Source organism: Pogoniulus pusillus, chromosome 7 (genome assembly GCF_015220805.1).
Source record: "Pogoniulus pusillus isolate bPogPus1 chromosome 7, bPogPus1.pri, whole genome shotgun sequence".
In the NCBI taxonomy this organism is placed as follows: Eukaryota; Metazoa; Chordata; class Aves; order Piciformes; family Lybiidae; genus Pogoniulus; species Pogoniulus pusillus.
In genome coordinates this window covers 17,621,524-17,765,702 of record NC_087270.1, presented here as the reverse complement: position 1 = coordinate 17,765,702, position 144,179 = coordinate 17,621,524, and the positions used below count along the sequence as shown (strand labels likewise).

Sequence of the window (144,179 nt, the reverse complement as noted above, 5' to 3'; positions counted from 1 at the left end):
GATGCTTCTTCTGTCATATGCACAGGGTTGTTTGGAATACACTTCTGACTATGCAAGTGTGACAGGCATTAAAGACCTCCCTGACCAACAATATGGCAGGTTTATTTACAAAGTAGTGCATTTTCATATGTACTTCATTTATCAAAGAACTGTGTCTGCAAACACCCAACACTCTCAATATGATGCAAAGTGCTAAGTCTGATATGGCAGCGTAAGATATCTTAAGCCATTCACCTGGGTCATAACTACTGGTATCTGTCACTGCCATTCTTAGTTCCACTCCAACTTCTCCAAATACAACAACCACTAAAGGAATCAAGATCGTGATCTTGGAAGCCAACATGCTGCCCAAGCCATGTAAGCTACCATGACTGACTGGAACCTGCTGAGGTCTGTCAGCAGTGACAACATTTCAGTTAATATTTGTCAGCTAAGGCATATATATATATATATATATTTTAATGTCATGTGCATAGTCTGAAAGAGGCACTAAACCCCACCAAAATAAATTAGCAGAAGAATTCTACTGACACTATAGAGGCACTGTGATACTTCCTTTTCCCCTTCTAATGTTTTTCCTTGCAATGAATGGTTTATTCAGTACTGTGAGACGTAGAACATTCAGTTCAATAGCTTTCTTCAACCATGATAATTAGATGCTCATTAGTGCAAGTAAAACAATTATTTGTATACATTAAATACTGGCAAAGCAAAATTCTGCAGACTTAGTGCGTGCACTATTTATTGGATTCATGGCTGCTCTGAACTGCCTGCAAGGAGCAGTGGTGCTGTGTGGTAAGGTAGAAGCACAGTGGAATCTCAGGAATTTTCTTTCTTTTTACTTTCTGCCTGCTTACACAGGTTCTTCATGTTGGAGTCTAAGGGGTATCTCTCCCCACTAAACTTCTAAAGGCTGGTGAACTGGGAAATTCTGTGATGAAAGCTAGGAGCTGCCTCAATAGCTCTGCTATGATTTCTTCAGTGCTTTCTCCCTTAGAAGTAAATAGAGGCTCTCACCCTTGTCCTCTGCCTGAGCTATGTCTCAGCTATATCACACAGCCATACCTGGTCATGGAACCTCTTAATTTGGACACTGATCAGTGGATTGACTTCCCAGATCACCTTGGCCTACCCCAGAGGGGCCCAATGTCCTGGGTCAGAGGCTGCCCACCTTGATCTATTCTGCTTCCTCACTGGATGCAGGAGAACAGGCCCTAGCTGGCAAGGAATACCCAAGAATCCCCTGCAGCTTCTGGTTCGCAGGACAGCTATGAGCCCAGGCTGATATTTAGTAATTAATAGTCATATGTTAGCTTTTAAGCATTAGGAAATACACATTTCTTAAATTATTTCTACTTATGGAAAGAATAGTGGACATTTAGATCTTTTCCCTATCACAAACTATCTGGGAAAGCACAGCAAAAAGGAAGGGTCAACAGTGGAGAACATCACAGGAGCTGCAAGCTTTGTAAATAGTGCCTGACTAAAGCACTGCCTATTGCTGCTGGAACACACTTTAATTCACTTTGGAAGCTAAGTGCTTATTTCACATCTAAAATAGTAATTAGTGATAGAACAAAAGGGAGTGGCTCAAGCTGTGACTGGGGAGGTTTAGACTGGACATTAGGATTTTTTTTTTTCGTAGAAATAGTGATCAGGGGTATTGGAACAGGCTGCCTGGGGAGGGGGCTGAGTCACCAACCCTGAATGTGTTTCAAGGTCATTTGGATATGGTTTATTGTGAACCTTGAAGAGCTATCAGTTGGACTTGGTGATCCTGAGGGTCTTTTCCAACCTGAATGTTTCTGTGATTCTGTGATTCTTCTCCCTAGTATCAAGTGATAGAATGAGAGGAAATGGCCTGAAATTGTACCAGTGGAGCTTTAGTTTGGATATTAGGAAAAAATGATTTATTGAAGGAGTGGTCAGGCATTGGAACAGGTTGCCCACAGAGGTGACGGAGTCACTGTTCCTGAAGGTGTTCAAAAAGCATGTTGGATATGGCACTTCAGGACATGGTTTAACAGTTATGGTGGTGTTAGGTCAATACCTGTACTCGATGATCTTGGAAGTCTTTTGCAACTGAAGCAATTCTATGATTTTATGCTGTTCATATAAAGTTTAGCTAACCATTAATTCATATTCTGCAGATTTCTGTTTTTATTTTTTATCTGATTTCTCTTGAATGTAGTCAATGAACAATCTTGTTAAAATGGCTACATATGTTTTTCACAGAATGTACTTCAAGTTGTTCTGGAACAAGCTTTCTCTCCCTCTCAAAAAGACATGTGGAAGATAAGCAATTTTACAGCATGTCTCTGAAGAGCAATCTTTCCTCTTTTCAAATAATTTAAGATCTTATTTCAGCTAAAAATTAATTGCATGCAAATGTATGAGGCAACTCCAAGATTCAGCTCAGCCCCCTTGTATACAGCTGCAGCTGATTTTTGTCCTCTTTGAGGTAGTCAGGAAATTACTTTGAAGCCTGCTGTAAATACTTCAGTGGATATTGTAGGTTAGTGAGGGAATATATGTTTGAGGCTTGATAGGTAAGGCTGGGGGCTTGAATCACTGAAGTGATTCACTTTGTCCATCAAAACAGCCCTTAACTTTCATCCTGAGCTTTTAAACATGGAATGGAGAATCAAAAGAGGATTAAATACTTAATGCATAGAAATGATTGGTAATATACTGACAGCACAAAGCTTTGAGTCAGCATGCCCATCCATAAATCACAATACAGATCTCAAACTGTATTGAATAGGTTAGTCAAGTCATGTCCTGAGTGTAAGGACTTACAGAAGCTAAAATGAAAAATGCCAGTGCCTAGGAAAAGAGGTATGTTAGAAAAGTTAGGCGACATCTCAGTGGTGCTGGTCTAGCACTGGTTTTGTTATTCAGCAGTTCTGAGCTTCAGAGAGGAAATTCTATGGGGAGAAAGCAGCAAAGAGGATAAGGAGGGTTTATTTAAAACGCACAGTTTATCTTTTTAGTCAGCCAACCAATGTTCAAACAATAACATCTATACTTAAAAGATAAAGTTAAAGCAGCAGAGAAGAGCCAAAATCCATTAGTACAATGAGTATTTCCAATTTTAGTAGTATCAAGCAGAGCCCTTTCAAACAGAGGTTAGCTAAACAGTTATTTTAAGGATTCACTGTCCTTAGTGGAAAATTAATACAGCAAGTTTTAAACTCCTTTCATGATTCTAAAGATTAAACCAATCTGTCTCCTGCACAGAGAGCTTTCACCTACTGAAATGCAGAGTGTGAAATTTATTCAGCTCCTAGAACTTTGCACAGCTGTTCTGAAATCACACTATCTACATATCTTGATCACCAATGGCATTTGATGAGCATACTAGCTACCTAGTGCAACACAATTCCTCTGCTCAAGTAATTTATGTCATTCACTGTAGTACAAAATTTAAAATAAAGTCACTTAGAAACAGTCACAGCACATCTCAAGAAACTCCCTTTCTGAAAAGAACAACAGAGGACATACAAGTCAAGCTGCAGAAGAAAACCGTGGAGGAAGGAGAAGGAACAGAGCATGAATGTTTGCCAGATTTGAAAAAGCAAAAACCTAGACCTGAAGTTCAGCATTATGCCAAGCATTGAAAGTTTTGGTGGTTTGGGGTTTTTGTTTGTTTGTTTGTTCTGGTTTTGTTTGTTTGTTTGTTTTGTTAGTGGTTTTGTTGTTGTTACTGTTTAGTTTGGGTTTTTTTTTTTTAATGCCACAGGTGTATTTAAAGGTAGAGCTAGATTTATAACATCCATGACTCAGAGGATCACTTGATGCTTGCTTATACATGTTCCACGTAGCTTCTGCAAGAAGCTGAACACATTTGTCAATCAATCCCCTGCCCTGACACAGCAGTTTTCACTTGCTGTTCAGCCCAGCATACATAAATTTATTTTGGACTGCACCTACCATCAACCCTCACTCATCTGTAGGTCGTTTGCCAAAGTTACAAACTAACAGTGCCACCTATTGCACATAGGTTCTCTTGCAGACATGGGATTTGTCTCTGGGTAGGGCTAGCCAGATTCAGCATCATCTTTTGGTATAGATGCAGTACTATGCAAACCAAGTATTTTCCTTCTAAAGTAGGTTTTGAAAACAAGCACCAGGCATGGCCCCACTTAGATCTATCAGGGTTTGTTTACTCCAGTGTTAACTAATTCCACTGGTCTTGCATGGATTGTTCTGGAAGAAGTTACTTAGTCCCTTTACACTGCTTTCCACAGCATGTCCTCCAGTGACAGCATTGTCACCTTACATCAGGCAACAGAGGAATACACTGTACATTCCTGGCAAGCTTCTGACACACACTCTGCTTTTCTGTCAATCTATTAGAGATGTGAACTTAAAAGTACGAGAGAGAAAGGACTGTTGAGCCCTTCCATCATCTTCTGCCACAAGGCAAGCTCAGTGGGCTTTGTCCATTATTGCAATGACAGAAAGGTGCTACGCCTTGACCATTCCTAGCCTGTGCATCCTCACTGCACGTTACATGTAGTCTGCATGCAGGCTGTGGATATGCTGTTCTACCACCTAACTGCTCTCAGCTCTGCTCTCACATTCTGTATTGCACCATTGACAAAACTACAGTAACCTTTATTTTTGAGATCTGCTCCGAGCACAGATTTAATCTTCCCAGGTTAGTGCAAGAGAAGGCCAGATCCCAGGTCCCAGGCAGTTCTGATTCTTTCAGGCCTGGGCTATGATGCATATGTACATGATGAGGTTAGAGGAAAGGCAAGAAAGGATGATGTCCTGTGACATTACTAGCATCAAAGTTGCATCAATTATCCAATTTAAACAGTTATTTTTAACGAAATTGTACTTTGGTTCTTAATTAAGATTCTCTGGTAGAATGAAAGTTACACTGAATCTTTCTCTTGCTTGTCCCTGCCCCTCAGCTACTGTCAGTAGTCAAGATTGACCAGAGGGTTACCTGTGATGTTCATTTTAGTAAGACTTCGAGCTAAGATCTTATTTTGACAAATCAATATTTGCCAGAGTGCTCTGTAACAGATTCCAAATTGCTTTTCATAGTCATGAATCTATTCAGCTTTACTTAATGTTTATAAGGACAAGTGAACAGGAATGTTACATGACAGTACACTCACGTTTGCCCTGGTGAATGGAACTGATTATATGGATTTGGTAACAAGACAAAGAAGATGCATGGAAGTTATTGTCAAATCTCTCTTTCTTAGGTTTGATGTTCCCTAGTCAATCTTTTACTTTTGTGTGTGCATCATCTCCACAATAACCTATAGATTTGATAGTCTAATAGTGAATTTATTAGTTGTTGGTATAACTCTAAGTTATTTGTGATGTTGTTGGCAAAAGTTATTTTAGAAAAAAATATTTAAGTCCAAATGCAAATATTATGCACAGTTGCACTTCAAATCTAGTTTGGGTCAATTACTTAAATGATATAATGCCAACACAACAAAACCAGCAAAATCCCCACTTTTAAAGTGTAATATTTAACAAGTCTGATTGAAGGTTAACCCTCACAGTTTTACAATTTATTTGAATGACATTTCTATTTATTAGCTAAAATAATTTCCCATAAATGGCATTATGCCAAATGTGATCTCTATTGCCTTTCTAGTAGCAGAGAACTCATAAATATAAAACAAATGAGAGAGTCAAAGGCTGTAGTGTGCTGCAAAATGAATACTGAGGGAAACTAACAGTTTACTGTGGAGCTAGAAATTAGAATAATTTTTCCCCTCTCTTTTCCTCTCCTTTGTTCCCCTTAGAACAGCAGTAATTATGCATCCTGAGGATGCTCTGCACTTCTACTTCTGAATTAAAAAAAAAACAACCAGGCTTCACATGATGAAATTGCTTGACACTAAAGAACAGTACACACATTCTTTGGGATCTCAAAATAATCTCCCAAGGGAACATTGTGGCTCTTTGAGACTGAAAACTACATGAATGCCAAATAAAGTTTCCATGCACTGACTAATGAATGCACTGGCTATCTATCATTCTGCCAGCCTGCTTCCAGTTCTTGTTCTCTTTGTCTTTCTTGGCCTGACCAAACCAACTCATTGTCCTTTGAAGTCGCTACATGTGCACCAATGACAAAAGGTTTTCCTTTTGGAGAATCTCACCCCTACCTCCCCCCATTAAAAGGCATTTTGTGGTGGCTCCTTTTCTACATTTAATCCACACATAGCTGCCTTGTCCCCTAGTACTTTCAGTCTGAGATGTTCTAGGCATTTAGATCCAATTCTGCACTGCATTTCTCTGTGTTCAGTGATGAAATGATAACTTAAGTGAGGTGTATAGGGCCCTGGAAAAACAATTTCTAATTGTTAATCACAGAATCACAGAATGTCAGGGGCTGGAAGGGACCTTGAAAGATCATCTAGTCCAAGCTCCCTGCTACAGCAGGATCACCTGTACCAGGTCACAGAGGGATGCATCCAGGTGGGTTTTCAATACCTCCAGAGAAGGAGAGTCCACAACCCCCTATGGGCAGCCTGTTCCAGTGCTCTGTCACCCTCACAGTGAAAAATTTCCTCCCCATGTCTATGCAAAAATCCCTATGCCTCAGCTTCCATCCACTGCCCCTTGTCCTGTCATCAGGCATCACTGAGAAGAGCCTGGCTCCATCCTTCTGGCATTCATCCTTTATCCATTTAAAAACATTGATGAGGTCACCCTTCAGTCTCCTCTTCAAGCTAAAGAGCCTCAGCTCCCTCAGACTCTCCTTGTAAGAGAGATGTTCCATTGCCTTAATTATCTTTGTGGCCCTGCACTGGACTCTCAAGCAGCTCTCTGTCCTTCTTGAACTAGGGGACCCACATCCTAATCACATATATGAAATCAAATTTCTCCTATTTCTAGGTCAGTCCTTCAACTAGAACAACAACTAAGCATAAGCAACTAAAAATCCACAATGTATCACAAAACTTACAACATTGAATGGTGTAACTATTCAGAAGGAATAGATCTGCTATGACTCATGAGCTGGCAGAAATTTATCAGAAGGTAATTTTTTTAAGGGAAAGACAAATCTTTAAATACAATTTTTCAGGGAGACTTCTTTTGGCAGAAATGTCAGTTCCATAATAAACACTCAATGCCTGAAACATAGTAAATATTAACCTAAAATGAAAATACAAGAGAAAGTTCCACAACACAGCTTCAATTATATAAAAGACCAGAGAGAAATTACTTCAAGGCACTTCAATGACAATTCATAGATGAAATACATTGATTATGAATGAAATGCTTTTACCAAACATCAACTTCCCTTGTGAAGATAGGCCTAGCTTACCACCTGGGCACACTGAGCCAACAGTGTGCCCAGGTGGCCAGGAGAGCCAATGGCATCCTGGCCTGCATCAGGAATGGTGTGGCCAGCAGGAGCAGGGAGGTCATTCTGCCCCTGTACTCTGCACTGGTTAGACCACACCTTGAGTACTGTGTTCAGTTCTGGGCCCCCCAGTTTAGGAGGAACATTGAGATGCTTGAGCGTGTCCAGAGAAGGGTGACGAGGCTGGGGAGAGGCCTTGAGCACAGCCCTACGAGGAGAGGCTGAGGGAGCTGGGATTGGTTAGCCTGGAGAAGAGGAGGCTCAGGGGAGACCTCATTGCTGTCTACAACTACCTGAAGGGTGGTTGTGGCCAGGAGGAGGTTGCTTTCTTCTCTCAGGTGGCCAGCACCAGAACGAGAGGACACAGCCTCAGGCTGTGCCAGGGGAAATTTAGGCTTGAGGTGAGGAGAAAGTTCTTCACTGAGAGAGTCATTGGACACTGGAATGGGCTGCCCGGAGAGGTGGTGGAGTCACTGTCCCTGGGGCTGTTCAAGGCAGGATTGGATGTGGCACTTGGTGCCATAGTCTAGCCTTGAGCTCTGTGGTAAAGGGTTGGACTTGATGATCTATGAGGTCTCTTCCAACCTTGGTGATACTGTGATACTGTGACCTTCAAAGCACTAGTTTAATCATTATATTTTGGCCTCTACATTTTCTGTCAAGTAATTTTTAAACTTGAAGGCATTCTTCATTACTCTGAATGAACCAAAGAACAGGAAAAGTCACTCCCTCAAGCCCCTCACAACTTTACATTGATTGCTAGAAACTTTTTTTTTTTAGGTCTTATAGATTAGAAGTTAAAGCTTTGGAGCATAGCAGTTTTAAACACTAGTTTTAATCCTTTCAGAGACTCTGAAGATTTAGGAGAACTGAAATCTAATTGGCAGGGCAATGGCCAATCTAACTGGGCTACAATTACTGCCCATCATTTCTGCCAGTGTAATAAAATATTTTAAAACTCTTCTTTTATCCTGATATATTCCAGTTGCTAAGAATTTAAGATAATGTTTGCAGACAGAAAACCAAAGGTGGCAGGAAAATAAGCAGCCAGAGCATATTTCAGTCCCCATTCTTAAAAAATACAATTCTGAACTTTTTAAATGTTATCACATGCAGAGTATTTATCAAAAGTACAGAAAATTCAATTAAATAAATTCCATTGATTTCAACTGAATTTGAACTGGATCCCAGGCACTGTCAACAGCAGAGAATATTAAAAACATAGGCAGCAGGTGGTAAGAAAAATACCATGTTAGTCTGATTCTACTGTAGTCACCTGCACTTCTGGCCAAATACACAAAACAGCTGCCCAGTTTCCATAATTTGGAAATGAAAGACCCAGATATGAGCCTAGACCACACTTCCCTTCTAGGACTGCCCATTAGGGGAATGAAGTAGTTTATCTGTCAGACTTCAAGGCCATTTCCTGTTGTGAAGAAAGCTAGAGAGCCTGCCCTTCCTTTCCTTGGGAAGTGATTTTAAGCAGGGGTTTGACTACTGGCCTTTACCTCTGCTCCAGCACAGTTGTGCATCTGTATCTCCATGACTCTGGCTTACAACACGCTTAAAACTTTAACCCCGGGAGCAGTATAAGCCATTTGTGATTTTTAGACTCTGTTCTTCCTACGGGAAATGTTAGACCACTCTACATGTCTACACACTGCTGATATATTCCCAAGACACAAGAAACTGAAGATGCATGTTGCAAAAAGGAAAATTCTAGTTGAAGAAGTAAAGCCTTGAAAGTCAGGAGTTGTGCACCTGTTAGTGCACTGTAGACTGCATTAAGAGCGTATTCGTAGAACATTTTAATTTGATTCTTCTATTCCTTCCTCTCAAATGCATTTCTCTCACTCAAACCTTCCAGAAGGATCCATTATCCTAATGATTTTAAAAATCTTTATCAACCATGTGCTCAGAGCTTTAAATTTTCCTACACAATTAGAGTCCATTTCTTCTTTTCCTGAAGCCCAGAGAGTGGTGAGAATGGTGCCACATCCACTTGGCAGGCAGTCACTAGTGGTGTTCCCCAAGAATCAGTGCTGGGCCCAGTCCTGCTCAACATCTTTATTGATGATCTGGACAAGGGGATTGAGTCCAGCATCAGTAAGTCTGCAGATGACACCAAGCTAGGAGCAGGTGTCAATCTGTTCGAGGGTATGAGAGCCCTGCAGAGGGACCTTGCCAGGCTGGATGGTTGGGCAGAGGCCAATGGGATGAGACTTAACAAGACCAAGTGAAGGGTTCTACACTTTGACAACAGTGTGGCCAGTAGGACAAGGGAGGTTATTCTTCCCCTGTACTCAGCACTGGGCAGGCCACACCTTGAGTACTGTGTCCAGTTCTGGGCTCCTCAATTCAAGAAAGATGTTGAGGTGCTGGAACATGTCCGGAGAAGGGCGACAAAGCTGGTGAGGGGCCTGGAGCACAAATCCTATGAGGAGAGGTTGAGGGAGCTGGGCCTGTTTAGCCTGGAGAAGAGGAGGCTCAGGGGTGATCTTATTACTGTCTACAACTACCTGAAGGGGCATTGTAGCCAGGTGGGGGGTGGCCTCTTCTCCCAGGCAACCAGCAATAGAACAAGGGGACACAGTCTCAAGTTGTGCCAGGGTAGGTATAGGCTGGATATTAGGAAGAAGTTCTTCACAGAGAGAGTGATTTCCCATTGGAATGGGCTGCCCAGGGAGGTGGTGGAGGCACCATCCCTGGGGGTCTTCAAGAAAAGACTGGATGAGGCACTTAGTGCCATGGTCTAGTTGATTGGTTAGGGCTGGGTGATAGGTTGGACTGGATGATCTTGGAGGTCTCTTCCAACCTGGTTGATTCTATGATATTCTATGATCTGAGTAAGGCATTTGACTGTCTCCCACATAACATCCTGGTCACCAAACTGTAAGAACACAGACTTGATGGGTGGAGCACTGCTGGATAAGGAATTGGCTGAATGGTCACATGCAGAGAGTGGTGATCAATGGCACAATGTCCACCTGCAGACCAGTGACAAGTGGTGTCCCTCAGGGGTCAGTGCTGGGACCAGTGCTGTTTAACATCTTTGTCAGTGATATGGACAGAGGAATCGAGTGCAGCCTCAGCAAGTTTGCAGATGACACCAAGCTCTGTGGCACAGTCAACTTGCTAGAGGGCAGGGGATGCCATCCAGAGGGACCTGGACAAGCTGGAGAGGTGGGCCCAGGCCAACCTCATGAAATTCAACAAGGCCAAGTGTAAGGTCCTGCACCTGGGTCGGCACAATCCCAAGCACAGAAACAGACTGGGTGATAAATGGCTGAGAGCAGCTCTGAGGAAAAGGACCTGGGGGTCTGGGTTGATGAAAAGCTCAACATAAGCCTGCAATGTGCATGTGCAGCCCAGACAGCAACCATGTCCTGGGCTGCAGCAAGAGAAGTGTGGCCAACAGGGCAAGGGAGGAGATTCTCCTCCTTTACTCTGCTCTTGTCAGACCCCACCTGGGGTACTGTGTGCAGTTCTGGAGCTCCCAACACAAGAAGGACATCAAACTGTTAGAGCGAGTCCAGAGGAGGGCCATGAAGATGATCAGAGGGCTGGAGCACCTCTGCTATGAGGACAGGCTATGAGAGTTGGGGGTCTTCAGCCCAGAGAAGAAAAGGCTTCAAGGAGACCTTACAGTGGCCTTCCAGTATCTGAAGGGGGCCTACAGGAAGGCTGGGGAGGGACTATTTACAAGGTCTTGTAATAAGAGGATGAGGGCTAATGGGTTTAAATTAGAAGAGGGGAGATTTAAACTAGATACTAAGAAGTTCTTTACAGTGAGGGTAGTGAAACACTGGAATGGGTTGCCCAGGGAGGTTGTGGATGCTCCTTTCCTGGAGGTGTTCAAGGCCATGTTGGATGAGGCCTTGAGTGACCTGTTCTAGTGGGAGGTGTCCCTGCCTATGGTGGGGGATCAGAACTAGATGATCTTCGAGGTCCCTTCCAACCTAGACCATTCTATGACTCTACGATTTTATACCTAGAAAATGTGAAGTGTCTGTGTCATTGCTAATTAACTATATTCTTTCTTAAACACAAAACACAAGATCAGAGTATAACAGCAGTAAAACCTTTGGGAGTATATTATTGTTCTCTTATGTGTCTTTCACAGACAGCTTTTTATCAATGTTCCTCAGTCCATTTGCAGACAGGGAAGAAGGTGAGGTGAATTGCTCAGAGTGGCAGAGAAGGGATCAGAATTCATTCTCATCACCCAGCTGGTAGCTTGACAGCCTCCACTATACATTTCTGATGAAGCCAGATCAAAGCAAGCATCTGTTCAAGTAATGTCTTATCAGAAATGGGCTAAATTTATCAGACCTCTTCTGTAAAGATATGTACACATGTTCCAGTGTATGACCTGATATTCAAAACTGACTAAATTATGCAGAGATCTTCACTTTTTAGTAAAACTTAACAGCTGGAATATTCTTCACAAGAAGCCTGCAGAAGCTCAGAAGCCCTCAGACCTTACTGTGATCCCAAATACATTTTTGGCTCCTTCTTACCCCTTACGCCCTTGGGTAACATACTCAGAGTCAATTGTGTTTGATTTTAGAAAAAAATAATTGAAATGAAGACTCAAAATCTGCACAGGAAAATGCTTCACTTCTAAGGGCTGGACTGAGTGCCTTTTTAAAGATGGCACAGAGCCTAAGTCTCTTGGGTTTCAATAAGACGCAGGATACAAAGCACTCAAGATTCACTGAGCTTTTGAAAAACACAGATTATATCCATAAGAGCTTCCTGGCTGCTCACCAGCTCTTGGACCAGAGGGTGAGACAGGAATTTGAAGGTCTGCCTATTACTATCATCTCCATACTCCTGGCTGGTTGCCTCAAAGGAAAAGAAACAGGCAAGTATACTTCTTCCCATCCTTCCTTGCACATAATGGAAGAAACTGATAGCAGAGAGCGAAGGCAACATTTTCACAAGAACACACAACAATTCTAGTCACAATCTGTCACTATGCCTTGCACAGTTATAATTGCCACTTGAAACAAAAAACAAACAAACAACTTTTCTTTCTTTTCCTTCAACCCATTGTAATAGTGGTAATGTATTAAGAAGCAATGCTTTGACCACAAAAACAAAACAAAACAAGAAACTGTTCCTTTTAAAGTAATTATCAAAGACTAAATATTTTTTAACAGGGACATCTGAACTTTAACCTGGTAAATAATGGTGATTCCAGAAAGAGGACCCGTTTTTTAGACAGCATGATGACACATCTTGTTCTCTACACAGAATTTAAGAAAGCTTGTTAGCATTCTGCCAGATTTCAGCCAATGTAGACCGTTTTAACACCAAAACCTCCAAGAAGTAATTGTATTTCCTATCTTTCTGTGCAGCTGAATTTCTCCAAGGCAGAGAATGTAGACTGGCCACCAAAAGTTGGGAGCTGCAGAATCCAGACACAGCATTTTTTTCCACCATTCGATTTATCCCCCTTGTTTTTAAAATAAGGAAAATTGTTGCTGAAGGTGCAGGCAGATAATTCAGCTTGTGTCATTTTATTCGTTTTGCTTTTAGCTGGGATTGTTATTTCTAATGTCCACAAGGGCAGAGGTTGAAACGAGTTCATTACTTCTGTACAGGCAGCAAAATAATTTTCTAACTGTACATTGAAGCAACAGCCATCAAGAGTCCAGTAATAAGCTCATATCTATCCCAAAAGGAAAACAGGAGGTTATTAAGACATTATTTAGTTTTAACAGGATTCTTTTACTTTTTTTTTTTTTTAAGTCAATAAAGTTTAACTGCAACATAAGACCTACATGGAACTGTGCCCTGCAGTTTCTGCTCTCCAGAACACAGAAGCAGGTAAACAACTGGAAAAGTGCCAACAAGAAGTTTCTAGTCCATGTGAAAATTCAGGTATAATGTATCTAATGAGGCTGACCTTATTGCTTTGGTGCCATTAAAACTGAGAACACTGGAAACCAGTCCACTCCAGTGACTCAAAAGAAATGGTCTCTAAACATGTAGTTTGTCAAGCTCTCAGCATGACACTGAGATCATGCAAATTTACATCTGTCCTATCTCAATTCTCCCTCCACTGAAAAAAGTTCCATTAAAGTAAATGAGTAGTCTTCCAGATGCCATCCCATTTCCTTCCACATCTACTCTGCTGTTGGGGAGGCTTATACATGCCTTGCCTTGCCTGGACATGTTTTTCTGCCCAAACCAGAGGTAAACACATTAAACGGACAAGAGGGGCACAATAGGCCTGGTGCCTGCCCAGGGCCCAGGTTGTGTAACGCAGTTGTATAAGCCCACGCGCTTAGCTTATGGCCCACCGGGTGTAAGGCCCATGCTCTTCCCACATTTGGGAGAACTAGACCTGTGGACCTTTCCTAATTTGGTGTGTTTTGGCCAATTGCCAGAAGCTGATTGGATGATATCACGGCCAAAGGACCATCAGTCTCGGCCCGCATCTAACCAATAGGGCAATCCAGGTAAACAAGATGCTCTTGCCACTCTCTCTGCTCACCTCTCCCTGCCTGCCCGCTGCCTGGGGCTACTACTACCTTTGTTGTTGCTTTACGTGCTCCTTTGTTCCACGGCACTTCGCATCCTTCCAGAGGACGATGGAACGACACGTTCCTGGCCGGCTGCTGCTCCAGCCCAGCTGCTGCTCCAGCCCGTGCCAGCCGTGCCAGCCCGATTGCGCCCGTGGAACCTTCTCAGACGGCACGCCCCAAGTTGAAGTGAACTATCAGCTCCAAGTGAAATCAACCACGTGGCTTTCAATATATATATATATTCTAGGAACACAGATATTGAAACTTCCAACTAGTGAGGATTTGAACTCTCTTGGTTCAAGTTGCTAAAGGAACTTCATTAACTTTACCAGCGGCAGTTTATGCCGCAAGACTCTGATCAGAGACATTTCTAAAACCTTTACCAAGCTGCTTAATTTGGCTGTATACAGGCATTCTGCAAAATAGTTTTACCAACCGTATCAAAGAATTTGTGTGGGTAAGTTGTATATAAGTGTCCTGGAGTCCTGTACACCCCTAAATTGCTCTCCTTCAGTTGCTTGAAATGGGAGAGGGAAAGCTGCCTGGTTCCCCCCCCGGCTTCGCCTGTCATGAAGGTGGTGAGCAAAGGGGTCCTGCCCGCACAAGGAGTGCCCTGTGCAGTGCCCGCACTGGAATCGGGCTGGGATTGGCTGTGTCTTTCACTCCTAAGGAAGTGGTAACTCTGCCCTTTGTCTAGAGAGGGTATAAATATTGGAGGCTTCCCGCCTTTGGGGGTTCCTGCCTTGGAGTTCGTTACTGCCTGAACCTTCGTGCTTGCCTGAGAGTTCCCCCACCTCTCTCCCCTCACCTGGATACAGAGAGATCTTCAAATACTGCTTCACCTATTGACACCCTTTGTAAGCTTAACGACCTTTAATGGTCCACCTGCAGCTGCTGAAAGGGAACGAGAGAGACAGACCGCATGAGGAAGTCAGCCTGATCATGAGTTATTTTGGCTCAACTTTATTAGTAAGAAAACGCTATTAATTAATAGCTAGAGCCTTTTCCAACTTCTGACTTCCAAAATAGTCAGATTATCAATGGCATTCCTGTAGATATTCTCAAGCAACTGAATCTGCTAATTAAACTAAATCAATCTTTGTATATATAGTTTGGGAAAATAAAATAACTATTTTTGTATAAAAATTCCCAACTCGGCCACACATTAATTTTCCTGCCTCCACAACAATAAGTTTGGGGGAAAGTTCTCTTTGTATATATGAATAAATTATTCAATGACCTTCACATCAGCCTCATATCTCACCTCAAACTCAGACTCAAACCCCTCTATAACATCTGCCAACATGAAGAAACAGAGCAGAAAGGCAGAAGTCTTGTCTTGAGCACATGCACACAATTTATGCTAGTGACCTACAATTTCTAGGCAAAAGAACTTGACAAAGCCATTTTTACTTTGCAAACACGACCAAATAACAATGTTCTCACAGGAACTGATTATCCTCCTTGGAGGCCTGAGCACTTATGCATGCCTAGAAAAAATGAGCATTAAACGCTGCCTTTCCATTTTGGTAGTGCTTTCTCCTCCATTCTACTGGCCAGAGCATCAGCCCATACATCTCTCAGCCTTTCACTAATTGCAGAAATGGAAATCTCAAAAGAATTTATTACTCCTTGTCCTTAAAGCACTCTGTGCTTCTATTTTTCTCTTATTAGAAGCCAAGGAAATGTATAATCAATTGCCTGATGCCTGTACCTTGCAGATAAATGAACCTGTAAGTACACACTCTAAAACACTACAGATACATGGAAGATACTAGAACAGTTTGGCCACATTGAGGCAAAGACTGGAAAAAATAAGCATCAGCCTAAAATTATACAACAGCTAAAGGAAAATGCAAAGGGTGTCTAGAAGCATGGAAGTTTCTTAACCGAGATTTGTAAGCAAACATTCCCAATCAAATGAGACAGAGCCAGTCATTTTACCTGCTGCTACAGACATGCCTGAGGTGCAAGCAACAGCTGAACACTTGGGAGTAAAGGCTTGTAAAACAAGGACATGTAAAAGTACTCAAACCCCTACATTTCTGCTACAGTGAAAGCAGATATGCCCTTCCTATATAATCTTACATCACACGAGACAACTCAGTTAAGATCAAACTTCCCCAAGGGATACGGTGGAGTCACTAACATTGGAGGTTTTCAAGATGCAACTGTACAGGGTACTGGACAATCTCATTTCTCCTTCCTTTTCCATGATCTTTTCAGGTCCTTTCCAACTTAGGTTGTTCCCTGATCCCACGATTAAAGCAGAGAGGTTTTCTACAATCCTACAGTGATTTAGGACTTGATTTGTTCTTGAAACATTTCAGAGCCAAATGTTACTTCCTTGTCATTGTGAAATAAAAATGAGAAAAACTTCAGAGTCACAGAAACTGCAAGAGTCACCGTTCAGACTGAGGCTCTGCACAGCAAGAGAGGCTAGCATGACCAGCAAGAAAAAAAAAGCTCAGCCTGAAAACAGAATGTCATTACCAAGGAGCCAATATCCTAAGAGAAGAAAAATCTACTTAGCAGGAGGTGCTATCTTAATTTTGCTATCCAGTAATCAGCTGGTGACAAACTGTTAATTGACTGAGCACAGCATCCACCAACACAAGCAAGTGTTGAGGAGGACATGGGTTGTCTAACTGGATGCATTCCCAATCTGTTATCACATTTTTGAAAGAGAAGTACACAGCTGGTTCACCACACAGAAATGGAAATCACACCTGCTCCAAGCTGTCATTAACATGTCAAGTAACTGAGGAGAGGTAGAAAATGAAAGTTGCATGTGCATCTAGAGCAGTCATTTGCCTTCACTTCATAACCAGATCCTACCAGAGCCAGGGCAGCAGCAATCAGTCTACAGAATGCTAAGAAGGAGGAGAATTAAAAAAATGTGTTATCTACTTCTTACAGCCCTAAGTCTAAGGGAGAACTGACTGGTTTTGAGGCCACAGATTTAAAGCAAATCTAGAACTATTTTTGCAACACAACACATAATCAAGTTGCAGAACCTACAGCTAAAGTACCCAAGAACTAGAAATCAGTTCAAAGAGGGAATAAGCAAATCCAAAGAAGTACACTGCTGACAATTATGATAAATTAAATGCTCCAGAAACATTTATAGAGGCCAGGTGTTTCCAAGATGAATAGATGTTATACACAGTCTGAGCTCGTACTCCTGCCCTAGGAATTTATTGTTATCCAGTGTTAAGATTCTTTGACAGAAATTTGTCTGATCCACCCTTGCAATTCTTGTCTTCAGGTTGAGTCAGATGAGAAAGAGGAGTCCAGTCTCAACATCAAGAAACAGGAGAATTCCACAAATTCACTTAACAATACATTTTTTTTCTCTTCAACTCCATAGATTCAGGATGAGTTCTCACATGGTATTTGCTATTTAACATCCCTCCCTAGGGTATGCTGATACAAAGGTGTTTTTAAAGGCAACCACCTGAACAATGTTAGTGATAAGTAAAGTGTTAGTGATCAGTAGAAATTAAGATGAGGTATTGGGCAAAAACCTTTAGCTCACTTTTAATATCATACAGCTTGTCAAAGTACATCTGAGCACAGAGGTAGAATGGCCCTCAAAAATAAAACCAGTGTGTTTCAAACCAAACTCCTACATCCATCAAGGAAACCTTTCCTGAGGATGAAACAAAAAATAGGCTGCAAAAATCCTATTAGGAAACGCCACGACACCACACTTGTCCTTAAATGAAGAATGGCTATTTGGAAATTGAGGAGCAGGAGCTTTTTGTTTTGTCCAAATAAATAAAGTCCTGAGAAGACACATAGAAAATACAACTGAGTCATTTGAACAATACAAGGAAGGGCTTTTAACTCTCTTCTAGCCAAATGAGCTTGGTGACCTTGGTCATTCTCCCTCTGCGTCACTTTAACCTTACTGAAATATTCAGGATAAAAATATATTTAGAATGCGTACAGAGTATTATGTGCAAGAGGGCTTACACTGACCTTTTCAAGGCTCTTAACACCAGAACCTACAAAGGAGACTCTGATTTGCCTCTAATTTCATTAACATATAACTTCTCAATGCTACTCTCACCTGTATGCCTTGAGAAACATAACTGAACAGAGGCTGCAAAGCAGCTTAAAGAGAGGAAGACATTCTGCAAACTGCTACAAAACAGCAAGATGCACTGTAGAATATGCTGGCAGAGGAAAAGACACTTGCTCCAAGTCAGAAAGAAAGGAAATACTTATCAGAAGAGACATAGTTTTTTTCCCTGTGTGGTCACCCTTAAAAACTAGAGGAGACTTACTCCCATTGTTTTCTTATGCCTCAGGAGAGCTCAAAATTTCAAACTTTCTTCCTCCTCTCAGCTTGTATTTTAACAGCCTTTCCATTTCTTGAGAACAAAAGCAGGTTGACAGTTTAAGCTGTGAAAGCAGCATGGCAATCTTATTATGTACACCAGTTTTGCTATGCTTCCATGCAGAAAAATAGAGTGATGCTAATTAGAATCCTACCAGAACTTGTTGGGTGATTCCAATTCAACGAGTACTGAAACTGCAGCACTTTCAAAACCTTTACCTGAATCTGGCCTAGGTACAGCAGAACAGATATCTTCCTTATCTGATTTCTCCAGGAACCTGCTGCTGGCTATCCATGGAAACATGGTATTACTCAAATGAGCATTTGATCTGAATGTGACACTTGTACTCATTCTTCCTGGTCTGTCATACAGGATACACGAAAAGCTCTGACTTCAGAAAACATTAAATATCTCACTTTCCAGCTCTCTTTTTTTGAGCAACTGTCAGTAATCTCCATCTCTCTCCAGGCTGAAAGCAGATAAATTCTTTTAGAAGATTAGTTTAGCATGCAGTAATCTGTTTCTCTAAACAGCCTATTCTAACTAGAGGAGCAAATCTCACTCTCTGTAATCCTGTTGGTTTCATTGACAGAAGCATGTGACAAGGATCCATCCTATTGCAACAAAGCATGATACAGCATTTGCTGTTTGAGAAAGATTCTTTTGCTTAAGCCAATTCAATTCTACCAAAAAAAAACCTAAAACAACAAAAAAAAAAACCACCCCGTGGATTGCCCATTTCTAGAGATTTTTCAAAGCAGGACGAGCAGGAACTATTCAGGCAGGGGAGAACTCTAAGGTGGGAAGTACCCCAATATTTATACCTTTCCTAGACAAAGAGACAATTTACCACTTCCTAGGTGTGAAGACCCAGCCCAGTTCCAGCGTGGGCACCTGCACGGGGCACTCCTGGTGCCAGAAGGGCCCCTTGCTCCCCCCCCCAGCCCTTCACGCCTGCAGGGCAGAGGGGGGAAACAGGTTTTTCGCGCCTTTCCTCTCCCACTCAAACCACGGAGAGAGAGGAATTTTGGGGTATCCAGGACTCCAGGACAACTGGATGCTTCCCAGTGTTACTAACTGCTCAAAAAATGCTAAGTGTAACTTTTCAATACGACACTCCTAGGGTTAGGGGGACTCCTGGGAGTAATCAGTCATCAGCTTGTGAATACATAGACCTCTGAGGTCCTTTTTATCTGAGAATACAAGCTTCAGGCATGAAAGCAACAATTCAGTGTATGGTGGACTGTAGTTCATTTTGTGTTTTCTTAACATTTTCTTTAAATGTAACTGTGACGATTTTTTGTGGGAGAATTCCCCGGCAAGCAGGACATGAGCTGGTAAACATGAGAACCCGTGCTGGGAAGTGTCCTTGGGCCTGCCTCTGGCTCAGGAAACCAAGCTGTAAACAGTGAGCACCCCACACACACAGCTGCGGGGGGCTGAGCCTGCCAGCCCCCTGAGGTGGACACCGCAGATTGTTTGGATACAGGGCAACCTATCTGTACCTTACATATAACTCTTGAGCCAATCTGTACCATCCACTTGTGCCAACCCTAAACCAATCGTGCATGCCTCTTCTAAAGCAGTATATAAGCAATTGCACTGCCTTAATAAAACGTTCTGCACTGCTAGCAGCTGAGTCGACTCGTCAGTACCCCGAGCTCACCTCCACCAGCTTCCCACGGACCGCAGTTTTTCACTACTGCATCCAGCAAACTTTCACCAAAGTCAGCAGCTATCAACTCTTGACAATAATCTTAGATTCTCTGTCAGTTGTATAAATCCATAATTAATTTTATAGCTCTGGGTAGGAAAACGCTATTTTCAAACTGCCATGGTTCTCCACTGTATCTGTTGCAATGGCTTTAAACATCAGAGATTTTTTTAGCTTGTCCACCCACTACAGCAGTTTCTGACTCTCCACAGAACCTGGATTAGCAGATAATGCTCTGCAGATTTGAAGCCTGCAATGCTAAGATTTTTCTACTTAGTCAAATAGACTCCAGGAAGCAGTTGTTGGATTTGTTCATTCTAATGCCCATTTCTATAACATACTTCCCCCCCCCTTCCTTTCTACAGAAGGTTCTAGTGATTAATTTACTGATAAGCAAATACAGCCCAGAAAAGGAGGACTGGCCATTTAAAAAACATCTGTATTTCTGTCAGAGATCCTTGAAAAATAAGAAGAGAATGTAAAAACAGTAGAAGATTTCTGCTGCAGTAACTTCAAGGAAGGGACTATCCCTTCTCTGCGGTCCCCAGGCATTACTGACTTATGATATTTTGTGTAATATTTATGTTATTGGATAGTACTGAACCCCTGAAAAAAAAAGTCTGGGCATAGACTACAGAAACCTTGCTGGGCAGAGGAAGAAACCAGCACCTGTTAACACCAAAAAAGTTGCTTTAATTGTCTGGACTTTTGTTCATAGAACAGATTTTACTGAGTGGAAAATAATAGAACCACAAATAGCAGCAAATGGTAGGCAGACATTTAAGAAGACTTAGAAAAATGTCTGTTGCATGGCCAAATGTCAGCCCTCTGTTTTAGAGAATGACAATAGAGCTGCCCCAGGGTGTGGTGAGACTTGGGTGACACCCTGCACATTCTCATGGTTTTTTTTCTGCTTTCTGCAACAGAAATCATAGGGTAAGGTAAGAAAGTCCTTAGACGGTAGCATATTGTAAAATACTTTTTACTGATTTCTAAACTGCAATAAAGTATTTTTTCTTTCACCTCTATGCACAACATAATTAATTTTCTTCACAGAGGTGCATGAAAGGAAGAACAAGAATGCTGTGTCAAAAGCTGAGAGATAGCAGGACGATTCCCTTTCCCTCTTTCCCTCCCTTCAGAAATAACCAGATCAACTCACATATATCTCATGTGATAAATCTGGAGATCTGAGGTGACAAGTCAAAAAAAGACAGGGTTAGATGAAAAAGGGTTAGATTGGATTACAGTTAAGGCAGAGGCAGCCACAGAGACCAGACCGCCAGAAAGAAGGCACAGCCAGAAGCAAGAGCTGAGAAGTGTGTGAGAAGTGACCATCTTATCTATATTTTAACTCATTGCGTTTCTCAGCAGAAGAATGGGTGATATAGGGTACACATGGGTTTTTGCCTTTCTTCTCACAGCTGAGTATTTCATTTCTCTCAGTAAAATATTTCAGTTAGCCTCAAACCAGCACATTGTCTTATGCTTTCCTATTTTTACTTATTCATTTATCATTGCAAAATTCACAGAAATGGGAGAACAAAACATAAAACATCAGCTTTAATAACATGTCTCAATTGTGTTACTGAAGCACTTGGATTGAAAGCTGTTCTGCTGGATGGGACCCAGAAACAAAAATTCCACCCTAACTTAGTGTTTCAAGCAGTGGGACAATTTCATTCCCACTGGGCAAGAGAGCTGAAACACGAGCTATAATTAGGGTCAAGTGTATGCCAGATGGTATATTTGCTTCAGTGACAGGGCTCTGTGGGAGTGATCAGAGAGTCACAGAACTAGAATGCCAGACTTCGATCTACAGTCTTCTTTCCAGAGACAGAAGGGTCCAAAAACAAAGAGGCCTTGCTTCTTTGGTGGTTGCCACTTAGGAGAACCTTGTTTTGCAAGCTGCCTAATTTCTCTGTGCTTAAGTGTATGCCAACATCAGTTTGTTATGGAGTCAGGTCTGTGTCCCTGAAAACTACTCTTCAGTGATTTTGATGTCGCAACCTACATGACATTTGCAAAGCCAAGATAGCTTGTTTGTTAATCAGCTGATACAGATGGAAAAAAGGTGTTACAGGATATGTAAACCTTTACAAGTGCAGAATATATTTCTGGTTTCACTCAAGAGGAAAAGGCATCCAAAAAGGTCAGGCTTAAGAAGTTATGGATGAAGCTAAAAAGACAGGAATACTTAGCAAAGTTGCTGTCATATAGGAAGCTGCATCATGGCTAGGAAACTTTCAGCAATAAAAACAAACCTCTGGTACAGGGCTCTTCTGGAATAAGTGTCTTAAGACCACATACTTATATCCTTAAAACATCCTTTAGATTGTTGCCATGCACAATCCATTTATTGATTATATCTCTTTTACATTGTACACTTCTGGAGCAGAGCACTAATGAACAGGAAAAGGCTAGCAAATGAGGGTCTGAGCACTTACCAATTTCAACATTCATATTCCATACAAAACCTGCTATCTGTAGGGATCTGCTAATGCATTCTTTGGCAAAACTATAGCTCTGAAAGAAAGTTTTAAATAAGCCACATCAGCAGCCCACACTGGATAAATGTGTACCCCCTACAGAATATTCTTTTTCTTTTAAAAGGAAAATGTTATCCTCACATATTCTAGGGATGGATCCATTGAAGTGCTCTGCACAGGACCCTACCCCTAAAAAAGTATTTTCTTTAATTATCAAGCCACATGTCTGAAAGTTGTAGTAGACTTAAATACTTATTAAGTAACAGTTAATCATGGGATGACAACTTGTTGCTTATTGTCTTTGTATACTTGAAGATTTTTTTGAGTAGTCTTTTTCAGACAATTTGCATCTTAAAAGACTTCTCCTTTTGTATTTCCCAGCAAGGAGAGAGAAATTCTCAGTCAAATGATCATCAGACTAATCCAGCAGTTCAAGCAAAACTTCTGCCAAATCTAACATGGGTTTTACCTGAACATGGACTACCACAGCAGGCCCACAATCACAGTCCCACTACCTGAAGGCCAGTCGCAAACTCTAGATGACAAACTGCATTAAAGGGACTTTTGACACCAGCAGCATATGTGCCTCTGGCAACTGTCATGTGCAAGCAGCTGCACTGTGAACTGTGGGGATGCTCTGCACCAGATGGAGACTAGGAAGAAAGCAGAGTTATCCGGGTGGCCCATTTTCTTTGGCACCTATGACAGCATTTAGTCACCACCAGCAGAGTCCCATTCATAAATACATCCTTGCAGAGGACTATTCATCTGTATGTCACCTCTTTTTTTTTGGAGCAGAGAGAAATATTTCTATGGTCACAAAAGTTACTGTGAAAAGCAAGAAATCTTCTCATTCCATTTCTTGGCAATGCTGCAGAGACAATCCAGACTGGCAGTGGTAATAAAATCACCTTCGTTTAGCTGGCTCTTTGTTCATCTGGATTTTTGGTTATGAAAAGACATTGTTAGGACCAAGAATTTTGAACTCAGCCTGCTTTACATTTCAATACAGAAAACCTTTTGAAGTGAATACAATTCTCATTCGAGTAACTAACCTTTCTAAAAACGGCACCGTGCCTTTAGACTGTAACTGATAGTGATCTTGTTCCTAGCATTCCAGAAACAATTTGAGATCATTGCCCAAAGAATAAATGGCCTGGAATGCCCATTGGATACTAGTGGCACAAGATGAGCAATGAGATAAACTCAGATCACGTTGCATGTAATTATTCTTTCAAGTAACTTATTTTAAAACGTCCCTGGGAAAGGGAGAGAAAGAACTACAGTTGCAAAGCTGTGGCAGAATATAGTTACATAATTTCATTTCTTACAGCTATTGTGCATTTCAGTAAGTTTTCCTGTATAAGCAGATATTCCCAGTGCCTTGTAGTGTCTCCTGTAGCTGTTTCCCTTCTTAAAATGGTTCTCAGTAAAAAAGGAAAAACAAACTAAAAAACCCCAACCTAACATCACTTGTCCGTGCTCTTTGGTCTACATAATGCACAGGTCAGTGGGAAAGGAACAGGAGAAACATGCTCAGAGCTGTAGGCAATTTTTATACCTGTTTTGAAATACTGAAGGAGAGAGACTTGACTATCAAAGCTTGAAAATTACTAGAGAAGACCTCAAGCCTCAGAAATACTGGCATACATATAAAACCAACACACTAAGTCTTTAGATGGGGGCCAGAAATATCATTTTTCTCAGCATTTCAATAAAGATATGGGTTTTTACTGTGGGAGAACATGACTACAGATACAGCAATACATTAGAAAATATTGTGTTCTTTCATTTATATCTTGCTGCTTTCATCAGAAGATCTATCTTGGTATTAAATTAAGACTAACATAGAAAGTTATTCATGAAGGCTTGAATTTGCAGAAGCTTGGTGTGCTAGTTTGAAGCAGGGTAGAAGTACATGCAATAGCATCAGGATTTATGGCTCTGCTGCAATGTGGCTTTGAGACACTTCTCCAAAGACTGACTGCAAACAACAACATCTTCCATTTTCTCAAACGTGCCACCTTTTCAGGTGAGCTTTTATTCTTTTCACAGAAAGTCTTGAAGTACTGCAACCTTTAAAAAAGTGCACAGCATACAATTTGCATGTTACAGCGCACACAGTAAATACTCTGACACGGAACACTGTCGGGGTTTGAGCAGAATTTGAGCAGAATTGAGCAGAATTAGGCAGTATGAAAATAAGGAGAACAGGCAGGGTAATGCTAAGGTCATGCTGATACGGAGCAGAGCTGCAGGGAAGCAGCCTTGGGAAGGCTAGCAGAGAAGCTGTGAAATTTAGCTGCTATCTGTAGGTGAGCTGTGCGAGAAGGCCTTGAAGGTGGGCAAGCTGGTTAGCCCTGGGAACAGCTGAATGTTTCTGTTAACAGAGCCTATCAAAAGTACACACGTCTGTACCGAATCCACTATATAAGTACCACTCTTAGCTTCAATAAACAGATTGACCTTCTATGTATCATACTGGTATAAGCTCGTGTCTTTCCGGTCTCCTGCATGGACTTCGAGGAAACCGGCAGAACATCTGTAAGCTTGGTCTGGGTTTACATCTGTGCTGAGTTCCTGCAGCATTTGGAACAGGTTTAAAATGAGTATGATGCTGTGAGGATTGCTGCTTACTGTTAGTGAGACTGTCTTCCTGCCTGGGAGTTAAAAATACTCTTGCAGCACTCCCAGTACCCAGTGCAGTTTTCAGACACCCAGTTCTTGTGCAGCCCTTGCTCAAGACTGTAGCAGAGTTCCATGTCTACCTAACTGCAATCCAGTTTAATGCACTTCTTTAACACAACATGGAGCTGCCAGAAAGGAGCTGAAAAGATGTTATTTTTGAAATAAGAACTCAATGAGGGTAACAAACCTTGTATCAATAAATACCCATGCCAGCGCTAACATATCTTACAGTTTCATGATAAAGGCCTGAATTCTGGATTTGTGTGTTGTGTAAGGAAGAGTAACTCCATTGCCTTTAATAGCATTATTTTTGATGTAATTTGAGAGCATAGTCAGAATTATTCCATGTCAGTGACAGCTTATGCTGTAAATCATGCCCTAGGTACAACTGTGCTCTTCTGATAATTGATAAAAGGGAACCAGTATCATAGTAGAGGGTAATACTGACCACAAACAGCCATATGTAAGAGAGCAGAATTTGGCCACAGCTGCTTGCATTAGATTTACCAGCTGACAAGCCTAGCCATCTTGAACTTGCATCATCATTTAACAAAAGCCTAATAATACCTTTTCATCTAACTTGCTTAGCCACATACACTGGGCTTTGGAGGTGTCAAGTCTGTTGTGAAGGGGTTTTGTTTGGGTTTTGGGGGACTAAATATGAGGCTGAATTTAAAAGGGTTTTAAATAATTTAATATTATATACACAAGGAATTCCCCCCCCTCCCCAAACTTATATACAGTTACCCTACACAAGTCCTTTGTATGCGGTTGTGAGATTATTTTACAGAATGTCTATTTACAGCAGAAATCAGGAATTTAGTAGAGGTTTGGAAAGGTTTTGGATAGAGAGTCTTGTGGCATAAAAGTGCCACTGGTAAAGTCACTGAAAGTCTAGGCTGCTTAAATCGAGATTGCTCAGTTACTCACTGGCTGGAGTCACAGTCTCGGTGATCCCAAATGTGTGTGGCAAAAGCTACGCTGTTGACCCTCGTGGATCTGAATAGTTCAGTTCAGGTATTATTGGGGCGCGCTGTCTGAAGGCTCCGCGGGCACAATCGAGCTGGGAACGATGGGCTGGAGTGGCAGCTGGCCGGGAGTGTCCTGGTTGATCTTCCCTGGGCTGGTGCAAAGCGCAGTGGATCGGAATAATGCAGCGGTGTGGCCCCAAAAGTGGCAAAGAGGCTAGGAGTGGTGGGTGGAGGAGGGTGGCGAGAACACTGAATTGCCCTTTTTATGAGATGTGTGCCCGAGATTGATGGTCCTTGGCCACAATACTGTCCTATAAGACTCTGGCAGCAGGCCAAAACATGCCAAATAATGTGAAATCCACGGGTCCAGTACTCCCAAATAGGGAGAGGGCTCAGGTGGACCCCCACCCTAGGTGCATGCGCTTACACAACCTGTGTACCTCAACCTTGCAAGCAGGAAGGCCAGACTTGAAGGCACCAGGCTTATTGTGCTCCTTTGTCCCCCTTAATTTGTTTGCCCCTGGTTTGGGCAGGACACCACCTTTTTTTGGGGGGGGGGGGACGACGGGACAACATGTCTAGGCAAGAATAGGCTTGTAAACATGGCCATTTGGGCCTATGTGGCCCTCCACCACAAAGTCTAAAAAGAGAATTGTAGTTCTGCCTTAGAGATATTTGTATTGCTGAGGAAAAATATATTTCAAGAAACGGTTCCTTACACAACAGGAGACTTCCACTATGGAAAAAAAAATAAAAAGAAAAATAAGTCTGGAAACAAAAATACATATTATTATCAGATCCCCCCTGATCTGATGCACTTGGACTTGAAAACTTCTACTATTCCTCTTGCATCCTCTTTCTTTTAAATTCTGAACAAGCTTGATAGACAGAAAATGAACAGATGCACATTAAAGGTGGGAGATGATGTTGTAGGAGGTCTATGCTCAAGTTATACAAAGATAAGCATGTGGAGGTATGCCTCCATGGCAGAGCTCTGTTAAGTAGAAGAACTCCCCAGCATGGACCTCTTTACAGGACTGGATATTACATAAGCCTTGCAAATGAATTCCTGTTCCCCCACACACACACACTTTAGAAATACCCAGACTAGTCTCAGCCGGCTCTGGGAATATAAATGAAGCTATTTATTTACAGCTAGCACAATACACAAGCAGATATTTACAGTATATACAATTATATACAGAAATATACAAGGTAAAAGGTAATACAGAAGCATGACTTCCCTCCCAGAAACCTGAGTCCCCAGGAGGGGCTCTCAACCACCCCTCACCTTCCCCCTGCCCCTCTCTACCTTACCCCAGGCCTAAGGAAGAATAGAGGTTCGGCCAAGAGGTTAAGAAGCAAAGGTTAGTTCAAATGGAAGGTGAGGTTAGGGAGTAAGATGTTGCTCAGCCAGCAGCCCAAGGCAGAGTGACACAAGATAGCAAGAGTGTTATCTAATGTTTTCGTTTCTTCTTCAGCAAGACTCTGAGGGGAGTAGAAATCACCATTATTTTCCTTACACAGCCTATAATCTAGTTCTTCTCACCAAAACATTCTAGCTTGCTTCAAACTAACACAAAGAGAAACACTGAAATTATAAATAGGGAAGTCTAGGAAGCCATACATTTTGGTGCTGCCCTCTGTGCAGAGCAGGAGCTGAGTACCAAGGTAAGTCATCATTCAAGTACATAAATATTTGAGACATGAATCCCTGCAGTATCACAGACTCAGAGAAGAATTTGTTGTTGGCATTTCTCCCTTCATTCAGGTATGCCTCATTTACTTGTCCCTTTCATACTGCAGTTGAACTTCCCACTTTATAATCAAGATCAAAGCAAACAACTTCAGAATTGAAGCAATAAATCTATTTTTACAAATTCTGCCCAAAGCATAACTGTGGTTAAGGACATATTTCCATCAACAGGTGTTGAAACCTAAACTAACAGCTTGATTTCTAAACATTTCTAAATCACATCAGTGGGTAGTGGGAAAACTATAAGCCGTGAGGTCTATTCAAACCTTGAGGTCAGCAGAATGATCCACATAAATAGGGTAAAAGTGGAAGATGTACAGATATAACAGAAGCCCAGTGACGGTAAAGAAGATTAACTTTTGTAGAGGACTGCATAACTGAAATAATCACAAAACCAATAAATGATCTGGCCCAAAGAGCTGTCTTCTCTCAGTGGCCCTCTGTCTTCTTTTTTGATCAGTTTCCCATCTCATGCACTTAACCAGGTTTAAATGAGGTGCATCTTCTCCATCTTTGCCCACCTGCCCTACTTTCAGAGGGATTAGCAGCATTGTGACATGTCTCCCCTGCTTTAGAAGCGTTTTGTTTTATGAATTAAAGCAACTCTCCTTTGTTCCTAAGTGGAGTTATCCTGATCTGAAAACTTCCTCTACATTGTAAGTGGATAGAAATTACTTATAAATTATTTATAAAGCAAATCTTTCGCTCTTTTCATCCTCAAGACCTTTTTCCTAGTCCTTTTGAATTCACAGGAACACTCCTACATACCAGGAGTCATCATTTTACATGTTCCTTCTTAGCCACTTTATGGAGATCTGTTTTGCCAACCCCTTCATTTGCATGGTTCTGAGGACACAAATACAACCATTCAGCAACTTTTACCACACAATAAATTTTCCCCCAACCCTCCCTTTTGCACATCACTGTTTGTCACATAAATTCTCCTCATTTTGGGCCATCAGATATCAAATCTTTGGGTTTTGGCCAAGTACTTCCTCTGTCTTCAAGCAATCTAGAGAAAATATGGTGTGTTTCTCCAGTTCTTACTGAGCAGCAGAAAAAAAAGTTTTCTGTATACTATTTCCTCACAAAGGTACTTCAGCCAAGTGTGTATCTACTCAAATAATTTCTACTGCTGTACTTTTCAGTTTTCACTACATATCTCAGAGCTAATCATTGCTAAAATACCATATAGTTTTCAAACTCTCCATTCGGGGAGGGCACTGAGAAATTAGAGAATATGTGGGTTTTATATTTTTAAAACTGCAAGAACAGGTAAAGCTCTAGAAAAACTGTGCTATAGAGACTTTCAGTTCAGTCTATGTGTATCACATGGAAGATATTAGAAGATCTACCTGTTCTGTGAGGCTCTTACCTACTTAATCCTCAGCTGGCATTAATTTAGGTGCCAAGAAGCTTACAGCTCAGAAAGGGAGGAAGTTCTATGATGCTGGGAAGTTGTCAACAAAGATCTTCTTTGATAATGACAGGTACTATTTGAACACCTAGCAAGGAAAGAATACAAATGAGTCATTGGGAGAAGTGATCTACTCTTGAGAAGTAGCAAATGAGGAAAATGGCTCGCTGCTTCATTTCTTCAAAGTGCCAATGATTCTATGGCAGACCTGTCTCCCTGCTCAGAAGGAAGAACAGACAGTGGAAGACCACAGCTGCTGTTAAACTCCTCTTGACTAGGAACAACCTTTTACTTCTGCCTCAAGATGGTAATGCTGAGTCCACTCCAGAGTTAATAAGGCCTAGACATATACTCAGGCTTTAAGGAACGCTTTGATTAAAGCCCAGATTCTGACGGAGAAATGTTTGAGTAATGTAAAGGAGCCTCATAAAACAAACTAACAAAACCTAAGGAAGTGCAGAGGTGGCAAATCCTAGCATTTCCTGTTAAGGGGAAAAAAAGATGTGACTGTCTCACCAACAGAGTTTATCAACTGTTGTGAGTAACTGTTAGAAAACTCAAATTATTCTAAGTCAAGATAGTTTCCAGACAAGCAAGAACTAATCTCCGTATCAGCCAGGATAGGCAGCTCAGACCTATACAGCGGCCTTTTAATGTTTTGTGGTCAATTTACAAGGGTTACTAAGGAAGCTATCACATTACCTGAGAGCGCTATTCCACCCAAGGGCAGGACTGCGTTTCAGAGGGACTCGGTCAAACCAAAAGAATGAATTTGACAGGAATCTCACCGAAGTGTGTGTGTGTGTGGGGGAGGGTGGTGGTGGTGGTGGGAGAAGTACCAAGTCCCGCGCTTGAGGTGGGCTAAACAATGCATTGGGGCAGACACGACTTCGGGGACACATCGGACACTTGATCAAACAGGATCCTGCAGTGCAGCCCAACAGAGCTGGTGGCCAGCAGCACCCCGGGGATTATCGCTTTTCACTCAGCACTCCTAATTCGGCACTCCTAACACAGTACCTTCAATACGTCATCTCGTTTTAGGGGTCCCAGTATGTGCAAGACTCATAAACCTGATCGAGTGCATGACGCCACTGACACAGCGGGGCCGGAGCACTTGTCCTATGGCCCTGCTCGGAGCAGCGCCGAGGTCTGGGGCTCGCTCCCGGGCTTTGCCAAGCAGGCCTGTCCCCCGGCGCCGTGTGCTCCTACGGCCCTGCTCGGGGCAGCGCTGCGATGCGGAGTCGCTGCGGGACTCGCTGCGGGCCCTTGCCAAGCGGGCCTGTCCCCCGGCGCCGTGTGCTCCTACGGCCCTGCTCGGGGCAGCGCTGAGATGCGGAGTCGCTGCGGGACTCGCTGCGGGCCCTTGCCAAGCGGGCCTGTCCCCCGGCGCCGCGTGCTCCTACGGCCCTGCTCGGGGCAGCGCTGAGATGCGGAGTCGCTGCGGGACTCGCTGCGGGCCCTTGCCAAGGGGGCCTGTCCCCCGGCGCCGCGCCACAGCCGCCAGCAGCCGCCGCCCCGGGCTCGCGCCCGAACGCTCCCGCCCAGCCCGAAGGCTCCGGGCGCAGGCCCCGCCCCCGCGGCGGCCGCTCGCGCCCTCACTTCCTGGGGCGGGCGAGTTGAACATGGCGGCAGGCCGCTGGGCTCCTGTCGCTACCGTGGCCGCTCTGCTTCTGGCGCTGGTCTTGCTTCCCGACGCCGCCTCTTCCTCCTTTTCCCGGGCAGGCAGCCCCGGCGAGTCGCGGAGCCGTGTGCAAGTGCTGGGCGGCTCCAACTGGAGTCTGGTGTTGCAGGGCCAGTGGATGCTGGAGTTGTGAGTAACGGCCGCTTTCCCGCCCGTCTCAGAGGCTACGTGCCGGGATGGGGTGGCGGTGGTGGGTTTCCCGTCTCTCACATCAGCTCCGAGCCTGTCCCGGCAGCGGACATGGCCAGCGCCTGCCCCGGAGAGAGGCCGGGCGGTGCCGACCTTCCCAGGCAGCCGCGCACCTTCCCCGCCCCTGCAATGGCCGGCCCGGGAAGCGGCGAGGGGGAGGTGGAAGGGGAGAAGGCGGCCGAGCGGAGACCGCATAATGCTTATGATCCCCTCTTCTACCAAGAGTTATGTGTCTTGAGCCTGTACACACACGGTCGTCTTACTTGAGATGATAAAAGGTCGTTTTCCTCCGAGTTCTAGCTCTAGGCAGGCAGCGAGCGCCCGAGTGCCTCAGGGTTAAGTTGGGCGCATTTAAAGTGAGCCTTTGAGCGGTGTTTTTCAGGACAACTACCAGCTAGGGAGTATAGCGTCAGACACTGTACCTTGCGCTGCTTACCCGTTTCAAACTGTCACTGATTTCTGTGTAAGCTCGGAAGGCTGAATTTGGTAGGTAACATTTGTCAAGAGTAGGTTCCCGATGTGGTAAGAGTTACATAATATCGTGGTACGCCCTCACTTACCTTGCTCCGGAGTTCTTGTTAAAGTGAGATTCATCAGATTTCATTAAAGTGCTGTGTGTGTGCTTCATCCCAGCGATAGCTGGAGAAGTTTGTCTGTTTTGGGCTGGGGTTTTAAATGCTTCTAACTAACTGTAGCATGTCTTGGCTTCATTTGTGACATGAGACAGCTTTTGAAGTGCACATGATACCTTGGAGACTAGCTCACCGGCTTGTATTTATACGGCAGAAAAGGCACTTGAGGTGATTTTATATTTTTTTAAGGCAGCAGTTAAAAACAGTTTGCCAGCTTTATGCTCATGTGATATGTGTGCTGCACAGCTTTGAAACTATATTTGTGGCACGTATGGTACTCTTCTGTGGAAATGCTCGAGATTGAGCACTTTGAAACACATTGGGTAGCCTGAAACAAGACCGTGTTGCCCATCAACATCAGAATCCATGTTTCCTCATAAATACTTACCTATCAGCTTCAGGTTTTCCTTCACTGCTGGGTTTGAGTTGCCTTCATCTCACTTCCCCGTGGCCTGTACTGCTCAGGATCCTTTGTTAGTGAATGGTGGGAACAACTCTGAAATAGCTCTTTGATAGAGCCAGGGATGCCCACTCTTGTGTCTAAGGATTTAAGTTCCATTTTGAGTATTTTTTAGTTTCTTGTGTTCTGAAAGTTGGGGGAAGAGTGACAGAAAGTAAATTTGTTTTAAATTCTCAAATTCTGACATCCTTGTCTTCTTATGTGGAAGTTATGTGGAACTGAGGGAGTTGGGGCTGTTTAGCCTGAAGAAGAGGAGGCTCAGGGGTGACCTCATTGCTGTCTACAACTACCTGAAGGTTGTAGAGGTGGAGGCTGGCCTCCTCTCCCAGGCATCCACCAACAGAACAAGGGGACACAGTCTCAAGTTGTGCTGGGGGAGGTGTAGGCTGGATGTTAGGAGGAAGTTCTTGCCAGAGAGAGTGATTTGCCATTGGAATGGGCTGCCCAGGGAGGTGGTGGAGTTGGAGTCTCTGGAGGTGTTCAAACAAAGCCTGGATGAGGTACTTAGTGCCATGGTCTAGTTGACTGGGTAGGGCTGAGTGCTAGGTTGGACTGGATAATCTTGGAGGTCTCTTCCAACCTGGTTGATTCTATGATTCTGCTGTATGGAAGTTATTGACTGATACACAAATTGGTGAATCTTAAGGAGGAAAAGGAAATTTAAAGCAACCAAAGGTGTCTATTTCTAAGAGGAAATACTTAATTGTGCATGCCCTTGAGGAAAAGGGGTTTTTTGCTTCATCCTTCCTGGCTGGAGTATGTGTACTTGGCTGACTGAATATTTGGTTCTTCATAGCTGGCAACATTGCAGGCACTGGAAGCACTGCTGCACTTCATTGATAAAAATATTTTGGATAACTTTGTCTGTTAAAGAAATTGCAACACTTTTTTTGCTTACTGTTACTATTGCAACACACGAGTCCTCTCTGAAGTGCTGTGAGTGTGATGCTGGAATGAACCTTTTTAAAAGGTTTCCTTATTGGCTTATTTCTACTCTGTAGCTGCAAGATAATGATTCTTTAATATGAGGGTTGTTTTTTTTTTTTCCTTTAATAATGTGTCTGTTAGGATTATAGAAAACTAGTTTCTGGTCTGTTCATTTAAAAGTTCATTTTGTATTTGTAAACATGACTTGTTCCAAGTTTGATTGATCTTAATTTCACATCCCTTTCTTTTTGAAGTAGATTAAAACATACAAACAAAAAATTCCCACAAAAAATGTCTTTATGCCTCTGATAACAAATGAAACTTTTTATATGCTCCTGTCTTGCTCATTAGGAAAAATCTCTATTTGGGTTCCAACCCAAGTAGATACTAGAAGTTTTTGTTCCTTTTTGTTTCAGCTGTGCTATGTGTACTGAAAATGAACGTTATGATTTTCTGTGTCAATTCTATCCAAGTGAAAATCAGGAGAATAGTGTAAATAGTAGTCATGTTTTCAAGACTAACTTATTACATGTGTAGTGCAAGCCCATACTTTATTTTCTCATTGTCATTTATAGTTAAGCATGGTCCTGCTATTTAGAGGGCCAGGCTATCACATGGATGTAGTCCTTGCCCCAGTGCTTTTGTCTGTCGTTTCAAGAGATCATGGTAAAAGTGTAGCTGAATGTTTTGGTACATGGCTTAATGCTTCTAAACAGTTGTCTTGAAACACTTTTTGTAAATAAACTTGTGAATAATTTCACAAATGATTTAACAATTACTGTAACTTAGACTGAGAGTTCAAGAAGACTGTGAATTTACTGTCACTTTTGAGAATACAGTCTCTTAGTGCTTTTTGATTTGTTAGTATCCAGGTTTTTCTTTGCTCTGTTCCTGTGAAGCTGAAATATCCTTGGCAGCAGGTGCTTTACTATTATAGAAAGGAATGAAACAGTCTAGAATGATGGAATTTAATTTGCTCAAGTTCTAGAAGGTTTCACATGATTTTTCAGAGATTTGCTTTCTGCTTTAAAAATAATTTCCATTTCACAAGCACACTTCTCAAAAGATAAAGTTGTTGGGGTGGTTTGATACTCTCACTCTTTTCTTGTTTTGGAAACTAGTGAGTGGAATAATTGTGATATAGCCTACTATGCTTCTCATCTTGCTCTTGGAAGTTTAAAAGGCATTTAATTATTGAGCTGTAGAATCAGTGCATTTGAAATACTGGCTTGGAGAAAACAATTTCCTTGTCTTCTAGTGCTGCACCATGATGTTATGCAATTATTTCCCCCTTTCCTTCAAGTATTTTTAGAAATGAGATGCATGTCAGGTTACTGAGGTAAATACAGCAGAACAGGCATTTATAAGGTTGAGCTTGCACCCTGAAACAAATTCCCTCTTATGGTGCCTGATTGTGTTGTGAAGTCAACAAGCCTGTCTGGGATGTGAGGTATTGCAGTGAAGCTTGTCAGGAGAACCCTGAAAAGAAACCTCATTTACTTGTTCTTTGGAGCTAGATGGGGCTTTGGCAATGAAAAAAAAAAACAACTTAACCTTTGTGAAGGAACTGTTTTTGAATTGGAAGCACTTGCCTGTCTGTTTTGGAGGGGTTTTGGCACAGTAGAGGAAACTTCTTGTCAGCTTCCAGAGAATGTACTACTGTGATATGTCTTTGTAGATCATAGGGGCTAACTTTTGTATCTTTGGCTACCACCTGATCACTTGAAAAGCAGGCAAGAAACATGTCATTGCCTTCTGAAGCTTAGCCTTGAAATTAGAAAGCTGCCTTTCCTGCCTCTAGACCTCCAGAAACATAAACAAATCAAAGACACCAGGCACTCTCTTTTTTTTTTTTTTTTTTTTTTTTTTGGCAATTTGTGACATCTGTAGCAATAAGGCAGGCTACATAAGGGAATAAAAGTAATAATTATTTCATTCTGATATTTTTTACTATTCTGCTTGGTACCATCTCAACATTTGCATTTCTCATAGTACTCTCAACCTGAAATCCAGCAAATAACATGGTTTAAGGAGTACTTCTTATGAAAGTTGAGTGTCTTGAATCAAGAAATGGTAGAGTAAATGGGAAAACTTCCATCTTGACTGCTTCGATGTTTTTTCTTCAGCAAATCTTCCCATTCCCATAGACTGGCTTTCCTTTCATAGAATCAACCAGGTTGGAAGAGACCTCCAAGATCATCCAGTCCAATCTATCACTCAGCCCTATCCAGTCAACTAGACCATGGCACTAAGTGCCTCAGCCAGTCTTTTATTGAACACCTCCAGGGACTGCAACTCCACCACCTCCCTGGGCAGCCCATTCCAATGCCAGTCACTCTCTCTGGCAAGAACTTCCTCCTAACATCCAGCCTATACCTCCCCCGGCACAACTTGAGGCTGTGTCCCCTTGTTCTGTTGCTGGTTGCCTGGGAGAAGAGACCAACCTCCACCTGGCTACAGCCTCCCTTTAGGTAGTTGTAGACAGCAGTGAGGTCTCACCCCTGAGCCTCCTCTTCTCCAGGCTAAACAACCCCAGCTCCCCCAGCCTCTCCTCATAGGGTTTGTGTTCCAGGCCCCTCACCAGTTTCATCACCCTTCTCTGTACACATTCCATCATTTCAACATCTCTCTTGAATTGAGGAGCCCAGAATTGGACACAGTACTGAAGGTGTGGCCTGACCAGTGCTTAGTACAGGGCCAGAATAACCTCCCTTGTCCTCCTGGCCACACTGTTCCTGATCCAGGCCATTGGCTCTCTTGGCTAGCTGGGCACACTGCTGGCTCATGTTTAACCTATTATCTACCAGTAACCTCAGGTCCCTCTCTGCCTGGCTTCTCTTCAGCCACTCTGTCCCCAGCCTGTAGCACTGCTTGGGGGTTGTTGTGGCCAAAGTGTAGGACCCTGCACTTGGCCTTGTTAAATGTCATCCCATTGGCCTCTGCCCACCCATCCAGCCTGTCTAGGTCCCTCTGCAGGGCTCTCCTACCTTCCAACAGATCCACACCTGCTCCTAGCTTGGTGTCATCTGCAAACTTACTGATGCTGGACTCAATCCCCTCATCTAGATCATCAATAAAGATATTGAATGTTTCTTCCTTGATTCTTTCAACTTTGTGAAATTGCCATCAAAGCAAAGAGTAGAGTGGTATTAAAGGTTACATCTGGTCAATGCTGACAGTTACCCATAATGGTAGTGAAAAACCAGCTAAAAGGAGTCAATTATGTTATTTAGTATTTATTTTTCTTTATTTTTGTTATTGCAGCCTTAAGTGAATCTGCTGGTATTTAGAAGTTGAGGTCATTTATTCTTTAGGTCAGATATAAACATAGACTTTGCTTTTGACTTCTTAAGAGCTTAAAAAATTGCCTTTGAATAGCTTTCTTTATGGCCTCTGCAGAAGCTTCTGGTATCATAATACATTAGAGTAGGAGCTGGAAAAAACTTTGAAAAAGTTTTTACACTGAATCTATCCAGTGGATGTTTATGGAAGACAGATACTTCATTAATAAGACTGCTGCATTGCAGGTGCTCTGATGACACCTTGCTGTGTATATTAGGACATGTGTGTTACCTGCTTGTGGTGAATAATGTGTCATTTGTAAGTACCTGGTGTTGTCAATCTAATTTTTAAATAATGGAGATCAGTAAAATGCTTTTTAGTGTGCAACAGAGTACTGAAAACTTATTTTCCTTAACCAGCTGCACAATTCTTGATTTAAATTTTGGTGGACTTCAATTTTTTAATTGGAAAGACCCAAGTGCTGTTTTCCTGGCACACTTTAGGGCATAGGGCACAGTGCAAACAAGTTGGCAGCTAAAGTTACCTCCTAGTGCAAAGGGATAAACTAGAGGAGCAACAGCACTGAATCTGGTGGTGTTGATGAAGTGCTAGTTATTTCTCAGTCTGTAGAGTATGGTAAGAAAAAAGAGGTTACATCTGGTTTGTGATCTGGTGTCGGATCTTGTAACATGATAAAAGTAATGAAGACTGGTTTCACAGCACACACAGGGGTCTGCTTTTCAGCAGCTGGGTCACAGCAGCCCCAAGCAGTGATACAGGCTTGGGGGAGAGTGACTTGAAAGTTGGCTGTCAGAAAATGACCTCAGGGTGCTGGTTTACATCCAGCTGAACATGAGCCAGCAGTGCGTTCAGGTGGCCAAGAAGGCAGGCAGCATCCTGGTCTATATTTGGAATAGTGTTTGCAGCAGGAGTAGGGAATGATTGTTCCCCTGTACCTGGCACTGGTGAGGCCGTGCCTTGAGTACTATGTTCAGTTTTAGGCTCCTCCACTACAAGTAGGAGATTGAGGTGCTGGAGTGATTCCAGAGAAGGGCATTGAAGTTGGTGAAGGGTCTGGAGAACATGTCTTGCAAGAAGCATTTGAAGTAACTGGAGTTGTTTAATCTGGAGAAGAGGAGGCTAAGAGGATACATCATTGCTTTCTACAACTAACTGAAAGGAGTGATATGACAAGAGGACATGGCCTCATACTGTGCTAGGGAAGGGTTAGGAAAAAGTTCTTTACTGAAAGAAGCGTTAGAACAGACTGCCTGTGGAAGTGGTGGAGTCACCAACCCTGGAAGTGTTTTTGATAATGTATAAATATGGCATTTTGAGAGATGGCTTTGTGATCATAGAGGTCTTTCCTAACCTTACTGATTCTGTGATTCTGTTTTTGTTGGGGGTTGATTTGTTTGGTTGGTTTTGTTTTTCTTTCTTTTCTGTACTGTGACTGCTGTAGAAACAAATATTTGGCATGGTTCTAATGCATTCATTAGAAGCTTGCATTAAAATAAACTGAAAGGAGATACTTTAACATCTGTGGAGGGCAAAATGTTCTTTGAAATTTTTGATAAAGGTGACCCAAGTGTGAAGTATTTTAGTTTTGTATCTTACCTCCCCTTATATTTTCTCATTTGGCATTTTAAAACTTGGAGGGAAGCACGACGAGGCTTTGGCAATGGAGTGTTTTTGTTATTTCCAGGAGGCACTCCTTAGTTCCTTAGTACTTCAAATGCTGTATAACAAATGCAGATGTCAAAGCTTCAGAAATTGGCAATGCTGAAGTAATCAGCAGTGCTAACTCCTGGAAAAATCTGGTAATGATTGCAAGTTCTTTCTTGTGTATGTGTTTCCTTGCTGTCAAAAACTCAGCATGTCATTTGAGGGATGTAAAGCAAATGTTTCGATCCTGATTGTGCCAGTATTCAGTTGACATAGCTGGATTTCAGAGCATCATGTTATTATTATGTTCTGTCACTGCCAGACTATGATATGAGCAAATTTTAATGCTGCTTCGAGCTTAAGAAAAAGCTTACAATCTTTTGACTATTATCCACATATATTGAATATTCCACTTAATTTCATTTAGAAGAAAGGCTCATGAATGTGAAATGCAAATGTAAATGTCAACGTGGGCCAAATTTTTGTTTCAAAATCAGATAGTACCTTAGGTTAAAGGATGTATTAATCTTGAACATCTCATTACATGAGTTTATGTTCAGAGAAGCTGGATATAGGAAATGTTTGACTTCTCTCTTTTAAATTTAGAGCAACAACAGCAGTGTTATCTGATGGGTGTGTACAGTTTCTTACTTATCAGTCAAGCTACTGTAATAAAATATACCCTTTTAAAAGTGTCTATAACTATAACTAAAAGCCCTCTGTTTGCCAGCAACACAATGGGAAGAAGCTCTGCCTGTGTGACTTGCTTCCAGAATATTTATAGAAGACATTGAGAGGCTGTTTCTTGGCAGGATAGGATTTATGTACAGGTTTCAGATACTCTGATGTGGAATTATTGATTCAAAACTTCACAGTATTAGTTTTCATACTTAAAACCATATGTTTCTAGTACAGTAAAATACAACACATGTTTTAATATTGAACTCTTCTAACTTCCAAATGACAAGTTATCCTTGTAAAAAATGCTTAGGTTTCAAAGCTACCATAAACCACTCAGAGTGAACTTGATTCTACCTCTTCTGTGAGAAATTACCTTTGAGAAATTTGACTTACTCCAGTCTATGGAGATTTGTTGTTGTTTTAATGATGTGAGGAGCAATGTAAGGACTGATACAAAGCTACTTGACTGTCCTATGCCATAGACTTAAGAAAAGCTGTTAAGTTTTTTTTCATGTGTGATTGATGTGTTTGTATTTTCTCTGTACAGTAAATAAATTTGAACATGTCTACAACTGTTTGAATATTAATATACTTAATTTGTCTTCCCTCCTTTAGCTATGCTCCTTGGTGTCCAGCTTGTAAACAGATTGAATCGACATGGGAAAGTTTTGCAAAGGAAAGCGAACGTCTAGCTATCACTGTGGGAAAGGTGGATGTCACTCAAGAACCAGGTATAGTATGAAAGAGATTTTTATTAGAAGGAATTATTCAGTGTAAGTTCCACTTAGTATCTGCAAGTGTACGTTGTTTTACTGGAGCACCTGTGATACCATCCAAGTCAAAGAAGAGGTTTCTAAGTAAAAAACCTTATCCACATTTTGTTTCCCCATGTAGTTCATATCTGTGAGCCTATGTTCATAAACTCAATTTGAAGGATTAGAAAGTTGTGAGAGTGATTTGACTTAATATACTATTAACAGCGGCTTAGTCTCTATTTTAATCTACTTCACTGACAGTTGTTTCCTGCCTCATTACTCTCCTTCAAACTGCAGAATAATCTAGTTCTATAGCTTCCAGTTACCAAGAGATTCAGGGTATGGTAGAATTGCCACTGTGTGAGCTTGCTTTAATGAGTTCTTAACTGTTTTCCATCATGGTGCTGTTTTATTGTCTTGTTTAACTGTAGTGGTGCTTAATTTAAAGTATAGGCATTATTGCTTTGTTGGTGATCTGTGTATGCAAATGTGTTTACAGAAAGTTTCCAAAGTATTCACAGAGGCACGAATACCATCTATTCATTCCTTTAGTGCCTCCCTTCAAAGTTCTGAATGTGTTTGTGTAAGCAGTACCAATATTGTTTAAACCCCTGCATCACTTGGGAATGCTTTATGCTTGTGTTGGCTTTGAGAGAATGAAAGATTTTATCAGCAGTATCAGACTGAGAGTTAGGAGGAGATGTTACTAAAATAAAAAGACTAAACTTTACTGATATGTTTTAATTTCCCCCCCTTATAAAGTGTGAAAAACATTCATTTTCTTATTTAAAAACATGCTGAACAAGTTAGCTTTATCAGGTTAACATCAGGGAAATTACTTAGACTTTGGTCTCAGAGCATTGTCAGCTCTTCTAGAAGTTGTGTAGGCTAACCTCTTGTTTGAAGATTAGAAATATATAAGAAGTCTGATGCCAGAAAAGCTGTTGATGTGAAACTGTCCTTTAGCATCTCTACTATGACAGTTTATTAAACAGATGAGTTTGATTATTTAGATTTCATTGCATAAAGTCAGTTTCTGGACATTAACAAAGTAGTGGTTACTGCAGAGTTAAAACTGCAAATGGGGATCTGTTGTAATCCTTTGTCTTATTCTCTTAGACAAAGATTATTTTCATTATGCAGTGTTCAGGTAAAAGGGTTTCAATCTTGAAAGTGGCATTTGGATGTGACTGTAACTGGGAAATGCACTTGCGGATGTAAGACTGTGAAAATAAGATACTTGAGATCTTGAACTATTCTTCCTATCAAAGGACTTGAATGGAAGTACTGGGACCAGAAGGGATCAGGTGCTTTATACTGTTTTGAGTCTGAGTTTTTCTTACTGCTGTGTGATGCCAAATTCTTAAGGCCCTATAGATGTAACTTTTAGCTATAAACTCCTTAAATATTCAACTTTCTAATGTTGCTGAGATTCTTGACCTCTGAGGATGTCTGATTTCTGCTAGTCAAAGGACTGAATCCAAGTGATGAATTTGTACCTAAGCATGCATAGTGCATCTGCAATACTCAGTGAAGCACAGAGCCTGAAAACTGTAGCCACTTTTAAAATTAATTAATACTAAAACTGGAAAACAAATATTTATTACAATTTTAACCTTTGCTGCTGATGTAATTTTGAAGGTATTAGATCTCCTTTTGGAATCTTTCTGAGTTATCAAAGTATTTTTATTATAGGCTTATGCTTTATTCTTCCTTTCAGTTAGTGTACTTAAGTGCTGTAGCTGCTGTTTTCACTTGCACAATGGTATGTTAATTAGCTTTGGTTATGTAACCCTTTCATGAAAGTGAAAGTGGTCAAAATGCATTAAATTAGGGGAAAATCACTAGATGAGTGCAGAGCTGCATAAAATTGCACTTACAAACCCTGCAGGAGAAAGCAGCATTCATGGTGCTTAATTACAGCAGATGCCTGAAGAATAAATCTGCCAGAGCCTTAATGGATTTGCAGCATGTTTCAGTCTCTTCATGAACTAGTCTTAAAGTACTTAATCTTTCCTTATCTCTTTCTATTGAAACACTCAGTATTACAGCAGCAAGTAATGGCAGCTCTTCTGGGACCTGTATAGCTGTGGTGCCTTTCTTAAGTTCCTAATCACAACACCTACCTGTGATTAAAAATAACTTCTGATCTTCTGTAATCTTTGAGTACTTGTTTGGTGAAAACAGCTTTATTTTTAGATGATATCTATATTCTTTGGGGTTTTTTGTTTGTTAGAGTTGTTTTTGAGGAGTTGTGGTGTGTGTGAATGCTGAAGTTGTTTGTTTTTTTCCTTATTCTTGATTAGTTGTTGACTTCATAATGGATGGATGTCACTTATTGATTTGCAAACAAAGACAGATGCTTAACTATATTTCACATTTAAACTACTGACTACTCCACATTTGTATTACGCACCAAACCAATTTGCTGTTTATTGTAGCTGGCTTGCATCTGTTTTTACTGCTTTAAAGAGGTGTCTTAGATAAGCAGCAAACCTTGAATTAAAGTTTTGGGGATGCTTAGGTGCATTTAGGATACAGATTTTATATTTTGTATTTCAAGAGCATGAGTACTTGATCTAGGATAGGCAACCTAACCTAGGTGGGTTAAAAGAAGTTTAACCTACCTGTTTTTTTTTTCAGTTTGCCTGACACTAACTTTCAGTATGGGGATCAATTCCAGTCAGACTCTTGAAGCGTACATTGCTTGGTCCAGTCAGAAACTTTGTCTGTATGCAAATATTGATGAGAGGAATACATGTAGAAAAATGAATCTTGCAATAGACATTCTTTAAGGACATCTTCTTTCCTTAATTTGTCAGTAGTATTTAGTGTCTGTTAATGTTTGTAGCATTTCTGAAGACAAACTGTTAACCTGTATTTACAAAACAATATTAAAAGCTGTGCAGTCTGCTGCTCTCCAGTCTACAAATAAAGGTCTAGGTATTTATAGATAAATCAGCATGTTGAGAAATTCAGGTTTGCTTAACTATTTCACATGTTTGTTGTTTTCCTTCCTTTTCTAGGCTTGAGCGGTCGTTTCTTTGTCACAATACTTCCTACAATTTACCAGTGAGTATGTCATGCTAGAAAAAAGTATGTGTTTCAGAACATACTCTTTTTGTTCTTGTCCTATTTGAACAGTGGCATAAAAGATGTAATGAACAACTGGCTTATTTATTTGTTGTCAGTCTCTAAAGCATCTCTTAGGAACTCAGTGTACTTAGTGAATGTGAGTATGTGTGTTTAATTTAGGGTGGAAGGCTCTCCTACAAACAGTTTTGTACCTAGATAAAATTTATGTATTATTTAGTGTAGAAATAATATTTAGTAGCATTTATGAAAGCTGGTGTGAGTTTGTCTTCTAAAAACCTGAACACTCACTTGACCTTTCAGAAGTTGTGACTAAAATTTCTCATTTGAATAACTGCATAGGTCACATGTAAAACAGTACAGAAATTTTCCACTACTTGTTGAATTGGTTCTGTTTAGAGTTCTTCATCTACTGACTCAATATCACTGTTGAACTCTGAAAGCTGGTGGACACTGGAGGCATAGTGACTTCTGGTTCCAGTTCAGGTTGCTGTTGAAACTTTAGATGATGTCCTCATCTGAGGCTTTTCCTTTGTAGTGACTTTAAATTTCCCTGTTACTCTTAAAAATGGATAAGATGTTTGCTACACCTTTTCTTTCATAAGAAGATACCATACTTGAAATATTGAACACTTACATTAAGTTGTGGTATTGTGAGTCATGCATTATATAGATAGATACACACACATATGCATGGTTTTAATTCTGAGCTATGGCGAAGAAATGGCTTGGTTGTTAACCTCGTATGCTTTGGATTTGCTGTAGTGCAAGTGGTGTTTAAGAAAAAGAGCATTTTAAATCAAAACCAAAAACTCATGCTGTTTGGAAGCTGAGACCATCATCATAAATTACAGTTTCAAAATGCTGAGAATGCTTAGGTGTTCCACTCCCTGAGCAAGTCAAATCTGTAATGTTCCTGGAGGGGTTGTGTTGGTTCTGCTTTTTACCATAGATCCAGTTTAAGGCCTATCTATATTGATGCTTTCCTTTTTTTAACTGCTACTTCTTAATTTCATTTTCTTAGCGCACATGATGGAATATTTCGCCGGTACCGAGGCTCACGGACATTGGAAGATCTCGAAAGTTATGTTCTAGAGAGAAAATGGGAACTTGTGGAGCCTATTGCAGGATGGAAGTCTCCATCTTCTATAATGTAATGTTTTGTTTTTATTAACAAGAAGTGCCTTTTCATTCATTAAGGGTGCTGTATTGACAGCTTAAAGACAAAAAGCCTCTATTTCTTAGATGTGTTGGCTTTGCAGAAGAAATCACAGGATCACAGGATGTTGGGGGTTGAAAGGGACCCAAGGAGATCATCGAATCCAACTCCCCTGCCAGAGCAGGACAATACTATCTAACGCAGATCACAGAGGAACACATCCAGACAGGCTGTGAAAGTCTTCATAGAAGGAGACTCCACAACCTCTCTGGGGAGCCTGTTCCAGTGCTCTTCCAGTAAAGAAGTTCCCCTTTGTGTTGAGGAGGAATCTCTTTTGTTGCAATTTACACCCATTGCTCCTTGTCCTATCACAGGGAGCAAGTGAGAAGAGCCTGTCCTCCCCCTCATGGCCAGCCCTCAGATACTTAGAAACGTTTGTCAAATTCCCCTCTAAGTCTTCTCTTCTCCAGACTAAAAAGTCCCAAGTCTCTCAGCCTCTCCTCATAAGCCATGCCCTCCAGTCCCCTAATCATTCTCGTAGCACTCCACTGGACTCTCTCCAGCAAATCCCTGTCCCTCTTAAACTGGGTTAGCCCAAAACCGAACACAGTATTCAAGATGAGGTCTCACCAGGACAGAGTAGAGGGGGAGGAGAACCTCCCTTGGTCTGCTGGACACACTCTTCCTAGTACACCCCAGGATCCCATTGGCCTTGGCCACAAGGGCACATTGCTGTGCCATGGTTAACTTGTTACCCACCAGGACCCCCAGGTCCCTCTCCACAGGATTGCTTTCCAGCAGATCACCACCCAGCTTGTACTGGTGGAGTTTATTATTCCTCCCCAGATGCAGGACTCTGCACTTGTCCTTGTTGAACTTCATCTGGTTCCTCTGTGCCCAGCTCTTCAGTCTGTCCAGATCTCTCTGGATGGCTGCACAGCCTTCGGCTGTATCAGCCAAGCCTCCCAGCTTGGTGTCGTCAGCAAACTTGCTGAGCAGACACTCTGTGCCCTCATCAGTGTCATTGATGAAGATGCTGAACAGGACTGGCCCCAGCACTGATCCCTGGGGGACACCACTAGTCACAGCTCTCCAGCTGGACCTGGCACCATTGATCACCACCCTCTGAACTCTTATCTTGTAACCAGTTCCTAATCCACCTCACTCTGCTCTTCTGTCCCACACTTCCTCAGCTTGCTCACTAAAATGTCATGGGAGATGGTGTCAAAGGCCTTGCTAAGGCCTTGCAATGGCCTTGCAATCTGTATTGACAGCCTACTTTACTGTGTCTTACCTTGAAAAGCAGTTTAATTTCTTTTGTTTGTGTCTGCTAAAATCTGTTTACATGTTCTTTGAAAATACATAGAGGAAAGAAAGTACTACCACTGAGCGTTACGTACACGTCAGCTTCAATATCTGCTGAGTATTGGAATCAAATGCATGTCCACCTAGATTATTATTTCATGATATTTGGGATGGCCATCCTTCAGCTTTAAGGATCTCTTCTCTAATTGTTTGCCAGGAAATGTGCCCTCCTTTGGAAACAGTGTATTACTTGCTCAGTATATCAGAATCTGTTTTCAGAGCATTGGATTTGCTTTGAAATAGTGTAGAATGCTTGCATCACTTGAAGGATGAACCAAAGATGTGAGTAGCCCCTGTTTCATTATGGCGGGAGCTGTTACATGTAAACTCACATCAAAGATCCAGTGAATATTTGAAGTAGCCTCCTTTGACAATTGCTAGGGCCCGCATAGTACTCAAAGTCTGTAGAGTCTTTTTCTGGTTTGTGCACAGTTTGCTGCATATCTCAGCTCCTCTCCATCTTAGAACCTATGCCTTATGTTTCTACGTTTTTCTAGGATGCATGGCATGGCAGGGCTATTTCACTTCTCCAGATGGATCAGAGTAAGTAACTGTGTGGTAGTTTTTTCTGTACTGTCTATTTATGCTTAGAAGAACAGTCTGTTTAGAAGTCAAAGCCTAATTGAGTACTTTGATTATCCTCTTATGAAGAGTTATTTTTTCCTTTCATTGCATGATAAATTTTTGTAGGATTAACAGATTACAAACAAACTGCCATTTTTGACATAAAGATTAGCATTGATACTGAGCATACTTACTACTCTTATCTTGATGTATTTAAAATGTTCTCTTAAAGTGTGTTAACCAGATAAAGTTGTTGCTTGAAAGCTGCTGCAAAAATGGTTATAAACGTCAAGAATACATTTAGTATCTACCACGTTCTCTCTTTCACTTAATAGTGTTCCTACAGATTATATCCAAGTTTATTTTCAGAGTTGTAAGTCACGCTCTTGGAGTGTGCTTGCATCTAGTCTATTATACATCAGAAGAGAGGATAATGTGCTTATGTTTTTTATTAACAGTTTCTGTATCTGGACTCCAAACTGTCCATACCATTCAGATAGGGATGTAAATTTGGGCAGCAATTTCAGAAGTAAAGGAGAAATGCTTACTGTCCACTGACTTTTGTTTGGGACCTATCGCTGTTTTACTTGTTATTTTCCTGTAGTTTGCAAATACTGAGAATTTTCAGGCCTTTCCAGTCTTGCTCAGGAAACAAGCCCTTTATTAAGATCTTCAAGTGTGGCCAAGATTGAGACTGTATTTGATTGTAGCAAAAGGTCTTGATATTTGTAATATGCTACAAAAAAGAAATGTAGCAGAGAGTTTGAACAAAGTTTGCATTGTTTCCTGTGAGCATTTAATTAACTCAGAATCAAACAAAGCTTTCTATTGTTAGGTTTCCTGTGCAAGCTATCTTTGATTCTTTCACTGGATAGTATTAATGTTTTATAGCCTTTTGGCATGTCTCTTCCATGATTGTGGTGTAATGATCTCTCTCTGTAGTTTCCTCCATGAGAGATTAAATGGTCTGGGAAGGAACCTCCTCTAATTTGCTTTCTGCTTTGATGACTGTTTCAGCTGTATGCTTCCTCACTCTCCTTGCTGCACTGTCCTGTCCTTGCATAAGCATAAAAATATGTTGGAAGCTGTTCTGACATTACAAGTTCCTTTTTTTTGTAGATACTGAAATTTAAAAAAACAAACAACAACAAACATGTAAATGTTGATTATAGTTTGTTTTCTAATGTATATACTCTTACAAGAGATCTGTTATCACAGTTTACTTCCTACCAGAATATCTGACTCATTGTAATGCTTGGTTCAGTCACTTGAATTTGTACATTTGAGTGACAGACTTCAGTTTCAGAGAAACCTTAATATTGGTTTTGGATTATTTTCCTTAAATTTGTAAGTGAAATGACTTGTGTGGTTTCTGCTTATAAAGGATGGCCCCTTTAAAAAAACAAAGAGCCTGGGTGAGAACTAAATAGTCTAATTGCAGTTAAAGATTGAATTCCCAGGCTTAAGTATGTGTTTTGGTGTTGTGCAACTTTTAAGCATGCACCACTTTGTTTCCCACATTTAATTCTGGGGATAAAGCTCTGCATAAGGTTACTTATTTTTCACTTGGTGTGCTCATGAAATGGGTGTAAAAGGATGCTTACTTTTAACCTGACTGGGTTACTTTTTTTGGTTCTGAAATGCTTAAATTTGACGTTACCTTTTACATAATCAGCTTCTGTTGATGCTGTGACTGCCTTTTTTGGGATGGCATACTGGATCTCCTGCTTACAAGTTAGGCCACACCAGCAAACGCACAGCTTCATGCCATGGCTTCATCTAACGCAACAGTCTGTTTCTAACAGTTGCTACTTTCTAACAGAATGTAAGGCTCAAGAACGTTGTGATACTTTCCCATATACTTCAAGGTTTCCTCTTTGATTTATCTGCAGTAAGATGACATGTGGCATTTCCAATGCCGATTAGCTTAGAGAGAAGGAAGTGTGCATTCTCTACTTAAGCCTTTTAACATGAACAGCTTGGTAAAGAAAACCAAGATTTAATGGTAGCAAAAGAATTACAATATGTCATTTAAATGTCATCTCTTCCTTTCCAGCAAATTCACAACTACCTCACTGGCACTCTTGGAATTCACGTTTGGATTTCTTATACAATCTTCATCTTGGCTACCTTATTGATTAGCCTGTTCCTGGCTTTGGTAAGGAAGCTTATTACTTTATTTTTCTCAGTTACCTGGAACTTTTGCTCATAAGATTTACTGGAGTACCTTATTTTAGTGCTGTATCTCTTGTCCTTGGTATTTGATTATAAGACATGTAGGAATGGTTCCAAGGTAGTACAAGGGAGTTTCTTACTGGACATTGGGGAGCGTTTCTGTACCGAGACAGTGGTCAAACATTGCAACAGGCTTCTTAGAGTGGTGGTCAGTGCCCCAGGCCTGTTAGTGTTTAAGAGGCATTTGGAAAATTCCCTTAATTTTAACTTGGCCAAGCAGCTCAACTGGGTGATTGTTGTATGTCCTTTTCAATGAAATAATCTATTCTCTCCTATTAGAAGTCTTAAGTATTCAGTACTGCAAATTCACTCTGTACTGTTGTTACCTACTTCTGGTAAAGGTTGAGACCGGTTCACTTGAATTAACCTTTTTGTGAAATTCATCATTCAGTTTAGGGGGTGGGCTAAACAAGCCTGAACAAGTGATTTTTATATTAGCCTTTTTAGCTAAGACTTCTGTATTTATAGATTGATTATATGTGGTTGGAATTATGTAAAGACTCCAATTTTTGGAAAAAAAAACAGGTTTTATGGGAGAGATTTTTATTAGATGAAGTGGGACTGTAGTTGTGGGAGTTAGCAATATAAGTATGCTGCTGCATGTTACCCAAAATGAAAGGACTAAAATATCTTTTTAAAGGCTTTGAAGATTTGGGGGGTTAATCAGTTATTCTATTCCAGGACATAGCTTTGTGGTTACAGCTTGGTTTGATAAAATCTGACTTCACTTATTTCTTCCCCATGATCTTTTATTTCAAGTCTCATTAGTATTTGAAAAATCTGAACCCTTTTGTTAGTAGGTCAAGGTGTTAGGTTATTAGCTGGACTTAATTATCTCAGAATAATAATAAATAATACTAATTATTCCAGACTTAATTCTTTCTTTGATTCTGTAACTGGAGCTAGTGCATTTGTGTATCTGTCTCTAAGACACAGGAAGGCTACTCAGACAAACCTGTTGGCTAACTGTGAATGCTAAGGACTGTAACCTGGGCCCTCTGATTTTTCATCAGTGGAAACAATTCAAAGTTTCTTTACCTGTGTTACTGGGATTGATTCCTCTTAAAATATAGGAACAAATTTGTCTCTGTGGCCTCTCAAATATGAATCTAAAAGGAGAAACTGAGCTGGAAAAAGAGATGGGCACAGAATTTCTTTCAGACTGGTTGCTTGGTCCATAAGCATGTCCTGCAACTGCAAAAACCACTTGAAACATAATATTATGCTGATAACAGCTTTAATGAGCTGCTGAATTGCTATTCTGTGTTGGAAGTGTAAAAGCTGTTTGCATCTCTGTCCTTCATCCCAAATATTAATGTTAGTGAAATGAAAGTTGCCTGAGTGTATTTCTCAGTAGTACAGGGAAGTGATTTCAAAGCTGCATATGTCTATTCAGGCTAAACTATGCTTTTTTATGCTTAACACATACAGAATGGATATCTATGAGTGAATGTCTTTCACAGAAATCATAGAGTGGTTCAGGTTGGAAAGGACCTCAAAGCTCATCCAGTTCCAACCCCCTGCCATAGGCAGGGATGCCTCACACTAGACAGGTCACTCAAGGCCTTATCCAACCTGGCCTTGAGCACCTCCAGGGAGGGAGTATCCACAACCTCCCTGGGCAACTTGTTCCAGTGTCTCACCACCCTCACTGGAAAGAACCCTTTCCTAATATCTAGCTTGAATCTCTCCTCTTCCAGTTTATACCCATTACCCCTCATCCTGTCACTACAAGGCCTTGTAAATAGTCCCTCCACAGCCTTCCTGTAGGCCCCCTTCAGATACTGGAAGGCTAGTACAAGTTCTCCTTGAAGCCTTTTCTTCTCCAGGCTGAAGAGCCCCAACTCCTGTCACCTGTCCTCATAGGAGAGGTGCTCCAGCCCTCTGATCATCTTCGTGGCCCTCCTCTGGTCTTGCTCCAACAGTTTGATGTCCTTCTTGTGTTGTGGGCTCCAAAACTGTACACAGTACTCCAGGTAGGGTCTGACAAGAGCAGAGTAAAGGGGAAGAATTGCCTCCCTTGCCCTGCTGGCAACGCTTCTCTTGATGCAGCCCAGGACACGGTTGCTGTCTGAGCTGCACATGAGCACTGCTGGCTCATGTTGAGCTTTTCATTAACCCAGACCCCCCAGGTCCTTTTCCTCAGAGCTGCTCTCAGCCATTTGTCACCCAGTGTGGATTTGTGCTTGAGATTGCAATTTAAGCAAATGTGTTCTTTCTAGATGGTAGTTTTCAAGTCCAAATGAGTGGAAATCAAGTCAGCGTAACTAGGAACAAATGAATGTGGTGATTTAGAACCCTTCCCTCACTTCAAAACAACTCCTGATTGAAAAAGCTGAAAAAATGTGAAATTAGTCTCTCGGCTTTTTCTAAAAGCTTTTCAGTGATTGAAATGCACTTTAGCATGGCATCATCTGCCCCACTCTTAATTGTGTGTTCTTTGTGGTATGTGACAATGAACACAAGTATCTTCCTTGCATTTTGATTGTATATGTTCTAGGCTGCCTTAAATAACAGGCACAGAAGGTACAAGTACACGATCTTCACTGGAGAGCCTGAAATACAGAAATTATTGACTAAGACAGTACAGAAGCTTTAAAGAAACAAATCCACAACTGTCTTCTGGGTCCCTCTTGAGATGCAAGCAGTTTCAGTACTCAATAAATTTAGGGAAGTAGGAGGCAAAAAAGTTTGTAGTAGAAGGCAGAGACATTGGTTGGTGTACTGTGAGAACACACTTTTATTCCCATAGTTTTATTTAGCTCTTATCTCTAAGCAAGATAATGTAATTTTCGTAAATTTTACTGTCTATCTTAAAAGGATTAGTAGGAAAATATTTAATAGTGCAGGAACTCCTGGGATGATTTGCCAATAAATGTCTATGTCTTTTTACACAGATACTGGTGTTGATTTCAGACTGCCTTTGCCCACCCAAGTCAACATACAAAGCTGAAACATCTGGTAAGAACTCCTTAAGTGTGTGGAGTAATATAGGTTTAAACGTGAACTTGCAGGAGGGAGGGCAATACACTGTTAAGAACTTAGATGTGAGCCAGTAATCTAGATTTGTCAGTAATCTGACAAAGATTGATGTTGGGCTCTAAAATATTGTTGTCAAAGCATCTTCCTGGAGGTTAGCAAAGTAGCCCAAAACCCCCAAACCAGCAGTAATTTGTTGTAGCTTCCAGAGCTGCGAAGATGCTAAATGCATTCAACATGAGAATCTCAGAGAAACATACTGGAGGATGTGTATTGTCTGTGGGTGCATATTCACAAGACCTGTTGCTTAACTGTAGAAAGGCATTTGCTTTGGCAGGACACTTCCACATCCTGATGTGCACTCTGTATATTACATTAGGAACTGCAACATTTGGATCCTGTAAAATTGTCTGCATAATATTTGACCAGGAAAGAAGAAGGTAGAAGGAATCCAATGAATCTAGAGACTGCAGGCGTGGGGTACAGGGGCAAATGTTATATCTCCTTCAAATAAAAGAAGAAAGCATACATCTTCCTTATCCTTAGCAAGGGGACTTCTGAATAGCATTCTGCTACTGGTGAACATGGGAGACAAAAACTTGCAAAGGAAATAAAGTCTCTTGTCAGAACTAGGTGCACTTTACACCACAGAACACCTATTGGCATGTTTGTACTGTGAACTGGAGTCACAACTTCACTGTAATTAAAAAATGTGCCTATTTTGAGTTGTGCACATTGATGTGTGTTGACTTGCTGGTGAAGGTGAAGATGCCTCTGTGACACCAGCCAATAAAATTTTAGCCAAATCTAGACTTCCTAAGTGTGCAAAATCACCATCTTCAGAATCTTAGATGCTTACTGCTATCAAAGGAGAACAGCAGCTACACCTGCTTGTGCATTATGCTTGTCCAGTTGGCTGGTTGACTCAACAGCAATTTGCCAGTAGCCTATCACTTTCCCACTGATTCGTTGGATAGTTATAGTTCTTCAAGGAGCCAAGTGGAATTGATCTGTCTTTAGAGCATAACTTGATGGAACAAAATGGAAGCTATCTATGCCAGATATGCAGGAAGGCCAAATTAAAATAGAGGAATAATACTAAAGAAGATTTATTTGCAATAAGTGAAAAACAAGGAAAATGCAGTCCCACACAAGTTTTCAATTACAGCGTTTGTGATTATTTCAGAATATGTATGTGGTGATGCAACTTTGAAAGACTGTTCTGAGATTCAGTCTAACTTCAGTATTTGAAACTCTTCTTTTATTTAGAAGAAGCAATTGCAAAGGATAACATGGAGAATGCAGCATTAGAAGAACCAGAGGAGGCTGCGGAGCTTTCCGCAGAGGATGCGGAAGAGACTCCAGATGTAAAAGATCTCTCAGATGGAGAAGATGCAGTAAATTCAAGTGCTGACGAGTCAGAGGAGGATTTAGCACTTGGAAAAGAATCAGGGGAAGAAGAAATGGAAGACTTAAGTGAACAACCTTTAGCTGATTCAGAGACTGAAAGCTCAGTAAGACAGCGTAAAAGTCATGGGGCTGATAATGGACTATAGTTTTTTCAATGATGCGTTTTGTACACTTGGACCAAAGAAGTATCAGACCTGGGTCTGAAGCTGAAGCTTACACTTGATTTGTCATTTGTGTTTACACAAAACCTCTGCGCTGTCAGCAGGCGGCTCTGTTTTTCAAGCTGATATTTGCATACTTTGTTTTAGAGGCACATACACTGTGTGTTGTATAACTTTAGCCACGACAATCAAAAGAAGTCTGTCTTATCTGTTTGAAGTCTTCTGAGAGAAGAAGGTAATGGGTTTCAGTTCACCAGCTGTAAAATGGTCATCTCTGCTTGTGTTCCTCTAAGTATTGACCTAAGCAAGATCAGGACTTTTCAGTCTTTAGAGTAGCTTGGCAGAGCTGTCACTTTTCCATCTGAGTATTTATTGTTTCCAAATGCCACAGCAGCACCAGGTAAGCGATACAGTAGCAAAAGAAGGCACCTTACTAGTCCTCTATGGAAAATGTAGTGTCTGGGTTTGTTTTTTTATGACTTTCAACTGAAGCACCTTTCATTTTTGTTAAACTTTCCTTTGGAAGGTCATCATTCAGTACATCCCCAGATTTTTCACATTGTGTAATTCAGATCTGTGCTGTACAGTTCAAGCTTTTCAGCTCTGTTTTTTGACCCAAGGAGTTGAAGTAATTGAAAACCTAAGGCTGAGAGAACAGCAGCTGAATGTTTGAAATAGATTTGAACTTCTAAAAAGTTAAAAGGAAATTATTTTGGTTGAGGGGCTTTTGCTAAAGCATTACGTTTTTTACCCCCACCCCTTCAAGAGATCATAGCAAGAATTATTCATTTTGCAGTCAGTAAATCGTATCTTTCTTGCCAATACAAGCTTGTCATGCAGCACAATTCTGCCATTCCAACTTGGCATGCTTTTGGCAGAACTCAAACTGCTTTAGTAATGCTAACTGATGAGGTACATAAGGTTTTACCCTTGATCTTTTTTTAACTTCTTGACACTAGAATCAGCATGTTAGGAGATGTGAGTGGCATGGGTATGTAGTGGGGAGAAGCTTTTTCATCTCGCTACTGTTGTCAAGATAAACGTGTGTCTTTTTTGACAGACAGAATTAAGTGTGGTTAGAGACTTAAGCTGCCAAGAGAAGCTGCTTTGGAACTGGTCGCGTCAGAAGCAGAGAGAGATCTCAGTGTTCAGGACGTTTCCTGTGGTTTTCCCTTAGTATGGAAACACTATGGAAGCAGTCAGCAGGAGCCAGCAGTTCTCACAGGACAGGCTGAGGAGATGTGGCTGTTCCCTGTCCAAGGGCACAGTCCCCACACCCTTGTAGAAAGCCCTGAAAGAGCGCAGAGACCACCGAGCGAGTCTGCAGGATGTGTGATGTCATTCAGAAAGACATGCAAGGAAGGTGCTAAAGCTTGCCCAGCTTTACCAGGGAAACATGGTGTCCACCCTGCGGAAGGCCTTGACATCCCTGAGTCCTGCACTTGCCAGGTCTGATGCAGCTTCACAGATGGAGTTCTAGTGGGACCATGCTGCCACCCAGGTGTTGGGTCACAGAGTGTGCCCCACTCCTAACACCAGTGTTATATGGGAGCAGTGAATTCATCTGTCAAAGATGTGCTCAGAGTGAGGACTTCCTTCTGCTAGTGATGGAATTCCAAGAGAAGGCAAGCAGGTTGAGGACCATCAGGAAATGTGAGGAAGAGATAGTCTTGAGTTGCATCCTGCCCCCTGTGGAAGAACCCCAAAAAGCAAACAGAGACGATGTTATGGAGAGCTCCTAGTCTTCTTGTCCCCTTACTGAATGAAGTGACTCAAGATAGTGGGCAATGGCAGCAAGGTCCTGCCCAGCAGAACAGGCACTGCAGGCTTGACCCCCCAGTAACTATTGCACCTTCCCACTACCTTTGCAAAACAGATACGCTGCTCTGCAAAGGGAAGCAGATAGTGACAAGGGTGATGGATCACCCAGGTTGAAGGAGTTGCTGAGGTTCAGTCTGTCTAGACCTTGAACCAAAACCTCTTCAGTTAAGAATAAAAGGAGGGTCATTGTGCTAGGCGACTTGCTTCTGAAGAGAGTGAAAAGTCTGATAGACGGGCTGGATTCATATCTTTGGGAAGTCTGCTGCCTCCCAGGTGGCCAAGAGAGCCAATGGCATCCTGGCCTGCATCAGGAACAGTGTGGCCAGTAGAACAAGGGAGGTTATTCTTCCCTTGTACTCCACACTGGTCGGGCCACACCTTGAGTACTGTGTCCAATTCTGGGCTCCTCCACTCAAGAGAGATGTTCAGATACTGGAATGTGTCCAGAGAAGGGTGAACAAGCTGGTGAAAGGCCTGGAACACAAACCCTATGAGGACAGGCTGAGGGAGCTGGGGTTGTTTAGCCTGGAGGAGGCTCAGGGGTGACCTCATTGCTGTCTACAACTACCTGAAGGGACATTGTAGCCAGGTGGGGGGGGGTGGCCTCTTCTCCCAGGCAACCAGCAACAGAACAACAGTCTCAAGTTGTGCCAGGGGAAGTATAGGCTGGATGTTAGGAGGAAGTTGTTGGCAGAGGGAGTAATTTGCCATTGGAATGGGCTGCCCAGGGAGGTGATGGAGTCACCATCCCTGGAGGTGTTCAAGAAAAGACTGGATGAGGCACTTAATGCCGTGGTCTGGTTGACTGGATCGGGCTGGGTGATAGGTTGGACTGGATGATCTTGGAGGTCTCTTCCAACCTGATTGATTCTGTGACCCAGGTTAGTGATGTGAGGAGAAAGCTTCCTTCCCTTATACCTTAAGGTAGGCTGTGGTGAAGTAAGGACTGGAAGTCCAAGAGCAATGAAGAGAGACTTTAGGGCCTTATGATGACTGGTTAAGTGACTGGGAGTGCAAGTAGTGTTCTCCACTATGCCCCAGTTGCAGAGTGTGATGGAGTAAACGGGAAGAGTCAAGAGATTAATGCCTGGCGGCAAAACTGGTGCCTCTGGCAGGGCTTTGGTTCCTTTAATCAAGGGTTGATTTAGAGGACACAAGGTCTGTTGACAACAGATGTGATACACTAGTCTCAGAGGGGGAAAAGAATGCTAGTCTAGGAGCTATCAGGGCTCACTGACAGAGCTTAAACTAGGTTTGAAGGGGAAAGGGCACAAAACCAGGCTGACTGGATATAAATCCAAGGACATTGTTGATCTGCTTGAGGGTGGGAAGTCTGTGCAGAGGGGCATCTGGAGAGGCTAAGACCATTTGAATGAGGTTTAATAAAGCCAAGTGCTGAGTCCTGCACTTAGGTCACAACAACTCCATGCAATGCTACAGGGAAAGTGTCTGGAAAGTTGGCCATCAGAAAAGGACCCCAAAAGGGGGTGTTGGTTGACAGCCAACTGAACATGTGCCAGAACTGTGCTCAAGTGACCAAGAAGGCCAACACCATCCTGGCCTCTATCAGGAATAGTGTGGCCAGCAGAAGTAGGGAAGTGATCATGCCCTTGTCCAGGGCTTCTCCTCCCCTAGTACTCTGCCCTGGTGAGACCACACCTGGAATTTGGTGTCCAGTTCTGGGCTCCCTAGTTCAAGAGGGACAAGGAACTACTGGACAGAGTCCAACTGAGAGTTATGAGGATGATTGTGTGACTTGAACATCTCTTCTATGAAGAAAGAGTGAGAGACATGGGGATGTTTAATCTGGAGAAGACTAAGAGGGGATCTTACGAGTATCTATAAATATCTGAGGGGTGGGTATCAAGATGCAGGTGTCAATCTCTTTTTGGTGGTGCTCTGTGATAGGACTGGGAACAATGGGTACAAGCTAGAACACAGAAGGTTCCAGCTCAGCATGAGGAGACACTTCTTTACGGTGAGGGAGCACTGGAGCAGACTGCCCAAAGAGTTTGTGGAGTCTCCTTCTCTGGAGACTTTCAAAGTCTCCCTGGATCTGTTTCGGTGTGACCGATGATCCTGCTCTGACCAGAGTGGGTTTGGCTCAATGATCTCTGGAGGTCTCTTCCAGCCTCTAACATTCTGTGGTTCTGTACTTGGTAGTGTTGAGACCATGCCTTGAATACTGGGTTTGGTTTTGGGCTTCTCACTAAAAGGAGGACATTGAGGTGCTGAATTCTGTCTAGAGAAAATCATCAAGGCTGATGGAGGGTCTGCAGAACAAGTCTTATGAGGAGCAACTGAGGGAACTGGTTGTTTGGTCTGGATAAGAGGAGGCTGAGGAGGACCTCATTGCTCTCCACAACTTCTTCAAATGAGATTGTAGTGAGACAGGTGTTAGTCACTTCTCCCTAGTTTTGGGTTATGATAAGAGGAAATGGCCTGAAACTATGCCAAGGGGTGGTTTAAGTTGGATGTAGGAAAATTCATTTACTGAAAGAGTGGTCTGGTGCTGGGATAGGTTGCCTGGGGAGGTGATGGATTCACCATCAATGCGTGGAGGTATTCAAGAAGCACATAGAAAAAGCAATTCAGGACAGTTTAGTGGTCATGGTGGTGTTGGGTTGATGGTTGGACTTGATCTTGCAGGTCTTTTCCAGTTGAAATAATTGTGTCATTCTGTGATTCCCTAATGATACCCTTGTGAGATCACATCTGGGTTTTATCACCATTATTCCAGTGAAGGTAATAATCCAAGTTCAAGTCCAAAACCCCTTGTACTGTGTCTGACTATCACTTTGGGACGTGGTTTAATAGCCATGGTAGTGTCATGTTGATTGTTGGAGTCGATGATCTTAGAGGTCTTTTCTAGGCAAAACCATTTGATGATTAAAGATACCAGCATTTCCTTCCTTTGACTTGGTTAGTATATAAGGCATATGTTTGGTACCTACAGTGAGATCTTATGTTCCTCTTTTGTTGATGTGTGATCATGTGCATAAAATGTGTCTTAAACTTGACTTTATTTTTTTATATATATTGCATAATCCTTGCTAACATGCATGAATTCAGTCTTGTTCTTCAAGAGTAAAGTCATCAGAGATGAAATCATCTCTCACCAGAAGCGCCAAGTTGCAAGTGCAAAATGCTAGTTTCTTTTGAGACTGAGATTAGTAGAACCAATCTGTGTTAAAAGTTTTGTTCTTTTTTTAAAAAAATGCTCATAAAGAAGCAGATTTACTCAGCTTAACTCTTCCTGACTCTGTCCTGTTACATATTGTGTCTTGCAACTCTATGGTAGAAACTTCGCATTTGTCTGTTACAACTGTGTAAAAACAAAGTTACACTGCATAGAGTGAACATGACTGTTTGAAGGAATAGAGCTTGAATTTCATACAGTGGGCACGTGTAAATATACTTTCACATATGTGAAATCCTCCAGTTGATTATATACATTGGACTATAATGAGAACAGTGTGTCCTGTGTTATTTGGGCATTGTCCCACATAACTGAGCAGTTGTAGAGGCTTACAGGTAGCAGAACGTAGTAGCAATTGAGATAGAGAGCAGCTTTTTCAGAAAATGCACAACACCCCTCCCCCCCCCCAAACTCCCTCAAGCTCCAGCTAAGCTTTTGTTTGCAAGAATTAAGAAAGCTTTGTGGACACTGATTTGAAGGGAAGAACTGTGCACATAGAAGCTTTGAATATGGATTCACTCTTTCCATCATGTATTTGCTTTTCTCATTATCAGCGCATCAGAAGCTCCTAAGTCTAAAGGAAAATCAAGACTTTGACCACATTTCCTGAGACGAGCAGGAGTCAGTGTGTATAGTCAGTTACATGAACTCACATAAGGTAAGAATAGACATCCCCTCAGTCACGGATCCAAAACTGCCAGACACTGAAAAATGTGAGGGATTATCCAGCGTAGATTGAGTGCAGTGATGACTTTGGCTGTGTACCAGAGTATTTTGTACTGCAATGGGGTCTTGTGATAGTGGGTGTGTCATCTTTTCATCATTCTGTAATGTCATGGAGCCCATCATCTAACATCCTCTTTAGCTGTTGAAGGAGATTCTCAATTTAAAAGTTACAGAACTTCTTTATGCCTGACAGTGGCTTTGTATGCTGTTGGGAAAAGGAAGTATTAGAAAGTCAAGTGTGCCTCTCATCAGTGCTTGGGATGAGCCATTTGGGCTTCTGGAAAGTTTAGACAAAGTAGGTGTTTTCACAAAAGCTGAATTTCCTGATGCTGACTTGGAGTTTAAAAAGTAAACACAAGAGATGATGCTTTGTCCTACAAGATGAGATGCTGTGAGAAGAGTCAGAAGCTTCTTTTGTAAAATGTCCACTTGCATTTCCTCAGGTTCTGCATGTTGCTGTTCAATTTTGGTTATGTAAAATTCTATGAAGCGATTTCTATCATCATAGAAACTAAACTCGCCCTGATAGGCAGTAAGCAAGCAGCAGCAGGTGACAGCAGCTCTTCCCTTCATAAAGCTGTGTTGTGAATCTGGAAATATGCTATACTGGGTCTTGAGGTTCTTGAACATAATACGTATGTCATTGCTTCTGTGTTTCCATTATTAACATAGGGAATATTAATGCAAGCTTGGGTTTGGCTGTATTTGACATGTCAGGAGGAGCTTACTACAAGGATCATGAAACTGTGATGAAGACTTCAGAAAAGCAGGTGCTATGCACTTGTGTATTTCTTTGTTTTATGTTTGTAGGAAAAATACTGTAGTGTGACATTGAAGCTACTCAACTTTCACTGATGTTTATCCAGCAAACAAGGAGCAAACACCGAAGGCTAAAATTGTGTTTAACAGAAAAGCCACTAGTATGCAGTAAAAGTGTAAAGTTAATATACTTACTAGAATTAAGGTTTTTTTCTCCCAAAACACCTTTTGATTGAATAATGTAAGCATAGTACTAGACTATTACAATAGTATTAAACTTGGTATGTTTAGAAAGCAAAAACTCCTTATCAGCCTTTTGTGCAATCTGAGTGTTCTATTTATTATGATTAACTTCTACAATGGAAGTTGTTCTTATGACTCTAGAATAGGCAATGTCCTTGAGGAAGCTGCTGCTAACACTGCTCAAAATGTTTTGATTAGGGATAGGGCTGTAAGGCTACTAGAGTGAAATAAACACTTAAGATATTGGAGAACTGATGTAAGTTCCAAATGGAATGCATGCCACTATGAACGGGAGCCTTTGATGGATCAGAACAGGAATGCTTGAAAGCAAGTCATTAAAAAAATCCAGTAGGTTACTTTTCCAAGTAGCTAGAAATACACATGGCCTTTCAAAGTTCCTGTCTTCAAGATAAAAGATGTGGAGACGTGCTGCAAAGGGGCATGGTTTAATGGTGAGCTGGCAGTGCTGGGTTAATGGTTGGATTTGATCAGGAAAGGTCTCTTGCAGCCAAAACGATTTTCTGATTCAGTGATTTGTGTGAAACGTGTATGTGTGTCTCTGAGTACTCTGTATACACTGCACATGTGCTGGGCAACACTTGTTATGTGAGCTTTCTGCACAGAGATGTTGTATGGGATTGTTTCTATATGGAAGTGTTGCAGATTTTTACTATGGGTTTTGTTACTGAAATTCTATATAAATTTTGTATTTATGATCTTCTTGTAGTTTTCATTTTCTGTGTGTGGAAATGGCTAATCTGTGTAATTAACAGAAGGTGATTTTTATTTCTAATACTGATGTTCCAGTTAATAATAGAGGTTATGACTTGGCCAAGTTTAAAGAATCCTCCCAAATCTGTACATTAATGAATTGCTTCTCTCTTATGTGAGTAGAAAAATGCTTGCAAAAAGCATACCCAGAGTGAAACTTTCACTGTAGTAACTGTCTGAGCAGTGTACTCAAAAGTATAAAATGCAGCTGGGGCTCAACTGCAGGCTCCTGGGCAAAAACTATGGCTGTGAACCACTGAGGGTTTCTATACCTCTGTCATGTTAGGCTTTTCCCCCCCTGAGAAATCCACTAACTGCAGGTTGTGTGCTGGCTCTCTTGGATTTGGATGATGGCAGTATGGATAGTCAAGAAGCTCTAGATGACACATTTTCTGATTGTAGTTCACAGACAGCAGTCACTGCTACAGAAGTAGGCCAGATGTGCTGGAGGGGTCAGGCACTGCCAGGAACCATGCTGCAGTATGTTTGGATGACCAGCTATGTATTGGGTGACCAACTATGACATCCAGCACGTGGTTTTGTTGTTGTCAGGTGAGTTTCCTGAACTGCCTGTCACTGTGAACAGAATTGCTGCATGGGCTGGGTGACCTGCCATTCGTTTTGCTTTGCTTTTTATCTACTTTGTTGATTTCCTGATGTGAAGTTGAAGGGGAAATGGGAATGGTATCAAATGAAGCCCTTGCAAACATTTGGTTGACTCTTCAATCAGCTGCTTTGTACTATGTTTTGTGGTGTGGGAATATGAAATTTTCCCCTTGAAAACAAGCAGGTGGAATATTACAGGCAAAATCTGCTTGGGTTTTGAAAAATCACTTTAAGCAATTAGTGAGACATCAACTCTTTTTATGAAGGAAATGCAAAGACAACTCTCTGGCTGTCTTGGAGCATTAGAGAAGCTTGAGTTTTGGAATTTTGAATGGGACCAGTGGTACCTCCTGGCACCAGCAGTGGGGGTGCTGAGTCCTGTGTGCCTTCTAGGAGCAGATTGCAAATTGAAAATTAAAAGCTGCTTGGCTTTGCAGCAAGTCTTTTGGCTGCAGTATGGTGTTGGAAAGGGAACAAATCCCCTCCTTCTCCCTCTTAAGTATCACACACACATGCGCACAGAGAAAACTTCAGGATGCTGGACTGGGAAGTTTGCCCAGAAGATGTTACATGTCCCTTGTGATGCTTTAGCAGCTTTTCCTATGAGCTACCTATCTTTTCTCTAGCTTTCTGCTCATCCTTCTACTTCTAACCTGTAACACGCTGGCAATCTTACTGGCCAGGGAACCAAATCTGCTGATACTTTCCTTTCATTCCCTTCCCTATGGTGGGGGAGGAAAGTGTTTTGTTTTACTTTGACAATGACTGTCATGACTGCTGCTGTTAATCACATATCTTCATTTCTTTCCCAGTAGAAAACCACTTTAAAAACTATGCTCTATTTTCACTTTACTGAGAAAGGAAAGCTCAGTATTTAAACATACAAGGGATAAATGAGGCTTTAGTAATCAAATGTTTTCATTTAAAGTTCCATTTTATGTGGAAAGGCAGTTTTTCCTTGCTGCTTAGGTTTTCTCAGAGCCCGCTAGTACATTATACTTTTATATCTGTTAATCTAATTCCAGTGGGATGTGAGAACTGAATATAGATGCTGCTGATCATCTTGTCACAGGCTGTGCCAGTAGGTCTCAACATTTGCAGAGAATGCAGAAATGACAGTGGTGATTCAAAGTGTTGGACCTTCAGTTCCACACCAAGGACGTGAATGTGCTTGGAAAATGCAATTTTTAAATCTGGTTATTGCTCTGTGGCACTGAGAGCCTCTTTGCAGATCTCCCATGCACTCTTTTAATTGTACTCAAAGTCATCCAGATTCTCCCAGGAGAGCTGGTCATCCTCCATTGAAGGCTTCAGTCTCAGTTGGGAATCTAGGGTACAGGGATTTTCCAAAAGAGACAGTCAAGAGCTTGTGAGAGCTACCTGCTCACTGTCCTGAATGGCCAAGAAACTCTCCCTATCCCTGAAACAGGTTCATCTGTTTCAACTCGGTCTCATGCTAGAGTCACAAGTGTCTGCTGGGATAAAAAAGGCAGTATTTTCTGTTGATTGTTTTTACTGATGTGAGTGGGGACAAAGTAAATCAGTTCAGATCTAACTGATGTGAGATGTTTGCTGAAAACACTGCACAGTCTGTAAGTAGCTATTTTCTGACTGACTTTGGAGAAATTCATAAGTGTTCATGGGGAATCTGAAGTCCAAGTAACCATTTGCTAACGTAAGGTATTTGGTGAAACAGCTTTGCATAGCAGTTGAGAAATGGCTAATTGCTGGAACATTGAAACATTTTAATTGTATACTGCAGTTAACTTTTCCAGTTAATCTTTACTACAGTTAACTGAGAAAATCCCAGCTGCTGACTCATCCTTCACCTCTGGAAGTTTTTGCATGTTGAGAGGAGACCATTGGTGTTGTCTCTCTTCAGTAGGATGCAGTGGCTTGGACTAAACTGTGTAGTGATTTCTCTCCCTAGCAAATTGTCTCGGGTTTGGGCTGATCCCTCCCCCGGGAAGAAAATTCACAACACAAACCCCCCTACTTTTGAAAGTCAGGGAAAGATGAAATTGTATTTTCTTATAATATAACAATGTAAAGAGAAATAATAACTAGAGAAGGAAGGAAGGGGAAAAAACCAATACAATAACCTTAAGGGAGATGGGGAAGGGGTCAAGTGGTGGCGAAGCAGCAGAAGCAGCAGTAGCCAAAACAGCAGCCGGGGAAGACAGGCGAAGCTGCAGCAGCAGAAGCCAGCGGGTGAAGGGGGAGAACAAACTGTGCTTCTAGACATTAAGTTCTTGATGCTCCAATGAAATTATATTAATTTATCTATTGTTGCCATTTATGTGGCCTATCCCTGGAGTGTTCATCTCTCCCCTATGTCTGAGCTAGAGGATCAGCTCAAATGGCCACACAAATGACATATATAAGGACAAGCCTGTTGTGACATTTCTCAGAACACTTTCTTGGCTTTTGATTGCAGCACTTTCTAAGCCAGAAGTTGCATCTCTTGTTAAACAGCCCTTGTGGGGTTGGAGGGGTGTTTTGTAACTTGCAATACTTCTGTGTGAACTGAAGTGCAAAATTTCCTTTGCAGAGTCTGGTTCAGCTGAGCTCAAGTGATGTGACACCGTTCTCCACTGGTAATTCTCCAGTGACCTGTGAAAAGAACAAGTGAGAAGCAGCAGATCAAGGGGGAGGGTGTTAACACTACCCTGGCTGTGGTGGGGTTCATTTCTTGTTCTTCTTTTTCCTATTATTTTCTAATCGAGTGTCAGTGTTTCAGCTGAATCCTGTATTGACTTATCAGTGAGGTTTGCCATGGCTGCTTGGGCAAACTCTTTGCTGTTAAGTCGCTTGCTGTTCTTTTACTTTGAGGTTAAAGTTCAGACAGCTGCTGTCTCAGTGGCCAGAAGAAGCCTCTCATCCAGAGAGATTCATTAAAATGAGGAGCAAATTACTTGGAGGGAAGCTAGCTGTGTCAGAGCTAGTCTGTATGTATGTGCTCTCCTAGGGGTTACGTTCTAAGAGACCAAGTCTTAATTCATCAGGAGGTGAAACTTCTTGTGATGGTTTGGGTGTTCCCCACCCCCCCATGCTTTAGAAATCACCCAGACTAGTCTCAGCTGGCTCTGGGAATATAAATGAAGCTATTTATTTACAGCAGCACAATATACAAGCAGATATTTACAGTATATACAATTATATACAAAAATATACAAGGTAAAAGTAATACAGAAACACAACTCCCCTCCCAGAAACCTGAGTCCCCAGGAGGGGCTCTCAACCACCCCTGCACCTTCCCCCTGCCCCTCTCAACCTTACCCCAGTCCTAAAGAAGAATAGAGGTTCAGCCAAGAGGTTAAGAAGCAAAGGTGAGTGGAAGGTGAGGTTAGGGAGTGAGATGTTGCTCAGCCAGCAGCCCGAGGCAGAGTGTGACAAAATGGCGAGAGTGTTATCTAATGTTTTCCTTTCTTCTTCAGCAAGACTCTGAGGGGAGTAGACATCACCATTGTTTTCCTTTCACAGCCTATGATCTAGTTCTTCTCACCAAAACAGTCTACCCTGCTTCAAACTAGCACACTTCTTGTTTTGCTTCCTTTGTGCTGATGTTGGCAGCTTCCACTGCACTCCAGCTCATAAACTCGCCAGCAGAGGAAAGAGGGGAGTCCTGCTGAGAACTGGAAGAGTCTCTATCTCCTGGTAGACTTTGAGGTCTGTGAAGAATTCCATGGTATGTTGACTGTGCAGCAGACAGGATTCCGTGACCCCAGCTGAGCTTTAGTATAGTTGACACATCTGGAGGCCTCTGCAAAGGATGGTATGTGAGCAACTTTGTGATAGGGGAGGGAAGAGGAACTTTCATCTTGTGGCAAATAATGACTAGTAAAGTAAATCATCAATATTGTGTGAATGTGGCAAAAGAAAATACAAGTAGAGAAAGAGAAGTGTCAAGGTGGGGAAGTATCTTAAAGAGCCTAGTTCCTTTTTTTAAGTGAATATAGGCAATATAAAAGGGAAAGGAGACCAGTGGTGAAACAGTATCATTTTACATTCAGTAATTTTTTGTGCAACCTTCCAACATTAAAAGCTGTTGAATTCCTTATGGTTGAGTTCAGCTGTGCATACTAAAACATTTAGCTATGGGTAATGCTTACTGTCTAATGCTCTAGGAGGAATACCTGTGTTTAGACAACTCCACACGAATGAAAGCTGACATGTCCCCGGTTCTATGCTGGGAGCATAGAGAAATGCCAGTGTTAAGATTGCATTTAAATTGTGTCTGACACTGATATCTGATAAATGTCTTATGGTGTAATTTTAAATTCCAGTACTTCCTCTCATAAATATTCTTACCAGCTAGAAAAATGGCCCCCTGCACACCCTGTACAACTTCATCTGAGATGTACTCGTCCAGGAAAGCAGTTAGAGAAATGATTGCATATCTGAGTGCCATCGTTCACTTTAAATGTGTCCTGAGACTGAGCTTGCAGCTGGCACCATTCTTCCTGCCTCAACTCTGAGATATCCTTCCAGAGATTTTTTATAATCTCTGCTGAATCTTAAGCATTTTTTCTCACTCTTTGTGGAATATTGTGTTCCTAGTTGCTATTTATAAACCAGCAGCAAGGAAAGTGGCTGTGGTTTTCTCAGTTTTCAGAGATAACTTTTGTTACTCTGAATTCTCCTGGCTTGCTAAATGAAAAAAATCAAGTCACTTGAAGCCCCACGTTATTGGAGGGAGTGAAGCACAGCTATATCTCTGTCTCATTGCACCATGAATAATGATCAGTGAGTAAAACACAGGCTCTGTGCTTCGCTTGTACTAGAGAAGTGTGAGGAGCGCAGTGTGTGTTGCTCTGCTCCTGTGCATGGTGCAAAGCCTGCCATTTCTTGCACTGTGCTTTGGGGGCTTGTGTCTGATTAAGGTATTGGTTTCTCCCCAAAAGTACTAAGAACCAGAGCTCTCTGGGTGTTGGCGTGGAATTACCTTAAAATCAGGAGCCATTTGCCTGAGGATGTTTTGGGTGCCTGCTGGGTCCCTGCAACTTGGCTTAGTATCCAGGATTTTAATGGAAATAATGGGCAACTGGCTTGTGTTAGGTGTTGTCCTAAATGCCCAGGCTGGGACCTGTTTCATAAGTAATTTAAACCATGATTTTGCTTTCTTGGGCATAAACAGTATCTCTGTGGTTTCGGTCTCCTGGATATTTTGGATTATAAGGGCATGCATCAGAGACTGTATGTTCCTGCTGTTACTGCAGGTTTAAGTCATGTGCTGCACCTGCAGATTTCTTCCCTTGCTTTAATTCCATTGTTTTTCTCATGTTTTATTCCTTATGTCCAATGCTGGCTTAGCCACATGAAATAAAATGTAGTGCTGAGGTCCAACATGACACAAGAAGTTGGTGCGTGTTTTTCAGTCTGTAAGTAAGTTGAATCCTGCTGAGGTCTCAAATTAATGATTCACAGACAAAAAATATAGACCTTAAAAAAGGATTTAAAAGAGAGGCAAGTGAGAATAAAGTAACCTTGTGAGACCTGCAAGCATGTCTGGAAAACCAGTTTGCATTGCTGATTTTGAAGAGTATGCAAAAAAATTTCTCCCCAAATCAGTGTATGATTATTACCGATCCGGAGCAGATGCCCAGGAAACGCTAGCAGATAATGTAGCAGGATTTTCCAGGTAGGAGAGTGATTTAAGGCTGGAGTGGGAGGTAGGAGGTGTAAATTGTGCTTTATTAGTAGCTATGGTGCAATATTAGATTTTTTTTCCTCTCTCTGAACAGAAGTCTGTTTTTCTGAAACTTTTTTGGCTATATCAAAAAGTCTCAATCCTTTTTCAGAGCAAGGCTCTCTCTTCACTTGCACTCCTCCACCTAACGCTTTCTGTCAAAAAGCAGTCCCAAAAATCCATTAGCATCCCTTTAACTTTACCTGTATTTTGCTGCTTCTATTAACATTAATTCTCTACGGAGTCCTTTTATCAGCTCAACAAGGGTAAGTGGGAAGTACTGCACCTGGGGAGGAGTAACGCCAGGCACCGTTACAGGTTATGGGCTGACCTGCTGGAGAGCAGCTCCACAGAGAAGGACCTTGGAGTCCTGGTTGATAATAAATTATCCGTGGGACAGCAATGTGCCCTGGTGGCCACGAGGGCAAATAGATTCAACTGCATTAAGAACACCTCCAGCAGGTTGAGGGAGGTTGTCTTCCACCTCAGCCCTACCTAGACCATATCTGGAATACTGTGTTACAGCCTTACCAATACCTACAAATGTCTGAGAGGTGGCTGTCAGGAGGATGGAGCCTGTCTCTTTTCAGTGATATGATGCGGGGTAATGGACATAAACTCAATTACAGGAAAGTCCATCTCCATCTCAACATGAGAAGAAACCTTTTTACAGCGAGGGTGACAGAGCAGTGGAACAGGCTGCCCAGAAAGGTTGTGGAGTCTCCTTTTATAGAGATCTTCAAAATGTGTCAGGATGTGTACCTGTGTAACCTGCCCTAAGTGGTCCTGCTTTACAGGGATGGTGAACTCAATCTCTGGAGGGCCCTTCCAACCCTTAGCATTCTATGAAAAAAATGTTATTTCTTATCTTTGGACTATTATGCTGGCAAGATATCCTTGTGGTGGGGTTATATGTCCTGAGTTAGTTTAGAGTCTTGCTTGTTCCTCCTGAACTGAATGAGTTATGCAGCCTTTCCTGGTAAGAGCTCGTACAGCATTGCTAGATTGGAGCTGCATAGGCTAGCAGAAAGAAGTTGTCTCATAGCTCTGGAAGAAGCCATGGAAGTCAGGGCTCAGCCCTGGGTGGCTGAGCTGTGCCTAGATGGGATTTCAGCAGGAGGTCAGCACTTCACCAGTTGTAAATTATGGGAGCTGTTATAAACCAGTTTTGACATAGACTGGCCCCTTGAATCACTGTCAGAGCCTGGTTTCAGGTCACGCTTTGTCTCAGAAGTACAAGGTCAACACATCATCAGTCAGTATTTGCTGTCATATTCAGTGGAAGAGTGTCAAAAATAGTGTCAAGTCAGTTTCCCATCCTCTGAATCACTGCTGCTCTGCTTGCAGAGCATCAACCCAAGCACTGCAGAGGAAAGAAGGCAGCTGGAGGCTGATTGCCTCATCTCTGCTGAGCTGTTGATCTGCTTACAGAGCTGTTGGCTTCTCTTTCCCTCTGGTGCTGTGTTGGCGCAGGCATGTATCTGCCCTTCTTCTCACCCCTGCCCTGGCACTTGTCTGCTAAATCTCTAAAGGCTTTGTCTTAAGTCCCTCTGATTCTAACAAACCAAACCAAGATTTAAAAATATTTATCTTTAGTTTTTCTCCCTCCTCACTTTGCTTTTCTGCTCTAGGGAAGCACTCCTGGTTACTTCTCCAGCTGCCTTTCCACAGGCTATGAGCAGCTGGGAATCCCACACACCTCTAAAGCTACAGAAAACTTGGAGGGAATTTATGGAGCAAGATGGCAGAAATCAGCTCAGACCCTGTAGTTTCGGGATCATACAGAAAAGCTTTAGAATGTCAGGAGAAAAAGAACACTAACCTCTGCCATGAGCGCTTATTCCAGACCTTTTAGTTCCATGCAGAAGGCCCTACTGCAGATGGGAAATCCTCTTGTACTTGGGGCTGCTCAGACACAAGCCAAAGGACTACTCTGGCTCTGAGAAGTAAATAGGTGCATCAGAGAAGGGCATGTAGTAGTGCTTGCCTAATTTTAGTGGTATTTTTGTTGTTGTTATTTTGTGGTTTTTTTTTTCTTTTCCTTAATGTTTCCAGATGCTGTGATGTTGTTTGCTCTCATAAAACCAAAATTGGATGCTAAGGAAAGGCCACTCAAAGTGCTCAGAGGCAATAAACTGTGGAAACAGTGAGTTTTTCACTACTACTGACAGCTATAGCTAATCATGATCAAACACAAGTTGGATCTGATCTGCCCAGAGACAGGCTAGCAAAATGCTGGGTATGTCTACTTGATACTGTTTTGATATTAGCAGAGCTGTATGTTAGTGCTAAAAGCAGCTCTGCTCTGAAGCTGCTTCCTACCATAGAGACAGATTCCTCTGATAAGATGACCTCATCACATTGTGCTGTTCACCTGTGGTGCTCAGGATCATCTTCTCTTTCCTGACACTTTATGTTGTATTTTCAATAAGAGCTTTCAGTTTTAGGTGTTAAGAACTGCAGAGGTTACAGGCAGCTTGGAACTGAAGGAGATATTAATTAGCAGTGTCTTGAACAGCCTGAGACATTAAAAAGTAAAGGAAATTTCTTGGTGTGGCTAAAAGGCTCTTGATGGGTTCCTGCCCTTCAGCAGCGAAGGTCTGAATGGGGTGGAAGCTGTGTTTCTGTCTTTGCTCCCCCTCTCTTTGTATATTTGCCTTAAAACTACTGTGGAAATTAGATCTTGTTTTGTTTAGACCACTTAAGCATCTTTCAAAAAACAGTTAATAAACTCTAAAAGACTTGACAACAGACTTTATTAAGTAATCAAGCAAGAGAACTTGTTGGCAGCCAAAGAAAGAGACCATGGGGTGAAAAATGTTGAAATCAAAGCTTTGTTCATTACCTTTCCGTCACTCTGTCTCTTTCTGGGCATCCACCAAAGCACAGAAATGTGTGATGATGTGCTGATGATCACCAGATAGATCAGCATGAGAGTTGAGGTCAGAGCCTGAAATCTGCTCTTCTGGTAAGACATTTCCCCCTCCTGTCTGGTCACAACAGCACCAGAACAGCTCTTCCTTTCCTTTAAGGACAAACCTCACAGCTGAAGTTATCTACTGAGGCTTATCAGCTTTACCTGTACGAAGTGGAAAGGATGCAGGGGTAGAGCACAGATATAGTGATTCACAGCTTCAGGGACAAGTGTGTTTAAAAACATATTTTATCACTCAATATTTCTAGTGCCTTCCTATACCTGTATTTCCAGTAGGCAGTGTGTCCTTGCTGACTGCAGCCAGGTGGACCTTGTTCCCTGCAAAAGTGAGCTCCTTTAATGAGCCACCAAACTGTTGTGGAAGCTTGTTGAGCACAGGGCTGCATGGACTCTATCTTGATAGCTACAGTGCTCCACACTTGATGCTGCTGAGGGGCTTATGTGGTGGTAGGTATTATTAGATAGAGAAGGAAATACAGTGACAAAGGATGAGGAAAAGGCAGAGGTGCTTAACACCTTCTTTGCCTCAATCTTCAATAGTGGGACACGTCGTCTCCAGGGAGGTGGTGGAGTTGCCGTCCCTGGAGGTGTCCAAGAAAAGACTGGATGAGGCACTTAGTGCCATGGTCTAGTTGATTGGGTAGGGCTGGGTGATAGGTTGGACAGGATGATCTTGGAGATCTCTTCCAACCTGGTTGATTTTATGACTCTGGATTGCTGTTTTCTGAGGACAGGGTATGCTGCCATTGACAGTTCCTTAGGCCACAATTGCAGTGGCTTCCTGGTAACACACTGAGAAGAGGTAGAAACCTGATATAAAGGCTTCACAGCATTGTTGTTTTATAAGACCTGTTTGACATAAGCAACCTGGAAAATCTTTGTCTTTGCTGTTGGAACAAACATGGCCCAACCATTCAGGATGCAGGACTGCTTCTCACTTGTAATCTCACTTGGTCCTTGTGTGTTTCTCCAAGCATGCTACTGGGCTTTCTTACAGCTCCTGAGTACAGCTTGTGGGTAAACAAGTAAGGCAGACTTTGCACCCCCAGTCTCAAAGTCAAATGACTTTGTGACAAAAACAAGTACGTTCAGCTTCATTTCTCATGACCAGAGCATTCCTGTTGATTTCCACTGTCAGAAACTCAGTTGCAGGGTTCAACCTGGTTAAAAATGCTTGCAGTTTAAATACTTGTAAGTATATGCATAAATGTTTGTTTAATTGGAAAAAAAGAAAGCACGAAACCAACCTCCAGGCCAGAATTGTTAGCCCAGACTTTGTAGTATAATATTATTTGAATGAGTGAGACTCCCAGGATTGATTGCATCTGGAGAAAAATCCTTGTTGGGTTTGACTGTGAGTTCTTTAATTTTGGCAAACAGTTGCATTTACAGAGAATTAAGTAGATTTTTATTAAGGAGTGATCTAGCAGATTAATGGTAATTCCAATAGATGCTGGAATACCTTTGGAATGGCCCACACAATTTTTGGAGCAGCCTAATCCTTATCCATTTGATCACAAATTGAATGTCCTGGCTTTTTGACAACACAGGAGGTTAATGTTCAAGATGAGGTTAACACCAAGTACAGTAACTCTCCTCTAGCTTTCAGCTCTTATGGGGCTGAGGGAAGAACCAGAGCTCACATTTCAGAATCACTCTGTTCCTGCTAATTAATATTTATTCATAGTTGTGGAGATGGCATATTGATATGAGCAAGGCATTAAGACCAGAGAAGATGATTTTAGGATGTCAGAGCATACATTACTCCCTATGGTGCCTGACTGCGTTCACCTTGTGTTTGCTCTGTGTCCCAAAACATCACGCGTCCTTCCTGTGCCAGGCTGTCTGGCAGTTCAATTCTCTCTCAAGTTGTCAAGGAACCAAGAGACTTGAATAGATTTCTGTAACAAGGTCAAGATGGCTTTAGCTTGAATGGCATTCAAGAAATCAATCTGAACTCTCCCCTCTCGGCATGCTAATGAAAGGGGATGTCTGTGTGTGCAGGAACATGGTTCTGCTAATCTGCCGCGATGCCTTCTGCCGCCGACTGCCCAGCAGCCTTTGGGGTAGATGTGTTTTGTTGATGTGTATGAGGAGCAGCAGCTGCTGGTTTATCAGTGCCTGTTTTCTGCAAACATATTGTCTTGTAGATGTGTGTTAAGTGTTAAACTAACTAGGCACTATTAAAATACTGTTTGAAAAAGCAAGGCTGAGAATATGATTGGGGGTCAGATGAGCATGTAAAGTTGTAAAGGGGGAGAAAAGGAAAGGAATACTTGGAATAAAAAGTTCATTTGTGTCAAGTGTTTTATCTCAGGTTTGCAGAGTGCTGCAAAAAGGGTCTCTCTATGGATGACAAGACACCCTGGGAGAGAAAAGTCAGTCTTTCTCAAGCAAAAGCACTTGTTGCCTGGCCTTGCACAGCAGTAGCACCTACCCCTTGAGATGGGAAGTGGAGGTGTAGGAGAGATTAAGGCAGCGAAGTGGCGTGGAATTGGGATGGGGTCTTGGAAGAGTGTGTCCTTGCTCAAGAACTCTGCTTGCTGTGAAGCATGAAGGGATTATTTAGCATGGACTTGGAAAGGAAGCCAGAAGAGCTGCTTCAGAATATGCTGCAGTTTAAAAATGTCAGCATTTTTCACAGTTGAAAATGAGCCTTCCAACTACAAGCACATTTACACTCTGAAATTTTTGAGCATGGAGAGAAAAAGAGAAATATATGCTCATCTCCCTCTCCTTCCTTTTCATCCTTCCAAAACCCCATTTAGCTGAAGTTGCCTGAATCAGAAGTACTTGCTGCCTTCCATGCTGCAGCTTCTCCTTGCTTCCAGGTAGGAGGAAAGATGTACTTACTGTCAGTTGGATGGCAGCATGTGAGTGTGGACTGAGCTGGAAAAAATGTGGGTGATGAGTAGAAGATGCCTGAAAAAACGATGCAAGATTTTTACAAAAGATCCAGGAAAACTTTTAACTTGGACTTATATCAAGCATGGAGTGTGGGGCAGCCTAATGCACGCCTCTAGTTAGTGGGAAATGGTGCTCTTGGGTTTTGCTTGCTGCTGCTGAAAGTAATTTCTTGAACTCAATTAACTTTGACTTGGTAATGAATACTTACAAATCAGGAAATTTAGCTTGCAGTGCAAGTGCTATAAGTTTAGGGAGGGTGCAGGACTTTGAGAATAAAAACATGGATTGAATTTTAAATTCAGAGTGAAATTTAGTCTCAACTGAGTGACAGCATCTTTCGTATCTTATAACAAAGAGCAATCAGAACTCCATGACATACACTATTAACCAGAAAGTCAGAATCACAGAACATTAGGGGTTGGAAAGGACCTCAAAAGATCACCTACTCCAGTCCCCCTGCCAGAGCAGTTTCTTCTTTGTGATGTAGATTTGGTCCATATCACCAAGAAGAAACTGCAGTGTATGACGCAAATAGAACAGACTGAGTGAGAAGATGGAGGAAGAGGCATTTAGGTACCAATAGGTAATGGAGCTCTGCCTGCATCCTTGAATATCTGCATATAGTATCTTGGTGGTGGTGGAGGGTGTGTGTTTTTTTGGGGACCAGCAATGCTGTCCAGCTGATGACTGCTTTACAATTTAGAGTTAAAGGCTGAATGCTTAAAATACTCCTGAGGTGCCAGACTGAGTTTTACAGGTGCTCTGAACTACCATTGCAAGGATGAAACTGAACCCAGATGTGAATGCAGGCTGGCTGGGAAGGGTGGCCTTTTAAAAAGGCTCAGCTCTTCCTGAACTTGGTGGAATTTTGTGTTCAGCTGTGGTTTGTACAGATTAGTGGCACAAGGAAAAGAACGTCAATAAAAGAAATAAACCCAATTCCTCCCAAAATTTAGACTATTGAAAGCACTGAATTCGATGTTTGCTTAGATGTTAGAGATGGAGTACAGGTATTAGGGCCTGTGCTAAGTTGTGTTCTATTGATATCTCTTGATGCTAACTTGTGCTTATCCATTTTCTTCCATTTGAGAATATTTTGTCATATTTTTAGGGACATGTTGCCTTTGAAATCTGCAGCAAAATAGAAAATAATATTTTCTTACATTTCTGCTCCCTGCACAGTAAAAATAATGTATAAAGGACCCCAGTGGCTATATAAAGGATATTTGGTTTTATTTGCTGGGTAAAGGTCTCTCTTATCTGGGAGAGAGCCTTCAGAATGATTAGGAAGAAAAGGGAAGAAAAAAAAGCAAAGTTTTCTTTATTCCACCATCCTGTGAAAAATAACAAACTGATACAATAGCATGGAAACAAGCCTGAGGAGTCATACTTGCAGTGTGTGTCTTGGCATTGAACAATTCAGCTGACTCCCACAGCTACATATCTCCTTCCAAGCATTATATCATTCTCCTCCCTGAGGAGTGCTTCCTGGAGAGCTGGCACTGCCCTTCACTCTAAGGCTTCAGAAATTCTTGTCTTGTTCTGGCTCTGTCCCAGGCTTCTTATGGAAATGTCTCTCAGTCTTTCTAAAATGAAGACCTTGCACCTTGTGTCTTGTTGCTTTGTTGTTTATTGTTGGGATTTTCTTGATTGTTGACGTTTGGGGTTTTTTTTCTTCTAACCTGTCAGGCTGAGCACTACCTGCTCTTGGAACATAGTCTGAGGGTAACAGTGGCTCTGGTTGCTCTCTGCATGCTGATAATAACATGACCAGTCTCAGGTATTCCAGTGCTGAGCAGGTTCAGCAGTACTAGAGCTAAAACTTTTAATTTTTTTCTGTCATTAAAATTCAGTACCTATCAGAGCCCTTCCAGATGGAGGAGTGCTTTAGTGAGAGGTTAATGCAAACCCTATTACTTCTTGCAGAGCCTTTGGCCCTGCTCAAGGCACACTGAAGCAGTTTCTGACATTGCACCCCCTCTTGTGGCTTACGGCAAGAGTGTCTGCTCTGTAACGTCGCCTGGATGATCAAAACTGTCACAGTTCACAGACGCCCCCAGGAGTGCCTCTATATTAAAGATTTGGATACTGTGGTGTCATCCAGAAGACCCCATCTTAAGAGGAGGTCCTGTCCTGAGGTGGAGGGGAAGATGAATTTCTGTGTGCAAGCATGTGAATCATAGAATCAACCAGGTTAGAAGAGACCTCCAAGATCTTCCAGTCCAACCTAGCACTTAGTCCTATCCAGTCAACTAGACCATGGCACTAAGTGCCTCATCCAGGCTTTTCTTGAACACCTCCAGGGATGGTGACTCCACCACATCCCTGGGCAGCCCATTCCAGTGGCTTCCTCCTAACATCCAGCCTATACGTCCCCTGGTACAACTTGAGACTGTGTCCCCTTGTTCTGTTGCTGGTTGCCTTGGAGAAGAGACCAACCCCCACCTGGCTACAGCCTTCCTTCAGGTAGTTGTAGACAGCAATAAGGTCACCCCTGAGCCTCCTCTTCTCCAGGCTAAACACCCCCAGCTCCCTCAGCCTCTCTTCATAGGGTTTGTGTTCCAGGCCCCTCACCAGCTTTGTTGCCCTTCTCTAGAAACACTCCAGTATCTCAACAACTCTCTTGAACGTGGTGTCCATCTTGACAGCAATAAATTGTCATTTGAGGTTAAGTATATTTTAGTTTGCTGTTTTGGAATCAGATTCCATTTGCACCCAGGCTGAAGACCCCAGTGGAAAATTAAGCCCAGCTCTGGGCTGACATGGTTTCTAGCTGACCTGTCAAGGGCAAAGCAAGATAAAGAGCTGCTGAGCAAAGCTGGGCCACATCATTCAAGATCTAGACCGTAATTTGCCCTATTCTTGCCCCAGTTGTGCTACTTGGTCTTTTGTGCACCAAATTACAGTGGCCATGTTTGGTCTTTACATGGCAGCTGTAGTCCCAGGGACTATGTGTTACTTGGCAGCCAGTGACTGCTGGGGATGAGACCTCTCTGAATAAAGCAATTTAGTCACCCACCCCGTGCTGAGGAGAGCAGGGGCAGCAGTTCTGCCCCACTTCATCCATGTGGCAGCTCATTTCTGTGTAGTTTCACTGCAGAGACCCATAGCACAGGGACAGGGAGAACTAAGGTTTTGTATATACAAAAGTCCCATTGTTTGTGGCTCACTAATCTATGGAAGGAATAACTAAGGGGGACTGATGACTTATGTTTCTGCACATCCTTTGTCATCCAGCTTTGCCTCAAGGCTTTCAGGGAGGCCAAGACTTGCTGTGGACCTTATTATTTTGCAGATCTTGTATTGCTTTTGAATAGTGCCAGCCAGTAATGTTCAAAGGCTATTTGCCTCTTTCACTGTCCATGGACTTTGATCCCTCCTTGTCTGCTTCCTCATGTCTTTGCACTTTTTGTGAGTCTTGCTACAGTTTTGGGTTGCAGAGTGAAGTTCTACTCCAGCCTCCCCAGTGACTTATGGAGCTGCTTCTCCTCCAGCTTTCTTCTGACAGCAGGAAAAAAGAAATCTGCTCATGGCCATTAAGAACTGTAAATAACCCTGATGATGCAGGCTTTTTATTCTCTTTATTTTTCTTTGTGTCAGATGGAAGCTCTACCCTCGAGTGCTCAGAGATGTATCGGTAATGGACCTGTCAACCTCAGTCTTGGGGCAGAAAATCAGCATGCCAGTCTGCGTTGGAGCAACTGCTATGCAGTGCATGGCTCATGCTGACGGAGAGACAGCTACTGCTAGAGGTACACAGTGCAAAGTCTCCCTGGAAGTGACTTTGAGATGAACAATGATACTGTGGTTGTGAAGCCAGGATAGGTTTCTTGCTCCTGATGCTGTGGCTAGGATGGGTTTGAGTTGCTGCTCAGAGTAATCAGGTTTATTTTTCGTTTAGTTTTTCACTCTTTGCCTGTTTTCTGTGTAGGTTCTCCCTTGCTATGAAATGGATGAGAAATGCAATACGTAAGAGGAGAGTAATTTGTAACATGCAAATTTGAAAGCTCCATATATATATATCTATATATCTATCTATCTCCCCATTCTGTGACTATAACTATATATATTGCCATGACAACATTCTTCCTGTTACAGAACTGCTTATAGAAATTCAGGAACTTTTGCTTGTTTGGGAAAAATACTTGCTCTGAAGAAAGCTCTTTGAGAGCATCCCAGGGAACTGGTGAGATAAGGGCCCCTCTGAGCTACGTGCTGCACAAAGATCTTACCAGCATAGATTCTACACTGTAAAAAGCTTCAGGAAATGGGACATAAACCAGAGCTCAGCTGTAAAGCAATTTCATACACCTTTAACTTGAGCTGAAGGATGGCACAACATGGTCACCCTGTGTGCCAGTTACACACAAACTGCATTGGGCTGTGTGTTTCAATCCTCTGTCTCTGAATGAGAGCTATACACAACCTAAATAGTACTTTAAAAATAATCATAACCGTGTGCATGGCTGAGCTATTCAGCTCTCAGTGTATCCATGACCAATGCAGCAAATGCTAGTGTGAAGTGAGTCTAATTTTCTGCCTAGTAGTGGGATCTGGCCTCAAGCCTCATTAAAAAGCTGCATCGCTGTGATGTGCACTGTGGTAGGCTGCAGCACAACTCCAGCAGCAGACTCTGTCGCAGCAGATTTCTCCAATTTTACAGTGTGTTTGGGGATACATTTGTCCCCTACCCAAGAGATTTATTAGGAAGTATTTTGTCCACTGTACTTGCGGGCGTGTTCCACACGATGGAGCTCGAATTCCTTGTATTGGTTGTCCCGCAGCATGCCTTGGTGCTGTCCTCTCCTTTGGCAGCTCTCCTGGATTATTTCTGGCCCTGGTTACGTTGGGAGGAAACTCTGAACCGTTATACCATTAAGTGCAAACAAATTAACGCTGAGTTAAGAGCGAGGTTTGAAACACACAACCCGGGATGTTTCTTAGAAAAATTCCCACCAATGCTGTGTCCTGGCCACGTTTTAGAACATAAATCTGTAACAATTTGTGAGTTGAGCGGTACAATAAGGCTGAGTTATAGTTGTGGTAGATAACTTAATTTAGGAATTTCCTGACTTTTGTGTGCTTCGATTTTTGGACTTCAGTATGATTTTTTTATTTGATGTTCTTGGATTTTCAGGCCAGGAGGGTTTGGTGAGCTGGCAATGGTTTGACTGTGTAGCCAGATAAATAAATCTGTTTGAGTTGGTAAATTTTTCACTGCTTTCAAAAGTGCATAATCGAAATGGCACCCTCTGTATTGCATTAAGTGTTGCTGGTAGTAAAAAAACACAGCTTCAGTTTTGTTGCCTGCTAGAGGTGGAGTGGGGCATTTGGTGCCAAGCTTTTAGTTTGACCTTATAAGATGACAAGGATTAGCTGTAAAGTACATGCTTGGCTTAAAGGTTCCTTTAAACTTGGGACATTTGAGATCAGGGAGTTTGCTGCATTCAGCTTCTCTTAAACTCTCTGATATCTCTGAAATACCAGTGAGCGGTTTGTTGGCTGCTTTGTATCAGCTTTTGCTTCAGCTGCACAAGCCAACAAAGTTTCATCCATAGTCTTGAAACTTTTGCAAACCTAAGCTTGACTTTTGGCTCAGTTGTGCAGATACTGGTGCATGAGGTGGTGCCTCTGATGTTGTGATGATCCTTGACAAGCATGGCATGGTCTGAACCTTGCCATTTCCCAACCAGGGAAACAGCTATTTTTGTGCTCTGGCTCTTACTGGGGGAAGTAGAAGCTGCCCAAAAGAGCACCCACAGAGTGTCTTTGTGTGTGCCTGGGCACGGCTCAACAGGTGCCACAAGCCACACCTGTGACTAGTTGGTGTTATACCCCAAAAAATACTCTCATGTTTACACCATCCTTACCTGCAGAGCAGGGTGGTGCAGGCAGCAGTAACATTTCCTTCCCCTGCTGTTTTGAATTTGGGGAATGATGCCTTATCCCAGTGAGCAACAGTGTTTCAGTTTGAACTTTGCTATTCTAGAGGTTTGCCCCCCACAATAGAGCATCCTCTCAATGTCCTCTCAGTGTTATGGGCTGTCTTATTAGGTAAAACTCCCTGACTTCATAATCCTTCACTTTGAGGTTTGTCAGGGGTTTGGGAGCTGCTCCCCGCATTGCTGCTGGTCCTAAAAGGATGTTCTCCTTCAGCAATTAAGCTCATGGAAAGAAGTGTGCATCTCACCCAAATCAGGGCAAAGTTTGGTAGCTTGCCTTAAACACACCTTTTCTCACAGTTCTGTTTCAGTACTAAGGAATCTTTTGGAGGAACCATGTTCAATTGTCATTTTAAAGTAGCTGATGACAGGCCATCCACCACAACTGAAGTTGTTTCAAAGGTTAAGTTCACCTTGAGCAGAGTGAAGTGGTAATCATGGTCAGAGTTGTAGAGCTTCAAACTTAGATGTTGGTTTTACTCATACTCCTGTTAGCTAGACAACAAATAAGCCAGCAACAATAAAACCAACCAACTAAAAAACACTAAAGAAACATAAGATTGTCTATATAGGCTGTAATAAGGTTGCTACTCACTTGTCTTTGACGTGTCTAAATGAACCTGGAGTCCTCCCTTGCATAGAAAGCTCTCCTGAAACAACTTCATGGACTTTGACAGTTGTCCCAGTTTATCCAGGTCTTTCTTCAAGTGTGTTCCCCAGCATTTCAGTTGTAGCTCATCAGTGTCTGCGGCAGTTTTCCAAATAATGGATTTTCTGTTCAGTAGAAATTGAAAAATTGGGAGGAAAATTGTGTTGGATTAAGTGAAATGTTTTATTTCATCCAGAACACAATGTTTTATTTCATTTTCCTACTAGCTAATGCTTTTAGCCATACTCCTGTTTTGAAACGAAAGTGTTAGCTCAGAAGAAAACATTTCCACTTTGAAAATATCAACACATGACCTTTTGAATTAGGTGAATTTTTCTCATCATCCCCTCTCCAATTTCAACCTCCTTAACTAAAACTATTTGCCAAATTTGATGAATAATCTTAGCCACTGCTAAAGAGCAAAGGGCTGGTCTCTAAACACTTTTCAACAGAACTCTGATTCTATGTGGGTTTTTTTTCCTATTTGTCCATCAGAAGGTTCTCTTCCTTAATGCAGATGAGGCAGCACTGTGCCCAGGTGGCCAAGAGAGCCAGTGGCATCCTGGTCTGCATCAGGAACAGTGTGGCCAGTAGAACGAGGGAGGTTACTCTTCCCTTGTACTCCACACTGGTCAGGCCACACCTTGAGTACTGTGTCCAGTTCTGGGCTCCTCAATTCAAGAGAGATGTTGAGATGCTGGAACATGTCCAGAGAACTGCAACAAGGCTGGTGAAAGGCCTGGAACACAAACCCTATGAGGAGAGGCTGAGGGAGCTGGGGTTGTTTAGCCTGGAGAAGAGGAGGCTCAGGGGTGACCTCATTGCTGTCTACAACTACCTGAAGGGACATTGTAGCCAGGTGGGGGGGTGGCCTCTTCTCCCAGGCAACCAGCAATAGAATAAGGGGACACAGTCTCAAGTTGTGCCAGGGAAAGTATAGGCTGGATGTTAGGAGGAAGTTGTTGGCAGAGAGAGTGATTGGCATTGGAATGGGCTGCCCAGGGAGGTGGTGGAGTCACCATCCCTGGAGGTGTTCAAGAAAAGCCTGAATGAGGCACTTAGTGCCATGGTCTAGTTGACTGGATCGGGCTGGGTGATAGGTTGGACTGGATGATCTTGGAGGTCTCTTCCAACCTGGTTGATTCCATGATTCTATGATTCACTTGCCATTCTGATTTCACACTGGCCTTGCAACCAGTGTGATCCCTGTGTTGTCTCTCTGCAAGTGCAGTAGAACTCACAGTCCTGCAAATAGAACCTGCCTTCAAGTAAACAAAACTTTGTGCACCATCCAGCTGCTGAGCAAGGAATAGCTTTTCTTAAGCCTTAATTGATGATAACCAGATAGGTAGCATTATTTTATTGAGATGGCTATTCTGTTTGTATTGCTGCTAGCTACATAATGCTGCTGTGCTGACATGGGATGTCATTCAGAGGGATCTGGAGAGTTGGACCCAGGTGAACCTCATGAGGTTCAACAATAGCAAGTGCAGGTTTTTGCACCTGGGCCAGAACAATCCTAGCTATAAATACAGATTGGAGGATGAAGTGATAGAAAGCAGCCCTGTGGAAAAGGACTTGGGGGTGCTGATGGACAAGAAGCTGGGCATGAGCAGACAGTGTGTGCTTGCAGACCAGAAGGCAAATCTTACACTGGGCTGCATCAAAAGATGAGTTGCCAGCAGATTGAGAGGTAATTGTGCCATTTACTCTGCTCTGGTGAGATCTCACCTGTAGTACTGTGTCCAGGTCTGGAGCCCTCCAATATACACAGAGCTGATGGAGTGGGTCCAGAGGAGGGCCACAAAGATGATCAGGGGTTGGAGCACCTGGTATGAAGATAGGCTAAGCCAGGGTTGTCCAGCCTGGAGAAGAGGAAGCTCCAGGGAGACCTAATAGCAGCCTTCCAGTACCTGAATGGAGCCTATAAGAAGGATGGAGAGAAACTGTTTATGAAGGCCTGTGGTGATGGGACGAGGGACAATGGCTTCAAAGTAGAGAAGAGTAGATTTAGATTGGATGTTAGGAACAGGCTCTTTACTATGAGAGTGGTGGAACACTGGAACAGCTTGCCACTGTGAGGCACTTGGGGCCCCATCCTTAGAGATACTCAGCGTGAGGCTTGACAGGGTTCTAGGCACCCTGATCTACTTGAGGATGTCCCTTCTGACTGCTGGGGTGAGGTTTGGACTACATCACCTTTGGAGGTCCCTTTCAGCCTGGACCATTCTATGATCTACCTGTCTTGTCTCTGGCTTGCAGAAAACAAGGCTGAACAAGCTTTTTGGGGTCATTAAGAGGACAATATTCACATGAGAAAACATGGCCTGTACTGACCTGACCCTGATTGCCCCCAGAAACTGGCATGGCTAGAGGACTTTTGGGTTGAGTGTGCACAGACAGCCTGGCATGACAGCCCTTCTAGACAGATCCATTTTGGCCACTCATATCTTTTCCTGCTGTCTGCAGCCTTTGGGCCTGACTGACAAAATGTGTTGTGTCAACAAAATTACTGGAGGCAGAGCTTGCATGCAGAGTTTTGTAAGGGGTAAACGAGGTGAGGCTGGGCAGGGCATTTCTCAGTGTTTCAACAAAAGAGTCATGTTAAGTGCTTTAAACCACTCTGTTTCTTAGAAGATGCAGCTCTGAGAACATAGTTGTTTCTCTTATGAAATACCACCATGCCAAAAGGACATCATGTTGATCTCAAGCAATGTTGTCTGCCCCTAACTTGGGGACTGTGGATCCACTGGTGGATTCAAGGGAAAACAACCACAGTGGGGCAGTTTGGCTGTCAGGCTTTGGAGATGTCCCTAAAAGGGAAATTAGGGGAGTTTATACAGCTAGTGAAAATGTTCCCATTCCTGTACAAAATAATCCTGACAAAACAGACAAGCTTAAACTGGGCTTTTCTCCAGTGCCCTCCTTAGAAGCATATTACCTCTGAGTTGCCCACAGGGGCAAATTCCATGCCCTTCCCAAACCACTGAAGAGAATGATACCCTGTCCAATGGGGGAAGGAGACTGAGGTTTTGGATTGAAAAAAGGGCTAAAAACCTTTACTGCTCTCTTCTCCTGTGGACTTCCTAAGTGGGTCCTGTCCCATGGTCAGCCTTGATTTGTTGCTATGTAAAATAATTCATCTGAATTCCCTAAGTACAAAGAAAGCCCTGCTTTGTCCAAGGTGAGAAAATATGTCCTTGTTTGTGGGGTTACGTAGAGGGGGATAGCAGTAGGGCTGGGAAATCTGCACCTGTGAGCCATGGAACAAAAGCTGTGAAGCTCCCCATTCCTAAGCACCCAACTCTAGTTACCTTTGAGTCTGAAACAAGGTAGGGTACAAAGAACTCAGAGCTTTGCCTTCCTGATGTCAAAAACTTCCCCAGCCTTCTGTCTCTGCTCTGTCATGGTCTCTGCTCTGTCACTGACCTCAATGGGAACCTGCAGTGTGTACAAAGGTAGATGTATGCTTTGGGTGGTGCTTGGGCTTAAAAGAAGACCTAGAAAAAGACAACAAAGAAGAATAAAAAACCACTAAAAGCAATCCGAAATGACATGAGGGATGGCTGGTTTACAAAAATCTGATATTTGAACTCTGGCAAATGTCACCTATTGGTGCAAAAGTCTTCTGTGGGAATATGGATCTGATTTGTACTGATTTGTAAAAATAAACAGAGGTATTTGCAGCACCTTGAAATGGAAGTGCAAAATATAGCTGTGGAGGAAATGAACTGCTTCTGTTTCCTTCAACTGCAGCTAAAAGTGCACAAAGTGGAAGTGTATTTTTAGTAAAACCTGATTTAAGTTAGGAAAAAAAACCTACCAAAATGGAAATTGGAAATGCTTCAGGACTATGTGTCTTTATGTTTTTGAAAGTCTAGAAAAATGCCAAAATAAGCTTTAGAACGAGCAAGGTAAAGCACAAGTCAACCAAAACTGGAGCTTGGATTCTTTAAAACTGCAGATCTTTTGTATTTGAACTCTGAATTTGACCATGCAGATCCAAAATGTGAGTGTTGAGCTGACTCTTCACCCAAGAGTCCTGAACTGTGCAGGGCAGACAAAGGGAATTTTGTGAGCATGGCTTTTGTGGAAATGCCATAACCCAGCCTGGGACAGTTGAACTCTGATTGAACCAAACCGCTTGAATCTAATCTTAAATCAGATGAAAGCATTATTTTCTCTATCACTCTGTACGTAAGTGGAAAGGATATGATCCTGTTTTGTGTTTACATCTTCTACTTACCTAACAAATTTTATTCTGCCCTTTCCGTTTTACTTTTGCCTTTTGCCACTCTTTTCGTGTCCACAGGGCTGTAGAGGTAGGCTGGAGAATAAAAGAAAGAATGGAAATAAATGGATACTGAAGGGCAAACTGAGCCATAACATTTACATTTTTCCCTTATCTGATCTGTGGGTTTTGCAATTACTGGGTTAGCATCCCTCCCGTGCATTCATGAACCCGTATTTGACAGAGCAACAGGAATGCAGATCCCTTGTTTCTTAGCATCACTTAATGCTCTTGATTTGACAAACTGTGGGGTTTGTGATAACCCACTGCAGCTGCTTTTCAACAGGACATAGGCATTCAGCATGTGTTCTGCAGAAGAAACTCCTTTCTAGGTACTTCATCTGTGAGAGCAAACCATTTCCTGGAATATTAACGAGAGGAGTGAAATGGCTGCACTGTAGCGTTTAGGGTCATTGCTGCTGTATTCCAAGTGATTGACAGCTGCCTGGTAGCCCTGGGAGGGTGTAACCAATTTGTTTGAATAAGCTGTTCATGAGCTTCCACTCTGAGAGACTTGTAATCCTTATTTAATAAAATGTTGTCATAAAGACCACCTTTTCATTCCCCGATGTGCTGGAGAAGACGTTTTGAAACAGAAGCCCATCTACGTTAAAAATATGCATAATCTGGCAGGCCAAGAGAAATGAGGCTTTGTATCATGTTTTTTAGTTTTACAGTGTGTTTTCCTTTATTCTGCAGTAAGTGGCAGATCACTCAAAAAGATTAAGTAGCAGATTTACAAACTCATAGTATGAAGTCAGCTGGTTTCTAGCACAGCCTGGGTTGAAAATCTCCCCCAGGGATGCAGCAGGTACAGAGTCTCTGTCTGCTTGAGCACATCTGGGATTGTTTGATCACATTTAACTTTGGGACTACACCTTGGGTGTGGTTTTGCTCCACAGCTTTTTGAAGGAAGAGAGGGCAAAACGCATTGAATATAAACGCCCATCCCTTTTGGCCTCAGCAGAGACTTTGGAGACCACTTGTCTGTTGTGTCTGCTCGTCTTCTTTTTTCGTGTCTTGATGGAGATAAAACGGGTGTTGGGTTCCTCTCCCTCAAATCAAGAGGCAAAAATGCTGAAGCAAATAACTTCTCCCTTAAGTCTTTAGATAAGGCTGTTTGCTGAGCTGTGTCCTGGTTTGCTATGTCACTGTAAGAGTGACAACAGGCATTTACTAAAAGAGAGTAAGTTTAATGTCAATAACCACTTTGAGGGTGGGAGGAAGCAGCCGAAATATCATGATAAAAACGTTTGAGGGAGTCTCTGTGGCAGCTCTGAGGAGGGATGAGCAGCAACGTTGAGAATGACAGGCCCAGAACACTCACCTGCAGCAATGTGGCAGTGTTCAAGAAGCTAGAAGCCTTAAATGCACTTTTTAATATAATTTAAAACTCTCTGTCCATGCCTATGTCTTAAATATGTGTGCCAAAATTTCCAACAAGTGGGCCAGATGCTAGGGGCTTAAAAACAGACTCCTCATAGGGTGAAGAATTATTAATATGGGTTAAGCTTAGTTTGATTATAATACAATGATCACAGAATGGTGCAGATAGGAAGAGATCTCTGGAGTTGCCCAACTCCCTGCTACAGCAGGATCAGTTAGATCAGCTTGCAGAGGAAATACCTTCTTTTTTCCCCATTATTGGAGCAGGGATCATTCCAACAGCATGCAGACAGGAGTCACCAGCAATTTGCTTATAAATGCAGAGAACAAGTTGGAGAGCTCTTGCAGCAGCCCCCCCATTGTTAGTAGCTGCTTTTAGTGCAGCGTTCTCTGAAAGGCTGAAGGTGTGGTAACGCTGAGCAGAGGCAGGGTGGCATTTTGTGCACTGACACACTCTCCTGAGCCAAGCACTTCTGTTCAGAGGCGCCTCTGTGTTTTGGATAATCTTGACTATAACTTTTTGTTTCCTCAGCCTGCCATGCAGTGGGGACAGGGATGATGCTGAGCTCCTGGGCCACTTCTTCCATTGAAGAAGTGGCTGAAGCATCTCCAGCTGGCCTCCGCTGGCTGCAGCTTTATGTGTACAAGGACCGGGAGGTCACCAAGTCCCTGGTGAAGCGTGCAGAGAGAGCAGGCTACAAAGGGATCTTTGTGACAGTGGACACACCGTTTCTTGGCAGGCGCATCGATGACGTGCGCAACAAGTTCCAGCTTCCTCCTCACCTCAGGTAGGTACCCACTGGTGAGATGCAGGACAGGTTGTGGGTGTGGCAGTGCCATGAGGTGCTGTGGGAGAAATTTGTCTCTGAAACAAGCAGTATCTCCCAGGTGCCACATGCTGCATTGGGCATCAACACCAGGGAACTGAGGGCGTATCTCTCACTGTGCTTGGGCTGTGTAGAGTAATGAGTCAAAGCTAAGCTTTCATGATTGTTTATAGACTCTAAAAGAGACCATGTGTCAGGCAACGTGGGGCTGCAAACCAACAAAGTTGGAGAGATGGGGTAATTCCTTGTACATCTGTCAACAGTATTCTCAGACATCTTCAAAACTCAGCCAGATGCAGCCCTGTGTAATCTGCTCTGATTTTGAACACGAGTTTAGCTGTGGTGCTTGCTGCTCTCTGGATGGAAGTTTGGAGTAAATGGAGTGAAGGTCACTTCCAACTGTTACAGGATCTTCTAACCTGCATCACTCTGTGACACTGCACTGGGTCCAGGGCCTTTTTGCTACTACCACAGATTCCCTTTCCAAGCAACTTCAACTCTTTTCTTACTCAACTATAGAAACATGTGGGTTTCAGGCTTCCTAAATTCACCACAGGGGAGATTCCTGCTCTTGTGTGTTTTCTGGGACATTGTCTATATCTCAGAAGAGTTTGTGGCCTCACGACTGGCTTCAGCACTAGTTCATCCTTACTACAAGGCACTTGCGGCCTTTAATTTTGTCAGAGTTATCCAGCAGCTTTGTAAGGGCACCAATTTCACTGGCCATTTGCAAATAAATTCTGTTAGACTGTAGAGACCACCTCGACACACGTACACTGAAGTGCTGGCACTGTGTTAGCAGCCGAGGACTGGCTAGAAGAGTGTCAAGTGTATGAGATGTCCATGAATTGGACTTGCAAAATGGGGCTGTAAAACTTGTGAGAGTCGTAGGAGTTAGCAGTCATTGCTGTCTGCCACGACATATATTAAGACTAATATGTTTGCTGATAGTTAGAACTTGCAAATGAACACAAAAATGGAAAGGCACAAAAAGCAAAAAGGATAGCTGAATGCATTTCACAGAATCACAGAATGCCAGGGCCTAGAAGGGACCTTGAAAGATCATCCATTCCAACCTCCCTGCCAGAGCAGGATCACACAGGAATGCCTCCAGGCAGGTTTTGAATATCTCCAGAGAAGGAGACTCCACAACCCACCCTGGGCAGCCTGCTCCAGTGTTCTGTCACCCCTCACAGTGAAAATATTCCTCCTCATGTTTACATGAAAATTCCTAGGCCTCAGCTTCCTGTCATCCTGCAATCCATTGTCCCTTGTCCTGTCATTGGACATCACCAACCAGAGCCTGGTCCATCCCCCTGGCACTCACCCTTTACACATTTATAAACATTGATGAGGTCATCCCTCAGTCTCCTCTTCTCCAAGCTAAAGAGCCCCAGCTGCCTCAGTTTCTCCTGGTAAGAGAGATGTTCCATTCCCTTAATCATCTCTGTGGCTCTGCACTGGGCACTCTCAAGCAGTCCCATGTCCCTCTTGAACTGGGGGGCCCAGAACTGGACACAGTACTCCAGATGTAGCTTCACCAGGGCAGAGCAGAGTGGGAGGAGAACCTCTCTTGACCCCCTAGCCACATCCCTTTTTAATACACCCCAGAATGGCATTGCCCCTCCTGGCCACAAGAGCACACTGCTGGCTCATGGTCAACCTTCCATCAACTAGGACCCCAGATCCTTTTCCCCTTCACTGCTTTCCAACAGGTCAGTCCCCAGCCTATACTGATACCTGGGATTGTTCTTTCCCAGGCACAAGACTCTAAACGTGCCCTCGTTGAATTTCATTAAAGTTCTCCCTGCCCACCCCTCCAGCCTGTCCAAGTCTTGCTGAATGGCAGCACAGCCTTCTGGTGTCATCAGCAAACCTGCTGACAGTGCACTCTGTGCCCTCATCCAGGTCATTGATGAATATATTGAACAGAACAGGTCCCAGTACTGACCCTTGTGGGACTCCACTAGTTACAGGCCTCCAAGTAGATTCCATTCCATTGACCACAACTCCCTGGCTTCTTTCCTTCAACCAGTTCCCAATCCACCTCACTACCTGATCATCCAGACCAGAGGGATGCTGTGGGAGACAGTGTCAAATGCTTTACTGAAATAAAGAAAAAACACATCCACTGCTCTACCATCATCAATCCACCTGGTTATGTCCTCATAAAAGGTTATCAGATTAGTAAGACATGGCTTCCCCTTTGTAAAAATCATGTTGACTCCTCCTAATGTCCTTGATATGCCTTAGGATAGCGCCAAGGATAAGTTGCTCTGTCACCTTTCTGGGGATGGAGGTTTTGAAGCAGATAAACTTTGATTTGCATTCTGGGTGAAAACAAGGTTTGAAAATTATCAGATAATCTGAGGTGCTCCTCCTATGTCTCCTCAGACTGTTAAATTACACTATATATGTCCTGTACGTAACATATACATAGCAAGAGACATAATATCACACCCTGAGGTGTCCTCTTTTTCATACTATTCACAATGGAGGTAAGCCATGGAACTCTGCAATAAATCTGATTCTTCACCTCGCAGGCAAAAAACTCTTCAGAACCCAAGGTGGTGGATCTCTCCCGCATGCCTGTATTTGAAGCTAGTGGATAATATGATGAAAGTTGACAGAGCAACCTTAACTTTCCCTACAATTTCTGTGTTAAAGTATAAACTTTTGAGAAAAAACACTGGAAAACAAAGAATCTCTGACACATCTGACATTACAGTGTAGCACGCTGATATGCCTGTGCCTTGTATAGTAATCCCACTCTAGATCTGTGATTGACAAAACACTATTTCATACATGCTGTCATTTTAGGTAAAAAAGGATATAATCATTTGGATAGATTTTTCCCTATATATATATATTTAAGGGCAGTATCATTTTAAGACCTGGGGTTAAGGAGTTTTTGAATGTGAGTCAACCCTGAAATATTTGAGGAAGGTGATAGAGTATTTCTGCAACACTTTAACCCCACCTGACAGAACCATAGCAAGGTTTCATTTGAGTGAACCATATAAAATAATGTGAAGTTGGAATAATCTTTAAAGGTGCAAATGAATCACTTCAGATTTCAGAATGACACTTGGGCAGTGTTCTGTTGCAGAGTCGGTGGCGAAACTCTCCTAGCATGGGCTCTGGTCAGTTACGTGATAACTTTTTCTTGGCTTCAGGCTTTCAACAAAGTTTCAAAGCAACAACAAGGTACCATTGTGCTCAGAAATGTATGTAAGGCAACATTCATTCAAGTGTTGATCTGCGTCTCACGGGCCAAGAAAAACAACAGTTGTTTATATAATCTTATCCATAGCTCTGTTTTCCTCTGAGTACCCCACCCTCCACAAACCAGCAGCTAAAAAGCTGGATCTTGCTGAGAGCCTGCTCTCTTCTCGTGTTCTTCTGGACCTGGAGCTGCACACAAAAGCCATGTGAAATGCTGCTTGTCACAGGCATGAAATCAGTAGTGAATCTAGCCAGTTTCCATGAAAAAACCCTCCCAAAATATGGACTATGAGTATAAAATAGCGCAATGTGGCATGAGGCATAGTTTCTGGAGGACAGAGCAATCAGCTTTGTGTGGAACATGGTTGTCTTTGGTGGTACTGGCGTTGCTGATGTCAGTTCAATGCTTGTGAGCTCTTGGGGCTGCTTCAGCTTTCTTATACCAGCACCTCCTGAATTTCTCCACTTTCCCTCTTTTCCTCTATTAAGTGTGTGACCTCTTTGACAGAGGGTTATCATTTACCATCCAGTCCCTAGAACCTATGAGATTTATATGGTGCTAAAGAATAAATAATGACACATTTTCCATATGAACTTAATTACTTCTCTTTGCATTTTACAAAGAAACATGCAAAAAAGACACAAGGTGAGACAGCTGTGTGTTGGTCTTGTTGGGCAGATGAACACTCTGAATTTTTCGCAAGGCTTCATGTAGATCCATCAAATTCACAGGACTTAACAACATTTCCCTTCTCCTCTCCCACCTGTCTGAGCCCCTGTTTCTCCAGTAGCTGAATCCCCTGGATCTGGGGGGGAGGGGAAAGAAAAGGACAAAACAAACCTCATATTTGCTGTATGAAAGCTAAGGAGATTTTTGCTGGTAAGTAGAGGTGTGCCTCATGTCTTCAGTGGGTCCTGTATTATGTCAAGCAAGATTGAAGTTCCAGCCTGTACTGCTCTAGAATTTAAATGTCCCAAACGCTATGCCTTTATCCTCATGGTGCTCGTGGCAGATACTGGTTTCCTAATTTATGGTGAGAAACTGAGTCAAAAAGAGTGGCTAACTGTTGTGTCCAAAGCCACACAGCAGGACAGAGTCTTGAGTCCAAATTAGTGCTCTCACTGCTGCCTTTTCCTCTGGACTGTGGATTTCATAGAATCACAGAACGAGTTTGAGTTGGAAAGGACCTTGGAGATCATGTAGTTCCACCCCCCCCTGCCATGGGAAGGCATGTGTCCTACTAGAACAGGTTACTGAAGGCCCCATCCAACTTGGCTTCGGACATGCCTATGGTTAGCGCTCCACAGTGTCTCTGGACAGCCTATTCCAGTGCCTCACCACCCTCATGGTGAAGAATTTCCTCCTAAAGCAAGCTTCTGCTATTTTGAAGCCATTAACGCCCATCCTGTCACTACATGCTTAAAAAAATCTCACTTTGCAGCTATCCTTCAAATACTGAGAAGCTTCAATAAGGTCTCCCTGAAGGCTTGGCTTCTCTGGGCTGAACAACTCCAGCTCTCCCAGCCTGTCTTTATAAGAGAGGTTTTTTAGCCTTCTGATCATCTTCACAACTCTCCTCTAGACTCATTTTTACACTTCTGTGTCCTTCTTGTGTTGGGGGCTCCAGTAGAGGGGGGGAGTCAGCTGCCTCAACCTGCTGACCATGCTGAACCTTTAAAATTTGGACTTTATCCTATTTCTTCTGAAAGAACTAGGACTTTTGCCTTGGCACAGAGAAGCTCGCACCAGTGTTATCAAGTGTTTTGCCAGACAAAGGTTTCAGATGACCAAGGACTGGGACCTAACATGCCAGGACAGGCATTTTTTGCTCCTGCTTGGCTGTACAGCAAAGGTTTAACACAACTATATTGAATGCTGGCAATAAGAACTGATTTATGGCTACACTGACTCTTTCTCAGACTACTTTTCTCTCTCTCTCTTTTTTTTTTTCCCCCTTAGATTAAAAAACTTCTCGAGCAGGGACCTGGCATTCTCCTCAGGGAAAGACTTTGGAGAAAACAGTGGACTGGCTGTGTATGTAGCTGAGGCAATTGATGCAACTGTCACTTGGGAGGACATCAAATGGCTTAGAAGGCTGACCTCACTGCCCATCGTTGCCAAAGGAATCCTCAGGGGTGTGTAGCTCTGCAGCTTCCCATAAGGCAGGCATGGCATACCTTTTTGCAGGGGCACTAGAGAAGGAGAAGAACTCATGCTGGGGAAATTTCAGTAGTATTGCATATAACTGTGTTGCTTTTTAATGGCAATCATTTGGTTTGCTGATGTAGAATATGGTGGGGTGTGCATGCTCATGCTTCTGTGCAAAACAGAAAACAGCCAAAAAGAGAAATCTTCTTTTTTTATTGGTAGATTAGGAACCCAGCAACAAAGACACTTACAGAAGCAGCTGCTTAAATAAGTACCTGGAGTGTCAGAATGTTTTAATGGCTACACAAGTATGTCTACCTTGATGTTCAGTAAGTAGGGACCAGAGCGACTGGTCCCTAATCTAGTTGTTTGGCTGTCATCACATCAATTATACTTTAAATCCTGTGGCCAGGAAAAATTAACTTGCTCTGTCTATTGTGTCTGATAACTAACTGATCTGAGTGTGATGCTACTTAAAGGGAAGCTGGATTTTTACTTCTTCCTGTCTCACCAACCTTTTATGATCAGTCTCCTTTTATGACCAGGTTACCTGCCTGGTAAATGTGGGGAAGGCTGTGGATGTAGTCTACTTGGACTTTGGCAAAGCCTTTGACACAGTCAGCCACAACAAGCTCCTGGCCAATCTGGCAGCTCATGGCTTGGACAGATTCACTCTGTGCTGGGTCAAGAACTGGCTGGATGGCAGAGCCCAGAGAGTGGTGGTGAATGGTGCCACATCCAGTTGGCAGCCTGTCACTAGTGGTGTGCACCAAGGATCAGTGCTGGGCCCAGTCCTGTCCAACATCTTTATTGATGATCTGGATGAGGGGATTGAGTCCAGCATCAATAAGTTTGCAGATGACACCATGCTAGGAGCAGGTGTTGATCTGTTGGAAGGTAGGAGAGCCCTGCAGAGGGACCTGGACAGGCTGGATGGGTGGGCAGAGACCAATGGCATGAGATTGAAGAAGGCCAAGTGCAGGGTTCTGCACTTTGGCCACAACAATCCCAAGCAGCACTACAGGCTGGGGACTGAGTGGCTGGAGAGCAGCCAGGAAGAAAAGGACCTGGGGGTACTGGTAGATAGTAGGCTGAAGATGAGCCAGCAGTGTGCTCAGGTGGCCAAGAGAGCCAATGGCATCCTGGCCTGTGTCAGGAACAGTGTGGCCAGTAGGACAAGGGAGGTTATTCTTCCCCTGTTCTCAGCACTGGTCAGGCCACACCTTGAGTCCTGTGTCCAGTTCTGGGCCCCTCAATTCATGAGAGATGTTGAGGTGCTGGAACATGTCCAGAGAAGGGCAACAAAGCTGGAGAGGGGCCTGGAACACAAACCCTATGAGGAGAGGCTGAGGGAGCTGGGGTTGTTTAGCTTGGAGAAGAGGAGGCTCAGGGGTGACCTCATTGCTGTCTACAACTACCTGAAGGGAGGTTGTAGCCAGGTGGGGGTTGGTCTCTTCTCCCAGAGAACCAGCAACAGAACAAGGGGACACAGTCTCAAGTTGTGCTGGGGGAAGTATAGGCTGGATCTTAGGAGGAAGTTTTTGACAGAGAGAGTGATTTGCCATTGGAATGGGCTGCCCAGGGAGGTGGTGGAGTTGCTGTCCCTGGAGGTGTTCAAGAAAAGCCTGAATGAGGCACTTAGTGCCATGGTCTAGTTGACTGGATAGGGCTGGGTGCTAGGTTGGACTGGATAATCTTGGAGGTCTCTTCCAACCTGGTTGATTCTATGATTCTTCAAAAGAGTGCTGAGCAAAATAAAGTGGTTTCATTAAGTATGAATTATTACTGTAATGATGCCAATGGTTTTGGTTTGGAGAAGTTAATTTAACGGAATAATTTCTAAGTGGTGTGTTGTGAGGCATAGCAGAGAAAATAAAAGCTAGCAACCAAAGTGGTAGCTAATCCAAAATGGTAAAATATTCTCTTCCAACATTTCAAGTTACTGTTCTGATTTATTTCTTAAAGATGAAAGAGTTTCCTGTTTTGAGATGGTACTTTGGCATGATGAAGATGGTTTTGTATCAGCTGACAATGGGGTTTTTAGTGGCAAAATTTCCCTTATCACTGTGTCGAGAAACTCCCAGGTATGGAAGGACGTATTTTTATATCTGTTGTTTTGGTTTTGTTTGTTTTGTTTTGTTTGCTTTTTTTAGCCAGTGATGCTAAAGAAGCTGTAAAAGTTGGAGTAAATGGCATCTTGGTGTCAAATCATGGAGCACGGCAACTTGACGGGGTCCCTGCAACTGTAAGTACTGGTGCCAATATGTATCTGCAGTCTCTGGGTTTCTCTGCTTTTTTACTTCTTGTTAACTTTTGCTGGACACATGGTAGCTGGAGAGAAAGACCACAGATATGCCTTACCCCATGGGCACTAATTTCTCTCCACTTCTTGGTGTATGTCACATCACACTAAGTTAGGCAAAGCTTCCCCTTGGTGAGATCAAACCAAAAAACCACAAGACGGCTTACATGTGGCTGGCAGTTCAAGATACCTGAGCATCCTGTCTTTGCCTGCAGCACCCTGCATGGAAGTCTAGAAGAGCAGTTTCAGATAGTGTCTGTTAGTTAAAAGCCTAGAAATTGGAAAGTCTTTAATTTTTTTTCCTAATTTTCTCTTATTTCTCCATTCTCATCCTTTTTTTTTTTTTCATTTTTAAGACCCCCATGTTGTGCTTTCCAGTTCACAGAAAGTTGTTCTATAATTGTTTTTCCCTTTTAATGTTCCTCAGAGACTTGTGAAAAATTGTAGTTAGAGAGCAGCTTAGGGCAGAATTAATGCTCCATTTTCATCCTTTCAAACATTTTCACCTTTGGAAAAGGCACAGGGTGGTTAAATTTCCTTTTTCCTTTTCCTTGTCGTGCTACCCTGTGCTTTTTCCAAAGGTGAAAAGGCATTTGAGAAGTTCTGAACTGGAAAAAAATAGAAGGAAAATGAAAAAGTGTGTGTTCAAGCCAAAGGAAAAATACCCAAATTCCAGTCATCATTCATCCTTCATTCTGTGTGGGAAACCTGTGCACATAAAATGAAAAGGAGAATCGAAGCCCAGTTCGACTGTTTCAGTATTCCTAATGTGTCCTTGATGAACAGCCTGATGTTTTCCATGATCATTTGCTGAGCAGAGAGACTGGGACAGAGTATTTTCACTGTGCAGTATTTTGCACATGAAGTCTTATCTGCTCAGCTCTCCTGTCCCATTGTCCCTCCCTCCCCTGGAGCCGTTCTGTTCTTCCCTTCCAAGAGACAGCTGAGGATTCTCCCAGCCCCATTCCTTCACCTATTAATTTTTTAGGTCTTCACATGCACTCGGTGACCGCCTGGTTGTGTTGGATGGTTCTTCACCAACCGAGCCCTGCACTGGGGAGACAGCTGCCAGCACAAATGTTTTTTCTAAATGGCTAATGAAGCTGAGGCATTGTCCTCGAAGATGCTTTTGTCTGACTGTCCAGGCATTCCAGTAGGCTGGTATGACAAAGACCTCCTGATGTTAGGACTTTTTCAGACTGAGATTTTTCTTTAAAGTACTTAAAGGAGACCTATAATAAAGGTGGGGACATTCTTTTGAGCAGAGTCTACAGTTGACAGGACAAGTGGTGATGATTTTAAACTATAAGAGGGGAGATATAGACTAGATAAAAGGAAGAAATTATTTACAGTGAGGGTGGTGAAACACTAACATAGGTTGCCCAGAGAAGTGGTACAACCCCATCCCTGGAAACATTCCAGGTCAGGTTGGACAGGGCTCTGAGGAATCTGATCTAGTTTTAGATGTCTCTGCTCTCTGCAGGGAGTTTGGACTAGATGACCTTTAAAGGTCTCTCCCAACCCAAACCATTCTATGATTCTATGAAATGTGATTATGTGTTGTTGGAGAGTGTGCAGCTATTCGGTTTTAGACACCTCAAGGGGAACCCAGTTTTCAGAGTGTGGCTGCTTCATGCTTCTGAAATAAATCTTTCTTTATCATCTTGTCACCTTTTGAGAATGCATTCCTCAGTTTTGCCAAGAGTATTTGAAAATCTTGGGCTTACCTCTGTGTGTGAGGAAATCCAACAGGAAGAATGTATGAGGACATTAAAAACATCATTTTGAAAAACGATAAAGAAATCTGAATGACTTCTTGCCAACTGCAGTAGCACAGAATTTAAACTTGCAGGTGACTTGTTATGAGTTATGTCTTTTGCAACACTGTATTGCAGAAGAGAAGGCATTATAAAAGCTGGTATGTTCACTGGATTTCAGCACACAAAGAACTACATTTCAGGATGCAGTTCTCATAATGTAAATACCTGCATCAGATCATGCTAAATGTTTCTGGTTTAGAAATATTTGCTTAACTTCATGGTTTTTCAGAATGTGAGCTGAACCCAAGCTGGTTAATATTTCTAGTGTCCAGTTACACATTGAGGAAATCTATGTTTTAATTATGGTTTGCATCATACTTCAGTTATTATAGCACTTCAATGTTGATATGGTTTGTCAGGATGTAGAAAGTGGTCTCTCTATATGGAAGCAGATTGAAAATATGTTTGGCAAGAGAGCAAAACCAAAGGGAGAGTTAAAAAAATCACAGCAAGTGCCAAACTTCAAGAAACTTTTAGTCCAAATCTAAAAACAAACTGCTCTTTAAAGGTTTTCCCCCTCATCTCCTAGTAATTTCTTAGCCATTAGAAAGGAAATTAATTACATCCATATTTGAAAGACATGAATTTTTTGGACGTTTTGTCTCACTACCACAGTCTCCTTAGTACTTGACTTACAGCTTTGTCTATCCTGATTTTTATGAATAGGAACTACTTATCTGGTATAGGAGCAGTTGCTCTGCCATTAATGCACGAGGCTTGAATTCGAGAGGCTTCTCTCTTTGTTGGGATGTGAACATGATGTGGACATATTACTTAATTCGCTGGTTAATTACTTGTAACAGTAAAAAAATCCTTTCCTCCCTTCCTGTGATTTCCTGTGAAATTGACTGTGATTCAGTTTCAGCCCCAAACTATTGAACACTGGAAGTCTGGGGAACTGTTTCTTATATTCTTCTGAAATGTCTGATACTGACTTGTGTTAGATACATGTTATGGGGTCAGATGGACAATTTGTGTGACACTTATGATTCTTACTCTATTTATGTGACTTTCTAAATAACTTTGACCTTTGTATATATCTGCTAACATGCTAAGTCACTACTGGTTTTCAGTAGAAAGCTGTGGTGCTTGTGCATAGTTAAGCGTGCAATTGCTCATTTAGCTTATTTATATCTCGAGTCCTGTACATAAGAGTTCACTTAAACAGGGCTACAGAAGTGGAAAAGTTGTATCCCTCTTTTACTTTTTTAGATTGATGTCTTGCCTGAAATTGTTGAGGCTGTGGAGGGGAAGGTGGAGGTGTTTCTAGATGGTGGTGTAAGAAAAGGCACAGATGTTCTCAAAGCTCTAGCTCTTGGTGCCAAAGCTGTATTCATTGGAAGACCTCTCATCTGGGGCTTGGCTTATCAAGTAAGTTAGAAAAAGCTCAAATTTCTGTTTATAGATCCCTAGACTTGCTGTTTGTGTTTAGCATATGCATGTAAGCCTGTGTGTGCACACAGGGGTGCATGTGTGCTGGTTTCTGTACAAATTCAGACCACCTAATCTAAAATTCACTATGACGAATAGTCAGGTTGTGCACACAACTTTGCCAGCACACAGATAAATGTCTGTGTTTACATACATGAGCTATACGTACACCTAACAGTCCATATTGTTCTCTAACCTCCTAGGGTGAAGAAGGAGCAAAAGAAGTTCTTCAGATGCTGAAGGAAGAGTTTCGACTGGCAATGGCATTGACAGGTAAGACATCAATGTTTTATCTCATTAACAATCACATCTGTCTCACATTTCCTCATAGTTTTCATTTGCCCTGGGCAATAGGGCTGTAGTAACTTACAGAAGAGAGATGGAAATGTTTGCCAGGTTAGGCTACGGAGAGATGGAGAAAGGACTTGTTGTTATCTCTGTCTTACAGATGGGGAACTAAGGAGATTAAATAAAAGCAAGCAAAAAGATTCTTTGCAAGGAGAGCAATAAGTCTGTAGAAAAAGTACTGACAAATCCTTGGTCACCAAGGGGTGGCTTTCAGCTGACAGGATGTAGGCTTCTATGAGATAGAAAAATAAAAGGCTTAGTGTGCACTAGAAAAGCAAAGTCGTCTTCTGATATGTAACTTCTCCTCCAGGATGCAAGACAGTAGAAGAAATTGACAGGACACTGATACGAAGAGATCAAGCACCACTTTCCAAGATTTAGATCTGAAGACTATTGCTGAGTGCTGTCTGTTGTACAGAAAGTGTGCTACCAAACAAAAAACCACCTGCCTTTACCCTTTGGGGCTCATCCTGCAATCCTACCTGAGAAGGCATGTAGGAGATCACTCATTGTAAAACGTACTTGAAGCAAATTTTACAAGTGTTTCTGTATTCTCCTAGGCTCTTCTAGGAGTTGTGATTAGAGATGGGCTTTTATAGAACAGCATAGAAACTTCTAAGTGTTTTGCAACAAATGTTACTATGAACTTACATGCCTGGAAGTAACTTAGCCATTAAAATGAAACTAGAAACAGAAATGTTTTGACAGCAAACAGCTATCAAAACATTTCCGTTTATAGTTTCCTTTTGATGGCAAACAGTGATCAAAATACAGAAATGTAATTAAAAGATACTTCTTCCTCACCGTTTAGAGATATTACATCGAGGTCATAGAGATTAAATCTTGCCTTCCTATGAACAGTGTCATTTTCCTAGTGACTATGTGCCATTCCTTGATAAGCATGTGGGCTTGTAGCTGTAGTTCAGAGGACTCATGGTTGTAAAGAATTTAACAGCAAAGCAAAATCATGTACGTTGTGTTAGTTAAGGGACACAAAGCCCCCAGCAATCAGGTAATTGTTTCGTAGTGCATCGGGCACAGGCCAGATCCTTGGCTGTGCAAATCCTTGCAGCCCTGTTGCCTTCACCACACTGTGCTGACAGTACCCTGATGGAGCTCTGAGTTACATTCTTCACCTGGTTTCATTGGCTGACAGTGGCAGGTGAAGGCTGATGCTATCTAGGACAGTTTTCAGGATGTGCAGCCACGTGCAAAAGAGAAACTTGGCTGAGGTATTAACCTGTGGCTTGGGAAGATTCTAGTAGTTCTATTTGCTTTCCATGAACAATCTTCATGCAGGTAAGTGTTAATGTTCTACACTCTGCTTATGATGATAGAGACAATATAGGTTCTGCTCCTCTGTTCTCTGAACAATCCAAATGCAAACTGAATTCAGGAGGATTTTTGTGACTGTTAAGAACAAAGGAATAACTTCCTACTACAAAATGACTGTTTCCAAAGAGCAGGCAGAGGAGGTAAGACTCTGCTAATCTCATTTTGGGTAAAATTAAGGATGGTTCCTTATCTGTTTCACTTCTGTTGCAGGTACAGCAGTGTTACTGAGAGCAGGCAGAGGTCTTTAAAATCTTGTTATAGAAATTTGGTGTTCTTTTTTAAGGGAGATTAGGGAAAAAAATTAAAAAGCCTTGATTTCATTGTTCCACAGTCACTGACATTACTGCCTCAACCATTTGTTTCCCATCAGTGTCAGAAGGACTCACACATTTAGACTATCCCTTTCCACTTTGTTTGAAATATCCCTTACTGAGCTTTAGAGGCAGCTTTATAATAACATGATGGAATATTACAATGTGAACTAAAGCTGGGGCTGGAATTCAAAATGGGGAGAAAACCCAAAAGGCCACATGCTTGCCCTTCAGTTGTAAAATCTGTGCTTTTATTTACTGGAGAATCTAGTGTGTTGCTTGAGGGTTGCATAGCAACAAAATAAAGTTTATCTGTGTAAGGAAATATGACTGTTTCTCAGAGCACGGAGAAGCATGATTTCTGCTGTTTACTGCACTTATCATATCTGTTGCAATGTGGACTCTGTCAGATGTCAATTACAGACTAACTTCAGAAAGACTGTTTATTTTAGATAATATAAATGTTACTTAAAAGACAGGGGCATAATATCTCATGTTTACATGCCTAAGATCTATTTCTAAAGTTTAGAAGATGCAGTTTCCTGTCTTTGCCCCAACCAGATTCAAGCAAAGTTCTGTGACAATGTGGTCTGGGATAAGTTCTGGTAGTGAGGAAACCAGTTTTGTTACTTCTGTGCAATTAACTATTTCAAATTTTCCTTGAATAATGGGTTTATGTTGTTTTTTCCTACTTGTTATCTGAGAGTTGTCTGACTGCCTTCCAGTTCAACCTTAATAAGAACTGACATTCATTATAAAACAAAAGTAGAACCAAATCCTGAAAGGCTGTGAGGAGATGTTAACAGAAATTAAATTAATTTGCCTGGGAGACTTCAGTTTTTAAAATAGTCCATAGTGAAGATGATTACCCTTGATTTTGAGACAACCGAACATAACTGCTTCTGGAAATTGTTTTTGAAATGAAGGGAACTCTGTTTGGTTTTGATTTTGATTTGGAAAGCAGGAAGACCAAGTGAGTGCTCTTAGCCATTGGAAAGGTTGAACGGTGCCCAAGCTAAGAAAAAAATCTGCACATGGATTGTATCATCTGGAGAAGCTGAGAAGACAGCACACACAACCGGTGGTGGCTGTAGATCTTTCTTCGGTTTGTGAAGGTGTGTCTGAGGAGAATCTAAGCAATATAACAGAAGAAAATCATAGAAGTATTTAGAAAAAATACAATATTTGCCTCTACTGCAATAAGTGACCCCAGAAAACTCTTGGGAACAATTTGGCACAGTCCTCAGATCAGGGCATAGAAGCAGTGTAGAACAGAAGATGTATTTTGCATTTATGATGCTGAGTATATCTGCCTATCTGTTCATCAAATAAGAAACGCGGTGTCTTGATGGTTTTATTCATGTCATTACTTTCTGACTCTGCCTTGCTTCCACACTAAGCTGGAGACACCACAAAAAAGGTCTAAACAGGAAAAAAAAAAAAAAAAAAAAACAAAAAAAAACCCCAACCTCCCCCCCTGAAAACCCAAACAAAACAACAACAACCAAGAAAACAAATAAAAGAGGAACAGTGAGTGACATATATGTACCCAGAAAGATAGCACTCAACTGGTGTGCTGTGTCCCTAGAAAAATAACAACCCAAGTGGGAGGCTGGTGACAGAGCAGTAACAAAGTGGAGCTCCCTAGCCACCTCTGAGGTAGCTCAGAAACATTCCCTGGAAAAGGAGATCACAGCTCTTAATGAGAGAATGTTTATCAGTTCCTTTCATGGAGTGAAGGGAGCAAAATCAAAACCTGATTCTATGAAAGATGAGAAAGATCTTCTGCTTCTTATGAGAAAGTGGTACCTCCCATGATTCTAAGATGTGAGGCAAGCTTCTACATACTGATGCTGCATATTCAGCATACATGTCTGATGCTGTCAGTTTAGAATATTCCCTTTTTGGGATCACTCCCACAAAGTTTTCTCCTTGGCTTCAGTGAGCCCATAGAGGATTTCATCTCCTGAAGAGAATATGGAAGAATGTGGCACTCTATAGAGGATGTGTAGAAAGTACTCAGGAGATTTGGAGAGGCTTCAGCTCTTGTTTGAGATCTGACCAGCTGGACTTGAGAGACCTGCTTCTAGCAAGAAGTTCTGAAGACGACAGTCTGTTTCAGAGTGATAAGGTCAGTGAAGGTGTATGACACTGTATGGACATCTGATAAAGCACATCAAGGCTGGACATTTAGAGAGTAGAGCCCTCCTAACTAAACCAAATAAACTTCTGCAAAAGACAGGCTTAAGCTACCACACATGGGTGGCTTGTGCCCAGATGACTGGGAACATGTTTGCCATAAGAGCACCACAGAGGTGCAGGACTGCTGGCACAGTCTGCTGAGCTAAAGATGGCAGAAGTCAGATAAGTGTTGTGAGATCATCTGACCTTTCAGGTAAAAAGTGGAGGAGAAGGTAAGTGTATCTTTAGGACAGGCTTTAGTTTGTTTGTTCTTTGAAGCAGAGACCTGCTGCTTTTGAGTGCCTGGAGCCTGTGCACAGGGTGGAGAATCCAGTAGGTAAATAATAGGAGTCATAATTCAGTGCACTGAAGCTGAAGAGCTGTGAAAGACGTGATCTGTTTTCTTGTGACCTCCACCCCTCGCTGTGACTCTGGGACACATTGTTGTGTTTTATTTTTACTAGTGGCCAAGTCAAAGAAATAGTTCTAGAACTAGCAAGAGCTCCTCCTCCATCCCCAGTTTTTCAGATTAAGCATGAAACTTGTCTGTCTTACAGGGAATTTCTGAACATAAATAAACAAATACTTAGAGTGACTCGCTTTGATAAATGGACAGAGTGGGTTGGGGCCTGTTGGATACGCAGGCGACTTAAAGATGAAGCAGAGTGGGGAAGTAGGCAGGAATGGCTCTGCTTTTCTTGGCTTCTCAAATGGTTTTCAGGCTGAAATCAAATACTTGAGAGCATGAGGAAAGCTGGCTTCTAAAGTCATGATTTTGCAGTGAACCTCACTGTAAGGATATCTCTTATAAAGCTACTTTTGATGTGGAAATTTGGCTTCAAACCACACTGAAGGCCATTATAAACAACCACTTCATCACAGGGCACGAAGCTGTTGGCTTCCTTGAACACTCCTAGAAAGCAAGTCTAACCTTACTAAGCCATAACCTCAGCTAGTGTAAATCAGAGAAGCTCCATTGACTTCATTAGTTTATACTGATTTACACCAGCTTTTGAATTCTGTCACTGTTTTTAAAACAAGGTTGTCAGTCTCAGATTTAGATACTAATGAGTCACAGCACTGTAATTGTTTCACGATGCCTATATGCTCCGTTTTGTTTTCATTTTTGCCTTGCTTCTGTTTTTCTTGTTTCCTGCCAAACAGAGGGAGAGTACCACATACGTTACATTCATAGCAAAGATGTTTTGCTGCTTTGAGAACATGTCCTCCAGATGCAAAATGCCTGTATGTAGTAGTTAAGTTTCTTCCTTTGTAGAGGAAGAAGCTGAAACTGGTTATGTGCCAATATAAGAATGCTCTTGAGAGCCAGTCCTGTGTTTCTTCAGGGCCTGGAGCTCTCTAAGGGGCACCCAGAGACTCTCCCAGTTGAACTTCAAAGATTGCCCCCTAAGGATTTCCAACTCCTAAGTCATCATTTAAGATGAATCACATTCAGAAGCATATGGATAGAAATGCCCTGGGACCATCAATACATCTCTTTGTCACAATGGTGTGGGGTGCTTGTGTAACCCATATTGCATAGTCAAGTGCAGTGGTGGCACCTTTATGGTATGGAAGGCTGGTATATCACAGAATCAGCCAGATTGGAAGAGACCTCCAAGATCATCTAGTCCAACCTATCACCCGGCCCTATCCAATCAAAGTGGAGATACATGGAGATGGTTTGTTCAGCCAGGAAGACATTCATATAACTAGACAATGACTAATATTGTAATTTTATGGCAACAGCAGCTGTAGGTTCCAGTAAAGGTCAAGATGGCATTGAGCAAGACAGCAAAAATGCTTTTCTGCAAGTAGTAGTAGTCTTTACCCAACAAAGCCAGAAGTGCAAAATTAACAGGCACAGGAAGACAAAGTCTCTCTACATAAAGTGGGAGTAGAAACAAACTGATCTCCCCAGTGAAGTCCTTTAATTTTCCATTCCACTGCTTTAATTATAAACCATGCTGTTCTGTCTAAGGCAGATAACTATGGGGCAGGCATTACACATCGCTAATACTCAACAACCATGAAGAAGATTCCTAAATGAACTATGGAGCAGAGAGTGAACTAAGCCATAGCAGAGCCTTTCAGCCTGTGCATTTTTCCTTGCAAAGGTGGAAATCCTTGCACAACTGGAACTGCCATTTTGCCAATCAAAATCTGATTGTGGTGGTTTTGCAGTATGGAAATGGAAACATAGAATCATAGAATCAACCAGGTTGGAAGAGACCTCCAAGATCATCCAGTCCAACCCCCAGCCCTATCCAGTCAACTAGACCATGGCACTAAGTGCCTCATCCAGTCTTTTCTTGAAGACCTCCAGGGACGGTGACTCTACCACCTCCCTGGGCAGCCCATTCCAATGGCAAATCACTCTCTCTGTGAAGAACTTCCTCCTACCATCCAGCCTAGACTTTCCCTGGCACAACTTGAGACTGTGTCCCCTTGTTCTATTTTCCTCCAATCCCCTTTGTATACTAGCCCCTTTAATTTTGTACACTGTGTTAATTAGATTTTCCTGTTAGGAGAGTGAAAGCAATGGATTTTAAACACTTAGCTGTCATTAAAAGATTCCTGCAGACCAGGTACTCAAATTAGTTTCAGGAGATTTGTTCAGTTTTCAAGAATGGCTGTAACACCTTCAGAGGAAGATACAAGAACCCTACAATAAGGCAATGCGGCATAAATTTACCTCTTACACCAATTTAGGGTGTGTGTGGTATGCACTTCTTATGTAGTATGGTTAGCAACTAAGTTCAGCACATACTGCTGCAAGAGCCAAAAATCTAGCATGGATATGAGATAAGCAGTCTTCATAATAGAGAAACCAGAATGCTGGTTAGAGATGGGAATTTGAATGGCAAGATTATCTTGCATGCCTAAGCTTTCCTATGGCTCTGTATGCAGCTGTAGCAAAAAGAAGTTAGCATAGTGTGCTGAGGAGTGTAGGTGGTTTTAACGGAAACTGTCACTGATTCTGGACTTACACATTTGCAGCCTTCCCATCAGGTATTTAAGAGCAGACAAAATTATTGAATCAGGTATAAACAAATTCCCTTTGACAAGTCTGTGTTCTCTGTGAACCTGAAAAAAACTAAAGAAAGTGCTCTTCATGCAAGAAACTCTACTGGCAAGCTCTTTGAAAGAATTACAATCAGAGAAATCATATTAGGAAAAGAAAACTTGGTCACAGTCTTAGGAAAGAACAACAACAGAATCTACCTGCAAATAAAGAATAAGAGTTGGCAGTAATCCACCTCATTTCCTTACTGCCTTCTGGTGAGTTTGTTCCACAGCTTCTCATCTGTGGCTGCAGTTCTGAAAGTGCAAGCACCTACCTCTTCTTTGTTGTGGCATTACATCTCATCCTGTACATTGCCACTATGTCTATACCAGTCTTTGCTCCCTAGTTCTTGGTTTTGATCTCATAGGGAAGGTAGAATAAGAGAGATGCTTGAGACCTCTAGGCACAGTCTTTGCTCTTTGGAAATTGAAGTAGTGTGGGCAGCCATGGGTGTAGTGAAGGACTTTTTCCCAGAAGGTAAGATCTGTTTGTAACTTTTCAAAAGCCTCCTAACCAGGATTAAACTTTAGTTGAAATGGTTTGCCAGCTGTGACAAGTGAACCTGTGTAAAGTGAGATTTTGGTGGCCTATGCTGTTTCAACAGCACTTTACATCAGTGGAGAAAGCACTAAGTGCCTCCTTAAGGCTAAAGAACCCAGTTCTTGATTTCCAGGTGACACATCACCTATAGCCATGATAAAAAAGTTAAAAGAGGGGCTAGCAAAGACCTTGAAGTGCTCTTGCCTGCATCACATTACTTGCTCAGTAGAGTTGTCCTGGGACTAGAGAGGTTAGGGCTTACTGTTACGGAACTTCTGCTCTGAGCAAATAACGAAGCCCACCACCATTACAACATCATTTCCACTTAATCTGTTTAAATGCTGATACAATCTTTGCCCAAACCATTTAGGGCCAAGTTGTGGGCTAGCACAGTTCTGTTGCAATCTGTGGAGTTGTACTGATCTGTATCGGCTGCGAATCTGAACCTACAGGCTTGTCTGTAACTACCCTCCCAAGAGATACCAAATTATTCATTGGTTTCACTGGAAGCTTTGTGTGCTTCCCATCAGGTCCATATACTGAATCTGTGGGGCTTGCTGTCATGAGAGGTGTGCGATTGCCATTTTTGTCAGGAACAGTGAGACAACAGCTTTAGGAAAGCAGCAAGTTCCACAATAAGGCTAAGTGCTCCTAGTTTGGCAAGGCTTGAACATCTACCTTCTTAATGCTCATGCTATTTCCCATCCAAAGTTGTCCTGTTAACAGAGTTGATAGTGACTATCAGAGCACCTAACACAAACTGAAAAATGAACTGCCCTGGTGCATGACATGCACACTTTAGTGTACAAGTAAACAAGCACCTTATGACTTCTGTACTTCACTCTTCATGTTATCTATACACAAACTATATTTAATTGGACTTAAGTCTCCCAGCCTTTGCTTTTTATTTACTTTATCTGGAATGTGCCTCAGTTGTACATCAGGCCTAGAAGACATCTTTGTTAGATCTAGTTTCAGCTTATTTTCTGGTTATTCAGGGGTGCCACTGAAACTCAGAGGGCACTCAGAAGGAACTCATTAACAGTGTCGTCTCGTGCTAGTCTATGGATAATCACTCGCAAGCAGTTAGGGACAGGTGTGTGACTGCTGCATAACAGACTACCAAACCACACGTGACCTAAATAACTTGCTGGCATGCTAACAAACAGTAAACCCAGGCAGTTCAGCCATCTGCATGCTCTGTTTTTTATCAGTTTCAAGTGTGTTGGGTTTGGCTGTATGTACCCCCCTGGAAAGCATAAAACCATACTTTTGATCTACCACAGAAAGGCCTTTTTACCATAAAGATAAAAAGATAAAGAAGTATTTCTTTTGATTCTCAATCCTCTTTCCGTTATTGCTCTGCTATGGATGGGAGTTGTATTGTCAGTTATTACTGAGAATGTAGACCGCATTCAAAGAACAAGGAACTGTAGAGTACATCAGCTCATTTATTAATTTGTGTTGCTGTTTACTGATGTGTTTGGAAATCTTCAGTACTATACGATGAGCAAAGACGTTGGCTGCAATGCAATGCATCTCTCTAAGCCAACATCACGGGCTGCTGCCAGATCTCTAGAGCTGCTACTGCAGCACAGCCATGGAGGAAGTTTCCATTCTGAATCTTCACTTTAATACGCTGGATAAATTTAACTTGAAGGATTTTTATTTCCTCTGTCAGAAGTTTTTCTGTTATGAGTACAGGAAAAGTAGTTTGTGTATTACTGCATGTATTAGTACCTGGGAAGGAATATCCCAAACTTTGTTACTTTTGATGGTTAGAAAAGTGCAGTGAATGACATTTTCCAATGTGTTCAGTGAAGTGTGTCAATTAATCACTGTTGGCTTATGCTGTTGCAAAGACACTTCCACTGCCACACCAAGATGCTTTTAAGCAGCATGATAGTATGCAAACAGCTGATACAAGCAGGGTCATTGGCCTAATAAGAACATGAGTTTCTAGTCTAATTTGCTGCCAGAAAACAGTCAGTATGTAACTTTGGTGGCAAAAGCAGCAGTTCCTGACATGTTATTTTTATTTTGTGAATTAAAATCTTCCAAATCAAGTGATCCTAAGTCAATTCAAGTGGGGGATTTAGGTCTGCAAAACAAAACGTTGCAAATGTGTCTGGCTAAGGGGCTGCCTTTTGATCTTATATGTGTAAATACATCCCAGATGCCCATGCACATCATGGTTACTTGTCTGTGGAAGCAAAGAAGCCACACTAAGGTGGCTTCCACCACCTGCCTTTCTATTTTTCCTGCCCTGATCATGACTGTTTGGAATTCATTGATGTCCATAGCTGGGTGGCTCTAAAGAATGAAACCAATGTACAGCTCTCTGGCCTTGCTGGTTTTACTGTTCTTGAGGCACATTAGCTAAAAGCTAGCTGAGGTAATCACTGAACTTGCTAGTGAACTTTTTCTTTGTTTTGTTTTGGTTTTTTTTTCACTCTTTATGCCTGTGGATAGAAGCCATGCAGGACCTAACACCATTACAGCCTTCTGTGTCAATGCATTTAAATATACCAAGAAGTGTACATAGCTGATTATTAAGAAAGTGAGGAGAGTAATTTGGAGGTACTAGCAAGACAAGCTGGGGGCTCTTTCAACTCAAAGCAAAGACACGTAGGATACAGTAGCTAAAAGCAGAAGGTATTAAAACCAAAGTGTGGGTTGTTCAGGGTTTTTTGCAGCAAAGATTTTTAGTGTTGGAATCTTCCCAAGGGATGTGGTAAATTGCCCTTTGTAGTCCTTCACTGAAGAATAGATGGGTTTTTGAGAAGATTTACTCTACTTTGGCCACAAAATATTGTTGGGAGAAATGTTCTGGATTTTTCATAGTGGAAATCAGATTAGATGTTTGCAACATCCATCAAATTTACTAGGACTATAGATTTGCTTTTGATGGATTTGGGTTGTTTTGGGGGATTTTCTTATTTGTGCCTGAAGCTATGTGAATCAGACAAGATAGGATAGTTTGCATGATTGATATGTTCAGCCCAAGCTACAAAGAGATTCCCTCATACTGAATGATGGCTAAGCCTCTTTACCAGAGCTTCCCACTCACTCTGGTCATTTAGGATTTTTTAAGACTTTAAGATATAGTGATGGTGCAGCTTAAGGTCTGTGGTCCATGTCTGGGGACAGCTCTTTTGGCTGGAATGGCAAGGTGTTGAACTAGATTCATGAAGACACTGCACTGTCATCCTATTCCTCTGACATCTCTGCTTTTGACTTTGCTGGTGTGATTATGTCAGATGTCTTGCTGTCCCACAGTAGGTTTGAGAGCATAATTCCAGGCTTTGTGAGCATGGAACACTTGTAAAGCAGCAGTCTGTCGCTAATCTGCAGCGGCAAAGCACGTATGACAGGCAGTGGGGATTCCATTTTTCAGGATCCAGGGTTTAAGACAGGCTTAAAGAAGTCTTATTAAAAGTGTTTTCCAGTACATATGGCTCCTTCTGACAGCACCCAGGTGGATAAGAAACCAACATTAAGAATAAAAGCTGTTTCTCTTTTCTGCACAACAAATAGTTCAAGTGTCTGGTATTTGATTCAGAAAGGAAACCTGCAGCAGTCATGTCCCCTGAAATAAACCAACCAACATTTTGAGCTGCCAACACTTCTATTACGTCAAGGCATCACAAAGTTTAAAGCTAACAAAGTATTTTTTTTTTTCCTTTAAGTAATCCCTGGGTAAATATTAGGTAGACAGCATTTCTGCTTTGCGCATTAAAAACCTGACTGAATTTGAAAAGCCTGCGAGTGCACTTTGGGGATTTCAGAAAGTGTCATTTGGCCATGAGCTAAGACCAGAAGCTGCCATTTTGCAGATGAGGCAGGAGGGAAAGGCGTTTGGCCTTATCCATAACTTCACAGCTACTGCAAATATCAGCTGATGAATATTTATGTTATGACTGGCAGAGACCCGAAAGGCGGAGAGGAGGGGGAAGCTTAAGTTAGGAAAATGGTTGTCTGAACTCTGGGATTTCTTTACCAACACTTTCCATGCTTGAACAGTAGCTGCTGAATGAAATCATTATGCAGTGAGCCCCTGTGCAGGAAAACAAGGTTTGTCAAGACTATTCGTTAGCACCTCGTACTTTGTTTGAACCTCGGACGTTTGCTGGGCCCAGCAAAGGGAAACTTTTTTTTCTTCAAATCAAACACAGTATAATGCTAGCCAGTTTTCTTTTGTTCAGTCATCGCTGTGATGACACTAATAGTAAAAACACGGTCTCATCATTAGGAAAACAGAGGAGCAAACAGGAATGTGAAGGATTGTACAAGATGGCATGGGCGCTGAGGAGGTGCTGCTGCAAGGCTGGCTAAGATAGCAGATATAGAAAGGGTTAATTATTGAACAGACCTGTAATGCTTGACTGTGCCCAGCTGAGTCGGTGTCTGTAGGCTCATTCCCTGTGCCAGAAACCCACTTGAAATAGTACCTCTGTCCTGAAAGCAGCTGCACAGCTATTAATAAACAGATAGGAGGGGAAATGCAAATTAAATCATTTGGGCAGAGAGCTAGGAGGGACTAAATGCTGGCTGCATTTTTCTCTTTACACAAATTCTCAGCACAATTGCCATATTGCAATTAACTGCTGCAGGCCATAAATGGTTGGCTAAAAGGAAAGTTACGCTGTTCATCGCAAGACAGTTCCCAGTGTTGGCAGTCTCTATCCAGTTTACTGGTTTAGTTAGTATTGCTCTTGAATTGTAGGGAAGTGAGAGAGGTGAGAGTCCTTCCTCCATATAATTTCGAAGTAATGTAGTTCTTAATATTTATATCATCTGAAATCACTCAGAGAGAAGGGGGAAAAATCCAAATCTCTTCCTTTCCCCTTCACCAGGCTATAAATTAACAGCAAAGAGCAACTTCCAATGAAGTTCACTAACGTGACTTCACTGTTGGGTTGAATGAAGCCTAGGAAGGAAACTGGCTGCAATAAGTAACTGCTGAAAGTCAGCTCGGTCTCACTAAAGCTGTGGTTGGCTGCGGGTGGCCAGGCTGAGAGCCCTTCAGAGGACCTCCGTGTCAGAGAGCTACAGCTCAGGATTTCATGAAATGCAAATACCTTTGAAGGCAGGCAGCATGAGTTAGGTATACAGAAGAAATAGAAGTGCCTAGAATTAGCTGTCACTTTGGAAAGTCATTCCGCCAGGGCTCTGCACAATTTGCTTTGGCTTTCATAGGCACAGGGGAAAGTCTGGCTTTCGCCTATTGTGCTCGCACAGTGAAATCCCTAAACTCGGCGCTAGTCTGCCTGTTGTTCCTCAAGGAGATGGCTTTTCTGAGACTGCTTATTTGGAGTTACCTCAACTCCTTACGAGGAGAAAAACCTTAAGGAAATGCCCGTGTGCGAGAAATCACAGGGATCTCGCACCCCACGAAGAAACTCCCAAACCCTTCTGCTCCTTCCCACGCTGCGAGGAGATGCCCCCGTGTCTGGCTTGCAGAAACCAGCAGATGGTGCTGCAATACATCAATTTCACTGCACGGGGAAAACTCGGGACTGATGTAGCAAAGGCTCCCCCCTCTCCCCCACCCCCGCGCCCGAGCCAAGCCGCTTCCCGCCCTGCCCTTCCCTTCCCCCGCCAGCCTCGTGCCATGGCGAGCGCGGGCGGTGCAGCTCCGTCTGCCGCCCCCGAAGACGAATGTTCTTTGTTCCTTCCGAAGCAGCGGTTTCTGATGCAGAGGGTGGGTTTGGGATAGATCTTTCCTCATGCAGCAGTAAGACAAGGCAGCCACGAAAGCGCTGAGGACAGTTGGGTGAGGGGAAGGTGCGTGCCTCTCTTCAGGAGCGACTGGTGAGGGGCGTGGGCTCTGCAGCTCCCAACAGTTTGCCTAGCCTACTTTCCTCACCTTGAGGGGTTTGTCCAGCAGCACAGCTCTTGTTTTGGTGACCACCGTGGAGGGAGTGCAACCATAGCTCACTCCCTCCCCGGTGCTTTCGTTGATGCCAGGTTTGTGCCTGTAGCTCGGAGTGAAGGTGTTTGAGGTGTAGGGAAAGGCCTCATCTTCCTCCAAAACCAAATTAAATACCTCAAAAATCCAAGAAGTAATGGTGAAATTGTGCCTAGTGCCGCAGCCCTACTGGCAGTGCAGTGCAGTGCAGAGGCCCAAAATATCCTGGTGCCGTCTGGAACATTCTAGCACTTCCTTGCTCAGGTCACTGGAGGGCGCTGCTGCTGTCCCCTGCCTTCAGGCCTATGCAGCAACAACGATGAGGGAAAGCACCCTAAAAAGGGCAGCAGGAGGCCCCGGGGATTTCAGACAGAGGTGCGTATGTGCAGGGTGGGCTCTCCAAAACCTGATGGTGTAAACCAGGAGCGGTATGAATGTGATGCATTACTTTTCTCTGTCTCTGGAAAAAGGGAAGTTCCCAAAACGTTTGCGGTTTGTTTGTGAGATTGTCCCTGCCAGCCGGCACCCGGTGCCCTGCGAACTGACATACCATGAGGAGAGAGGGCCGAGGAGCTGCTCACTGGCAGGCGTCAGCAGCAAGGAGGGGGAGCTATACGCTTCAGAAGGGACATGACAATGCTGTGCAGCTGTTTTTGCTGTACCACCACACTGTAAAGTTGAAAAATTGTATGAAAAGCAAGGGCTGTACCGGGAGTACTGGCTTGCCCTGCTTGGGGCATTCTGTGTAAATTGATCTGGTTTTGCCCCTGCTTTTCTGGATTGACTAATACAGGAGTGGAGGTGCAACAACAGGCTTGGAGTGCAGAGCCCTTTCCCTGATCCCTCTGGCATTGAACTGCACCAGAGTAAGCTGAGGACAGAGGCAAAGCTTGGCTAGTCCTTGTCTTTTCACTGCTGTAATCCAAAATGTGGCGGTTGTTTCAGTGAGGAGACGGCCAGTGAGAAAGCCCTCAGTTTCTTTTCTTAAATAAACAAACATCTGGGACAAGAAGGGTAACTCTGCATGAGCAGGGGAGCAAGTGGAAGGACCTGATGTGGACTAGAGAGCCCTTAACAGACATGAAGTGATTTCTGGCCCATCAGCTGTACCCAGAGGTTTGTTCCATAGGCTGTGGTCACAGTCCCTGGGAGCGAGACTGTATCCCCTTTACAAGTAAACAGCAACATGTAGCTTTTTTCTTTCTCTGCAGGATTATTTGATAATTTTGAGATAGGAGTATGTGTGGAGGTTTCTAGGCTTTTCTGGTGTTCTCGGGAGCCTGTTTGGACAGTGACCCATTTGTTTCCAACCAAAAGTACCTTGGAAAGCCTACCCCACTAAAATGGATTATTCATCCCAATGAGGGAAAAGGGATGGAAAGAAAATTACTGTGTCTTGTAACTAACACAATGTGTGACTCAAAATGTTAAGCAAGAGTACTGATGCGATAGCCTCTTTCCCACAACTTGAGTTCAGTGTGAGAAGCATCCTGTTGAACTGTGAAATAGTTCACCTGAAGCCAGGTTATGCTGGCTATGCATCTGAAGCTGCTGGAGTTGGGAGTTAGTTTTTAACTTAAAGAAAAAGAAACTGTTTAATGGGATTATTCCTGTCACAAACATAAACTTTAGAGATATCTGTTGTTGTCTTCGTGTTTTGATGTAGCAGGTAGAAGGTGGATTTCATACAAGAAATCTGGGTGGTGCTTTCTTGTCCTGCAGTACTGAAGCAGCCTTGTTGTCTCAGGGTCTGCAGTCCTGCTGAGGGGGTCCTGCTGTGGGTTGGGCAAGTTCTGGGAAATAACTGCTTTTGCTCCTCACCAGACTTTGCTCTCTCATTCCTGGATTTATTGTACAATGCAGATTTGTATTTCATCTCAGTGTAGGAATGGGTGCTGCTGTTCCTTTTGCAAGATAAGGTGCCCACTTCTGATGTGCTTATCCATGCCACTGTTCCAAGAAGTTTAGGATCTTTGAGTCGGATTGGAAAGAATAGTTTGGTTTTTTTTTTCAGGGGCTCCACATATGCAAGGTCTGAAGATGCTGAGCTTTGTACAAAAGACAAATAATTTGTTTAGTTGGCTTTTTCAGATTTCAGAATGTGGCTTTAGGCTGAGTGACAGTAAAAATATTTAATGACAATTAAAGAATTAGAGGAAATTCAGCAGTTCTCTTAGAAAAGTGACATTTATTTTGACCAAAAAAAAAAAAAAAAGATTGTGCATTTCTACTTCTGTTTTGAAAATATATATATTTTTTTAAAATGGAGAAAAAGAGAAAACAAGAATTATTTAAATTTTTATGCATTTTTCTCTGGAAAATATCAATGTAGAGAACTCTTATGCTGCTAGGGGAATCTTCTCTCTGTCTGCACATGAGCAATGTCTTAATTAATCTGACTTGTTCCATTAGAGTATTTCTGCTGTTACTGCTTCTCCTGGAGAGCAGTTACCTGCTTTTATTTGCTGGGTACTTCCTGAGAAAAGTGGTGTTTTAGTCCTGCTGAGGCAAGAGCCTGTTACTGCTTAAGTATAGTACTATCAACTGGAGAAGCCAATGTATTGAGAAAAGAAAATGCACTACTGTTGTTATTGTCTCGAGTCTGTATTCTTGGTCAGGAGAGACTTCACTTGTTCCAGTGTGTACTGGAACATCTTACCGAAGCATTAGTAACAATTCTATCGGAGATGTGTTCTGAGGTCATCTTGCTTTCGGAACTGTCTGTGTGTGCTTGGTTCCTCATCCTTGTGTGCGATGCATTAATCTGGGATGATGCTTCTGATGTTTTATGTATAAAAAGTGTAACTGTTGCAAATACTTCCACCAACAAAGAAGAATTTTCAAAATTACATATTGCAAGCATTAGTTTAAAAGAGGTAAGGAATTCAGCCTTCAAAAGGATGTGATTTACAGGAGTGTCCCTCCTTGTCATGACTCTCGCCTTCAAACATGCATTTATAGTTTTGGTCTCTGAGCTTGAGACAGGGATGTTTCATTTCTTCAGGTAACAGGTACAGAAGTAATTGAAACATTAGATTGATAAATATTCATTTTGTCATGGAAACCACGTGCTGCTTTGTGGTAAAACGTTGCAGGAAGTGTCTTCAAAGGGAGTTGTCTAGATCATCCTGCCGGTGGGAGAGCTGCCGAGAGGCTGAGCTCCTCAGTGTGGGGTTAAAGGAATTGTGGTCTGGGTCAGGACACACCAAAAGCGAGCGAGCCCATCTATGAGCTGATGTCCCAGAAAAAAGAGTGTGCTTCCTCCTCACTCCAAAATATTTTGTGACTGTTTTCATGCTTACTTCAGAGCCACTCACAGGATGGAGCACATTTGAGTGACTCCTGTTGCATTGCACTACTTTAGAGGATGTTTGTTCAATGAAAAGTAATTTCCTAAAATACGTTGTGCTGTGTTTTGCAATAGGGTGGCAAATACTGCTTTGTTTGTCAGTGATGGGATGTACTGTGGATGGCAAATGATTCATTCCTTAACAGTCAAGAATTTAATTTGTAAGAAATTTATTTAGTTAGGCTTTAAGAAATCTGTGGGTTTTTAATACAGAAGTCTTGTGAGAATTTATAAAACTTTGGATGAGCTTTAACAAAGGTATTTGAATGGGAGAGTCATCATCTAAAAGCTTGGCAGATTTGCCATGATTTTATATAGTCACTTTAATAAATAAGTCGTAGCTCTGATTTTATTTCCTGACTTAAGCTTAGTTTTGTACCTTACTTTGGGACACGACATGTCCCTGAAATTGGACAAAAGCAAAACAGATGAATCTGCTTTGGAAAGGATTTAATTTTAAATCTGAAGGTCTGTGAACTTTAGGAAATCGTGATATACCTTCTGCAACTCCCCTCAGGGTAGATGCATGCTTCAGTGGAAGGCCAGCAAAGGAAAAGCCAGGTGTTTAGGATGTGGCTAAACCAGTGACTCAGTAGGTGGTACACTTCCTTCTCTGTCAGTGTTAAACAAGTGCCCTTGTGTGGTAACAGGAATGGGTTATTTCTTGGCTGCAGTGAAAAAACAAAGGTCACTATGAAGACTTTGGGACTTCTAGAGGAAGGTGTTCTGTTCTCTGTAGTGAACTGGAAATTAGCCTCAGGATCACTCCAACTGGAAAAAATGGAATCTTGTAAAAATGAAATCTGTGAATGTCATATTGCGATAGAGGCCAGAAACTCCAGCTGATGCAAGAGTCCCATCATGCTGTATGTCAGCATAAGGATAGGTAAACAGGGAATTCTCTCTGCTCACATTCAGGTGGAAACACAATTCAGTGAGCACTAGAGTTACATAAAGCACTCTGGTGAGCTTGAAGTGAAGATCTCAATGGGGTGTGTTAGTAGAGTTTTACCCTACCTGTCTCTGAGCAGGTGTGTGAACAGTCTAGTCCATGCCCCATCACTTGCTGTTTCAACTTCAGTTCATCGGATTTGATGCTGCCTTTGCAACCTGTTGTTCTGATTTGGGGACTTTTGTGCGTAACAGAAGAATAAGGGAAGGACAGATATTATTCTTGCTGTTCAGTTGTGATGTGGCTGGGCTTTGTGTGTCTGGGAAGTGAGAACTGGATTTAATTGTACCACCAAGCTGTGCCTCTGGTTTAAAAAGGATCAGTCTCGCTTGTACCACCATTCCAAGTCCCCTGATGCTTCAGTGCTCAGACCCTTTAGAGAGGCACAGGAGAAGTCCCTTTGGTTTTCAGAAGTCTCCTTGCAGATGCAAAAATGGAACTGTATTCCTCTCTGAAACCTGCCAGGGCTCACATAACCAAAGCATGCCAGACTATTGTCCCGCTAAAACAAACCAAACCAAGTCAACAACAAAACCCAAACCAAACAACCAAATCACATATTGGAGTAGTATTTTTTTTTCTCCTTAAGGTTGTTATTTTGAATGATATTTTATGAGTGATTGAAAAATGAACTGGAAGTCCCATATTATTTCTATTTCCCTCTCTCGACCATGTCTTTTGTGAGCAAAAGGCTCCCATGATAGGCTGCAGTCTTTGAAGACAGAACATTTAGGCTGCTGAGAAGGCATTTCTATTGCAGCTTGCACAGTTAGGGTGTTTCTTTTCCAAACTCTGCTTTAAGGGACATAGTGAAAAATCATATTTTTTTTAAATTGTAAAACAGAGATAGTTTGTGTTATCTAAGGGAGTTGGATCCTTAACCTCTGTAAGGACCTTTGAAAACTCTGTTAAATTCCTATCTGTGATTAAACAATATATATCCTCAGTCTCTCTCAGCCTCATATGCATTGTCCTCTAGTAACATAAATACCTCAGCTAGTTCTATTCTGTTCTTTCTCGGAGTTATATGTCTTCATTTCCCTGAAACTGCCCACCAGAGAAATATTTGCTGTTTAGTGAAAATAAACCTGGTACACTTACCAGGCTTAAAATGCCTGTATAAATAAAACAATATGCAGTATTTGTGCAGCTTGAAAAATACCTTTAAAAATTAATGTAATATTTTTCCTACTTTTAGACAACCAGATAAGAAGCAATAGTATCAATGAAACATTGAAGGCAAGTATCATATAGCTTGCTTTTAAGAAAGAGAAGTGGCAAATTACTAATCTTGAGGGTTTGCCATCCCAGATGGTGGGGTTTAAAAGGTGGTACTCTGATTTCCTAAGACATCATAGCCTGTATCATGGTCTATATGGAAGCAAGGCTTGTTTGAAAGGTGGACCAGCAAAACAGGTCTTGAAAGAAGGTAATACAAAACTAGGAAATGCTGTTTGTGATGATACTTTTGTTCTACAAGCACTAAATGATCATTGGCACCTTCTAGTAAGCTGTTACATTCAGGATAGATAGGAGGAAATGAGCATATATGGTCTTTACTGCTAAGGGCAGTTGCTGGAGTGGTGTTTCCACCAAAATGGAACTTTTTATACCAGATATATTTTTAAATGAGAAAGTAGAAAAAATAGCTTGAGTTATATCCTGATTAGTCATGTACAAAGGAACAAATACTGAGGAAAATTTTCATTGAAAATGCTTACTCATGGTGGGTGTTATGTTATGATTTTTTAGCTGGAGATTCAGCTGGGCGTTAGTGCTACAGAGACACCTAGGGAATGACTACAGAGGAAGAGGGTAGTCCTACCCTAGTCCTACCCTGCACCCTGTACCTGGTGCAGATGTTGGAATCACTTTATTTTTCTGGGGAACTTCTGTCTCTTGTGAATTATGAATATCTTCTAGCTGGGTAGATTTTAGGTCCTCTGATGAAACATTGCAGTTTTCAATGGAAAGCGAAGCCTCCATTTGGATGCAACTGTTCTGATAGATGTACAGATGGTTGTAGATGGAAGAAATTCCTATCAGTGTCATGCATGTGAGAAAACCTGCTTGTAAATGAGCTTCCTAATGACAGTGAAGCTACTCCAGTAAGTGTGATGCAGAATATCCTGAGATTGGAATATGACTGTATTTAATGTAAGCTGCCCAACCTAAGTTATTTTAAGATAAGTTATTTTCATTCCAAGACTCTGCATTGTGCAGGAGCAGCCACAAACCACCACATTTTCAGTAATAAATTTACCATTATCTATAATTTCTCCTGTAGTGTGAAACATTGTATCGAGCTATGCAAGATTGCTAGGACCTGGGGTAAACAAAGCAGCAGCGGATTTTTGTAAGGAATGAAACAGCATTCATAGCAAAGTTATATCACCGTGCTCTGCTGGTGATGATTTGAAGGTAGCTTGTGCCTTTCACTTAAATTTAAATAGTCCCCAGATTTCCAGTAGAATTTTTTGTATTTGAGTGCTGACAAAGACACAGCTCTTTAAGGCCTTCAGGATCAAGGTAGTTTTAGTGACAGCTGAACCTCTCTTCAGCAGAGAAAGGTGAATACCAGTGGATGTGAAAGTAAGACACTAGCAAGTAGTATATGGCAGCAGAATCTCTCAGCTTGGTCTGTCTCTGGAGAAATATTGGAGTACAAATCATGAAAGGCGAACATCTTAAAAATTGGGACCTGCAGGGAACAGATTGGAAGGTGAGGCGAAGGGAAGAAGATGTTCTATCAGGGAAGGCTGACTGCCATAATTATGGCTGTCTTCTTATGCTCTTCTACTCAAAGCTGATGTGTCTTTCTCCTGGCCTACTCTCTGCCCTAACACTGCTAGGGTCACAGTTGAAGTGGTCTTCTAGGAATGACTGTTACCCAGGCTGTGCTTATTTGTACTGGGCTCCAGTCCCAGCGCCTACCAATGACAAAGGGCCTCATGGCAATCCCCGTTATATTCATGAGAGAGTGCAAAGGTTACATGAATGCCTGGCTTAACCCAGAAGGATCTCACAGGCAAGCACCAAGTATGCTGTACCCTAGCATATTGTGAACCTGAATTTACTCTTAAATTTTCCAGTGCTGCATGAGCTTAGTACTGAGGTAATGCTCACCTAACAGTGCAGTGTGAGCCCATCTGCTGAGGTGAGGAGCACGGGTTGGAAAAGAGGGAGAAAGAATGGGAACCCTTATCTGACAGATCCTGTGCAGCTGCAGGTTTTCATCTCTTCATCTTTATTTGTGGCATTGGTGATTCCCATGACCTTGAGATTTTGCTGAGAAAGGAAAGTTTTAAAAATTACCATCATTTATATCTAATTATAAATAGCAATAAAACCAGAGACAGTTTCTGGGCTCAAAATACTCCTTACAGCAGGATTCCCCCTTGACACCGATCCCTGTTCCAGGCTGCCCTCCATTTCCTCTCCACACTAAATTTTCCCTTCTCTGAACAGTAACCTGGTGTTGCTCCCAAGTAACTCAACTTCACCATGGTGTTGGTCTCACTGTCACTCCCACCCAAGACCTGCTGCACTATGACTGTGTTCTTACGAGGAAAGATTTTAAGCAAAACCAAGTCCAGAATACTTAAATTAATCTATAAATGAGCTTCAGGGAAGTATGCTGCTTCTATGTATCCAAATAAACCATGTATTTTCTCAGAGATTTGGAAAGGAAGTTTTGTAGGCTGAGTATGGCAGAAATCAGTGGAATCAACAAATACTGACCTTAATGATAGAACAAGGTATTAGCCATAGTAATTGTGGCCCAGGTCAGGTGATCAAGATCTGGATAGAAAATAAAGTTAATTGCTTCTTAATGTGATCTGATATTTCTTAATATGTGATATCTAGGAATAAAGGTTGTGTTGTAAAATCACAAAGTTACAATAACATGGTGATTTTAAAGTTAATTTTTTTTCATTTGTCCCAAAATCTTGTGAATTAAAAAAAAGTATTTTAAGCATGAGATAATGTGGAGCTTATAAATATCTCTAATAAGGAATTCAATCTCAAATGTCTTGTACCTGATTTGTTATTTAAAAAAGCATATGGTCAGTGCATATATTTAAGCTACAGAATCTGGCCATTTGGTGGTTTGGGCTTTTTGGCTGAGTTCTGTTGTGAGTATGAAAGTTAAATAGTAATACTCTCTCAGTCAAGATGTTTTATAAGAATTTTCCACCTTCTCTTGGTCCCTACATTTGTTAGTAAGTGATAGTCTGAATTTTCTGATAGTGATCAAAATATTTCTCTATTTGGATTTAGATAGGGCTAGATTCTGTGTATTGGTGTATCTCATTTCTACCTTTTAGAGGGACCAGACCAAGGATCATTGTCATGAGAAGCCTTACCAGTGAAAGGCTACTAGTAATCAGAACAGGTTTACCCAAAATACAGTGGGGAGTATTCTCCCCAAGAAGAATATATAGAGTTCTATCAGTGCTTATTTTTAATATGTATACTTTAACCTGAGCACACTCAATACTGATTGGAATTAACATTCTTTCAAACATCATGTAGATTTGTCAGGCAGCACAAGAGGCTGCCTTGAGAGATTTTGGCATACCAAGTTGCCAGTCATCAGCTGAACTGTAGCTGGGCTGTTTGTAGCTAAGAAAGCACATGTTTTCTTAGATGAATGCTTACAATTAATGTGAATGGAAGCTGAATGTACAGATTCCCTAGTGGGATTTGGACTTTTTGTCCAGTTTTAAAGTATTTTCTATTTTGTTCATTTTACTCTAGGGATATCTGCTTGTTTATATTCCAGTGGAAGTTAAAGCTAACCTTGGTCAAAGTTTTAATTTGTTATTAGTGTTACATTGTATTTTCAGAAACTTAAGCCTAAATTCACTCCAGAAAATCACCTCCTCTTCCTAGCCTAGCATCCTTTTTCTCGAAGTTCTTCATTGACAAGTTAAATTACATTTTAGGGGGCAGAATTCAACCTCTTATCAGGTAAATCCAAGACAATACTGAATCTAAGGCAGCACAGCCCTATGGATTCTCAGAACTGGCTTTGGAAACATACATTTCTAAGCCATTTCATTATTGCCCCTTAACATCTGTCAGTGGCAAGTTCATACTTATGTGTGACATTCTAGTTTTAGGGCCCCTCCTGAAGATTGTGAAAATGTTTGACTGGATTGATTTTATTTCTACTGAAATGCTTTGTGTTTTTTTTTTTTAATTGTTGAAATCTGGATGTCACTGGAATTGTCACCGGTGGAAAAAAAAACAAGTTCTGTAGCTGCATCAAAAGAATGATTTTGACAGAGTAGTGAACTGAGTTAAGTCTTTTACATCCAAAGCCTTCCAGAAATGTCATTAAATTGTCTGGGCATATAGATGAGGTGAGCATTAAACCAGCTTCCATGGAATAATAAATACGGGATTTTGAAATTGAGAAAGTCATTCAGTTGATGGAGCCTGTGAGTGGAAGAAGAGAGATTTGCTCTGTATAGCTGTGTAGGCATAGATTCTGCTGTATATAACTCAGCATAAGGCTTTGCAGCCTAATGTGCACTTCTGAATTCTTACATCATACATCTTCAGCATTTCCTCTATGAAATGGTCAGAAGCTTCTTTGAGAGCTGTTTGCTTTGAAATGGGTTGTTCAGTACTGCATCCGTCTTCTCCAAAGTTCTTCCATCAACATCAGACTGAAAGTTTCCTGTTCTTTGGTCTTTTGTGGTCTATCTTCTTACTCACCATAACCTCTTGACTGCCAGGTTATACATGACTTATAAATTCAGACTTGTGTTTGGTTATAATATGAGCTCCTAAAGCCCTTAATATGGTGACTAATTCCATTGGGAGAGACTGAAATAAGACTTTAAAAACAAAAGTTTATCTATTAAATATCTCATTTTACTAGTATGTAAAAAAATGTCTAGTTCTATCTAAAATCATCTTTCTTTGTTTTAGAATATAACATTCTGGTGACATCAGAGACACACTTACTGTATTATTTTTGGCTCTTTCACAATGTCTTTAACTCTCTGGCTTGCTTCACCCAGAACTGTGTCACAGGGGTCAAAAAGGAGGATATAGTAGCCATCACTAGGTCATTTTTGCTTAATATGTTGGGTGTGCTCACTTAAGCCCTGGGGCTTAGTATCTGAAGAACATTTGATTAGCTTGGATTGAGTACAAGTGCTTCTATACTGGAAACTAATCCTGATAGATTTTACAGGACGTTTCAAGTTACTAAAACACAAAACACGGGACTATGACAAGTTAGAGGGGAGGTGGACCCTGCTGGGCTTGCCTCTGGAAGAAACAGTCAGATACTTAACGACTCATTTGCTTTCAAGGAGGATGAGTGAGAGGGCGTTGGGATACTGACTAAGGCTGTGACAGACCCTTTATGGCTGGAGAGACGGAGTTACACACCATTTCCATTATGTTAATGTCAACTTAAAAACAGAAATGTCAATCTTTGTGTCTCCTCCACATAGTGCTTTAGCAGCTAAATACAAATAACAGCCTAGCTGCTGTGTTCCCCCTCCTGAAACTCTTCCCTTTGTTGTGTTTCCTGAGACAGATGCACACACATGGATAGTAGTGACCATTACAGGCAGTAGGGCACATATTCTTCATATAAAATAATGTGAAATATTGGCAGATGCTGTGAAAAAAATCCTGTGACTTCCTTGAAACTCCCAGGGAAGAGAGAGTTCCTTGGCAGTGATGGCTATGGGGCAGATGTTAGAAGAGATGTGACAGACAAAAGGAGAATCTTTAGTTTTAGGAGAGGAGAAAGAGAGCTAGGTTCATATACGTAATCAAACAACAGCAGAAACAGAATGACAAAAATGTGTAGACAGGAAGCCCGTTGCTGAGATCCATCTTGAGCTGCATTTTCTCCATGTAGTTGTTTTTTGGAACCTGCATATGCTTCTCTATCTCTTGGAAGTTGAGAAGGCAGAAATGTTGATGTGCATTTGAAGGATCATCCTGCCTGCTGGAAAATCACTGGGTAACAAAGATATTCTTTCAGATTTTAGATATGATCAGTGATGAGGTTCTGATAGAAACAGCCTATTGAATAACCCACTTCAGCCTTGGCTTAGATCGTCTTCTAAATCATTGGAAATTTGATGTTCACTGGTTCACTGTTGAAAGTTTTCCTTGTCCTGACTTGTCTTTGCTGTGGTGTTATCACTGGTATATATTTAAGAAATGGGGTAACAAAGTATCAGGACTTTTAACTATCAAAATTTGCTGGAATTTACATTCTGCTGGGAAATTATGAACACTATAGTTCAGTTCGTTAGTTACCTACTGATTAATTAGGTAACTACTAGCTACTGAGCAAATTAAAATAATTTTAAAGTGGCTTTTGAGTCCTAAAGGACATAAAAAGCTAGACTTGGCATTTTAGGCCACTTCATCATGCAGGAAAACCAGGGCTGAACTCAGGCTTTTCATGCCAGTGTCAATGTTAAATGTAGCAGCCTTCGGTGATTCTGATGCTTGTGCAATATTCTTTTCACCAGGGTGCCTCTGAATCTGCTGTGGTATTTGCAGCTGTTGTCACGAACCTCAGCAGTCCCAATCTGGGTGTACTTTGGTGTGAGGAAGGAAGCCTGTGATGTCATGGGTCGACATCTTGAAGTAGAAATTCAGATCTTGCTTCTAACAGTCTTTGGATGGCTCACCTAAGCAATGAGGTAGGATTTTGAAAAAAATTGAGAAATGCATTCTTTCCTGCTTAGATTTTTTTTTTTTTCAGTAGCTGATGGTTTCAACATAATTTCAGTAATTTCGTGAGCTTTTGTGTTACTGATACTCTGTTTGTTACAGTCAGTTTTAGGTGCCATTTTGTCACAACTCATCATGAAAAATAGCATGGCTCATGGTCTCCAGATAGTGCAACAAATGTGTGAAAATTTTCTGCAAAGGCCCTTCTATTGCTGTTCTTTTTGTGCTCAGCTGTACACATAGAAGAAGCATGATGAAAAAAAACCCCACATTTCTATTAGTCCTATGCCTGAAAGGAACAAAGATCTATCAGATCTCTCATTTTTGAAGTAGGAGTCAATGAAACAAATCTTGTGTAAGAAATTATGTTCAGCTTATAGCCTTAGGGGAAAAAAATAACACTATCCCCTGAAAACTCTCACATGGTTTCTGTTATCTTTTTGTGTTGGAACAATTATATCTAAGACCTTATACTGAATTCATTCAAGTTGGTGGCAAGTCGTGCATTGATCTTAGCTGAGGAATCAGGCCACTGACATTAACAACATAAACAACGTCTGTAGGAATAAATGCCAAGGAAACAGGAAAAGTGGCCTACATTTCTGCCTTTCACTTAGTTTAGTAAGAGGGAAAATAGAAGATGCAGTGTTATTTTCACAAGGATGCGTAGAAAGCACAAATTATTAAATAAGTCAATTACATATTTCCACTACTGTTTACTGGAAAAGAGTGGAAACCTTTTTCCTGTTCACTTCACCATGAGAAAGGAAAGGCTGAATTAAAAATATCTGAATTAAAAATACCTGAATTTTAACTTCTAGATTTTCTCCTAACCTTTTATGCAACCTTGAGCAAGTGTCTGATCATTTTGTTAGCCTAATATGGTCTCATTTGCAAAATGAAGATATGAAGACTTTCTTAGTCTTACACATGGAACTTTTCTTACTATTGGGGAGACAGGGAATTAATGTGGCAGAGTCAGGAATTTTATATAAAAGTAGAGTTATTTTATTTTCCCAAAAACCCACCCCCAAAACTATATACAGAAATTAATTTAGTTTTAATTACCAGATTCAGTTCGCTTGAGAAAATCTACAGGATGCCATAGATAATTTGACTATTTTTGGAAGTCAGAAGTTGGAAAAGGCTTTTAGCTATTAAATGATAGCGTTTTTCTTAATAATAAAGCTGAGCCAAACAACTCACGGTTGGGCTGGCTGCAAAGGGTGGACTGCTGCTCGTCTTCTCGGGTTCTCTTTCAGAAGCCGCAGGAGGGTCGTTAAGAGGTATTCAGGTCTGCACAAAAGGTGTTAATGGGTGAAGCAGTCATTTGGGGCAGAGCGCTGGGCTCTTTCTGTAGAGTCTATCCAGGTGTGTGTGTGGGAGAACTCTCAGGCAGGCACAAACGCTCAGGCAGGAACGATCTCTAAGATGGGAACCCCAAAAGCAGGAAGTCCCCCAATATTTATACCCTTCCTAGACAAAGAGCAGAGTTACCACTTCCTAGGCGCAGTGACCACAGCCAATCCCAGCCCGATTCCAGCGTGGGCACTGCACGGGGTACCCCTCATGCTGGAAGGGCCCCCTCGCTCTCCCCTCTTCACTCCTGCAGGGCAGGGCAGGGGGAGAAAGGTCTTTTTGTGCCTTTTTCCTCTCCCATTCAAACCACAGAGGGAAAGGAATTTAGGGGTATACAGGACTCCAGGACACTTGCCTAGCACTAGTCATTATTAAAGCCCTAATAAAACTTTTTTAAAACAAACACTGTTTTTTGGTCTAAAGTTTGCTCCTAAAAAGAGAGATGGCCATCCCATGCCATCCCAGGTAAAGGCTGAGTTGTCATTTGAACGTGCCCATCTCCTTTGACTGTATAATTCTTAGTCTCTTATTTTTACACAAAGAAGTATTTGCGTGGATTCTCTTTGCACAATGCTAGCATGTCTATGGTCCTGCTCTGTTTGTTTCTATTTGTACTAAGAAATACAAGCTGGAAGCAATGATACTATGGGTGAGACAGGAAGCCCCATCTGGGTACCTCCCAAGGCTTTTATGACTTCTTTGGATTAGTAAGGCAGGATTGTACGATACCCTCATCAGAAAGTTAATTCAAATGCTAACCCATATGTGGAGACTTGGACAAAAGGTGGTTAATAAAGAAGCATTGCTGGAAATAGAGTTGCTCTCAAAAGATTTTTTTAGGTCAATTTTACCCAGCATACTTTTGCAGGTAATTTGTACTTATGTGTCTATGTGTGGTGTGACTAGTTTCCACTACACCCAGATGCGTTTCCATTTCTGTGCAGAAATCATATCAAACACATGATTTGGCACAAGCTAAACTGAAAACATGAAGTGGGTAACCAACTAGCATTCATACCTTGTCAATTTATTCAACTGGAGATGAATAGACTTGCTGTTTTCAGAGGACTGTTTCTGAAGAGAGTTCTTATATAAGATTGTAGTGAAAGAGGAAAAATGTTTAAGCCCTCAGCCTTGCTTGTAATAATCGGAGTTAGGCCATAGAGTCACCACCAGTAGCTTTATCAGCCAGGAATGCTGGGTGACACTGTTCAAATACCCTGTGCTTGGGGGCCATGGATTTCACCTACCTTAGACCATGTAGCTGCACTACTGAATCAGCTTTTGTTGTCCTCAGAATATTTATTATCGTGAGAGCAGAAATCTTAAAAACAAAACAAAAAAACCCCAAAACCCAAGCTGAGATTTTCCTCTCTGTGAGTATGTTATTATTTCTGGCTACCATGGCATTTTTCCTATGAAATTTGGCTTTCTTCAGTTGATAGTATCACTTTGGTCAATCAACTACATTTCCAGACCTCAGCTGCACAGGCCATTACTGAGGTGAACAGAGAGGATTTTAACAAACTACCTCATTAAGCTATTAATTTTTTGCTCAGCAAGAAAATGTTCTATGTCCAGTGTCACATTTCTCAGGGCTCCTCAGACCAAGTGGAGTTTGCCCACCTCTTCATGACTTTTTTTTCCTCCTGTCGCATGTTCTATGCTGTTTACCACACATGAATTACAGATGGTAACTTTAATTTAAGAACACAAATGTAATAAATTCAGCAGATTAGCATTTGGCCAGGACTGAGTGCTGAGATTTTTCAATTGACTATTATGGAAAGCACATCAGCCAAACTCATCCCTGACCAGAGAGCAGTGGTTTCATCCCTTTACACACAAAGCCTTTGTTATGTCTTCTGTGCACTCTGACTCCAGTTTCTACTCTGCATTTGTTTCCAAAGCAAAATGAAGAATTAATAAACCTTGACAGTTTGAATATTTCAGCTTGGGTTTTCCTATTATAAAACTTACCTACTAGCTGATTGAAAAGAAGAAATTACCTCACTGCCAAGGAACAGTGGGTGGATGAAGGTTTTTGTGAATCTGATTTGTCAGTAGCTGTGACAGAACTGCCTATGGATCTTTTGTCTACTGAGTTCTTCTCTTCATCCAGATTTGTTGACCGTTCTTGTCTTCTCTTACTTCTGTTTCAACATTTCTCTCTCTGTAGTGTCTACACAGTCTGATAAGTCATTTGATTGTTTTATAACTTTCCAGTGATGAATGACATGTGCAGAGGCTGCCATCCTCTTTTATTAGAACTGTTTTTCTGTTCTGATGGTGAATGATACTGGGGTATCTGCAGCACTCATGTTCACTGTAGGAAATGGATAAAGCACACTATACATACAGTAAGAAAGCTTAGGTATTACCAGCTTCAAAGATGTATCTGATAAGTACTGTGTGAGTAACAATGAACATGCTCAGAGTGTGATAGGCTGGGTTTGGAGTCATTCTCCTGAGTTGATTTAACTTTTACATTTGTCACTGAGATCTGGATTTATGTATTTATAGTTATTTTTGTGTCAGTATATCAGTGCCTGAAGCAGATCAGTTCCCTCTGAAGTAGACAGGAATGATCAGATTTCCTCATTACTGATGGGTGAACTGGAGCCACAGAAGGACTTCATGATTTGTTCATGCAGACAGCCAAGATGAAACAAGGGATTCCCAATTCCCAGTTTGTTGTTCCAGAGGTTGGTGGAGTCTGTTTCCATTCCCAAGCAATAATGTCAGTCCTAACCCATTAAGAATACTCCTTCCTATTCTGTATTCCAAACTAGAACAAACTGTACTGATCTGACCCCAGTCGTGAAGCTATAAATTTAATTTACAAGGCCATTTATATGGGAGGAGAAGTAGTGTCAAAATACAAGAATCTATGCAAGGAGAAAACAGAAGAGGCATAGATAACATAACCCCTATAAAATGTCTCCGCATATGATTTGTGTAGAAACAGTTACTCTGAGATCAGAAGGAAATCTGTTGCTTTTGGCAAAACTGGTAATTCTACAACTCATTGGTTATTAGGGCCTCTGTGTTATACTTTCTGGGCTAGGGATTTATCTTAAAGACTTCCTGTTCTGCAGCTTTCAGTCCTGTCAAGATATGTGCCTCAGTGTGATTCAGTTCTGTTGTTGTAATGATATCAGGATTTACAATGAACGGGTAAAAGATTAGAAGACAGCATGACAGCAAGCATAAAGATGAACATAGTCTGGAATGGAAGGTAGAGGAATACAGAAGCAAATTTCAGGCTGGATTTTGGTTTAGCGGTGTTTCAGGCACTCCATGATTTCTGAAACTCCATCAGTGCAGTCAGCCTATCTTCACTGTAACACTTGTTAGCACTAAAATCTCTTTTCTTCGCGTCAGCTAGCTGTTATAATGCAGAAGGAGATGGAAATCACCAGATTTAAATTTATCAGATCTAAAAAATATTAGTAATGTCATTATGGAAGTAACTAGAGGAAATTACATCTAAAGCTCTTCTGTGCTAGGTGCTTACACAGTTCAGTGAGCACAGAGGTGGTCTATGCATTGATAGATTGGATGTTAATCAAAATAGGGAACAATCATCTCTGCTTTAAGTTGTGGACCCACAGGACTCGTTTTGAGGTGAATAAAGACACTTAGCGCTGCACTGCAGTGGAGCTGTGGATAGAGAGTTGAAACATAAACTATTTGCCAAAAGGATCTGACCAAGCAAGGTCTTCTAAGGGCAGTAAAGTGTCTGAGTGTCAGTGGGGAATACTGCAAAACCTTCCTCTCTGAAAAACAGGTGAAGATAATGCCATTCTAACAGCATTCTGTCTCAAGACCATACCAAAAGCCAAACTACCTTATACTAAAAGCCATAAAATCAATTGATATGTAAATCACAGATTAATGCACTTGGGAAAAAATATGTTGAAGCAGAGTTCTTACCTCTCAGAGACAAGACAGATAGAAGCTTATATGCTGCAGGTACTGAGTGTTCAATTTTGGGAAATTTAATACATTAGAGTACTGGGATGCAGTCAAAATGTGGTACAATAAGATAGAGACATCAACAAATAGCATTAAAAGGCAAAACAGAACTTGATATTTTACCAGCAGTAGTGGAGGTGCTGGATAGCCCTTTTTCTAGAGGTTCAGCTTTCTTATCTAAGAGATGAAACATATATATCAAGGAAATAGAGCCAGGCACAAACAGTGTTCTTGTCTGTGTTGATGTAAATTCATGATTTACTGTTCCTTGTTATTTGCCATGTCCAGTTTGCGTGGCAATGTTTTTGATAAAGGAAGCAGGCTCCAAAATGAAGACTTCTAATGTCTCTAAGTGACAATGGTTATACTGTCTTACCTGTCTCTAGAAAGAAAAACATTTAACAAACAGCTCTTTATTAGTTAAGGACATGTGAGAAGGGAAACTTTGGTTCTCATTAAATTAGTGGTATTTTTGCTTTTGTCTTCCATGGGACCAAGATTTAACACAGGGCTCAACAGCAGGCAAATGTGACAGTTAAGGTAAAGTGCTTCTTGTTCAACTGTATAAGCAAACACTGGGCTAATCTGCATGATGTGATAGTACTTCAGTATTTCTTCTCCAGCCACAGGAGAGATGAAGGTGCTTCAGGCTGTTTTGGAAAGTTGAGTTCTGACTTAAATGTCAGAAACAAAAAAAGAAAGAAGTGTGAAAGCATGAATGAATGGATGGAATGAAATGATGGAGTAGCTCATAAAGTTACAGTTACTCACCTGGTCTCCTCCACAGTATAAAGTCACCTTCCTCCTTTCAGTGGCAGGTTTTGTTGTCACATGTAGTTAATAGTCTAATTAAATAAACATTGATTTGACACGAAATTTATGCTGGCCTCCCTCTCACATTCATGGAATAAGTGAGGAGATGCCTATCTGACCTGGCCCTGTGACACATGGGAGCAATCAGTCAAAGGCTTTGCTTTCTAGAACAGTTGTTTAGATAGCAATTCACAAGATTTACAGAGGAGATAAATTAGACTGGTCTCCAAACCACACCATCTCCTTTGGTAGTCTTAAGGTCAAAAGGGGAAAAAAACATTTACTAATGGATAGAGGACTGGATGTGAACTGAGCACTCACTACTGCTCTACTGCAGAAGTACTTCTATGCATAGCTGGTTTAGGCTGGATTTATGTATATAGGAATCACAGACTTCTGACAGAGCTGCTGAATGGGATGCAAGTATGTGCACTCAGAAAGGTGCTGATTTAACAACTCTTGAACTCTGTAGAGGTTCTTCAAGGGATGATGAAGCAGCTTTGGAAAAAAATGTTGGTTTGGGAGAAGAGAGCATCAGTGGTAGCAAATGTGCCATAATAGACTGGATTTTTTGGTAATGTGTTTTTTTAAAAAAGGAGAAACATCTCTTGTTTTGAGCTGGTTTTAATTGTCACTGTCCAATTTAAAGGTCAAACTTGATGTTCTTACTCAGGCAAACCCAAGCCAATGGAGTTTTGCCTGAGAAAATACTGGATAGAAGCTTGCACAAATGTCAGCATTTGAACTGTATTCAGGCACTATTTAAGAGAGTTCCAGAAAGAGATCTAAGTGTACAATGAATGCTATCTTAAAGCATTCTGCATAAGAAATATGGGGTGATATCCTCAATTTACAAACTCCTAGGATGGAGAAGCAAGTGGGTGTAATACATGGCTCTATTCCCTTGGTCCTAGAGGTGCCAGTTAGCAAAATGTTGTTGAATAAGTCTAAGATCAGTCTAAATGCTGCTCCAAAAAGTACCACCTGGCTGTCCACATCCTGACCCCATTCTCTACTCCTGAACAGGTGCTATAAGGTTGAATTTCCATTCAGGCTTGATCACAATGCCTTTGCATCTGTTTTTCCTGAATGTACATAAAGAGCACCAAGAGTATTTATAGTATAATTAACAATATTTGATGTAGCAACCAGATGGTGTTGGAAGAAGCAGGATTTAATTTGTTCAGTAGCTGCACATGCAGCTCTACATCTTGTCTCTTGTCATCCTAAGCTTATAGTCCCACACCAATACGCTTGCCTCCTGTTGTCTGATGTCTTCTCCTATGATGTTTATGCTGTAATGTTCCCAAGACCATTTTATGTGTGACTCTTGGAGCACTGGCTGAAACAGGTTTTATTTTTATGTAAAGTTCCTGATTTGACCCTTGCAGAGTATTCAGTCATGGGATAGAAAAAACAATGTCTAATTATTGTCAATGACATATGCAAGGCAGTGTTCTTAGTTAAATAATGAAATGTTAATAGCAAACTTCTCATAAGTTATTTTGGGAGGGAAATGGCAAATGTTCACAAGTCCTTTCAAATAAATCTGAAGAGTATCTCAGGCTACTCACAAGCAGAAGAAAATAGGTTGATGTTTTTCCAAGAAATTTGTTTTACTGTTCAGGTCTATTCCTGTCAAAAAAGTTGGCAAAATGAAGAGTTACTTCCTGCTTTTACAAAATTAACTGCTAAACAGGATTTTATACAGAGTATTGAATAGACTGTGGATATTTCTCCATTGAGTGATGTCTTTTGAAATTGAATCAAATGTTTGCAAGTCTCACATGATTCGGATACTTATGAATAGGACCTTCAAGTTAACTGTTAGTAGCAGCATTTCATCTGCTTCAGTTATGTTGGAAAGCATGTAATGGATATAGGTGAAGTATATGCAGGGGCTCTTGACCTTTAAAATAATATTAATGATAATATTAAAGGCTAGAAAGACTAAACCAATTATCAGGTACACTTGTGGTAAAAGATGATATAGTCTCATATAGAGACTGTTTTCATAACTGTTTAAAGGGCAAGATAAAGTAGAGTAAATCAATAACACTCCTTGGCATCAAAAGCCTAAAGTAGTTCAGGCTCTTCACTTTAATGAGAACTGCCTTGTTCACAGTGTACAATTGTAACTGGAGTTTTCTCTACTCTGGCTGATGACGGTGTAATAAGAGCCAAGAAACAGAAGACGGAGTATCTGTTCAAAGTAGGAGCAAGGCTGCATTTTTAACAATGAGGTTATTTAACAAGTTTGGAAAAAAATATCCAGCAACAGAGTGGATCTCAATCACTGGAAGTCCTTAAATCAAAAATGGATATATTTTTGATGACTGTTCTTTCTGCTGTAGCAGGAGTTATAGGCATTGAAGTTCCATGGCTTGTGTCATCCAGGAAGCAAGAGTAGATGATTGTGTTTGGTCTCTAGTGGCCATTCAGTCCCCACAAAGCACTCAGCTGGATTGCTACTTGCAGCATGTGTGGATAGAGGAAAAGTAACATTTCTCATATCTGGACAATAGATGACAAGTTGTTTCCACTGGAGTTACAGATCAGGTTTCTTCTAATTTTCCAGGCAGTGCACTAAATTTTCAGGGAATAAGGAAACTGCCAAAGGACTTTTTGGTTATTTTAAATTTTATTATAGCAGCCTTTCTACTCCTTCTGCTTGTCCTCCCTTACAAACTCAGTGCAGAGGTAAACAATGCACAGAAGCAATGTACTGGTCCAAATATAAAAACACGGGCACCGCGTAACTGTTTTCATTTGGTATCCTTTAAATGACATTAACAAAAAGTTGACTGGATTTCTCTGGGTACTCTGAAATGAGTTTTGAAAGAAAACAGCTTTCAGCAATTTGAAAAAGAAAATATATTTCATTTACAAGTGGCATATATTGACTAAGGTTGGCCATAATATTTATGAATAACCATAGAAACGTGATGGACGGGATCTACAGAGTTAGTTCCAAACATCATTTCCCGAATCAGTATATTCATATAATACTTCTAGTCTGCTATACCAGGTAATGGCAAATGTTACATACACAAAAGAGAAAAAAAAGAAATGAACACAGGCTTTCCTTAGTGATGTTCTTCTGCAAATACACCAATGCTGTGCACACACTTAGAGCAGACCATAGCCAATTCATTACACTGCAGAATATCTGCAAATATTTACTTGATTCCCGTGGTTTGAAAAGGCTGTGACAGAACATTAAAAAGTTTGCTTTACATTTCAGCAGACTCGTTGGCAAGGGTAAATGATAGGAAGAAAAAAAAGGTGGAAAAACTAAAATAAAACCAAATAGATGATGTTTCCAAAATCTTACCAAATATGTGATCTGATGAAGTAATCAGGCTGTTAAATGCTTGTAAATCTGCCTAAACTGGGCTTGTGAAATTACTTTTGGTATGACAGCAGGTTTTTTTTTGTGATGCTACCATCCTAGCACCATGTCTGCTGAGTAAGAGGCAGCAAAAATGGCATAAGAGTCAGTTGGGCAACCTGAGAACAAAGCAGTTTAGCAATACAAAATTTTCTTTACAAATGGAGAGAGAACAATACTGATGTAGTCGCATTTATGGCCCGTGAACTTCTAAAACACTAGGGAGAGTACATCTGAGGACAATGCCATGGCTTTACATAGCCCAGTTAGCAGCTACATAACTTTTAAGGAAGAGCATCAAGAGGTCTTTCTCAGTTGCTTAATAGAGTGTGTTAGACCTCTGCTGTCCTTAATGGCAGTGCTACCTTCCCAGCACAACTGCTTTTGCATCCATTATTGCCAACTTTGACATCTTTTCCAATTGTATCTTATGCTTTCATAAATTGCATACTTGGTTTAAAATGAACGTGCTTCAAATAAATGTCTTTCAGTTATTTTTGTTTCCTATCTGGTTTGAGAGTTTAGTATTGATAGAGGAACAATATTTGTGTGGTCTCTAATGCATGCTTTCTTCTTTTTGCATGACCCATGCATCAAGTTTGGGTCATGGTGGCAGAAAGGAGGACTTTCTCTTTAGGCAAGAAAGCAAGCAGAAGATGGTGTTGTGGAGGTATTCTGGAGATCATTAGGAAAGCTGTGCTATAAATTGCATGAGCTCCTCTACTGTTATATAGAAAGATACTGACTACGTATTAGGATTTTAGGTTATTCTTATGGCACTGAGAAAGAACAAGATCAATTGCAGAAGTTCAGCTGAGCATTTCTTCTGATACAGTTAGCTTTGGAAGAGTTAGCAATGCTGACATGGACTGTCGTCTTCTGGTTTCAGATTTACTCTACTAGTGGAGAGACAGTAGTTTACATCATTCAGACATATTCTTTCAAGCTGTCTACAGACTAGAGAAGATAACAATGCATCAGCTTACATTTTTGTGATTTTGCTTGAGATCACAGAAAAGGAAGATCATATTTTCAAGTGCTGATTTTAGTGCAAGCATAAAGGCCAAGGCACTTTTGAAAATCTTGTCTGTGATTTATTTTAGAAATTAAACTTTGGGGTTTTAATCTCAGTTCTATGAAAACTGCCAAGATGAAAAAAAGTGCTAGGCCCTGCATGCATGCAGAAATAGATATGACAGTTCTACTTGATTAGTTCTGAAGAAAACCAGTGGAGCTTTATGCAAATGAAATTGCTCATTTAGTATATGAAGGCCTGGAAAATTAAAATAAGGGAGGTGAAAACTGGCTTTTGAACATCAAACAAAACCCCAACTTCTTACATAACTTTGTAAAATCATAACAATTCCATTTCTCTAAGATCCTCAAACAAATTGAGCTTTGTCTTCCAAGCCAGTAGAAATATATTATACACTGCTGTTGCAATGTAAAATTGCTTCAGCACTTTTATAGAAAGGGGAAAAGTTCCCAGGATTTCTGTTCCCAATCCAGTTTAAGTCTCATGCTCAGTTTCACTTTCGGAGTGCCCTACGAGAAAATGCAATCTAGACTAGAGCTGCAGTCAGAAGCTAATGGCACTGACTGTAATCCTTCAAAATGATGGATACTGGAATTTTCCTCCCTTTACAGGAGGAATCACATTTCTCAATGTCACATAAGGAAAAGACACAAACATACAGAAACAGCAACTGGCCTTCACATCTTTTGAAGATACGTTTGTGTTTCCTAAGCTGAAGTAATTTTCCTGCCAGAAATCATTGTGACCTAAAGTTAGAACTCTCATCTCTGTGCCCTTTGTACTGTGCTGACCCTCTTAAAAATGTACCATAGAACAACTGAGAATTGTGGGTTAAGCAGAGAGATCACCAGAGAGGACAGGGCTTCTCTGTGGAGGTAAAGGAAAAGCTTAGGCATAAAGACTGGCTTCTGTTGTCTGCCTCTTGAGTTCTGCATCTTGTGAGCTATCAGCAAGCATTTGAACACAAGTTATTTATTGATTTTGAGTCTTTTTACAGTATTGTACCTGATTTTGCTTTATTTCTTGTGGGTTTTTTTACTGCTGATGCTTTGCTACATGTTAACATCTGTGCTATGCACATGGGGAAGTCCTTGCTGAAATGCAATACCCTCAAAATACCGTTCTTCAAGAGCTCTGAGTGTAAGAAATTAATGGTTTTGCCTGAAACAGGTGCCTCTTCCTGGAGTAGTACAAATGCTAGTAGCAGCAAAGGACATCCACGAGTGATCTGTTTTTCACAGTACATGGAAGATTATTTTACATATACTAATTAAACTGTGGACCCAAACTCTGCATCTCTGCAAAACTTACTCTGGAATAGATAGAGAAGGCAGATGTATCACTTTGAGACTATCAATTGGCACAGTCATCACACCTTGAGATCAACACTATCAAACACAACAAAGGTCTGAAACTAAGAGCATTGTAAGCAGCAGCTGGTAGAACAGCAGTATGACTTTCTTGACTAGTAAAGGCCGGTGGAAACAGTGGTGTGTGCTGCTTATGGAACTACTGAGTCTCCTTCCAAGAAGGTGCCCATCAAACTCAATGTTTTAACCACTCAATCAACCCTGAGGGACTAAGAATCATCATGTCTTTGCAACATAAGGCATAACTGAGTGTTGACGGGATGAATGTTGTGTGCAGAACTTGCTGTCAGTCTCCACCAGATTCTCTTCCAGATGATAGCTATCCATTCATCATTAATGGGAGCAGCATGCAGGAGAAGGCTTTATGTCTCTACATGGAGCCTTATGGCCACAGACAGAGCTGAAGTCTTTATGCTTACATTGCTGGAATTTGCTGTAATTTCATTAGAGTGAAGTGCAGGGTATTACTATTATCATATAGTAGGAATGGTATCCCCAAGAATCTGAACAAGAATATTAATCTGAGGTAATTTTAGTAGCTTTTTACTTCCCCTTAATGCTGGCATATGTAATCTGAGGCACTAAGGTACTGCAGTTGTGGATAGAGGTCTGGGTGTTGTCCAGGGGTGTTGCCCCTGACATGTGACAGCCAAGATACGGAGAGGACAGAAAGGATGAAATAATCAAGTGATATCAAGCATTTGATCTTGTCAGTGTTTATGTTCTCTGCTTTTCTCAGGTGTCCCCTTCAGAAATCTTCCCCTACCAGTAAGTTTATTCTGTTTAAACAGGCAGTCAATAATACCAGATCAAAAATAACATAATAAAAAGAAGGCTACTAGTGTTTTGGGAAACATTTTTGTACAAAGACTTGTAACATTTGTTTTTGCAAAGAGATATATACCTTAAAAAACAGACAATTGACAAACAAGGTGGACTAGGTTACTGGATTGTATCAAGGCTGGTGTCTTGACTCCATTAATCAAAAATACGTTGGAGGAAATATTTCCTAGTTCATTCATCCACAAATAATTTACACTGGGAGCAGTGGGTCTAAACCTCTTTGGCAGACTGAAATTGAGGAGCATGATGAACAGCTAGCCTGGCTCCTGAGTGACCAGACACCTACTGCTTACCAGGATCTGATTTGTTTTCAGGCATGCAGTTAGTGTGTTGTGCCTGGAGGCAACTCACAGCAGATATTTGTGAATGATAAAATAAAAAGGGGCTGAGGGCCCAGAGACTCAACAGATGATCTTAGGTGAAAGAAAGTGCAGCTGTTAACCTTCCTGTGCTTGATATGTGGTTTATCAATTATGCAGCAGAAGCTGAGTTGGTTGTATATTGACCTACAAGCATTAAACAACTGGCTGGAAGCCATATCCTGTAAAGACTGTACTGTCCTTTTGATTTGAAAAGCAGCACTACCGTTTTGGCTCCACTTAGGGTTTTTGAAACACAGGCTTTAATAATAATAATTTTTAAAAATTAAAAGAAAGATAAAGTATTTCTTACCAGATGCACTTTGACTATTGGGGAAAAAAAAACCCCAACACCAAAGAAGGATTTTGCACAGAAGTATCCATAGTTTTCCAAGGCTTGTTAACATGCATAGCCATGCCTGGCTTGACTGTGCAGTATGCTCCTAGACAGAATGACAAAGCTGGAAAAATGAAGTCAAGGAAATATGAGCTGATTTATTTTTTATGTGTAACAAGCTAAACCTTGATCCAAAGCATCTGTGGAGCAAGAGAATATTTACTCAGTTCTACCATTGAAAACACTGACAAACACATGAAGTGAGTGTGAGTTGTGTAAGCTGAACTCATGTATTCTCCTGGTATAATTAGACGCTGGCCCAATTTTTAATGCGGGCTACTTAATTGGATGTCAAATATTCCACATTTGGAGGTTCAGTTTGACCTTTAGTTTCAGAAAAATGGCATTTAAGAGTCTCCAGTGAGTGTCAGAATGCAGATGCCTTATTTGAAAACTGTTCTCCTTTACAATGATACATTCCAGAGGGAGAAAGCCCTCATCCTGCAAACAGTTGGAAGCAGGCTTCAGTTTACTGCCGCTGCCACTTGCTGGAATCCACTCATTCCAGGGAATGGTACACTTGTAAATACAAGCACACATGGAAGTAGTTGCAGAGTTCAGATCTAAATTAGCATAAGATTTTTTTTTCCATCTAAATACACTATAAATTAGAGAATATATTTTCAACACGGAGATTCAAAAATAGAAAAGAAAGTGCTCAGATAATTGTCACTCTCAAGTGCCAGGGGATTTGTAGAGAAAAAACAATTACAGCAGGATTTTCAGTAAGCAACGGAGCTGAAGTTGGTGTGAGATGGTGAAAAATGGGACTTTGACATACAGGCAGGGTTATTTTTAACCCAGCCAGCTTGGAAGGGGTGAATTGCATTGGAGCCTGGCAAGATCACCCACAACTCACACCATCCACTTAGAAAAGAACCAATGGTTGTAATAGCTATTGGAGAAGTCAATAATGCCCAGTGAAATGTCCTGCAGGAACACTTATGGAACACAGAAGTCTTAAAGCATTTGAAATTGTTTACTCAATGAAGTTTTATCTATGCTCTAAGACCTGGAGAGACTCTTAGAGCTCCTGCTAACTCAAGTCTGACTCCTACCAGAGCATGGTACAGCAGAGTTAAAATGAAGTTAAACTGGTAATCTGCACTTCAAATGTTGCTTGGGTAGATGGGCTTGCATAGGCTGTGACTCACATAGCTGCCCTTGCACACAGCCTGGGATTCCCTTTCTCTCCTTTAAAAGATAGTCTTATTACAACACCAGGAAATTAACTCATAATAGGAAATTATTTGCTGACTGGTTTTTGAAAGCAGCTTTCTTACAAGATTTGGGAATGATGTGAGAATCTGCAGATTTATCTTTGGTTTCTCATTTTGCTTGGATCTGTATGTCTGGATCCCTGTTTATTATGACATTATGCTGAAACATACAAACTGATACTCTTGTTTCCATACTGATTTATTTGGTCAGTTAAATTAATGTTAAAATGTCTGTTTATGGGTAAAATTGCTCCTGGTAGTGTGTTCCTCAGTTGCCAACTATTACTTGGCAAGAATGACCAGGCAAGGTCATTAGTTTGGTACTTTCCAGAGGAGGATGCAACAGACTTCAAACAAACTGCAAAATCCAGGGGCATGCCTGACTACCAGTGTAGAGTCATTTTGTTTGCTGAGCCACAGGGGATGTTAAAATCTGTAGTTAATTTATCTTCTTTAAAAAAAGTGTTCTTGCTATGTATGGCTTGCAATTCACATAGGGCAGATGCTCATGAGAAAACAAACTAGGTGAAAACTGCCAGTTGACTGTCAATCAGCACCGAGTGCGATTCTTTAACTAGAATTACATACACAGCACTTGTCAGTGCAAGTGTGTGTAACTAAACCAGTTTAATTGGCTGGTCTAAGTGTATAAAGTAGCCTAGCGAGCAGGGAATTCCCCAGGACACTTATGTTTGTCTTTAGAAGTAATTATTTTTTTCTCACTATATCTGGTTTTGTTTTTTTTTTTTGGTTGGTTGGTTTTTGGGTTTTTTTAAGCTTTTACAGTTTAAGAAAAAGGAAGTTATTTCCAGGCAGAAAAAAAAAAATTGCATAATAATATGTGGATTGTATAATTCTAGTGATTTGAATGTAACCTATTGAATATGTAAGGAATAAGATCTACAGTCTTAGTTCTAGTGGTTGTTAAATCACAAGCTGATCCGTGCGATGCTATGACTAAGACATCAAAAGTAAAGACAGTTATAAAATAAAATATCTTAAAGCCAAAATAACTTGGGGTTTGTGTTTCCAGGTTTTTGTCTCTAATTCTATGGACTAGAAGCTAAAAGAAAAGGAACACTGAAATTCTCTAGATTCCAGGACCTAGAGCTATCTTCCTTCCTTCCTTCCTTCCTTCCTTCCTTCCTTCCTTCCTTCCTTCCTTCCTTCCTTCCTTCCTTCCTTCCTTCCTTCCTTCCTTCCTTCCTTCCTTCCTTCCTTCCTTCCTTCCTTCCTTCCTTCCTTCCTTCCTTCCTTCCTTCCTTCCTTCCTTCCTTCCTTCCTTCCTTCCTTCTTCTTCCCTCCCTCCCTCCCTCTATCCTTTCCTCCCTTCCTTCCCTCCTCCCTTACTCCCTCCCTCCTTTTCCTCCTTCATTCCTCCCTTCCTCCCTCCTTCACTTCCTCCCTCCTTCACTTCCTCCCTCCCTCTCTCCCTCCCTCCCTTCCCTCCCTTTCTTCCTTTCTTAGAAAAAAAGCCACCCAGTATCAGAATGAGTAGCAAAAAATCACGAGTGTGGCAATCCTCTTGTCACACTGAATTTCCTGCATTTTTGTTTTGTTAAAACAGATGATGGCTCTAGTGAAAGGGTGAGACTGTGTACAAATGTTTGTGGTTTAGAGACCAGTTTTCCAAAGAGAAGTCCAGAATACACAATACATCACCTGTTTGTACTCCAGCTCCATGAGGCAACTAAGACAGAATTATACAGCCTTTCCAGATTGACTCTCCCATGGGGCTTTAAAGCTGAGGTTTTGTCTCTGCAACACAGAAGAATGTGTCCCCACATGAATTAAAATATTACTTCTTGGCTGTACAGCATGCTACAGGCTTTATCCACTGGTGTTACACTTTTATACTGTTTTAACCATTCCCAAACTAAGGTGGGGAGCATGGGTTTGTCAGCATAGTATTAGTCTGCCTTTGGCTGAGGAAGTATTTGCATTTCTTGCTATTACTGCTAAACAGATTAGTCACTGTTTAAGTGAAGAAAGTTTATAATGTCTTGCAAGGTTATAATAGACTTAAGGAGAGACAGAGGTGATATTGCCAAGTGCTGTTCCTCTACCTCCAATTTGGTCCACTTTAGAACTGACTTTGGGAGCAGTAGAAATCAGAACCCGTGTGGATGTTTTAATTTCATGTTATTTGAGTTTAGAACCCAAGTGAAAACCTGGGCACAGCAAAAAGGGTTGCTACTGTCTTCAGTAGCTTTGGAGGTTATCCAGTGAATAGTACCAACAAATACTTTACTAAAATTAGGACTGCTGCTGGCATGTAACTCTTCCTCTGTGCCTTTTCTCCTAGAACTTAGTTCCAGTCTGTGAAGGGAAAACTTACCGTGTGAGAATGAACAATTTTATGACAGTACACGTGTTCTCTGTGCTGAAAGTCAGCATGAGAATCAGCCAGTGTTGGATGTCCCTCTGGGTATGTTTATTCTGTCCCATGGTCACCCATACTGGGACATCTTTTGGCTTCTTCCCCACCTGTGCTCCCTTGGTCCTGCTCCAAAGACATATATGACATATAAGCCATGTGCTTCCAAGATGTGGAGTTAGTTCAATGAAAGTAGACTTGAGCAATCCTTCTGTGTCAGACTTCTGAATACAAACAGGGAAGGAGCACAGAGTGTGACTATTACCTACAGAAACAAAGAAGCTGGCAATAGATAGCTCAGTTTTTTCTTACAGTTTTTACTCACGTATCATGTAGTTTCATTGATTGTTATTACATCTGTAGTTTTTATAACTATTCCTAGTTGTTTAGTTGTAAAAGGTCTTTGGACAGGTGGCTTTAAGCTCTCCAGTTATATTTGTGTTAGAAAAGTTGCGGTCATATTTTCAGACACATTGTGGTCATATTTTCAGTGAGGAGTTAGGGCAAGAATAAGTCCATTTTTCTTGCCTCTCTAGTTAGAAATGTTGGCTAGAGGCTTCTTTCTGGTGTTATATTCATTTTGGTGTGAACAATGGACAGTGTCAGTTACATTGCTGTGTCAGCAGAGCAGGAAGACTAGACAAGGAAGGGAATTGATCTGCATTCTTAGACTTAAGGGAGCATATAAGGTGCAAATAAATGGAGAAGGCAGGCAAGTTGGAGCCACTGAGTGTTCCTTTTGTACGTCAGATTGTGATTTTTGGCTTTTGAAGGCAGGTAGGTGGGCAAAATGGAGCAAAGGAGGGTTTTTCCACTAGCCAGCTCTAAGCTTGCCTTTGCCAAGAATATAAATTTAAGTGCAAAGGGAAACCAAATCATATACAATTGCATGTTCGAAGGATGGAAATGTGTGAGAGTCAGAGTCCATGTCTTTGTTCTTGGTTTGCTGTTTTTCCCTGCTGACTCAAAGAGGAAAATGGAATTTAAAGTGAGGAAAAGAGGAAAAAGAAAGAGATGGCAAACTGATAAAGTGAAACATATATTGCCACTACCTGAATATAATACGCAAAGGGAGTGCTAAATTATGGAGCTCTTAGCAAGTGCTGCTGGCTGGATTTATTTTGGGTTTGCATTTTTTTCTGCCCTCAGTGTATTTTGCATATTCTAAGTTGCAGCACCAAGAATATTTAATTTCAATAAAATGATGTGTAGGATATTTGGGTGGTAGGAGTGAAGTAGCCAGCCATACTACAGAGGTGAAGTGTTCTAAAGTAAAGGCTTTGTAGCATTCACTGTCTTTCTAAGCAAGAGCCTTGTGATATTGGGACTTTATTGTTGTTGTTATTAGAAGTAAAGAAAGTTGTCATCACTTTGTAGCTGAAAACTACACTTTGCATGGTTACAAAGACCGCGTGTGGAGCTAGTCAGAGAAATGGGACAATACTTCTGAGAGGTGGTTTGAAATTTCAGAAGTGGCATTATGGTTTTTTTTTCCAGGGTTTTAAGGAGACTTGCTCCCTTTCTGTTCCCACCACCTCTCCTCCCCACCTCCCCAAACTGGGTGCCTGATAGAATTTGGACACTGAACCAACTTATAGTTTTTAAAACTTACATAATCATGGATATTGGGAAGTATTAGATATGTTTTTGTCAAATATATATGTTTGTGCTGAAAAAATCCTGGCAATACTGTATTTGTATACGTGGATAAATGCATATAATGTGCTTGCATTGATAAGGATGCATAGAGGAACTTTTGGGACCTTATTATCCTATAAAGGGGTAAAGCAGATCAGCCTCTGAGAGTCAAGTATGAAAATAGAATTGTAGTAATAATTAAAATTTTACTATCACTGTGTTCTACAGCATTAAGATATATGGAAGAAGCAATATGTACATGTACAGACTGCATATGTCATACAGAAACACAGTCTTTCCAAAGCTGAATTATCTCAGAGGTTGGAGGTGATCTAAAGAGGGAATGAGCAGTGGTATGCTTTCCAAAAAAATCTACTGTAGATTTTCTGGTATCAGTGGTCATGACAATAGGTGGCACCCTTATGCCAATAAATATCCTCTTGTTTATCTTAGCTGGGCTTCCTTGGACTTATCAACCTGGATTCCTTTAACCAAAATAATTGCAAAACCAAGTCATCAAAGCAGAGTAGTTGTCAGGGAAATAGGGCACATGCCTGGAAAACAAACATGTACTCTCCATTCTGACTGTTAACACATGCTTTAACTGCCAGTACTGCTCTGTTGTGGAATTTGAGAATTGTGAGTATGGGCCTGTATTGAGCAGTGCACACAGATTTTGTAAATGTTTATTTTATGACTGGAAATTTTTACTCCTCCGGGGTTACTTCAGAGTGTAACAGAAAGAGTGTCCTGTTTGATTTGTCCTGTTACGCAAACACTTGAGTGCATGGGATATCCAGAGGAGCTGAAACACACACCTGTGCAAAATCCCAGAGGGAATTCTAAAAGAATGGACTTCTCTCAGCAGAGATTTTGATCACTTTTGCTTCCAATGTAAGCCAAAATCTGGGGAAAAAAAAAACAAAACCCAACCAACCAACAAACAAACAACCCCCCCTCTCCACCTCCAAACAAAAAAAACCTTCAACTTTGATAAGGCACAAGCATTTTGTCTTGCAGTATGGATAAAGGTTGACATAATTTCTTCCTGTACCCAGAAAAGACTTCGTTCACAGCTCCTCTGCTGAGATTGAAAAGTGATTAGGAAGAGGCAGAAGAGAGAACATTCTAGAATCATGCATTTAGGTATTTTTAATGATGGAAAGACACCACATACTAGGCAGTGTGAGATGATACCTGCTTACATTGTATGTTGATTTTGCTGATCTAATTTGGTATGAGAGGAGACTAAGAATACTCTTTATGCATTTTTTAAATTTTCTTGAAAATAGGAATTCAAGATATGATGTCATTTTGAGAATATAACTTGTCTTAGGCCTGCAGGTGGCCCATAACATTTGCAAAGCCCTGACCATTTATAAGCTGGAACTGGATCAGAAAAAGCTTTAGGAATCATTGAACTTTGCTAGTCTTGGCAATGTCTCTGTTACACTTTCTCTGGCATTTTGTTTCCTCCCACTACGAAAGCAGCATCTTATGGTGGTAATGCAAAACTGAAAGGAAAAAAGAGTTTTGAAAGAATTGATGGAATTAAGGAGGTTCCCTTCTGATTTACAAGATTTACTTAGCACAGCCATTATCTTAGCTAAAATTTTGCTGAAGTAGCTATGATCTTGTAAGGAAAATTAAAATTTCCAGTGTTTCATGAAATGTTCTTTGTCCCTGTATTTCCCTTTCTTCATCTCATGCTGATTTTTGCCATGTTTTTTTTGAAAGCCAGTGTAATACCTGTATAAATTGTCTCAATTAGGATTAATGCTGTGTCCAGACTTTGGTGCCAGAATGGAACAATTGATTTCTGCTCAGCGTTTGCTCCTCAGCAGCAATTGAGTAGGTTTTAGGCAGGAGGACCAAGAGACCATTGCAAGTCTCACATTGCGCTTAAATGGTATCAAATGAACATGCTCTACCAAACACTTTCATACGCTCATCTCGAGCTGACAAATACCCTGTTGCTACTGTTGTGTGATTCTATTCCTTGAATTTCACAGATGGGAAAAGTCCTGGGTAGGAAATGTATCTTGTTATGCTGTCGTGTTTCGCAACTTTCTATGAAAGTACCAATCCTAAGCCTGATTGTATACTGGTTTATGTTTTTAAAAGCTTGGGGTTTGGTGGTTTTCTGCATGTTTGTTTGGTTTTGGTATGTGTGTGTTGGGTTGTTTTTTTTTGGGGTAGTGGTGGTGTTTCATCTACAAATTCCAATTGTTGTAGCATAAAAATACAGCCTCAGGAACGGTACCCCTCTCTAATGATTTGTATCTGTGAGTTCTCATTCTGCAAAAACAGTTGAAGGGAATACTTGCAATACATTTTTGGACCTTTGGTATTACACTTTAAAAATAATCTTATCAATATCAGTGGCAAAGAAAGTATAACTCCTAGATGGAATGTTTATGTCAAAGTTTCTAATAATACTCTGACCCATTTGGAGACCTCTGGCAGCAGTAAATAAGAAGAGACTTGTTTCTTTTACGGTGCTATTAGGGTAGGCAGAAATAATTTTGTGTCATCTTGTGTCTTGAAGGGGTGGAGAGGAAGGGAAATGCTTGCCAATCCAGAATTCTTCCAATGAGGCTGTAATTTGGTAGAATATTCTGCATTTTTTATGGTCAAACAACTGAAATTGAAAAAGAAAAGCTCCATTATCTTTTCAAGTTTCATGAAGTAAAGCGGATTATTTTTTGAGAGCGTAAAATGTTATCCATCCAGTATCTGAAACAGAAAGGAAGAAAAATTACTCAATATTTTGAGGTAACTGGGCAATGAGACTATGAAAATCCCGTTCCCTGTTGCATATGGCTTTCACAACTAGAGTTTTATTTATCTGGCTGTGATTAATTCCCCATGTATTTTGCATATAAAAGTCACTTATATCTGATGCAAATTTTGAGACCCCTGAGGAGCAGTGGTAAAAACTAAGCACTAACTTTGGGCCAGAAGGTATCATCTGTCTTTAAGTAGCACTTTTCCTCAAGAAACTGTCTCTCCACACAGGTGCATGAAAAAAGTGCACCAGTCATGCACTTGTTTTGAATTTCCCATCATTTCTTGGTGTTACAAGAACTGCCAAACTGGTGGTGGCAAAGTTATCACCATGTGGACTACTGAGCATTTGAACCTGGTGAGTCACTGTGGTTCAGGAACTTGTTCTATTTCCAGTGGAAAAAATCAGCTTCTCCTGTCAATGGGTGCCAATTGAAAAGCAGTGTAAATTTTGATCTGCCAGCTGTTGACAATGAGATGTAGGATTAAGTTTAGACTCTGTGGTCCTAGTGACTGGATAGTGGACACTGACTCTGGTTTATGTGATAAATGTAATGTATTGCATTTGTATGAGATCTTTATATCTATATAAAGATATCTGAGACAATGACTCTGTGGTCCAAGCCAAATGTTGTAAGATGTGCTGTATGTGCATTGCTCTGGGCTAATCATGTGTAGAGCTGACTTGCTGTATTCGCATCACACTGC

At 41.6% G+C, this 144,179-nt stretch overlaps 2 protein-coding genes across 2 annotated transcripts; both read left to right on the top strand.

Moving 5' to 3' along the window:
- The first annotated feature begins 30,878 nt into the window (after positions 1 to 30,878).
- Positions 30,879 to 53,575, top strand: TMX4 (thioredoxin related transmembrane protein 4). Its single transcript, XM_064146103.1, has 8 exons — positions 30,879 to 31,081; positions 39,404 to 39,519; positions 42,570 to 42,615; positions 43,661 to 43,789; positions 45,658 to 45,703; positions 47,781 to 47,882; positions 50,857 to 50,920; positions 52,208 to 53,575. Exons 1-8 carry the CDS (start codon positions 30,894 to 30,896, stop codon positions 52,492 to 52,494), a joined length of 978 nt encoding a protein of 325 aa, XP_064002173.1. The 5' UTR covers positions 30,879 to 30,893; the 3' UTR covers positions 52,495 to 53,575.
- A 12,563-nt stretch (positions 53,576 to 66,138) lies between these two features.
- HAO1 (hydroxyacid oxidase 1) lies at positions 66,139 to 98,506 on the top strand. The gene is made up of 8 exons (XM_064146780.1): positions 66,139 to 66,275; positions 75,766 to 75,917; positions 84,966 to 85,221; positions 90,446 to 90,621; positions 92,788 to 92,879; positions 95,969 to 96,127; positions 96,391 to 96,460; positions 96,846 to 98,506. The coding sequence occupies exons 1-8, from the start codon at positions 66,139 to 66,141 to the stop codon at positions 96,914 to 96,916; spliced, it is 1,113 nt and encodes a 370-aa protein (XP_064002850.1). The 3' UTR covers positions 96,917 to 98,506.
- Positions 98,507 to 144,179: the final 45,673 nt, after the last annotated feature.

Bases quoted from the DNA above. Each gene is read 5' to 3' on its own strand.
- TMX4 (XM_064146103.1), top strand. From the start codon at position 30,894: ATGGCGGCAGGCCGCTGGGCTCCTGTCGCTACCGTGGCCGCTCTGCTT. The intron at 31,082-39,403 runs GTGAGTAACGGC...TCCCTCCTTTAG, and splicing joins GGCCAGTGGATGCTGGAGTT to CTATGCTCCTTGGTGTCCAG. The intron at 39,520-42,569 runs GTATAGTATGAA...TTCCTTTTCTAG, and splicing joins GGATGTCACTCAAGAACCAG to GCTTGAGCGGTCGTTTCTTT.
- HAO1 (XM_064146780.1), top strand. From the start codon at position 66,139: ATGTCTGGAAAACCAGTTTGCATTGCTGATTTTGAAGAGTATGCAAAA. The intron at 66,276-75,765 runs GTAGGAGAGTGA...TCTTTGTGTCAG, and splicing joins AATGTAGCAGGATTTTCCAG to ATGGAAGCTCTACCCTCGAG. The intron at 92,880-95,968 runs GTAAGTACTGGT...TTACTTTTTTAG, and splicing joins TTGACGGGGTCCCTGCAACT to ATTGATGTCTTGCCTGAAAT.